At 41.4% G+C, this 144179-nt stretch overlaps 4 protein-coding genes across 9 annotated transcripts; 2 read left to right on the top strand and 2 right to left on the bottom strand.

The window, feature by feature from the left end:
- Positions 1-13161: 13161 nt before the first annotated feature.
- Positions 13162-43230, top strand: plekhb1.L (pleckstrin homology domain containing B1 L homeolog). 3 transcript variants are annotated; one of them, XM_018245089.2, is made up of 7 exons: positions 13162-13223; positions 17508-17564; positions 18713-18865; positions 18998-19100; positions 19865-19904; positions 29417-29516; positions 29846-30228. In XM_018245089.2, exons 2-7 carry the CDS (start codon positions 17528-17530, stop codon positions 29971-29973), a joined length of 561 nt encoding a protein of 186 aa, XP_018100578.1. In that variant the 5' UTR covers positions 13162-13223; positions 17508-17527; the 3' UTR covers positions 29974-30228. The 3 variants fall into 3 exon arrangements, with proteins under 3 accessions (XP_018100578.1, NP_001086380.1, XP_018100577.1); NM_001092911.1 differs by lacking the exons at positions 13162-13223; positions 29846-30228 and adding exons at positions 15997-16142; positions 42880-43230; XM_018245088.2 differs by lacking the exon at positions 13162-13223 and adding an exon at positions 16057-16142.
- Positions 40054-77801, bottom strand: rab6a.S (RAB6A, member RAS oncogene family S homeolog). Of its 2 annotated transcripts, none has more exons than XM_041580875.1 (8): positions 77080-77801; positions 56554-56612; positions 54839-54892; positions 52747-52852; positions 48560-48671; positions 46510-46603; positions 43007-43073; positions 40054-41296 (listed from the first exon to the last, which is right to left on the bottom strand). In XM_041580875.1, exons 1-8 carry the CDS (start codon positions 77147-77149, stop codon positions 41232-41234), a joined length of 627 nt encoding a protein of 208 aa, XP_041436809.1. In that variant the 5' UTR covers positions 77150-77801; the 3' UTR covers positions 40054-41231.
- Positions 77802-97301: 19500 nt separating this feature from the next.
- On the bottom strand, positions 97302-97972 carry LOC108707647 (mid1-interacting protein 1-B). The gene has a single exon (XM_018245653.2). It carries the CDS (start codon positions 97855-97857, stop codon positions 97468-97470), a length of 390 nt encoding a protein of 129 aa, XP_018101142.1. The 5' UTR covers positions 97858-97972; the 3' UTR covers positions 97302-97467.
- Positions 97973-107394: 9422 nt separating this feature from the next.
- Positions 107395-112180, top strand: LOC108707639 (zinc finger CCHC domain-containing protein 3-like). Of its 3 annotated transcripts, none has more exons than XM_018245639.2 (2): positions 107395-107542; positions 109682-112180. In XM_018245639.2, the coding sequence occupies exon 2, from the start codon at positions 109856-109858 to the stop codon at positions 110996-110998; it is 1143 nt and encodes a 380-aa protein (XP_018101128.1). In that variant the 5' UTR covers positions 107395-107542; positions 109682-109855; the 3' UTR covers positions 110999-112180. The 3 variants fall into 3 exon arrangements, with proteins under 3 accessions (XP_018101128.1, XP_018101130.1, XP_018101129.1); XM_018245641.2 differs by having other exon boundaries at positions 107419-107574; XM_018245640.2 differs by having other exon boundaries at positions 107426-107580.
- The last annotated feature ends 31999 nt before the right edge of the window (positions 112181-144179 follow it).

A 144179-nucleotide genomic window follows, 5' to 3' on the forward strand; every position in this document is an offset into this window, starting at 1 on the left:
CAACTGGGGGTACTTTATTTATTATAATACACAAATTTCAATGAGTCATGTGACAGAAATGACATCAGAACTCACCGTTTATAACTGATGACATCAGAACTCACCGTTTATAAGGATATAATTTACAGGATATTCATGGCTTTTGTGTATTATAAAAAAATACATACATACATACATACATACATACATACATACATACTGGGACTCAGGCCTGGATTTGTGGAGAGGCCACCAAGGCCCGGGCCTAGGGCGGCAGGATTTTAGGGGGCGGCATGCTGCACAACCACACCCACATGATGAAAATTTGAGTGAATAAAAAGGAGGGTCGGGGTGACAAATGAGAGCCGGCCTAAGGGGTGCCCACTGTGTAAATCTGGCCCTGCTGGGACTGTCACTGCCCCACCCATATACACTGGGACTGGCACAATGTACTGGGACTGACTGGCAACAGAATATACAATTCAGCTGCAGCTAATTTGCCTTGACTGCTTTACTCCAAGGAATTATTCAGGAAAATGTGGTTTGCACTACCCCCGGTATAGGTCACAAAGCAAATTTTGCACCTCAATTAAAAGCATTGCCTTATCATGCTATAGTCTAAATTCTACACACCCGCCCTGTTTGGTTGCTGTCATGTAATATATATATTGCTTGGGGCAGGCTATTATCATGGCTTGTACATCTAGGCCTGAAGAAGATATAGATAAGGGGTGTCTAAACATTTTGCAACAAGGGCCAGATTTGGTGAGGTGAAAATGTGTGGGGGCCGACCATTCAGCCTGACATTCTTCGAACCTTTAACATCGTTTAACTCATTTAAACAAGGAATCGCGTAGCCGTAGCAGTAATATTTGGGCACATTAGTGAAATGATCTGCCACTTGGTCTATACTGCAGCCTGTGTGCTGAAGGTGTTAGTAATAGACACGTACAGGGCCGGACTTCAAATCGCGGCGCCCCAAGGCCGCATTGTCCAAGCGCCGACTTCTTCTGTTGCGCACGCCCCCCCTGCCGCTGCCGGCACTACATGGTCCTAGCGCCGGCTGCGTGAAGCGACATCGATAGCATTTTAAATCACGGGAGCACTGTGGGGGCAGGGTTGAGGCTGGGCGGCATACCGCCCCTACATTTTTGCCGCCCTAGGCACGGGCCAAGGGGCAGATCATTTCACTAATGTGCCCAAATATTATGGCTAGGCGATTCCTAATTGCACTGTGCTGGCGGGTCGCATTATTATTAATTTCATAATGGAGGCTGTAAATTTGAAGACGGGCCACATTTGGCCCCCAGGCCGCACTTTGGACATGCCTGATATAGATTATGGACAAAGTAACGTGAGTGCCACTCTTGTGTATCTAGTTTTATGTCTGCATGGTTGTGGTATTGCATTCTGATGCAGCTACATATACTTTTATAGGACAACATCTGTGATGGGACAACCTATGTGCTGACATGATCTCTGTCATGGGACAGCCTCTGTGATGCGATGAATTCTATGATGGCATGATCTCTGTCATGGGATGAGATGAGCTCTGTGATGGGACAACCTCTGTGATGGGACGACCTCTGTCATAACAGCCTCTGTGATGAGATACCTTCTGTTACCAAAAATAAGACTTCTATAGAAGACTGTACAGGACTCCAGGGGTGGGTCCTGGACGATAGGTATATTTCCCCTTTATTCAGGGACCTGGAGGGTGCACAGCAGGGCTTATTAGTGCAGGAGTTAAGGGAGCCCTGAGAGTTCAGGAAGGGGGTTGGTAGACACATGTGAGGTCTGCACGAAAGAAGTGTGTTTGGAAACTGCTCTCCTGACTGGGAATAAAAAGCTTTGTAAGGTGAGCCTGATCCCTGAATGGGAATATGAACTGTTTTCTATTCAATTCTGCTGTGCATGAAAGTGATTGTTACTTTATGCTGAAGACTATATTTAAGTTGACTTATTTTACCTGCTGAGGATACAGCTTAAGTTGTTCTTGTTACTTGCTGAAGATACAGCCAGTAACGCAACTAGAGGGGGCGGGCCCTGGTGCGTGACGCACAGCCGGGCCCCCGCCCCCCCTCCGTACGGTCCGCATTTCAGTGGCGCGCGGGCTGCCGGGGGGCCCTGAGGGGGTGCGGGCCCTGGCCCGCTCGCACCCCCTGCTCCCCCAGTAGTTCCGCCACTGGATACAGCTTGTTTGGAATAGAAGGACATTTATTCTACTACTGTGTTGTGGCCGTAGTGCATGGGCGATCCCACTCCCCCTGAACTTTACGAGACCAACAGTCAAACTAGGAGCAAAAATGTCAACATCTATAGGTCAGTAGAGTGCATGCATGCTGCAATTTAGATGCACAAGGGCAGGACTAAAGGATCACAACAGGTGCTGAAGATAAATAGAAAATACATTTATAGAGTCAATTCATATATTTCACCCCACTTCCCCTTGATCACCACCAATGCCTGGCCTCCCCACATTTCCTTGGATTTGTAACAATGAGAGATTCATTTTTGCAGATGTGTGTTCCATATTGAGAAGTGTGAAGCAGCTGATTACATGGATTGAGCACACAGGCTTTGGGGCTCCCCGTCGAGAGGTGAGCTGGATTTATTCCTCTGTGCTGAGAGGCGGCTGCGGTTTTGCTGCATTACACGGATTATCTCTATCCAGCTTGCCACGGGCACCACGGGTCCTTCAGGACAATGTGACATCCCAAATAGCTTGTGTCCCCTCTGAGCACTCTCTTAGCATTCTATAGCCTGCCTGGCATTGTATTTATTTAGTGCTTATTTAGCCTTTCCATCGTTCTTATGGGCTCATGAACATGAAGAGCAGGCGTTCACTGGCACTGCCTCTGCCCAGCAGATTGTCCTGCAGAATGAATATTAATTCACAGAAAAAATACCTGCCAAATGAAAGGCTTCCTTTCCAGTGAGAGAACTGAAAGAACGAGACCCTTCCAGCACAATCTTGGAGACGGATTTTAAGTGGAGAATAAGTGGCACCCGTTCTATATGAACAGCAGTGACTTTGGTGGGTCACTAAAAATATAGTTTATCTCCAAAAAGATGCCATGGATTTGAAATATCAGACATGTACAAACATTTTCTCCTCAGTGTTACTATAGGCACCATCTCTCCCTACTATACCTGCTATCCCACAGTCACACTCCCTTCCCAGAGACTATTATCCACTGTTACTATAGACACCATCTCTCCCTACTATACCTGCTATCCCACAGTCACACTCCCTTCCCAGAGACTATTATCCACTGTTACTATAGACACCATCTCTCCCTACTATACCTGCTATCCCACAGTCACACTCCCTTCCCAGAGACTATTATCCACTGTTACTATAGGCACCATCTCTCCCTACTATACCTGCTATCCCACAGTCACACTCCCTTCCCAGAGACTATTATCCACTGTTACTATAGGCACCATCTCTCCCTACTATACCTGTTATCCCACAGTCACACTCCCTTCCCAGAGACTATTATCCCACTGTTACTATAGACACCATCTCTCCCTACTATACCTGCTATCCCACAGTCACACTCCCTTCCCAGAGACTATTATCCCACTGTTACTATAGGCACCATCTCTCCCTACTATACCTGCTATCTCACAGTCACACTCCCTTCCCAGAGACTATTATCCACTGTTACTATAGGCACCATCTCTCCCTACTATACCTGCTATCCTACAGTCACACTCCCTTCCCAGAGACTATTATCCACTGTTACTATAGGCACCATCTCTCCCTACTATACCTGCTATCCTACAGTCACACTCCCTTCCCAGAGACTATTATCCCACTGTTACTATAGGCACCATCTCTCCCTACTATACCTGCTATCCCACAGTCACACTCCCTTCCCAGAGACTATTATACCACTGTTACTATAGGCACCATCTCTCCCTACTATACCTGCTATCCTACAGTCACACTCCCTTCCCAGAGACTATTATCCACTGTTACTATAGGCACCATCTCTCCCTACTATACCTGCTATCCTACAGTCACACTCCCTTCCCAGAGACTATTATCCACTGTTACTATAGGCACCATCTCTCCCTACTATACCTGCTATCCTACAGTCACACTCCCTTCCCAGAGACTATTATCCCACTGTTACTATAGGCACCATCTCTCCCTACTATACCTGCTATCCCACAGTCACACTCCCTTCCCAGAGACTATTATCCCACTGTTACTCACACGGAGCATAGGGCAGACAGAGTATGGAACACACAGGGAGCATAGTGCAGGGACAGGAAACCATTAGGTCCACTCTAAGATGAATAGTTCATACTGTACTACATACAGTGACACAGTGCTGGTGCCCCATTAGCATTTTGTATAAAGTGTGAACAGGAGAACAATGTGGCAGTTTCAGTCTGGGTCTCAAGTAGAACAGTACAGGCTTTAGGGGAGTGAACAATAGAGGTGTTACAGGTGTGAACAATGCAGGAGATTACTTTTGGACTTTCATGTGGGGGCCACACAAGGGGGGGTTGCGGGCCGCCATTTGGATAGCACTACTATAGGGGAAAGCCACACGAAGAAGTGCAAAGACACGAAACGCGTCAGACCTCAGTCACTTGTGTGCATATCAAATGTTCAAATGAAGTTTATATCTTTTTAACTTGAATCCTGACTTTGATGGTTTTTCCTTTGAGGTCTGGAGTGCACTGTCAGAAAGACTGGCTCATGGTATAAGCCTCCAAGCTGTAAGAATGTCCCCCTGAGAATGCTTATATTCTGTCCTGGATACGAAGGTGACATTTACATTGATGTATTTATATTTAGTTAACCTAACAGATGGTTGAACCCAAGACGCCTGAAAACCTTGTTTATCAACAAAAAACTATAGAAATCATTAGGAACCTCTCGTGATCAAACGGCCAGCACCCCCAATAATCAGCCAAACTGATGAGGAGGGGATGATGGTCAGGGAAGGAGCAGCCTACCGGGATCTAATCATTGGTATCATCTGGAGTTCACACAACCATTTGGCTTTCTGTGCATTTTTTATGGGCAATCCTTTTCTTCTACAGGCGACACAGAAAAAATTAACGTGAATAAAACAAAGGAGAGAAAAAATGGAAAAACAAGGAGAGAAAAGAGGAGAAAAGCAGATGATCAGAGAGCTCCATTCAGCCTCCATATTGAATCATTGTGTGCATGTGGACAATCACTGCTGGGGTGAGAAGACATCTGCTCATAGTGATGATGGAATGTGGTTTCACTTGTGTCTGCTCCGATATCCGGCTTTTGGCAAGTGGCCTATCAATGTTCTGTGACAGCTGCTCGGGGTCATACAAGACAGTAGCCACCTCTTCAATTCCGAGCATTGTGTGATGTTGCCACTTTGTCGATGGCTATTGCTTGTAGGGCTTGTAGATGTCCACAACTGAAAAGCCTGAGCCTAAGTAGACTATGAATGGTCGTACAAGACCTACTTTGATGTAAGAATAATATAATGCTGCTTTCCCCTAGGCCAACAGAAGCCTGAGCTATGGAACAACCCATCTCCAGCGTTGGATTAGCAGCTACAGAAGATCTTCCCAGATGCTGAGAGACCACACAGTCCCCCCCTGAATATATACGCAGATATGGGATCTGTTATCTGGAATGCTGTGGACCTGGGGTTGATTAAATAAGGGGGTTCTTTATGTAGTCCAGGGGTGTCCAAACTGCGGGCCAAATGCGGCCCACAATCCATTTTTAATTGGCCCGCAGCAGTTAATGACGAGCTGCTCTTGCCGCGCCCCCTGTCTTTCAGATCTAGGGTGTCTGGCTGAGCTCAGAATGTGTCTCCTTCATTATGGACCAGCAAAAAGTGCAGGAACTGCAGGACTTCGTGCGGTTGTGTCAGAGCAACCCAGACATTTTGCACTGCCCAGAGTTCAAGTTCTTTACGGACCGGCTCATTAGGTAATGACTTGCAACTGGGGTGCCTCTTCCATACTGGACGTTTTGGTTCATTTACACCGGGCTGCAGCATGGAGTCTGTACAACTAGATTCCCTGGTCCCATTCCTAATGTATACATTTCTCATGCAGGGGCTGTCATATATGGTGCCCTCCAGCTTCGGAAAGACCTTTAGCGGCCAGTAGTACGGTATTAGTTCTTGTACTTCCGCGTAATTTAGAGGGCTGGACTTTTGGCACTCCTGCCCCACCGTACCCCTCAGTTGTCAAGCCACTGGATTTTTTTTAAGCATATATATGTTGTGCCACAGGCAGTTCTTAGCAATGACATGGCTACACCAAAATGGTAACATACCCTTCTATTGATGCACATAGTTGTATAAGACATGCAGCATGTGGTGGTGGCCTTTTAACTCACTATATTACTTTCTAATAAGGCTGGGGTTAATTTAGGGCCTAAATCCCTAAATAGCTACCTCGGAAGGGATATATCGGTGTCAGGTTGAATGTCAAGATGAATGGTCGGCCCCCACACATTTTCACCTCACCAAATCTGGCCCTCGTTGCAAAAAGTTTGGACACTCCTGATTGTAGTCAATGACTATGTATTAAAGGACAAGGAAAGACAAAAAAAAATTTCCATTTTTACTTTCTTTAATGAAAAAGAAACCCATCGGATTATGCATGAGTGAGTGGAATTATGACGGATTATGCATGAGTGAGCGGTATTATGCCTGCATGAGTGGGATTATATAGTATAATGCGTGAGTGAGCGGTATTATGCATGAGTAAGCATGATTATGCATGAGTGAGCGGGATTATGCATGAGTGAGCGGGATTATGCATGAGTGAGCGGGATCATACATCCTTACTGATAACCTTTTAACAACCAGAGTGGCAGTTATCTAAAGATTTCAAAGAGGCCGTTCACTGATTACATTTTTATGGGGGGGGGTTTACATGTCCTTTAAACAATACAAAAACTATAAAATCCACATTAGATGACATGACAACACAGGACCCAGTGCAGTCTGTATATTCTGATTATTAATCAGTCTTGCTGTATCGACTTCTGGCAGATATTATTTGACTTTTGCTGAATTAATAATTTATGACGATCCCTAAGAAGCCCAGACCTCACTGAGCATGTGCACAGTCTTGGTCTTGCAAAGATGTTTAACAAAGTTACAAGATGGTGACCTCCTGTGGCCAACTTTGAAAGCATAAATCATTTGTTTGATTAGGTTTGTGGTACAGTAAGTTTATGTTTAGTATACAAAATACAGTATTTCTAGCCTTATTCTATTTTACAGTTTCCTTGTCCTTTAAGGTTTATAAAGATGAGGAATATTGGTCACAAATGCAAATCATTTCAGCAATCTGGAATTTTCTCTTCTGCCTGTGTTTCTGGATCCTGTGCTGCTCCAGGGCCTGTATGATACAGCACCAGAGCCAGCAGCAATCTGGAAATGATTTATTAATGGACTCCCGGCTAAAGGCACAGAGAGAAAAAGCACTTGGGTCTTCAGGCAAACACAAAGCCATAAATGCAGCTCCGTCTCATCCCATTGTGAGATTCTAAGGAAATCACTGACTCGTCTCACATCTTCCTTATCCTTTCAGACTGCACAATGCACCCACTCCATTAACCCTTGCCTGTCCCTCAATCTCAGCCTGGGCTCCCATCTATCCAATGACGCTGGATACTCTTACTATATTGGCCTCCTAGGACACATTAAGCCGTGTATTTGCTGGCACCTATGTAAGGGGGCCCAACATTTTATGGTATGGAAGGGGCCCTGACAGCAGTGGGTAAAATGCACTCGTTTGCCCTGGAGTGCTAATGGGCCAGTTGAAGGCAATCAGGAATAAGCCACATGTCTTTATAGAACACAAAAAAGGGGAGCAGAGTGTGTGGTCAGCAGGACCTTTAATTGTAGTTATTCAATGATTAAATCCAAGGTAGCGTTGCCATTATGGGGTGCTGCCCCCTCAGTACAGCTGGTCAGGCTTATCAATTCTCTGAACAATCACAAAGAGAGAGAGGGGCGGCTCCCATAGTATAAAATCAGTGATAAACATTTATTAAATAGAAACTATGGCACTTATAGATTTCAGTAGGCGTTAAAGGAGAAGGAAAGCTACAGAGGCCATTTATTTCCAATATATTAGCCACAATAGTGCAAGCTATAACACTATATTTATTCTGCTCTAGAAGCTTTCTGTTTGTTTAGGATAGCAGCTGCCATATTAGCTTGGTTTGACATCACTTCCTGTCTGAGTCTCTCCCTGCTCACTCATAGCTCTGGGCTCAGATTACAGCTGGAAAAGGGGAAAGAGGAGCAAATTGAGCATGCTCAAGCCCTGGAGGTTTAAGCTGAAAACAGTTAGTCTGATACAGAAGCCCATGAGTACACAATAGAAGGAAAGAAATGTGCTGTTTCTTTTGACAGAGGACTCAGAGCAGCATTACTTTGAGGAGTTACTGGTGTATTTATATAGACCTTTCTGATAAAGCTTACTTGATTTTAACCTTTCCTTCTCCTTTAAAGGAGAACTAAACCCCCTCATTAAGAGAGTCCCCATCCAATAGCCAACATTCCTCCCGACATAGTCCACTATTAAGAAAAAATTCACCAAATGTCACACAGACCTCTCCATGTAGAATTAGTGATTTTTTTTTTATAAAATCAGACTTTTTAAAAATCATGAATTTTTCAGAATGTATTAAACCCAGAGGATGAAAAAGTCAGAATCTGAAAATCCGGCATTTCAGAGCTGTCAAGGTTGCATATAAGTCAATGGGAGAAGTCCCAATGATTTTTTGATGTGCGCTTGGTTTTGTGCAACACCCCTACGTTTTTAGAGTTTTCAGGCAAAAAGCATAAAGTGAAAAATCCGAAAAAATCATGAAAATCTGATTTTTTCCCACAAAGCAAATTTTCAGAAAAATGTAACAATAAATAATCTTAAAAAACCAGAGCGGATTTGATCAGAGCTTGTATGGGAAAATGTTGGACTAAAATTGGACTTTCTAACTTAAAGTTGAACCGCCCATTTAAGATGTGTGTGACTATTTACAAAGCCCTTTTCTCCCCTTAGCTCTCCAGATCCAGCACTACAATACTCCTGTCCTACTATCTGAAGTGGAGACCCCAATATCATTCAGATTTAATTCAGCAATGAAAGATTCATGGGTTTCTCTGGATCTTTTCCAAATAATTGTACTTGATGTACAAGTAAAATACTGTTTTTAGTGTGGTCAGTGGTGTAACTATAGTGCGCCGGGCCCCCCTGCAAAAAAATCTTCAGAGTAGAATCCTGCAGTGGGTCGGGTACCCGCGGGTTATCCGCAAAAAAAGCGGGCACCCTGCAGAATGAGAGGAGGATTTTCAGGTACAGGTATAGCCGCGGGTCTGCAGGTCAGGTTGTGGGTCTCATCTAAATTTATTATCTTATGTATTATTGGCTATATTTTTCTCCTTTTAAAGTTTGTCCCGCCCACTTTTAATGACGTCACTTCCGGTTTGCAGCAACGTCACTTCCTGTTTGATGGTGGTCGTTGGGTTGCGGATAAGGCAGTACCGGCTCAGGTAGCGGATGAATGTGGGTAAATATGTGGGTTGCGGTTCGGGTCACGGGCTGCGGACTGCGGGTTCTGGTCGGATTTTAGAAACTGGTTCCGCGCAGGAGTCTACTTCAGAAGGGCCCAGCACACTCCGATCTCCATCCTCCAGCCCACTTCCTGTCCCGCCTCTGCCCATTCCCCATTCTGTGCCGACCTGCGTCCCCCTTCCCCGCCGCAGGTAAGGGAGCTGCTGGGGGAGGGTTGTTGGCTATAGAGGAAGCCGACTCCACAGCCTAGTCCCCCCTGTTCCCCAGACCCCCTGCAACTGAGGGGTCTGCTTCCTCTATAGTCACACCACTGATAATGGTTGTCATGGACTTTTTTAAAACATTTTTTTAAAAAAGGGCATTTTACAATTCAAAATATATTTAGTTTCCGCCTTAGTGATTGCTTTAGTGTAGTGACCTTTTAATAGTTTAAGGGGTTATTTATCAAAGGTCAAGTTTGTGAGGTTTTTTTATACCTCGAATAAACTCAGAAGTCGAATGTTTTCTAATTTATGAAAAAATTTGAATGTAAAAAATGCGAATCAGCAAATTCAGGGTGGAAAACCCGAATACTCGAATTAATCGATTTTTCACAGAAAAAATTCAATTTGCTCAAATTACACGCAAAGGCGAAATGAATCACGAAGGCTGGAAACATCTTCAAATGGTTCAACCGACATCTGCCATGAACTCCTACATGACCTCGGCAGGTTTTAGATTTATTTAAAAAAAAAAATCAGGGGTTTTTTTTATCCGAAAATTCGACCTTTGACTGAAAACTACCCTCAAAGACTTTTTCAGGAAAACACAACTCGACCTTTGATAAATCCTATATTTTTGTGTAGGATCCATATTTAATTTTACAATAAAAATTTGTCAACTTGACAACCGGTGTGTAATATAATAGTGCGTCCATAAAATAACCACTCCTCCTCCTCCGTCATCAGCAGCTTTAAGTTGAGTCCTCAGAGAGTTCTCATAGTGCCGCCCGTTCTCTAGAAGTTAAATTAAAGGGGGCTTATTTTGGAGACCTTTGCAATCAAGTGAAACATTAGTGTAAAAAGTGTTAATATAAATGCCCCTATTTTTATTTCTTATATCGGAGGAATAGCTACAAAGATGGGTTGTTATATTGTTCTCATGTAAATGATTAATAACATTCTTCACTGTAGGGGGGTTATTTACTAAACCTCACATTTATCTGGTCAGGCTTTTTGGGGCAAAAAACTAAAATTTGTCATAAAAAAAAAAAACTTGAATTTTTTGAGATCAATTATACCCCAATGCTGCAAAAAGCGAAAGGGGTAAATTCACTAATGGGTGAATGGTCGCCAGCATCAGCTTCGCACCCCGCGCACCACTTCACCAGGTGCAAATGTGCTACAACTACACCAATTCACTAATATGCAAAGTTTCGTCCTGCTGGCGACTTTTCGCTAGTGTTACTTACACAGTTCGAGCTTTTTTTAGTGATATTGCGCTTAGGTCAAGTTGCATGTGGCGGGTAATTTAAAGTTGTATGGAAGTCTTTACTATAAATGTTGTTGTAAAATTATATACATATGTTCCATATGTGATAAAATGTCTGGAGAAAACCACTAAAAACCCCAAAAAAAAGTTAGGACTTTTGAAGCCAATTCCTCTTAAAAAAAGGAAAAGTTGCCAAAGTTTTTTTTGAACTTAAATGCATTTTCAGAACACAGGATATGGTGTAAGTGAGGAAGATCTACCGTATATACTCGAGTATAAGCCGAGTTTTTCAGCCCCCAAAATATGCTGAAAAACTCTACCTCGGCTTATACTCGGGTCAAGCGCAAAAACGGTCGCCGGCATCCAAGGATAGTCGCTGGCCCAAGAATAGTCTCCAATAGTCACCGGTATCCAAGAATGGTTGTCGGCGTCCAAAAACAAGACGCTGGCACCTCCAATGGGAGCAGAAACCCTAAATTTTTTGATTGAAACTTACCAGAAGCTGCTGCATTTCTCACCCTAGGCTTATACTCGGCTTATACTCGAGTCAATAAGCTTTCCCAGTTTTTGGAGGTAGAATTGGGTACCTCGGCTTATACTCGGGACGGCTTATACTCGAGTATATACGGTAACTGCTTTATTGCACTTCACTTGGTCTAAACTAGCGAAGTCAACTCGATCTTTGGCCAGAGCGAAAAGTCACGTGGCGATAGAGTGCGAACGAATGCTAGCGACAGTCTCTTTCACTAGCGAATTGACGCCTGTGACTGTCAGTGAATTGGCGATGTCCCTGCTGGCGAATTGTCACTAGCGTTATCCACTTCATCCTTTAGCGAATCTGCCTCGAAATCCGAAAATCCGCCATCTCAGACCTGTCGAGGTCCTATATAAATCAATGAAAGAGGCACCTATCTCAATTTAACATTTTCGTGGTCTGTGCTGGGTTTAGCTCGATAATCCAACTTTTTTTGAAGAAAAATTTTGAGTTTTTCGTGTTTTTGCTCAACTTTATTGAGTTTTTCCTTGATCCAATTAAAGTCAGGCATGGGAGTTTGATCTTGATTTTTTAAATAAAATATGAGATAAATTCGGATTTTAGTAAATAACCCCCTAGGTGTTTTCTCTAGAGTTTCATTTTCTATCAAAAGGTCAAGAGCCAAATTAAAATGTAACCTATAATTGGGTTTGTCTAAAACTGAGAGAACTATAGGCAACTGTTTCATTAAACAATGTCTTTTCATAGTTCTATTTAAATCCCTAAATTAGTTAAAACCATTTGATTCTATTAATAGGGGCATAATTAAACATTTTACCTAATAATTTAATGTGGTTTTTGTTTCATTTAAAACTGGATGGATTAAATATACTCCAATCCTTTTTTAATTGTCTTCAGTCCTCAGCTTTTTGGGAGTGGTGGGATCTCCAGATAAAAAAAGGAAACAACATTTTTATAATTTTTTGGTCTGATAATTGAAGGGTTATTTGTCAAAAATCAAATTTATATAACTCGAATACACTCACAATTTAAGCAAACTCAAATGTTTGCGGATTTATAAAAAAAAAAAAATCAGACTGTAAAAAACTCAATTGAATGCAATTGGGAAAAATATTCAAGAACTTGAATTTATTACCAACGTCAAACAGCCCAAAACACCCAAAAAATTGTGAAGGCAAAAAACATCTGCAAATGGTTAGAGGGACCTCTGCTATTGACTTTTACATGAATTCGACAGGTTTCAGATGGAATATTTTCGGATTTGGACTTTTAGCAACTTCTGGGCATAATAAATTCCATAAAAATAGTTTTTAGTGAAAAAGTTTTTCGAGAAAACAAAAGTCAACTCTAATAAATAACCCCCTAATGTATCAAAGGTGTTATTGTGGGTTTCCCTAATGGTGGGAGAAGTTGAAACATTTTCTATATTTCTCTTGACTTTGATCCCCGATATTTACGGAAAGGGGGATTATTACTCTAACGAAGTCTCATGTGATCCCTTGAGTCATGTCAGACATTAATCTTTTTATTTTCATAGTTACTATTTCTTTTTTCTCTATTTACTCTCCTATCCTGGTTCTCCATGTTCCACTTAGAGATGGAACCCAGAGTGAAATCAAATCGATCTCGTTTTTTCTTTTCATTGATAACTGATTTAGAACACGTTGGGCTACTGATCTGGACTGTATCCCCTGAAATGCTGATTGTACAACTGAAATCTGTAAGTCAGTAATTTTATACTTTATACAATCTCTTTCCTAGTGATTCTACGTGTTTTTGTGCCAAGTCTGGGATTATTATTATTGTCATTCGCAGCATCAATAAGTGGCACAACCAGAGCATCACCCCATGTATTCTGCACCCCGTCTCTTCCACAACTGTCCTGCCAAGGCTACAAGATTCAGGAGGAATAGACATAATGGTGGAATACAGTCGTTGGGGGGTGGGGGTTAGAGCTCATTTCGGCAGATACCCCCTGGCACATCTAGATTCCAGCCAAATGATTGGTCCTCCCCGGGGAGTCGTTAGATTAATGTGCTGCAGAGGGAAACAATGTGGCTCAGCTGTGATGTGTCGGGATAAAGCGGAATTCTTACACAGAACATTATATTAATCAGCCAATATGTTTGCTCAATACAGAGAGCGGCAATCTCACCCCCCCGTGTGTGTGACTGTAAGCTCTTCTGCCACAGGCACATTTAATTGCTACCCCCTTATATCATTGTATTACCCAATTCCTTTTTGCCCCAGCTTCTCGCCCTGACCCCCTGTAACCTCTTGCCCTCACCCCAGCTTTAGTGTACCCCTTTTACTGACCCCCTGTAACCTCTTGCCCTCACCCCAGCTTTAGTGTACCCTCCCCCTGACCCCCTGTAACCTCTTCCCCTCACCCCAGCTTTAGTGTACCCCTTCCACTGACCCCCTGTAACCTCTTCCCCTCACCCCAAATTTAGTGTACACATCCCAATGACCCCCCTATAGGCTCTACCCCCAGCTTTAGTGTACCCCTCCCTGACCTGCTGTTGCACAGGTATATCTGATATTGATAGAGGCAGATAACATTATTAAGAGTTTGGATTTGCTTTGGTAATTGGCCAATAATCAGAGCCACAGGGGCCCCTGAAGCCCAAAGCAAGTCATTGATGTCCAGCCATTAAATAAATAGGAATCTGACCATATAAAGGGGAAGTACTAACCTGTTGTGATGATGTCAATTCTATGGACAGGGACATAACTGCAGAGGGAGCAGACCCTGTGGTTGCAGGGGACAGTAGGGTAGGCCCTAATTATTAAGCAATATCAATATATCTTGGTAGAATAGGTCAATTAACCAATGTTTTTGGGTCCTAAACTGAATTTGCTGTGGGCCCAGTAACACGTAATTACGTCACTGTCTATGTAAGTACCGGGTATCCCAGGTATCTCTCATGTATCTCTATAATAACTGGGATTTCCCTTTAATCCTGCTTTCTGGCAGGTTCACTCTGATTGGACAGTTTCATGCAGTCTCTCTGTGTGTCTCTAGCTCAGCCCTAACTGCACCCCCTCCTGGCACTGCCCGACTGAGCAACGACCGTCTAATGACTCTAATTATCACAATCCATTTTAATGACATTTAAAAGGACGTAATGCCTCGACCTGCCCAGGATTATATTGAGTGGGACACAGTGGGGTCATTGTCTCTGATTCCTGGAAAATAACATTTTCAATTCACCTTCTGCCCTGCCAACTGCAATTTTATCCTCCCTGTATTTATATAGCGCCAACATATTCCCCAGCTCTGTACAAATATTATACATCATTCATATCAGTCCCTACCCCAGTGAGTTTACAATCTAAGGTCCCTTTCACATTGAAACTCACTGGGGTCAGTTTTATCAGGAGCCAATTAACCTGCCTGTATGTATTTGGGGTGTGGGAGGAAACCTGGTTGCTCTACTGTCTCAATCTTGCCCTACTGTCTCCATCTTGCCCCACTGTCTCCATCTTGCCCCACTGTCTCCATCTTGTCCCACTGTCTCCATCTTGTCCTACAGTCTCCATCTTGTCCTACAGTCTTCATCTTGTCCTACTGTCTCCATCTTGTCCTACTGTCTCCATCTTGTCCTACAGTCTCCATCTTGTCCTACAGTCTCCATCTTGTCCTACAGTCTCCATCTTGTCCTACTTTCTCCATCTTGTCCTACAGTCTCCATCTTGCCCTACTGTCTCCATCTTGCCCTACTGTCTCCATCTTGTCCTACAGTCTCCATCTTGTCCTACAGTCTCCATCTTGTCCTACAGTCTCCATCTTGTCCTACTGTCTCCATCTTGTCCTACAGTCTCCATCTTGTCCTACAGTCTCCATCTTGTCCTACTTTCTCCATCTTGCCCTACTGTCTCCATCTTGTCCTACTGTACCTGTTATCCCCAACTTTTTTAGTGTACGTTTAATTGATGCTGGCAGGGCCTGGAGCCATATCCCCTATTCTCATCCCCCATAGGCATGTCTGACTGCAGTGGTATCTCCTTCAGATGAATATCCTTCCTCTATGACTAACTGTATAACTGTATGTAGCCATAACATAAACATTTATTGTATAAGCTCCTCCCACTGCTCGGTATTAACCCCCACCTCACAGGCACATAATCTCTGCTGATCCGCACACGTCTATAAATAGTCTGCCAGTAATACTCCCTGCACCCCGGCACCATCCCCTCTATAACACTGTGACCTGGAAGTGAGAAAACCCACTGCTGTACCAGCTGCAACATTTGCTGCATTTAGTTGGCCAGTTAGTCTGATACAGGGTCAAACATAGTCTGTAGCGCTGTATGGTGCCCTGGGCAGAACCCAAACAGCTTGAGGGGCAGAAACATAACAAGTGATGTGAGGTCAGGGTGCTCTGCCCATAAGAGGGTGCAATCTCTAATACTCTGCATTAGTACTGGAATCCTGCCTCTACCTAAGAGCTTACAATCTGCTGCATGCTGGGAAGTGTAGGCAGGTGGCTGCAGACTGTGAGCAAATTAGAAGAGCTGAGAACTGTGTTACCCATAATGCACTGGGAGTTCCCTAATCCTCACCTGTTGCATCCTGGTAGAGTTTAAATGCCCAGGTCCCAGCGCAGGGTCCAGTAGAGGCAGTTGCAGATCTCAGGTAAGAACTGACTGGGCACCTACTGTATGTGGCCCCTGACGTCTTCCTCAGGGACTGGGGGGGGCAAGAAGTAGGTTAGAGAGATGGGCAGGTGGAGACGGCATCACATTAACCTCTACTGTGCATTATTGATATAGTAAAGGGGACAGACAACTGTAAATTCACGTTTAGGGTATTATTGACCAGGCTGTAGAATTATAAATCTCTTACTGTTCAGGGAATAGTTCGGCAACAGCATAGGGATCCCTGATCTGTTCTACACTTTTGATAACTGTATTTATTATCAGTTTGCATTATTTCAACTATTTCCTTTTATACGTTGTACCCCTGAAACAAGATTTCTTTATGAAATGTATTTTCTGTGTTTCACCACTTTACTCTTAGAATCAAACCACTCTATGGCTGTTATATAAACAGTACATCTCAGCCATAAAGCAGGACAGGACTGCTGCTTCCAATGGGGATCAGATAGGATCTGTGCAGCCACTGGGACAGAATGTTCTGTTATACAGATAGCTAGAATCTCAGCTGCCATAAAGCAGGACAGGACTGCTGCTTACAATGGGGATCAGATAGGATCTGTGCAGTCACTGGGACAGAATGTTCTGTTATACAGATAGCTAGAATCTCAGCTGCCATAAAGCAGGACAGGACTGCTGCTTACAATGGGGATCAGATAGGATCTGTGCAGCCACTGGGACAGAATGTTCTGTTATACAGATAGCTAGAATCTCAGCTGCCATAAAGCAGGACAGGACTGCTGCTTACAATGGGGATCAGATAGGATCTGTGCAGCCACTGGGACAGAATGTTCTGTTATACAGATAGCTAGAATCTCAGCTGCCATAAAGCAGGACAGGACTGCTGCTTACAATGGGGATCAGATAGGATCTGTGCAGTCACTGGGACAGAATGTTCTGTTATACAGATAGCTAGAATCTCAGCTGCCATAAAGCAGGACAGGACTGCTGCTTACAATGGGGATCAGATAGGATCTGTGCAGCCACTGGGACAGAATGTTCTGTTATACAGATAGCTAGAATCTCAGCTGCCATAAAGCAGGACAGGACTGCTGCTTACAATGGGGATCAGACAGGATCTGTGCAGCCACTGGGACAGCCAGACTGACTGAGACATTTTGCTGTACCTGTCAGGGGAGTGGCATACAATAGTGGGCGACAACCAAATGAGCATAAGTAAGAGGGTGTTGAAGGGCAGGGCCTTTACTAATTTGAGATAAACCAACTTCCATTCCCTGCTGTAGAAGATGGTGATAGTCACACACAGCGGGACAGCCCAGATTTTATCCCCCTCTGTGCAACTGCCAGACTGTACTCAATGGGTAACTGTTCTGTTTCCTTCCAGCAGGGGGAGCTCTTACCAATATGGCCCTGGTGAAGAGCGGCTGGTTATGGAGGCAAAGTAAGTTTCTGCTAGTGAGGTTGTACTGTGGGCACAGGTTCAAGTGTAAGCTCTGGGGATATTTAGAAATTGGGAACTCATAGAAATCTCCACACACATTACAATCAGCACCTTCATCTGAGTTTAGAACTTTAAAGGGCAAGTATTTTTTTTAGATATTTCTTTACTGTCTAAGCACAGTCCCAGTCAAGTGCTCTCTGTGTCACTTAGCACTGAGTATCACTCATGTATTATAAGGGATAATGTACCCCCTACTGTAAATGATAAGGATATTAGAAGTCACTGAGGGGTTGTTCTGTGACCATATAAAGGCACAAGGCTGCAGGCTGAGTTATACAGGGAACTCTGAGTATCACTCATGTATTATAAGGGATAATGTACCCCCTACTGTAAATGATAAGGATATTAGAAGTCACTGAGGGGTTGTTCTGTGACCATATAAAGGCACAAGGCTGCAGGCTGAGTTATACAGGGAACTCTGAGTATCACTCATGTATTATAAGGGATAATGTACCCCCTACTGTAAATGATAAGGATATTAGAAGTCACTGAGGGGTTGTTCTGTGACCATATAAAGGCACAAGGCTGCAGGCTGAGTTATACAGGGAACTCTGAGTATCACTCATGTATTATAAGGGATAATGTACCCCCTACTGTAAATGATAAGGATATTAGAAGTCACTGAGGGGTTGTTCTGTGACCATATAAAGGCACAAGGCTGCAGGCTGAGTTATACAGGGAACTCTGAGTATCACTCATGTATTATAAGGGATAATGTACCCCCTACTGTAAATGATAAGGATATTCAAAGTCACTGAGGGGTTGTTCTGTGACCATATAAAGGCACAAGGCTGCAGGCTGAGTTATACAGGGAACTCTGAGTATCACTCATGTATTATAAGGGATAATGTACCCCCTACTGTAAATGATAAGGATATTAGAAGTCACTGAGGGGTTGTTCTGTGACCATATAAAGGCACAAGGCTGCAGGCTGAGTTATACAGGGAACAACTGCTGATTATAACTGATGACACCACTAAACACAGTTTATAAGGATATAATTTATAGGATATTTATGTGTATATATATATATATATATATAATGTAAATGCAGGAGCTCAAACTGGTGTCACTGTTGCTTTGTACAGGCTGTGTATTGAGGCGCTGGAAGAAGCACTGGTTTGACTTATGGTTGGACGGGAATCTTCTCTATTACCCTGACGAAAACCGCCGGACCGTAGAAAATCGAATCCCCATGAAGTTCAACTGTGTGAATGTGAGAGCCGGTCAGGAGTGTGGGGGTAAGGAGTGCGGGAAGGACTAATCCTGCCTGTTTTTATTTATCAGTTCAAGGGGCATCTTTGGGATATTTGGGGTCAGTATAGGGGCACCTCCCCAGAATAGTGATTTCAGCTTAACCCTTTCCATTCCAGACATTCTGCCTCCGGACGGGAACACCCAGGAATCCCTGGTGACGGTAGAATTAAGAGATCGCTCCAAGTTGCTGCTGTGCGCTGAGAGTGAGGATGATGCTGTGTAGGTATCTGGGTGACAAATGATAAACATTGGGGGGCACAGGGGGGGATGGGCTGTGAGTGATTATGTGCTGACTGGGTCTTTATAGGGACCAAATGGGGATCTTGATTTCCAGGGAAATCCAAACAAGATTAATATTCATTTGCTCTTGGCTCATTGTATAAGCCTCATTATACTATATGATTAGAGGAAGCAGAATGGCAGCTCCTACTAATATAAACATTGATATTAGGAATGCACCGAATCCACTATTTTGGATTCGGCCGAACCCCCGAATCCTTCACGAAGGATTCGGCCGAATACCGAACCAAATCCGAATTTGCATATGCAAATAAGGGGTGGGAAGGGGAAAAAATGTTTTACTTCCTTGTTTTGTGACAAAAAGTCACGCGATTTCCCTCTCCGCCCCTAATTTGCATATGCAAATTTGGCTTTTGATTCGGTTCGGCCGGACAGAAGGATTTGGCCGAATCCAAATCCTGCTGAAAAAGGCGAATCCTGCTGAAAAAGGCGAATCCTGCCCGAATCCTGAACCAAATCCTTGATTCGGTGCATCCCTAATTGATATATATGTGTGTGTGTGTGCAGTAATAAAGCATTGGGCTCCATGTAGCAATAAACATTAGTGTGTGTCTGGTGTTGGGGCGAAGGGTCAGTCTCTGCTGTGGAAAGTGGGGGGTAACTCATTAATTCCCTGGGGCAGAAGTGAGCAGTCAATGTTAATTTAAGCAGAGTCACATGACTTAATAATTATTCTCTTGTAGTGCATGGAAGATGGCGTTAATGGACACACAGTTCTATCCGGTAAGTGACCTCAGTGCCAAAGGGCTCTTTATCTCTCTGGTTTGTCTACCAAACTTACCATGGGCTGGATAAATACAGAGCCAATTCCATGTATAATACCCCAGAACACACAGCAGATAAATACAGTGCCAATTCCATGTATCATACCCAGAACACACAGCAGATAAATACAGAGCCAATTCCATGTATAATACCCAGAACACACAGCAGATAAATACAGTGCCAATTCCATGTATAATACCCCAGAACACACAGCAGGATAAATTCAGAGCCAATTCCATGTATAATACCCCAGAACACACAGCAGATAAATACAGTGCCAATTCCATGTATAATACCCCAGAACCCACAGCAGATAAATACAGTGCCAATTCCATGTATAATACCCCAGAACACACAGCACATAAATACAGTGCCAATTCCATGTATAATACCCCAGAACCCACAGCAGATAAATACAGTGCCAATTCCATGTATAATACCCCAGAACACACAGCAGATAAATACAGTGCCAATTCCATGTATAATACCCAGAACACACAGCAGGATAAATTCAGAGCCAATTCCATGTATAATACCCAGAACACACAGCAGGATAAATTCAGAGCCAATTCCATGTATAATACCCCAGAACACACAGCAGATAAATACAGTGCCAATTCCATGTATAATACCCCAGAACATACAGCAGATAAATACAGTGCCAATTCCATGTATAATACCCCAGAACACACAGCAGATAAATACAGTGCCAATTCCATCTATAATACCCCAGAACACACAGCACATAAATACAGTGCCAATTCCATGTATAATACCCCAGAACACACAGCAGATAAATACAGTGCCAATTCCATGTATAATACCCCAGAACCCACAGCAGATAAATACAGTGCCAATTCCATGTATAATACCCCAGAACACACAGCAGATAAATACAGAGCCAATTCCATGTATAATACCCAGAACACACAGCAGATAAATACAGAGCCAATTCCATGTATAATACCCCAGAACACACAGCAGATAAATACAGTGCCAATTCCATGTATAATACCCCAGAACCCACAGCAGATAAATACAGTGCCAATTCCATGTATAATACCCAGAACACACAGCAGGATAAATTCAGAGCCAATTCCATGTATAATACCCCAGAACACACAGCAGATAAATACAGTGCCAATTCCATGTATAATACCCCAGAACACACAGCAGATAAATACAGTGCCAATTCCATGTATAATACCCAGAACACACAGCAGGATAAATTCAGAGCCAATTCCATGTATAATACCCCAGAACACACAGCAGATAAATACAGGGCCAATTCCATGTATAATACCCCAGAACACACAGCAGGATAAATTCAGAGCCAATTCCATGTATAATACCCCAGAACATACAGCAGATAAATACAGTGCCAATTCCATGTATAATACCCCAGAACATACAGCAGATAAATACAGTGCCAATTCCATGTATAATACCCCAGAACACACAGCAGATAAATACAGTGCCAATTCCATGTATAATACCCCAGAACACACAGCAGATAAATACAGTGCCAATTCCATGTATAATACCCCAGAACACACAGCAGATAAATACAGTGCCAATTCCATGTATAATACCCCAGAACCCACAGCAGATAAATACAGTGCCAATTCCATGTATAATACCCAGAACACACAGCAGGATAAATTCAGAGCCAATTCCATGTATAATACCCAGAACACACAGCAGGATAAATTCAGAGCCAATTCCATGTATAATACCCCAGAACACACAGCAGATAAATACAATGCCAATTCCATGTATAATACCCAGAACACACAGCAGGATAAATTCAGAGCCAATTCCATGTATAATACCCCAGAACACACAGCAGATAAATACAGTGCCAATTCCATGTATAATACCCCAGAACACACAGCAGATAAATACAGTGCCAATTCCATGTATAATACCCAGAACACACAGCAGGATAAATTCAGAGCCAATTCCATGTATAATACCCCAGAACACACAGCAGATAAATACAGTGCCAATTCCATGTATAATACCCCAGAACACACAGCAGATAAATACAGGGCCAATTCCATGTATAATACCCCAGAACACACAGCAGATAAATACAGGGCCAATTCCATGTATAATACCCAGAACACACAGCAGGATAAATTCAGAGCCAATTCCATGTATAATACCCCAGAACACACAGCAGATAAATACAGGGCCAATTCCATGTATAATACCCCAGAACACACAGCAGGATAAATTCAGAGCCAATTCCATGTATAATACCCCAGAACCCACAGCAGATAAATACAGTGCCAATTCCATGTATAATACCCCAGAACACACAGCAGATAAATACAGTGCCAATTCCATGTATAATACCCCAGAACCCACAGCAGATAAATACAGTGCCAATTCCATCTATAATACCCCAGAACACACAGCACATAAATACAGTGCCAATTCCATGTATAATACCCCAGAACACACAGCAGATAAATACAGTGCCAATTCCATGTATAATACCCAGAACACACAGCAGGATAAATTCAGAGCCAATTCCATGTATAATACCCAGAACACACAGCAGGATAAATTCAGAGCCAATTCCATGTATAATACCCCAGAACACACAGCAGATTAAATACAGTGCCAATTCCATGTATAATACCCCAGAACACACAGCAGATAAATACAGTGCCAATTCCATGTATAATACCCAGAACACACAGCAGATAAATACAGTGCCAATTCCATGTATAATACCCCAGAACACACAGCAGATAAATACAGCGCCAATTCCATGTATAATACCCCAGAACACACAGCAGATAAATACAGTGCCAATTCCATGTATAATACCCCAGAACACACAGCAGATAAATACAGTGCCAATTCCATGTATAATACCCCAGAACACACAGCAGATAAATACAGTGCCAATTCCATGTATAATACCCCAGAACACACAGCAGATAAATACAGGGCCAATTCCATGTATAATACCCCAGAACACACAGCAGATAAATACAGGGCCAATTCCATGTATAATACCCCAGAACACACAGCAGATAAATACAGGGCCAATTCCATGTATAATACCCAGAACACACAGCAGGATAAATTCAGAGCCAATTCCATGTATAATACCCCAGAACACACAGCAGATAAATACAGGGCCAATTCCATGTATAATACCCCAGAACACACAGCAGGATAAATTCAGAGCCAATTCCATGTATAATACCCCAGAACCCACAGCAGATAAATACAGTGCCAATTCCATGTATAATACCCCAGAACACACAGCAGATAAATACAGGGCCAATTCCATGTATAATACCCCAGAACACACAGCAGGATAAATTCAGAGCCAATTCCATGTATAATACCCCAGAACCCACAGCAGATAAATACAGTGCCAATTCCATGTATAATACCCCAGAACACACAGCAGATAAATACAGTGCCAATTCCATGTATAATACCCAGAACACACAGCAGGATAAATTCAGAGCCAATTCCATGTATAATACCCAGAACACACAGCAGGATAAATTCAGAGCCAATTCCATGTATAATACCCCAGAACACACAGCAGATAAATACAGTGCCAATTCCATGTATAATACCCCAGAACATACAGCAGATAAATACAGTGCCAATTCCATGTATAATACCCCAGAACACACAGCAGATAAATACAGTGCCAATTCCATCTATAATACCCCAGAACACACAGCACATAAATACAGTGCCAATTCCATGTATAATACCCCAGAACACACAGCAGATAAATACAGTGCCAATTCCATGTATAATACCCCAGAACCCACAGCAGATAAATACAGTGCCAATTCCATGTATAATACCCCAGAACACACAGCACATAAATACAGTGCCAATTCCATGTATAATACCCCAGAACCCACAGCAGATAAATACAGTGCCAATTCCATGTATAATACCCCAGAACACACAGCAGATAAATACAGTGCCAATTCCATGTATAATACCCAGAACACACAGCAGGATAAATTCAGAGCCAATTCCATGTATAATACCCCAGAACACACAGCAGATAAATACAGTGCCAATTCCATGTATAATACCCCAGAACACACAGCAGATAAATACAGTGCCAATTCCATGTATAATACCCAGAACACACAGCAGGATAAATTCAGAGCCAATTCCATGTATAATACCCCAGAACACACAGCAGATAAATACAGGGCCAATTCCATGTATAATACCCCAGAACACACAGCAGGATAAATTCAGAGCCAATTCCATGTATAATACCCCAGAACATACAGCAGATAAATACAGTGCCAATTCCATGTATAATACCCCAGAACATACAGCAGATAAATACAGTGCCAATTCCATGTATAATACCCCAGAACACACAGCAGATAAATACAGTGCCAATTCCATGTATAATACCCCAGAACACACAGCAGATAAATACAGTGCCAATTCCATGTATAATACCCCAGAACACACAGCAGATAAATACAGTGCCAATTCCATGTATAATACCCCAGAACCCACAGCAGATAAATACAGTGCCAATTCCATGTATAATACCCCAGAACACACAGCACATAAATACAGTGCCAATTCCATGTATAATACCCCAGAACCCACAGCAGATAAATACAGTGCCAATTCCATGTATAATACCCCAGAACACACAGCAGATAAATACAGTGCCAATTCCATGTATAATACCCAGAACACACAGCAGGATAAATTCAGAGCCAATTCCATGTATAATACCCAGAACACACAGCAGGATAAATTCAGAGCCAATTCCATGTATAATACCCCAGAACACACAGCAGATAAATACAATGCCAATTCCATGTATAATACCCAGAACACACAGCAGGATAAATTCAGAGCCAATTCCATGTATAATACCCCAGAACACACAGCAGATAAATACAGTGCCAATTCCATGTATAATACCCAGAACACACAGCAGGATAAATTCAGAGCCAATTCCATGTATAATACCCCAGAACACACAGCAGATAAATACAGTGCCAATTCCATGTATAATACCCCAGAACACACAGCAGATAAATACAGGGCCAATTCCATGTATAATACCCCAGAACACACAGCAGATAAATACAGGGCCAATTCCATGTATAATACCCAGAACACACAGCAGGATAAATTCAGAGCCAATTCCATGTATAATACCCCAGAACACACAGCAGATAAATACAGGGCCAATTCCATGTATAATACCCCAGAACACACAGCAGGATAAATTCAGAGCCAATTCCATGTATAATACCCCAGAACCCACAGCAGATAAATACAGTGCCAATTCCATGTATAATACCCCAGAACCCACAGCAGATAAATACAGTGCCAATTCCATCTATAATACCCAGAACACACAGCACATAAATACAGTGCCAATTCCATGTATAATACCCAGAACACACAGCAGATAAATACAGTGCCAATTCCATGTATAATACCCAGAACACACAGCAGGATAAATTCAGAGCCAATTCCATGTATAATACCCAGAACACACAGCAGGATAAATTCAGAGCCAATTCCATGTATAATACCCCAGAACACACAGCAGATAAATACAGTGCCAATTCCATGTATAATACCCCAGAACACACAGCAGATAAATACAGTGCCAATTCCATGTATAATACCCAGAACACACAGCAGATAAATACAGTGCCAATTCCATGTATAATACCCCAGAACACACAGCAGATAAATACAGTGCCAATTCCATGTATAATACCCCAGAACACACAGCAGATAAATACAGCGCCAATTCCATGTATAATACCCCAGAACACACAGCAGATAAATACAGTGCCAATTCCATGTATAATACCCCAGAACACACAGCAGATAAATACAGTGCCAATTCCATGTATAATACCCAGAACACACAGCAGATAAATACAGTGCCAATTCCATGTATAATACCCCAGAACACACAGCAGATAAATACAGTGCCAATTCCATGTATAATACCCCAGAACACACAGCAGATAAATACAGCGCCAATTCCATGTATAATACCCCAGAACACACAGCAGATAAATACAGTGCCAATTCCATGTATAATACCCCAGAACACACAGCAGATAAATACAGTGCCAATTCCATGTATAATACCCCAGAACACACAGCAGATAAATACAGTGCCAATTCCATGTATAATACCCCAGAACACACAGCAGATAAATACAGGGCCAATTCCATGTATAATACCCCAGAACACACAGCAGATAAATACAGGGCCAATTCCATGTATAATACCCCAGAACACACAGCAGATAAATACAGGGCCAATTCCATGTATAATACCCAGAACACACAGCAGGATAAATTCAGAGCCAATTCCATGTATAATACCCCAGAACACACAGCAGATAAATACAGGGCCAATTCCATGTATAATACCCCAGAACACACAGCAGGATAAATTCAGAGCCAATTCCATGTATAATACCCCAGAACCCACAGCAGATAAATACAGTGCCAATTCCATGTATAATACCCCAGAATACACAGCAGATAAATACAGAGCCAATTCCATGTATAATACCCCAGAACACACAGCAGATAAATACAGAGCCAATTCCATGTATAATACCCCAGAACACACAGCAGATAAATACAGGGCCAATTCCATGTATAATACCCCAGAACACACAGCAGGATAAATTCAGAGCCAATTCCATGTATAATACCCCAGAACCCACAGCAGATAAATACAGAGCCAATTCCATGTATAATACCCCAGAACACACAGCAGATAAATACAGAGCCAATTCCATGTATAATACCCCAGAACACACAGCAGATAAATACAGGGCCAATTCCATGTATAATACCCCAGAACACACAGCAGGATAAATTCAGAGCCAATTCCATGTATAATACCCCAGAACACACAGCAGATAAATACAGTGCCAATTCCATGTATAATACCCCAGAACACACAGCAGATAAATACAGTGCCAATTCCATGTATAATACCCCAGAACACACAGCAGATAAATACAGTGCCAATTCCATGTATAATACCCAGAACACACAGCAGATAAATACAGTGCCAATTCCATGTATAATACCCCAGAACACACAGCAGATAAATACAGCGCCAATTCCATGTATAATACCCCAGAACACACAGCAGATAAATACAGGGCCAATTCCATGTATAATACCCCAGAACACACAGCAGATAAATACAGTGCCAATTCCATGTATAATACCCCAGAACACACAGCAGATAAATACAGGGCCAATTCCATGTATAATACCCCAGAACACACAGCAGGATAAATTCAGAGCCAATTCCATGTATAATACCCCAGAACACACAGCAGATAAATACAGTGCCAATTCCATGTATAATACCCCAGAACACACAGCAGATAAATACAGTGCCAATTCCATGTATAATACCCCAGAACACACAGCAGATAAATACAGTGCCAATTCCATGTATAATACCCCAGAACACACAGCAGATAAATACAGCGCCAATTCCATGTATAATACCCCAGAACACACAGCAGATAAATACAGAGCCAATTCCATGTATAATACCCCAGAACACACAGCAGATAAATACAGTGTCAATTCCATGTATAATACCCCAGAACACACAGCAGATAAATACAGTGCCAATTCCATGTATAATACCCCAGAACACACAGCAGATAAATACAGAGCCAATTCCATGTATAATACCCAGAACATACAGCAGATAAATACAGGGCCAATTCCATGTATAATACCCCAGAACACACAGCAGATAAATACAGTGTCAATTCCATGTATAATACCCCAGAACACACAGCAGATAAATACAGGGCCAATAACTAAAGTGGAAGGAGACCCCATGGTGACAAGCTTGGTCTGCTTCCTCTATGTTTCTGACACATGTAATATTGTGGATAATCTTTGATTTTTGTGCAATGGGTGCTGTGATGGGGTCCATAACATTTTTTGGCAGTAGGGCTTATATGTTATGCCACCAATAATACCCCTATCTTGTGTGTTGCAAGGAAAGTCGTTAGTGTTGGTGTGGGGGGGCTCAGCCTGACGAAGCTTTCATTATATTGTGCCCATGAATGTGGGTCGATTTTATTGATGTTCAAAGCTATGAGCAAGGGAAAGACAGAGCAAGAAAGTGAATGCGACAGACTGTTCCTGCAGGAATAAATCAATTCAGTCTCCTGGCCAGTTTTTCAGTACAGAAAGTCCTGAAATAACTTAGTGCGTTAACCCCTTGCGGTGCAAGACACAGTATTTGTGTGTGTGTGTTTGGGATTGTGTGTGAACAGGGGGCAAACCCATTGATAGACTATGTACTGTATATCACTAAACTGCCATGTGATGAGTGGGGGGACTGCACATATGATGGAGACAGTAGGACAAGATGGAGACATTAGGGCAAGATGGAGACAGTAGGACAAGATGGAGACAGTAGGACAAGATGGAGACAGTAGGACAAGATGGAGACATTAGGGCAAGATGGAGACAGTAGGACAAGATGGAGACAGTAGGCCAAGATAGAGACATTAGGGCAAGGTAGAGACAGTAGAGCAAGATGGAGACAGTAGGGCAAGATGGAGACATTAGGGCAAGATGGAGACAGTAGGGCAAGATGGAGACATTAGGGCAAGGTAGAGACAGTATGACAAGATGGAGACAGTAGAACAAAATGGTGAAAGTAGGGCAAGATGGAGACCCTCTGTAACACATTATATCAATTGTTAAAGTCCTTTAATAAGACCTAAAGTGTAGATGCAACCAGAATGCAATTCTGCCCGTTTGAGCCCTTGCCTTTATTACATACAGACTGAAATGATTATTATGCAACTAAATGTCCCTACATTCTATATAAGATGACACAGCTGGTCCAGTTGCACTGAGATGTCCCTGATCCAGTCTCCCAATAAGCACAACTGCTGCCCCTCACTTCTGTCATTGGAGGGGGGAGAAATGAGCTCCTCTTTTTTTCATATCGATCTACCTTCCTCCTCATTTATACCTCTAGTAAACAGCCGGTGATTGGTGGTTTAATCAATGTGTTCAACCTCTGCCCCAGAAGCCATATACAGTTATAAATAAAGTCATGTATTGATCAGTGACCCCTGTGTGTGTATATACTGTATATATATATACGGCCGCTCCATAGGACAGGGAGATAATGGCTGTGGTTATTAACACATTATTTATGGGGAGTAACAGTCTGTTTATAGGTCCAGAAGCTGCTAATAAATTTCGTCTTTATGGCTAAAAGTGTCTTCTCATCATCGTCTTCTGATCACCAGTCATATGTACTTTATTATGTCCCAGAGGCTTACACTTCAGTCTGATTCAGCATGTAATCCGCCCAGTTGGGGGAACTACAATACGCAGAGCATTTTCTCTCCAGGATCCTGTGTCCCTAAATCTCTTTCTTCCACCCACAGGTGAATGTATATGACCCATATGATGATCATTACCAGGCGATTCCATTCAATGGCCACCATGCGGCCTACATCAATCAGGGCTACTGTGGGCACGGCTATGGTAAGTGTAACCGATTACGTCTTTGGCATTGATTTAATCTCCTGGAAACTGTGGGCACAGCTATATATATATATATATATATATATATGTATGTGTGTCTATATAGTAACTGGTTCTGTGTTGCCCTCTAGTGGCCAGATCACTTAAATACACAAAGTCTTTATCTCAAGGTTCTTAGTTTATTGGGTTTCCTCCCTAGAACTTGTCTGTTCATTGGTTGGTTGGTGACTCACTGGATCCTGTGCTTTTGGGGGTACACTAACGGTACAGTCCTGCTATTCCCCGACTAGCAACTCATGTACCCCCTCTGATTCTCTTTCCCCCTACAGTCCCTTTCAATGTCAGAGAGGACCCTCACCGCTATTCATATGGACAACAGATGGCGCTGGGAATGCTTGCGGGTGCAGTAACAGGCTCCGCCCTCAGCTCCCTTCTTTGGCTGCCATGTTGGTTCTGAGAACATAAAGAGGACTGACCCATGTGTACCTGCACGTTCTGCTTATCTGCCTGGGATAATACATTTGTAATAATAATATTAACCTCATTAGGATAAACTGCCTGTTGTTGAACTATAGCTCCCAGCAATGGTTGGCACCCCAGGGGGGTAGGTACTATTGTTTAGCCTCCACCAGGCACAGGGGGGGGGGGTATCTATGGGATCCACTAGTTTCCCATCTTGTCTATAAGCATCCAATAAATGTCTGAGCCCTTCCATAGTATTGTGCATTTATACATAACACCCCCCCCAGATAATTTTATCTAGCGCTTTAAGGAAATCTCTGCCTCTTTTACTCAGGGTAAAGTTCATTGACACCATTGTGACATTACAAGGCTGCCCAATATCCAGTCTCTTCTCATTGTCATGAGGTTTATAGTTACTTGTATCTGTCATTGCTACTGAAAGCAGAGTCTGATTGTAAATATTCTCTGCACTGCCGGTTCTGACTCTTGAAACAGTGTAACAGAAAGCAGCTGATGAACAGACCTGGAGGAGCACTGAATGAAGAACAGCACCACAGCAAAGTGCTATGGAATATGCCGGCACTATACAGTAAATGGAAGATTATAATTCTAACAGCCGCCCACTTGCAGTAAGTATTCTGCTGCTATACCTTTTCTGCCAGCAGGTGGTGCTGTTGGCCTATTCCATTCATGCACACTCAATAGGTGGGCTCTTTGTAGGCCGTTCCAAAGCAGCTCCAGATAAAAGGGGTCACAATTCAAGCGCAGTACTATTTTGGATAGAATTTTCCATGTTTTTTTTACCAGCATTTGTACAATCACATGACTCAAACCAGGGCTCTTACTCCCCCTTACAGAGATCCAGCTCCTTTGGGGCAGGTACTGATGGGAAGGATGAACAATTGGAGGGTCACATTGTTGTATGTACAAATCACAACTCCCCAGGGATCCTAAACTTCCGCCCAACAGCTGATGCTAAATTGTAGCCAAAGCTGAATCCCCATGAAGTTACAGATGGCAAAACTGCCTCCTGCCGACCCAAGTGTGCTCCTGATTTATTGAAAAGTGGGCCGTCTCAGGGTGGATTGGGGGTGTGGTCACGGTGGAGTTGCTGGGAATGTGAGTGCAGTGGGGATAATGGAGTCTATAGGGGCACGGACTGCTGTGAATTGGGTTGCCTCCCGGCCGGTTTTTTATTGGCCTAGCCGGTAAAACATCTGCCAAGGCCGGGGTCGGTATTACAAATTTACCGGCAATGTAGTTGATACTGTCATGGGAAATTTTTTTTCCCAAAATGAATCAGTTAATAGTGCTGCTCCCATAGAATTCTGCACTGAAATCCATTTCTTAAAAGAGCAAACAGATTTTTTTATATTCAATTTTGAAATCTGACATGGGGCTAGACATTTTGTCAATGTCCCAGCTGCCCCAAGTTATGTGACTTGTGCTCTGATAAACTTCAATCACTCTTTACTGCTGTACTGCAAGTTGGAGTGATATCACCCCCTCCCTTCCCCCCCCCAGCAGCCAAACAAAAGAACAATGGGAAGGTAACCAGATAGCAGCTCCCTCAGGGCCGGATTTACATAGTGGCTGCCCCTAGGCCCACTGCCGTTCATCGCCCCTGTCCCCTCCCCTTTATTTATGTAAATTGTCATCATCTGGACAGGAGCAATGGGGATTGCTCACAGGAAATTTAAAAAATGATTGTATCTCCAGTGCATCCTCAGTATTTTTGAATCAATGTGGGTGTGGTTGGGCACCATGCTGCCCCCTAAAATCATGCCGCCCTAGGCCTGGGCCTAGGTGGCCTTTCCACAAATCCGGGCCTGAGCTCCCTAACACAAGATAACAGCTGCCTGGTAGATCTAAGAACAACACTCAATAGTAAAAACCCATGTCCCACTGAGACACATTCAGTTACATTGAGAAGGAAAAACAACAGCCTGCCGAAAACATTTCTCTCCTAAAGTGCAGGCACAAGTCACATGACTGGGGGCAGCTGGGAAATTGACAAAATGTCTAGCCCATGTCAGATTTCAAAATTGAATATAAAAAAAATCTGTTTGCTCTTTTGAGAAATGGATTTCAGTGCAGAATTCTGCTGGAGCAGCACTATTAACTGATTCCTTTTGAAAAATTTTTTTTTTCCCATGACAGTATCCCTTTAACAAATTTGAACTTTTCTCCTCACCCGCCTTCTGGCCATCACGCAACATAGCTCCTCCCTCTTGCACGGCACAACCCGCCCCTTTTACAACACGACTGTCTCCACCACCGCCAGTATTTTATCGAAAGGTGGCAACTCTAGCTGCTCAGTAAGTGCAGTGCTGGTTCCCCATAATGAATGTTGTGCTGCTGGGACAGGAATGACACACGTCAGTACCGTATGAAAAGCAATATCCCAGATGTTTCAGTACTAAGCACTGGTTTATAATCAAGACAAGAGCCTTACTGGGATTTCCCAAATTATATCAAGTGTTCTAAGGAGCATGCACTCTACTAATATCATTCAGCTGGTGCCACACGAGTAACTACCTCTTTCGGTCAGTAATTTTTAATAAAAACATCCCAAGCACATTGCCCCCCCCCCCCAATTGACACGGCAAACATGGCCGCCACCAATTTAAATGCATCATGGCTGCCTGTCTGTGCCGATTAACTGACTCACAATCAATATCACTTTAACAAGCCATTTCCTCGATCAATGCTCATTTCATTAGTGCAATTAGTCCTTGTGTGATCGACACCAACACACAACCCAAGTGACACTGACCAGCACAACTGCTCCCACAATCCCCACGTCACCCTCTATTCACTGGAAAATCCACCCAAAACTCTTCTGCATTAATCTCAAGAGATCTAATTCTCATCAACTTCCCAATATCCATTCATTCCTCATTCTCACTGGGTTTATAGTTCTGTGTAACTGTCATTGTGTCTGTCCCTTTCTCTTCTCTGCACTGCTGCCTCTGACTCCTGATACAACTTCCCAATATCCATTCATTCCTCATTCTCACTGGGTTTATAGTTCTGTGTAACTGTCATTGTGTCTGTCCCTTTCTCTTCTCTGCACTGCTGCCTCTGACTCCTGATACAACTTCCCAATATCCATTCATTCCTCATTCTCACTGGGTTTATAGTTCTGTGTAACTGTCATTGTGTCTGTCCCTTTCTCTTCTCTGCACTGCTGCCTCTGACTCCTGATACAACTTCCCAATATCCATTCATTCCTCATTCTCACTGGGTTTATAGTTCTGTGTAACTGTCATTGTGTCTGTCCCTTTCTCTTCTCTGCACTGCTGCCTCTGACTCCTGATACAACTTCCCAATATCCATTCATTCCTCATTCTCACTGGGTTTATAGTTCTGTGTAACTGTCATTGTGTCTGTCCCTTTCTCTTCTCTGCACTGCTGCCTCTGACTCCTGATACAACTTCCCAATATCCATTCATTCCTCATTCTCACTGGGTTTATAGTTCTGTGTAACTGTCATTGTGTCTGTCCCTTTCTCTGCACTGCTGCCTCTGACTCCTGATACAACTTCCCAATATCCATTCATTCCTCATTCTCACTGGGTTTATAGTTCTGTGTAACTGTCATTGTGTCTGTCCCTTTCTCTTCTCTGCACTGCTGCTTCTGACTCCTGATACAACTTCCCAATATCCATTCATTCCTCATTCTCACTGGGTTTATAGTTCTGTGTAACTGTCATTGTGTCTGTCCCTTTCTCTGCACTGCTGCTTCTGACTCCTGATACAACTTCCCAATATCCATTCATTCCTCATTCTCACTGGGTTTATAGTTCTGTGTAACTGTCATTGTGTCTGTCCCTTTCTCTGCACTGCTGCTTCTGACTCCTGATACAACTTCCCAATATCCATTCATTCCTCATTCTCACTGGGTTTATAGTTCTGTGTAACTGTCATTGTGTCTGTCCCTTTCTCTGCACTGCTGCTTCTGACTCCTGATACAACTTCCCAATATCCATTCATTCCTCATTCTCACTGGGTTTATAGTTCTGTGTAACTGTCATTGTGTCTGTCCCTTTCTCGTCTCTGCACTGCTGCTTCTGACTCCTGATACAACTTCCCAATATCCATTCATTCCTCATTCTCACTGGGTTTATAGTTCTGTGTAACTGTCATTGTGTCTGTCCCTTTCTCTGCACTGCTGCTTCTGACTCCTGATACAACTTCCCAATATCCATTCATTCCTCATTCTCACTGGGTTTATAGTTCTGTGTAACTGTCATTGTGTCTGTCCCTTTCTCTGCACTGCTGTCTCTGACTCCTGATACAACTTCCCAATATCCATTCATTCCTCATTCTCACTGGGTTTATAGTTATGTTCTGACTTTTAAAACAAAAGTCAGTTTTCCTATAGGTCTGTTAATCTGTCGCCTTCTGCTACATTATTTCAGGAGTCGTATCTGCTAGTACTGCAGCTTCATGGGCAAAATCCCACAACTTCTCAATAAAAATCCCAAAATAACCTGCAGTACAGGCAGCATCATTTGGGATTCCATTGTTTCTGATATTACCTAGGAAAATGGAACGTTCCTCATTCCAAATTTCCTATAACTCAGATCTTGAACCATTTATACATGGTTATTATACTAGAAGTTTGGTGGGGTTTATTAAAGCACAAGGTTTAACTTGATGGATCTTTTATCCACCTCATCTACTCAGTACCTGCTTTCTGGCCATGATATCACTCCAACTTCCAGTACAGCAGTAAAGAGTGACTGAAGTTCATCAGAGCACAAGTCACATGACTGAGGGCAGCTGGGAAATTGACAAAATGTCTAGCCCCATGTCAGATTTCAAAATTGAATATAAAAAAATATATTTGCTCTTTTGAAAAATGGATTTCAGTGCAGAATTCTATTAACTGATGTGTTTTGAAAAAAAACATGTTTTCCCATGACAATATCACTTTAATTACACCAGGAGAAGATAACATTACACTTTAATTAATGGGATGTTCTCCAGCAGAGAATTAATTAGGCAGCAGAGAGGCCTGTGAGACCCAGGCTGTTGTATTAAAGAAGCTGGGCAAAAAAATCAGGTTATTGTGCTGGCAGTCCCTTTGTATTGGGCCTTGTACCTGTGTCACTCATTACCTGTAGATTGTGCTGCTTTAGCAAATGCTCCTCCCACCCCCTGGGACCCCTACTATGCCTGTGAGGCCCCTGTCTCTATAAAAAAAACACACCCATTGACTTTAATGTGTTTTGCAAAATTTTTCATTGTTTAGTAAATTATGCTTGGCACATGCATGCATTGAAAATCCTACTGGGAAAGGACTGCATTGCCCACTGATGTAGCACCGGAGTCTGTATATTCCCCTAACTGTTGGCTCTATATCATACATGAAATTGCTGCTGTATTTATCTGCTGTGTGTTCTGGGGTATTATACATGGAATTGGTACTGTATTTATCTGCTGTGTGTTCTGGGGTATTATACATGGAATTGGCACTGTATTTATCTGCTGTGTGTTCTGGGGTATTATACATGGAATTGGCACTGTATTTATCTGCTGTGTGTTCTGGGGTATTATACATGGAATTGGCACTGTATTTATCTGCTGTGTGTTCTAGGGTATTATACATGGAATTGGCACTGTATTTATCCTGCTGTGTGTTCTGGGGCATGGGTGTCCGCAGAAAATTTTCCAGGGTGGGGCAAGGAGGCATCAGTGGGCAGGCCTGTGAGATAGGTGGGTGTGTCACTGCCATCAGGGGGTGGAGCTATGCCACGGCAATCAGCCGATAGCCGGGTCAATCAAGGGAATCCTGCACAGTTTCCCTAATTTCAAAAACCATCCAGGAAGTTTTGACCCGGGCAACCCTTCAAAATACCGGTTGTCTGACAAGTGGCAACCCTAGTTCACACAAAGATGGCAAAGTGGCAAGTTCATGCATAAATACCCCCAGAACTCACAAACAGATGGTACAGGGCAAGTACATGCAAAAATCTTCGAGGGATCGCAACAGAAACCACAGTAAGCTGGGGCCAATGTGCACAGTCCCATAGCTCCCAACATTTGTGATTAAGAAAGAGGGACAAAAAGTTGAGGCGCGCGTAGCGTGGCTAATTTTTTGGCCACGCCCACTTTATGGCCACTCCCCCATAAGTCATGCCCATTTAACTTTAACAAAAACAACATATAAAAACAATCAACCGGCTGTAGGGTACAATGCTCTGTGACATCATGTGCTGGACACTTACCCAGCTGTTGTGTTACAAAGCAAATCCAGCTATGCAGAGTATAACAGAGCAGCAGCACAGAGACCACAAGTTAAGAAATATTGAAACCATTTTAGGACATAATAAATCTCCTAAGCACATGGAATGCAGCTTCACTTGGGACACCCATCAAATAAGGTTCTATTAACTCCTCCGTCCTGCCTGTATGTATACCTCACATTTACCCCTCCTGTCAGGTTACTCAACCTTCAAGTCTAAGCTTTCCTCCTTTAATGATTTCCTCTGAGCCCTCCACCCTCACAATCTCTCCTACAACAACTATCTTCTCCCTCAGCCTTCATATTCTCTAGGAGCCTGGCTGATGATAAGGCTGTGACAAATGAGGGGTCAAAGTGTGGGGGGGGGGGAGTCCGGGGAGATTGTTAAAGTAGGAAAGCTAAAAAGTGAAGGCTGAGTATGTTGACGGGGGTGAGAGCGGTGAGAGATGCGCTGGAGGCACGGAGGAGTTAATAGAGATTTATTAGAAGGGGGAAACATAACAGTAGAAGCCGTATTCCTGTTGCTTCGCAGCATAAGCACGGACTTTAGGCTGTAATAGTTTCTGTAAATGCAGAGGAATGCTGCATAGTGCATAGCTTGCATTTGCTCTCACCTATTGAAAGGCTGCAGTCACGTCTCCGTTTTGGATCCTCCCTCCTCAGCTCCCCACCCTCTCTACTCTACTCTGTTCCTGGTAGAGCGTGTGACGTCACTGTCATAGTCTCTTCTCGCGAGACTTCGGGAAAAAACCCAGGAACAACAAAAGAGCCCCAAATGAGGCGGGACATAAGGGCAACAACGCCGGACAGCGGGACAGGCATCTAAAAGCGTGTCTGTTCGGCGAAAATCAGGACAGTTGGGGGGTATGCAGTCCCGGGGGGGGCACTGCCCCCTCTTGCCCCCCTCTGTGGACGCCCATGTTCTGGGGTATTATACATGGAATTGGCTCTGTATTTATCTGCTGTGTGTTCTGGGGTATTATACATGGAATTGGTCCTGTATTTATCTGCTGTGTGTTCTGGGGTATTATACATGGAATTGGCACTGTATTTATCCTGCTGTGTGTTCTGGGGTATTATACATGGAATTGGCTCTGTATTTATCTGCTGTGTGTTCTGGGGTATTATACATGGAATTGGCACTGTATTTATCTGCTGTGTGTTCTGGGGTATTATACATGGAATTGGCCCTGTATTTATCTGCTGTGTGTTCTGGGGTATTATACATGGAATTGGCCCTGTATTTATCTGCTGTGTGTTCTGGGGTATTATACATGGAATTGGCTCTGTATTTATCTGCTGTGTGTTCTGGGGTATTATACATGGAATTGGCTCTGTATTTATCTGCTGTGTGTTCTGGGGTATTATACATGGAATTGGCACTGTATTTATCTGCTGTGTGTTCTGGGGTATTATACATGGAATTGGCACTGTATTTATCTGCTGTGTGTTCTGGGTATTATACATGGAATTGACACTGTATTTATCTGCTGTGTGTTCTGGGGTATTATACATGGAATTGGCACTGTATTTATCTGCTGTATGTTCTGGGGTATTATACATGGAATTGGCACTGTATTTATCTGCTGTGTGTTCTGGGGTATTATACATGGAATTGGCACTGTATTTATCTACTGTGTGTTCTGGGGTATTATACATGGAATTGGCACTGTATTTATCCTGCTGTGTGTTCTGGGGTATTATACATGGAATTGGCACTGTATTTATCCTGCTGTGTGTTCTGGGGTATTATACATGGAATTGGCACTGTATTTATCTGCTGTGTGTTCTGGGTATTATACATGGAATTGGCACTGTATTTATCTGCTGTGTGTTCTGGGGTATTATACATGGAATTGGCACTGTATATATCTGCTGTGTGTTCTGGGGTATTATACATGGAATTGGCACTGTGTTTATCTGCTGTGTGTTCTGGGGTATTATACATGGAATTGGCCCTGTATTTATCTGCTGTGTGTTCTGGGGTATTATACATGGAATTGGCCCTGTATTTATCTGCTGTGTGTTCTGGGGTATTATACATGGAATTGGCCCTGTATTTATCTGCTGTGTGTTCTGGGGTATTATACATGGAATTGGCCCTGTATTTATCTGCTGTGTGTTCTGGGGTATTATACATGGAATTGGCCCTGTATTTATCTGCTGTGTGTTCTGGGGTATTATACATGGAATTGGCACTGTATTTATCCTGATGTGTGTTCTGGGGTATTATACATGGAATTGGCACTGTATTTATCTGCCATTTGTTCTGGGGTATTATACATGGAATTGGCACTGTATTTATCTGCCATTTGTTCTGGGGTATTATACATGGAATTTGCACTGTATTTATCTGCCATTTGTTCTGGGGTATTACCCATGGCATTTGCCCTGTTGTCAGTTGGAGCAGCAGGTGGGAAGAAGAGCCACGGTGCATCAGCAGATACAATTTTTCAGTGTAGCGGGAACCTGACCCCAGACCAGGCCCACCCGACAAAGGAACCATTCTGGACTCACCCTGCAGACTCTATCTAGGTGGGCTAAATTTGCGGACAATAAGGGTGGCTCCAGCTGTGTGCATGGCCCATGGCAATATATGGGATTCTCAAGGAATCTTTTGATTAGAGGTGAGATACTGCCCACCCATATGACCAGAGACAGTGCATAATACAGACACCGCTTTATTTATTGTGTAACTAAATGCTTTAGTTTTGATGTAACAGAGCTTTCTTGTACCTTGCAGAGAAATGTGCACATACTTTCTACTTTAATTCTTTAAAAGTGATAAAAATAATTTAGCGTAACAACGCGTCTTTTTTTTCTTCTTCCTCCCAGAAACAGAAAGCAGGCGTCAATAAAATACATCTTCCAAATTGTGCTGCCCCTACAGCCCTCTCTGAAGCCAGGATTGACTTGTATTTCTTTCACATTAATGTATAAACTAAGCATTCCTTCTCCGCATATACATATGGGTGGGAGTTACCATTTGGTTTTCCTTAGTGTTGTACGCTGCTAAAGCTTAGGGAGCAAAAAGCATGTTCCTCCTATATTTCTAGAGGGAATGCTTAAAACAATGTCAGTTCTCACCCATACTGTATGTATACAAATACACAGAGACTGACTGCCCACTTTAATCTATGGTCACACACTTATGGTCTATGACACACATAGCACTTCATCAGTTGTATCAGTTATATTCTTGACAGGGTAATAACAGCCTGATCAGTGCCAGGGTTTAATTTACAATGTCTCAGCATAAATTCACAAAATTCCAGCAATAATCTTGCCAGTTAACCTGCAATGTGGCACGGATTAAAGAATAACCTCAAACATATTCTGTGGCATCAGTCAAGTCGCTGACAATGGACATTATAATAATAACATTCTACAGCAGTCAAGCGGGAGTTTATCTAGTTAATTATCATCAGGCCCGGACTGGCAGTTGGGCCTCTGTGTAACTAAAATGCCAGGGCCTATTCTGAATCTCAGTCCATACAGAAGGGCGAAGACACGTGGCGATTCGTCGCTGCGACTTTTTAAAAACCACAATAACTGACTAAACTGCTGTAGGATGGTATACAAGCACCAACGTGAATAGCGGGATGTTTGCGGTATTGAGATCAGTCGCAGAGATTCATTTCAAAAGTCGCAGCGAGGAATCGGCGTGCATGTCTTCTCCCTAATGGGAATGGGTTGGTTAGAACCTTCAATTGAGTGGGCAGTGTCCCAATACAGACATACACAGAGCAATTTCGCCTTCTCGGTGGAAGAGCAAACTTTACAAATCACCTCTCCATTACGTTTGAATGAAGAATAGCGATTATCACCTGCACCAGTTTCACTTTATTCACAGTTAATGGATTTGAAGCATTTCACAATGTTATAAAACACCAGGGCACGTGCCATTACCCTACAGGGCCACACAGTAAAGTGTTTATTCTTTACTCTGGAAAACAATGTGTAATGTTCAGTTAACGCAGATCAGTGTTAAAATACATGTCATTTTTGTTACCTTTGGAGCTCTAGACACTTCTGCCTGCATAACATAATTCTTTCTACTCAGCTGCCTACTCATTCCCAGCATCTAGCTGTCTGTATAGCAGTAAAAGATAAAAACACAAAGGGTTAAAGCAGATGAGTTCATTCACTGAATGATAAATTCCTAGCACCGTATCCATATTATCCCACCAACAAGCCCCACTGACTACTAGAGGGAGACAGGGAGCAGCACAGATTTACTCATCATTAGGATACCCCACTCTTACTCTGCCCCACAAGGCATTATTAGTGATTCTTCTCTGCAATATTACAAAGTGCATTATTTATACTTTATTTAAAATTAAAAAAAAAAAAGGAAACGTTAATAAAAAGATAACTATGTCAAGCAGCAGTTCACACCCCATATACAATGAAATGCTGCAATATAAAACAGTACAGAGTATGACCACATCATAATGCTTTTCTGTTTGGTACGGTGACTACATATCCTACACTAATCTCAGCAGACCGGTGGGTGAGTGAAGCCGAAATGGGCAGGGGGAGGGGGCAGTAGATCTATTTAAGCACATTAAAAACCTTGCACCGCGCTAGTGATCAATGCCCATAGTGCCATGAATTTTTCCAGTGAGCTTGGAACATAGAAAGCATGCAGAGATACTCGGTATCATCCTATGTTGCAGAGGTTCTCGGTCAGATATGAACCGTTTTTTTTTTTTCAAGATGGATTAACAACAAGCATACAATTTCCGTGTTGCTTAAATAATGAAGACACTGCTTATATATTAACAAGCCCGTGAAGCTGATCGTTCATAGGTCCACAAGACAGCCAGATTCGGAGCCAAGAGTCGAGGGCTAGGGAGGGAGGCAGATATTTACACTGCTTTTTTTTCTTTTTATAAAGTAGTAAGGTTGGGGTTAGGGAGGCCTGATGAGGGCATGAGAGGAGCAGTGATGTCCCGGAGGAAGAATCATGGAGGAAGTCCTGCAGAGGGATGGGCGACATTAACAGGAGCAGCCTCCTTCCGACACTGGCTGTTCTGGAGGCTTTTCCAGTTTGATATCAATCACTGGAAAGGAGAGGGTTAAGGAAGACTCTGGGGATTACACACAGGGAGTCATATCAAAGCTGCATTAATTAGAGTTTCATTAACATGTATGATGTGGCTATGCATAGGAGCTAAACCCTAAAAATAAATATGGTTAAAAATGCCATATTTTATATAGTGAATTTATTGCACGAGGCTAAAGTTTGAGCTTGTCAATAGCAGCAATGATCCAGGACTTCAAACTTGTCACAGGGGGTCACCATCTTGGAAAGTGTCTGTGACACTCACATGCTCAGTGGGCTCTGATTGGCTGTTGAGAAGCTAAGCTTAGGGCTCGTCACTAATTATCCAGCAGAAAATGAGCTTCCCTGGCTGTAATATAAGCTGATGCTACAGGTTTGCTGATTATTCAATTCTGATGCTAATTGCACTGGCTTCTGTGCTGCCATGTAGTAATTATGTGTATTAATTACTAATCAGCCTTATATTGTGACATTTCTATTCTATGTGTACTGTATATTGTGAGTGGGTCCCTAAGCTCAGTAAGTGACAGCAGCACAGAGCATGTGAATCAGTGAATCAGCAGAAAAGAAGATGGGAGCTACTGGGGCATCTTTGGAGACACAGATCTTTACTGCTAAAGGGCTGTGGTTGCCTTGGGCTGGTACAGAGGCACAACACATAAAGTACAATATTTCTAGCTACTTTTTTTCCTAAATCAAACATTTATGGAAACCCAATTCTGCACGGCTAATTAGCAATATACTGCTGGCTACATTGTAACCCATCCCCAAATAATTTTCTGCGGCAACGCAGTGAGTGATCACCTCATTCCACAAATGATCCCAACAGAAAAGTAAGAAGAATAAGATAAGATGGATGGAACAATGGAGTAGACAGATCCACTGTCCCCAGCTCATTTGAGAGGCCAAATGAAGTCCAGGTTATTTACCCCCTTCTCCATTCACCTAAGGAGCTGACCTTTCCTTGTATCTCCATCAGGGGCATTTTTCTTTCAATTTAAATTTGATTCCAGTCCAGTCTAGAGATGTTTGGGTCAGGCTTTTTGCTTCACCAAGCATCACTAGATCAGATACAGAGATACACATATCTGCTCAACAGATGGCGCTATATATGAATATATATATTTGCATATTGAATAGGGATGTTTCATCTGTAACCCTACAGATGTTAAATTAAGACTCCCGGCACCACCAGGGAGTTGTAATACTTTCAAGAGGTAAGGAGATCCATTTTGCTGCTGGGAAAAGTGCAGGGGGCTTCTGACACGTGACAGATACAGGAGATTTTTCAACCTTTGATTCAACAGCCCCAAGCCCCCAGCAATTTAATGTCCAATGTATTAACCCAGCGGTCCCCAAACCTTTTTTGCACTACCGACCAGTTTCCAGAAAGAAAATTTTATAAGGACTGAGGAAGGGGGGATGTAGATGTCTGGGTGCATTTCAGGCTTAACAAAAAAAATGATTTTGGTCCTTATCGCGATCAGTAGAAAGCTTTCTGGACTCAGCTGTTGTCATGGCAATGGTGCATAAAGGAGCTGGGATTGGAGGTAATTATGGCCTTTTTTATTGTTTTTGCAGCTATTACAGACTGCAGCTGGGACCATAGGCGGCCCATTATTAGTCCGCAGCCCACCACTGGTCAGCAGCCTGGTTGTTGGGGACCCCTGTATTAACCCATTAATCTTTGAGATTTGATGAAGGATACTGTCTTCTCTGCTCTTATCCTGTGAGCTTTCCATTCCAGGCAAGGCGGCTGCAACACGTCGGAAGAGCTGCAAGAGAGACGCAGATCAAAGCTGAATAATTACAGACATTTTACTTAATTGAAACGATGAAGAACAACTGGCAGGCATGCATGGAAAAGGGCTGCTGTATGAGCTCCAATGTACGGCTGACTGATTATAATTAAAGGGGTTGTTCAACTTTAAATTAACTGTTAGTATGATGTAGAGAGTGATATTCTGAGGCCATTTGCAATTGGTCTTCATTTTTATTATTTGTGGTTTGTGAGTTATTTAGCTTTTTATTCAGCAGATCTTCAGTTTGCAATTTCAGGAAGCGGTTGCTAGCATCCAAAATACCCTAGCAACCATGCATTTATTTGAATAAGAGACCGGAATATGAATAGGAGAGGCCTGAAAGAAAGATGAGTACTAAAGAGTGGCAATAACATTAAGGGGCAGATTTATTAAGGGTTAAATAGTAAATTCGAATTCTCCAATTTCTTTTTGGCCAAAACTCTCAAACTCGAATTGGAAATAATCCAAACTCAATTCGAAAATCGAGATTTATCAAACCTTGACTGTTGGAACAATTCGAATTTGACTTAAAACCTGCCGAGTTCATGTAGAAGTCAATGGGAGAGGGTCCAGTGACCCATTTGAAGATGTTAATGGCCTTCCTGAAATTTGAGTTTCTTTTGGAGAAAAAACTCTATTCGAGTTTAGGCAAATTCAATTTGAGTTTTCAAGTCAGTAAAATTCGTTCAAGTTTTAGGCGGTCTAATTTTTTTCTTAAATAACCTCCCAATCGAATTTCGAGGATATTTGAATTTGCCATTATATACTGGAAATCAGTATTAGAGACTAAAGAGACAATTTGCAATTGGTTTTCAATTTTTATTATTTGTGGTTTTTGAGTTATTTAGCTTTTTATTCAGCAGCTCTCCAGTTTACAATTTCAGCAATACGGTTGCTAGCATCCAAATTCCCCTAGCAACCATGCATTGGTTTGAATAAGAGACTGGAATATGAATAGGAGAAGCCTGAATAGAAAGAGAAGCAATAATAATAAGGGGCAGATTAATAGTCGAAAAGTACATTCGAATTCTAAAATTAATTTTTTTTGGTCGAAACCCTCAAATTAGAATTGAGACTAATCCAAACAATTTGAATTTTAATTCGAATTTAAAAATCGAGATCTATCAAACCTTGACCACCTAAAACCTGCCGAGTTCATGTAGAAGCCAATGGGAGAGGGTCCAGTGACCCATTTGAAGATGTTAATAGCCTTCCTGAAATTCGAGTTGTTTTCGGAGAAAAAACTCTATTCGAATTTAGTGAAATTCGATTTGAGGTTTCGAGTCGCTAAAATATGTGTTTCTTAAATAACCTACCAATCGAATTTCGAGGATATCTGAATTTTAGGCATGCACCAAATCCACTATTTTGGATTCGGCTGACCCCCCCCCCCCAAATCCTTCACGAAAGATTCGGCCAAATACCGAACCCAAATTTGTATATGCAAATTCGGAATTCAGTTTGGCTAGGCGGAACAATTTGGCCGATTCCGAAATCCTGCTGAAAAAGGCCGAATCCCAAATTCGGTGCATCCCTACTGATTTTATTAGAGTAAAAGAAAAACAGGAAATTTGACCTTTGATAAATGGGCCTCCAAATGTGTAGCCTTACAAGGCATTTGTTTTTTAGATAGGGGTCAGTGACCCCCATTTGAAAGCTGGAGTGTTAGAAGAAGGCAAAAAAACCTATAAAAAATAAAATAAATGATGGCCAATGTAAAAGTTGTTTAGAATTGGCCATTCTTTAACATACTGAAAGGCAGTATAGAGACCGAAGCCTTTACTGGACAGTAGATATTGGTGATGGGGCTACTACAGACGAACTAGGAAGCCAAGTCTGCACTGAATGTAACAACCAATGAGCTCACGAGTTGCCTTGGAGCATCTATTCATTTGCATATGTGCTGCTGCTGTGCAATGCTTGCTGTACACTAGCCAATTATCCGGCAAGTTGACATTACATAACAGGGAGAGAATGGCAAACATTCCCACGTTACAGCAAACAAGTGCCAGCATGGGGCAATAATATATTCTCTGATTGTATAATCTTCCCCCAGCAGTCTCAGTGGCCTTTACAAAAGACTGCAATGTGTTTAGCCTGGAGTTACAAATGGCTGGGATTCTTCCACAGCTGCTCAGTTTCAATTAAAAGGCTTCTATCCTGGAGCTGGAATTAAGCCAGTGTTATTGGCTGTTCCTTGGATCTTCATCCTGAAGGCTTTCAGCTGTTCATCCTACAACTGCCAGCACCACCCAACAGCCACATGCATTTAGACAGTCTAAAAAAAATCATTTTGCATTAAAAAATTCATAGTCCATTCTTACTTCAAATGCAAATGTAGGATATGTGGCGCTGACTGAGTGGTATATACAGAACTATAATGTGTAGTTGCAGTAGTACAAAGGTTTTCTCCTTACAGCTGTCCAGCACTACACATGAAAAAGCTCATTCCTCCTGCCAATAATTGTCTGTACTGCAAAGATGATTTAAGTAGACTGTCATTAGATAAATTACTAGATACTCTACATACAAATAAACTAAAGGGAACGATAACCTAAATGGTGCCTACTGAATTGTGCTTAGTACAGGGAATACCTATGCTGCCATAGTTTTATGGGATCTCTCTGTACAGACTATGAGCGAACTTAGGGGGCTGTTCCTGCTGAATTGCGCTTAGTACAAGGGAATACCTATGAGGCCATAGTTTTATGGGATCTCTCTGTACAGACTATGAGCAAACTTAGGGGACTGTTCCTGCTGAATTGCGCTTAGTACAAGGGAATACCTATGAGGCCATAGTTTTATGGGATCTTTCTGTACACACTATGAGCAAACTTAGGGACTGTTCCTGCTGAATTGTGCTTAGTACAAGGGAATACCTATGCTGCCATAGTTTTATGGGATCTCTCTGTACAGACTATGAGCAAACTTAGGGGCTGTTCCTGCTGAATTGCGCTTAGTACAAGGGAATACCTATGAGGCCATAATTTTATGGGATCTTTCTGTACACACTATGAGCAAACTTAGGGGCTGTTTCTGCAGAGTACTTGCTTAGTACAAGAGAATACCTATGTTAGTAGGGGTTTTTTGGAGCTCACTGGAACATCCTCCCTAATAACTGCTTGTAAGGAAATTTTGGGAGGAGCTAATCATCCTCACCTCTGTTGACCGCAATTCTCTGACATCTCCAGTGAGAGAGACCCCCCCAGCTTGACACAGAGACCCCTGAGGGGTCAGGCATGGCACAGGTAAAATCTTATTTTCAACCTTGGGGCAAGTTGGAATTTGGCTGGTAATAAAGAGGTAAATTCCTGACTTGTGCATGAGAGTAACAAATAAACACTTACATTTAACACTGTGGATTGGCACACAGAATTGTTCTGTAATAACCCCAAAATGAGCCACTCACCTGCTTTACATTGTAGCCAGCCTTTGCACTGGTTTCAATAAACATTACATTCAGCTCCTTGGCTTTCCGCTCCCCTTCCTCAATGGACACTTGCCTGCAAGACGGAAAGAAACATATCATCAGTAGCCATTCTTATACGTCTAATGGTGCATTAAAGATGAATGGTGTAGTTAAAGGAGTAGTTCCCCTCTGAGTTAACTGTTAGTATGATGTAGAGCAGGGGTCCCCAACCTTCACCTGTGAGCAACACAAGCACAAAAATGTTCCTGGGGGTGCCAAATAAGGGTTGTGATTGGATATTGGTAGTCCCTATGTGGACCAACAGCCTACAGGAGACTCTGTTTGGCAGTACATCTGGTTTCTATACAACCAAAACTTGCCTTCTAGCCAGGAATTCAAAAACAAACGCCTGCTTTGAAGCCACTGGGAGCAACATCCAAGGGGTTGGAGAGCAACATGTTACTCATGAGTTACTGGTTGGGGATCACTGATGTAGAGAGGGATATTCTGAGACATTTTGTAACTGGTTTTCATCTCTTATTATTTGTGGTTTTTGAGTTATTTAGCTTTTTATTCAGCAGCTCTCCAGTTTGCAATTTCAGCAATCTGGTGGAGAAGGTTCAAATTCCCCTAGCAAATTGATAAGAATAAGAGACTGGAAAAGAAGAGGCCTGAATAGAAATATGAGTAATAAAAAGTAGCAATAATAATACATTTGTAGCCTTACAGAGCATTTGTTTTTTAGATGGGGTCAGTGACCCCCATTTGAAGCAGGGGAAGCTTGTAATGAAAAAATGAGTTAGCCTAAAATGTAATCGACATAGGCTGGGGTTACTGGACGTGTTAAGGTGGCCAAAGACTCAAAGATCCGCTCGTTTGGCGACATCGCCAAACGAGCGGATCTTTCCCCGATATGCCACTAACTGCATGGCTATATCGGGGGTAATTCGAACGTTCGGCCATATGGCCGAACGATCGAATTACGATGCGCCAATGGGCTCCAACATGTCGGTCGGTTAAAAATCAAACCTTCCGGATCAATATCGTGGCCAGATATCGATCGGGAAGACCCGTTGGAAGCCCCCATACACGGGCAGATAAGCTGTCAAATCGGTCCAAACAACCGATATCGGCAGCTTTATCTGCCCGTGTATGGTCATCTTTACATAATGGCCAGAACACTACTTCCTGCTTTTCAGCTCTCGTTTCCACCGATTGGTTACTGCCTGGTAACCAGTGACTATAAGGGGGGCCACATTTGACATAAGTTTTCAGTGAGGTTGCAAATAATCCTCAGCATTCAGCTCAAATTCAAAAGCAACAGTTATGTCGCATATGACCCCCCCCCCCAAGTCACTGATTGATTACCAGTAGTGATGGGTCGGGCAGGTTTGGGTCGACTCCTGCACAAAATCTCCGGGTCCGGGTTGAGCTCTTCTCCTGCTTTCCCCGCCCAAGCAATTCCAGCGCAGGAATTTATAGACCCCGCCCCTTTTGTGACATCACTGTGGGGCAGGTCGGGCGAGGTCTATGAATAGAGGGCAGCAGCGGGCCCGGGCTAGGTGCGGATTGGGAGGGGGCGGGTTGAGAAATTCTCAAACCGCACATTACTAGTTACCAGGCAGTAACCGTTCAGTGGAACAGAGAGCTGCAAAGTAGGAAGTAGTGTTCTGGCTATTATGTGAGACATCCAGTCACTCCAGCCTTTATACATTACATTTTTGGCTAACTATATTGAAAACATTTTTTTATTTTGCACAGTCTATTTACCCAGTTTTTATTTTAATACTGAACAATTCTTTTAAATGTGAACCTCCCCTTTAAACAAGCTAATGCTGCACCCTTAATAGAACCCTGGTGAAGGTCTGAATGCCATCAATGCAAAGACTTTGAGACAGGTGCCAGGCACAGAAGAGACACGGGAAAGCAATACATTAATTTAACTATACAGGCCGGGTAAATGCTTACCAGGAACTAAACTGATTAATGAATGCAGCCAATAAGCAACAGGGTTTCTGGGAATGCAGGAACGAGAGGGGCCGGACCTTACCTTTTATCCGCAAGATCTGTTTTATTTCCCACAAGCATAATGATCACATCACTCCCCCGCTCTGTTCGGACATCATCGATCCATTTTGTGGTTTGCTGGAATGAGTTTACATCTGACATAGAACAGCAGAGAAGAAAGGTTAATGTGCGTCCAGAGGAGACGGAGGCTGTACAGAGGAGAGTTGAATTCTGGGATTTGGAGGTCCCAGCCAATGGAGGGGCTGCGATTCACATCCCTCCTGTATCCAATACAAACGTGTCACTGGCTGGAAAGCACAGACAGATTGTTCTGCTCATCACATATATTGTTGTGTCTAGAGCACGGTCTCATTGGGGGAAATAAAGAGTGCATTTCCCAGCATGAAACCTAATAAGCTTTATATTGATCTATCATTGTGTCTGTGGGAGGGGGCACACCATTGTTCCTTCTCCTTGGAATGTAACAAAGCTGAATCAGGGATAGTGAGCAAAGACCCTGCACCCCTATTTGCAATATATTGGGCAATTACAAATCCAACAAGAGATTCCGGGTGATCAATTATAAATTAACCTAAATATTCTCAGGTCCATGGCTGACAGCGAAGTTCTGTAAGTGTTTTCAGAGCAAAAAAAAAGTCAGAAAAACATTGCTTTAAGTAATCCATATCACCCTGGTGGCAACCAGTTGTTTAAAATGGAAAGAATTATATGAATTTTATGGTCTTCTCTGTATTATACTGAGAATAATAAACCCCTATTGTAAGATTATCTGATCATTCAAATTATCAGTGCAGCCCTTCTAGCTGGGTTTTCTAGAGGTGACCCTGACTTTTCACATGAATTGATAACTTGGCCCTGCCCTAAATTGTATGAATGTCAAATGTCTCTGAGGAGTTACAGTAATGGATAATATACCCCCTTACTGTAAATGATAAGGATATTAGAAGTCACTGAGGGGTTGTTCTGTGACCATTTAAAGGCACAAGGCTGCAGGCTGAGTTATACAGGGAACTCTGAGTATCACTCATGTATTATAAGGGATAATGTACCCCCTACTGTAAATGATAAGGATATTAGAAGTCACTGAGGGGTTGTTCTGTGACCATATAAAGGCACAAGGCTGCAGGCTGAGTTATACAGGGAACTCTGAGTATCACTCATGTATTATAAGGGATAATGTACCCCCTACTGTAAATGATAAGGATATTAGAAGTCACTGAGGGGTTGTTCTGTGACCATATAAAGGCACAAGGCTGTAGGCTGAGTTATACAGGGAACTCTGAGTATCACTCATGTATTATAAGGAATAATGTACCCCCTACTGTAAATGATAAGGATATTAGAAGTCACTGAGGGGTTGTTCTGTGACCATATAAAGACACAAGGCTGCAGGCTGAGTTATACAGGGAACTCTGAGTATCACTCGTGTATTATAAGGGATAATGTACCCCCTACTGTAAATGATAAGGATATTAGAAGTCACTGAGGGGTTATGTGACCATATAAAGGCACAAGGCTGCAGGCTGAGTTATACAGGGAACTCTGAGTATCACTCATGTATTATAAGGGATAATGTACCCCCTACTGTAAATGATAAGGATATTAGAAGTCACTGAGGGGTTGTTCTGTGACCATATAAAGACACAAGGCTGCAGGCTGAGTTATACAGGGAACTCTGAGTATCACTCATGTATAAGGGATAATGTACCCCCTACTGTAAATGATAAGGATATTAGAAGTCACTGAGGGGTTGTTCTGTGACCATATAAAGGCACAAGGCTGCAGGCTGAGTTATACAGGGAACTCTGAGTATCACTCATGTATTATAAGGGATAATGTACCCCCTACTGTAAATGATAAGGATATTAGAAGTCACTGAGGGGTTCTGTGACCATATAAAGGCACAAGGCTGCAGGCTGAGTTATAGAGGGAACTGAGTATCACTCATGTATTATAAGGGATAATGTACCCCCTACTGTAAATTATAAGGATATTAGAAGTCACTGAGGGGTTCTGTGACCATATAAAGGCTGCAGGCAGAGTTATGTAAGGATATTAGTCACCTCTGAGTTTCCCCTTCTAATATATTATGTATTATTTATTATTATTATATTACAGTTTTAGAATATCCAATTCAGAGAGTCCTGGGACACAAGTGGCATTACTAAGGGCCATATAAATAGTTATTACATCACTAAGCCTGCAAATATAACTGCCTGACTATATATACATTGAAAAGTATTGTGGCTTATAGAACGGACTTTGCTTTTCATATGGAGTATTAGAAACCAATATCTGTTACTATCCAGTAAAACACATGCAACAGTACAAAACCCCAGTATATATAAGAGACACATTTACAGCAGCAATATGTGACAACCAAAGCAAATGCTTACACTTAAGCCTTATTGTGCCGCAGTAGTCTGCAACGGGCGTCAGAGCAACAGAACAGGCGATACACTGCATGCGTGACAGTAAAACATGCAACAGGTACATGTACAGGACAAGGAGCTAGCACCACAAGCATGCGTACACTGCACAGATCTCGCCACTTATAACGGACCATTGCTTGAGATGGACAGCTGGTTAGGGTGAGCACAAATCAACATGCCGAGTTAAAGTGAGGTCAACTACTTGTTTTGTGGTTTAGAATGTTTCAAGGGAGGCCAGCTTGCCATTAATAAGCAAGATTGAATTAGTAAATTGCACGTATGAGTTAAAGGGGAAGTTGGCATTTAAAGGGGAACTATCGCAAAAAATAGAATTTAATATAAGTTTCCTCATACTGAAGTAAGAAACCTTTGAAATACAATCAATTAAAAATTCTGCATTCTGGTGCTTTCCTAGCAGATGTATTAGAGCTCACTCAAATAACCGATTCCAGTTCAAACTAAATAACTGCCTTTTTGCACAAATCCTGCATGTAGAGAGACATGATGTCTGGTGATTTTAATAGAGTGAGCTCTAATATATGCTCTAGGCAAAACGAGCCGCCCGGCAAGATATATTGGATCTAACTGTCAATCTGACACCCAACTGCTGCATGAAGAGAGAATGAAGAGAAACAGATGCTGAGAGAGGAAAAGTGAAGATAAATTTGATTATTTCAGAAACAGTACAGAATTTGTAATTGATTGTATTTAGACATTTTTTTACTTCAGTATGCTGAAGCCAATATTCCATTTCCGCAACAGTTCCCCTTTAAACAATTAGTATGCTGCAGATTGAAGCAATTTTACAATTGGCCTTCAGAGATCAGTTGGCCAGACTAGAGTTTATCTTTTATTACTTGAATACTTCAGCAGTCTTCTATTGGTCACTCATTCTTGCATTCCACCACCGCCCCTAACAGTCATATGGAGATCTTGGGCATCCTAGGGGCTATAAGAATCTCTGGGAGGGCCCTAAGCAGCCCAAGCGCCGGCAGCTGGATGACCCCGGTCCACCTCATACTAAAAAGTTACAAGTAAGGTAATGTTCCCCTTTAACGGGTCCCATTAGCCAGCCTGACATGGGTAAAGTAACGGTGACCGAAAAGGAATCAGAGAATATTATACTGGCACTAAAATATATTTATATGAGCACATAAAATGAGAACGGACAGAGCTTGTTCTGCATTTTACAGCCAAATAAAATGCAGAAAAAAAGCTGGATTTGTAGTTTTGAGACGCGGCTCCATCTTTCCTTAAGGGGAGCTATAGCGAAAAGGAAAATTTTATATAACCTTCAGCATAGGGAAACTTTCAAAATGCAATCAATGAAATATACTGCATTGTTTCTGAAATAATCAAGTTTATGATCACTATTCCTCTCTCCCTATCGGACACCCAACTGTTGCATGAAGACAGAAGGAAGAGAAAAATGCAGAGGGAGTGATCGTGAAGATAAACTTGATTAATTCAGAAACAATGCAGAATATTTAATTGTTTCTATTTAGAAAGTTTTTTATTTCAGTATGATGAAGTTTATATTAAATTTTCATTTTTGCGATAGTTCCCCTTTTAGATTGGGGGGTGAAACTGCAAGCAGAAGAAGAGCTAACCTGTATGTAGGACCCCCAAGTGCAGCTCTGGTAGCACAGAATACGGCTTCCTATTTGGAGAGGAGTTGAGTGCAAGGAATAGTCCGTTATAAAGAGATCGGCACTGTGTTGTTGGCCACCAAACGATAGTACAGGAAAGTCATAAAAAGCCCCTGAACAAAACTCACTTGTGATATCAAAAACAACAACTGCCACAGTGGAGTCGCGAATGTAGCTAGGGATCAGACTCCTGAACCGCTCCTGACCTGCTGTGTCCCACAATTGCAACCGGACCTAACAAGGGGGGACGGCGATTCGTCGGCACAGCAGAAGAGGGGGAAGGGGTGGGAAAGAAAAACATAAAAAAAGAAGGTCAACAGAGTCTGGAAATACCTACTTGTTATATCGTAAACTACTACGGCGGCAGCAGAATCGCGGATGTAACTGGGGATCAGGCTGCGGAAACGTTCCTGACCTGCTGTATCCCAGAGCTGCAATCTGATCTGTGGAACGGGAGACGATCAAATGGACAAACAGTGCAAAAAGTTAACTAAGCACGGCACAACCGATGATGTCAGTGATCACAGGGAACAATGGCTCATTCCAAATCACACCCTAAAAACTGATGTATGCCTTGATAGATCTCCTGCAGTCCAATCCCTTTTTTCTGATATCAGCAGATTTATACTGCCAATACTGGGCTTTAGGCTCTAATTTGAAGCTGCTTTGCCAGTTTCTGCCTTAAAGGAGAACTAAAGTGTAACTAAAGAAGTAGCTAGAAATATTGTACATTATGTTTTTGTACCAGCCCAAGGCAACCACAGCCCTTTAGCAGTAAAGATCCGTGTCTCCAAAGATGCCCCAGTAGCTCCCCATCTTCTTTTCTGCTGATTCACTGCACATGCTCTGTACTGCTGTCACTTACTGAGCTTAGGGACCCACTCACAATATACAGTACACATAGAATAGAAATGTCACAATATAAGGCTGATTAGTAATTAATACACATAATTACTACATGGCAGCACAGAAACCAGTGCAATTAGCCTCAGAATTTAATAATCAGCAAACCTGTAGCATCAGCTTATATTACAGCCAGGGAAGCTCATTTTCTGCTGGATAATTAGTGACGAGCCCTAAGCTTAGCTTCTCAACAGCCAATCAGAGCCCACTGAGCATGTGAGTGTCAGACACTTTCCAAGATGGTGACCCCCTGTGACAAGTTTGAAGTCCTGGATCATTGCTGCTCAACCTGCCAGTGTACTGAATACAGTCACTGGTGCAAAGGCAGAAGCTACAAGTAATCACAGCTCTATGCCGAACTAATATATACAGATCTTCACCCAATGTAATAGGTTTAACCCTTTATATTTTTGTAGATGTGACCAAGTTGAGTGACATAAATGTCTATTGTGCAAATGAGACCTTAAAGAGATCCTGGCGCCAGAAAATAAACTTATCGTTGAATGCTATTTATAATTTTGCCATAAAAGTGTTTGCAGATTCTTTTAAATTACCCATCTGATCCCCCATGCTCCTCAATGAGTGTGCTGCCATATTTGAGCTTCAGCAGTCTGTTAGCATTAGAAACGCTAACTGTCAAGTTGAGAAGGGACAGTCAGGCTGACAAAACAGTCAGGTGTAGCAAATTTAAATAACAATTACTTACAAAAGCAGAACTATCAGCGAAAAAACAAACATGACCTATAGGTAATTTTTTATGTAGATTAATATTTTGAAATACATTTTTTTGTGTCCACATCACTGTAAGAGATGATTCTCTATATTCTGCAAAAGGAAAGAGTGTCAGTTATAATTTTAAAAGCTCTGAACATTAATGTGTATTGGAAAGTTGCTTTGAATAAGGTTTTCTTTTATTTTGGAAAATTTATATTTAGGGGTTGACTTCCCCTTTAAAAAAAGGGGATGTAATGCCGACGCATTCTCGTAAATACAGGAGAATGTGTCAGCACCATGTTTAATTAAAGAGTTGCTTTTAAATCTGGCTTGGATATTTCTGGACTGGGATCCCGTCTCTGAGACACAAGGCTACTCACTTGATGGATGTGTTTTCTGCAGAGCATATACAGAGTGAATATATCATCCTACAGACAGAATCAATGCCATCTACTCCTGGTGGCACATGTAATACTGATGAAAGCCCAGTAATCAAGCATCAGAGCTGCAGGAGATGTTCAGCAGGAAGCAGCATCTACCAAAAAGCAAACCTGGAAATATTCACGGGCACAATAAACTGATCCGGTGTGGTAGAATACTCACTGTTCGATCCTCTAGGTACATTGTTTTGGATAAGAAGTCAATACCAATTGTTGCCTATAAACAAAGGGGAGAAACATTTGTACATTTTGGCACTTTATGAGGTGAGAATTTGAAAAAATTAAAAAAAAAAAACAAACACATTTTTTAAGAGGGTTAAGATTTATATAACCATGAATCTGATGAGACTTAGGGGTGCTGCTCAATCAAGTCTATGAAGTATTCCTCAGTCCTGGCAACAGCCCCTTAAATTTGCTCATAGTCTGTACAGAGAGATCCCATAAAACTATGGCAGCATAGGTATTCCCTGTACTAAGCACAATTCAGCAGGAACAGTCCCTAAGTTTGCTCATAGTCTGTACAGAGAGATCCCATAAAACTATGGCAGCATAGGTATGCCCTGTACTAAGCACAATTCAGCAGGAACAGTCCACTGAGTTTGCTCATAGTCTGTACAGAGAGATCCCATAAAACTATGGCAGCATAGGTATTCCCTGTACTAAGCACAATTCAGCAGGAACAGTCCCTAAGTTTGCTCATAGTCTGTACAGAGAGATCCCATAAAACTATGGCAGCATAGGTATTCCCTGTACTAAGCATAATTCAGCAGGAACAGTCCCCTGAGTTTGCTCATAGTCTGTACAGAGAGATCCCATAAAACTATGGCAGCATAGGTATTCCCTGTACTAAGCACAATTCAGCAGGAACAGTCCCTAAGTTTGCTCATAGTCTGTACAGAGAGATCCCATAAAACTATGACAGCATAGGTATTCCCTGTACTAAGCACAATTCAGCAGGAACAGCCCCTAAGTTTGCTCATAGTCTGTACAGTGAGATCCCATAAAACTATGGCAGCATAGGTATTCCCTGTACTAAGCACAATTCAGCAGGAACAGTCCCTAAGTTTGCTCATAGTCTGTACAGAGAGATCCCATAAAACTATGGCAGCATAGGTATGCCCTGTACTAAGCACAATTCAGCAGGAACAGTCCCCTGAGTTTGCTCATAGTCTGTACAGAGAGATCCCATAAAACTATGGCAGCATAGGTATTCCCTGTACTAAGCACAATTCAGCAGGAACAGTCCCTAAGTTTTCTCATAGTCTGTACAGAGATCCCATAAAACTATGGCAGCATAGGTATTCCCCTGTACTAAGCACAATTCAGCAGGAACAGCCCCTAAGTTTGCTCATAGTCTGTACAGAGAGATCCCATAAAACTATGGCAGTATAGGTATTCCCTGTACTAAGCACAATTCAGCAGGAACAGCACAACTCAGTAGCAGAAAGGGACTTAAAGGGTTAGGATGGGTCTGTACAGGAAAATCCACAGCAGGATAAACTAAATGTTCATGGATATCTAGTGCTGTACTTCCCCTTTATATGGCTGATCTCCAGCACTAGAGCGCCAGCAGTGACTAAGGAAATTGGCTTTATCCTGGCCTGTGTTTGACCATGTTAGTGAATCAGTTTTATAGATAAACAAAATGTTGGAGCAAGGCACTGATAGGTCACGCATAGATCAGACTAATGGTAAGTAAAAATATTTGAAAGTTTTATTTATATAAACATCTCATGCCTAATACGTTTCGGGTCAGTAGGGCACTTAATCATAGGCTTGAGTCAGTATTATAACCCAGCTTTACCCAGAGTCTAGCATAGTTTCCTTTATTATCTGAGCAGCCCCCAGGGAACACATTTGATTGGGTTACGCTCTTACCTGATAAGTGTTGTCAAAGCTGTCATACATGAACCTGGTTATTAAAGATGTCTTCCCAACTAGAGAGAGAGAGAGAGAGAAAAACAATTAGGTTTTATAGAACACATGTGGCACACACTCCATGTTCACCTTTAAATTAACGGTTAGTTAAATTAACTGTCAGTATGATGTAGAGAGGGATATTCTGAGACAATTTGCAATTGGTTTTCATCTTTTATTATTTGTTGTTTTTGAGTTACAGTAGAACCCCCATTTTACATTTTTCAGGGCACCATAAAAAAAATCTTGGAAAATGTAAAATCATCTAAATGTAGTATGCATAATATATAGTATGTGGGACCACAAAATAAAAATGTAAAACGAGGGAAAACTTAAAATCAGGGGATGTAAAATGGAGGTTCCACTGTATTTAGCTATTTATTTAGCATCTCTGCAGTTTGCAATTTCAGCAGTGTGGTTGCTAGGGTGCAAATGACCATAGCAACCATGCATTGATTTCAATGAGAGACTGGAAAATGAATAGGAGAAGCCTGAATAAACGAGTAAGAAAAAGTATCAACAACAATACATTTGTAGCCGTAAAGAGCATTTGTTTTTAGGTGGGGTCAGTGACCCCCATTTGAAAGCTGGAAAGAGCCAGAAGAAGAAGGAAAATAATTCAAAAACTGTATAAATGAAAAAATAAAGACCAAATGAAAAGTTGTTTGGAATTAGCCATTATATAAAACACTAACAGTTAATATAAAAGTGACCCCCCCCCCTTCAACAGTAGTATGGACACTTGGCACAGAGCAGAGAATGTGGGGGGGGGTAAAACACACACAAAAAGGTAGGAGAGTAAATTTGCTCAGCCACGTGTCTGTATTGACTCTGCACAAAACTGGCAGCTAAAGGCAGGCTGCTCACAAGGGGGACAGGACTGTACTACATTGTGTAGCCTATGTGCCACATCCCAATGGGATACAATAGGAATGATTTCAGCAGATCACATTAGCCAGGCATTTAGGTCTGTTTCAGTAACAAAATTAAAGGACTAGTAATGTCAATTTTTTTTTAAAAAAAAAAAATTGTATAGAACGCAAAAAAAATAAATAAAACACCAAGACATATGTAACTTTAAAATCTCAAAGTCTTTCTTAAGAAATAAATTAGACGCTTGCGCTCCTCTTCAGAAAATGTGACAGGGCGATGATCCATCGTGCGGCACTCGATTTCTCCTCCCGGCCTTCTTTAGGAGATAGTCTGGGAGGATAAATTGAGCGTTGCACGATGGATCAGCGTCCTGGCGACTTTTCTGAAGAGGAGCGCAAGTGGAATGTCCAAGTTATTTTTTAATAAAGACTTTACGATTTTAAAGTTACACGTGTCTTGGTGGTTTTCTTTTTCATTCTTTTTACGTTACTGGTCCTTTAAGTGCCCGTTTCTATAGATTCTACACTGAAATAGCGCAGATTCTGTGGTTCTGGGTCCCTCTTTGCCCTATAGAGGATATTAACTGGCAACATGTGGCGTGGCAAAATAAAGAAGGAAAAAAAAAAGCTACCATGGAAAGGGTTAATCGCAGGAGTCTCAAATGCTGCAAAAATATGTACAAGAAAATAAAGCAGTGATTTAAAGATTTAAACAGTGAACCAATGTTTATACAGGTATGGGACCTGTTATGTAGAATATGGGGTTTACCAGATAAGGGATTTTTTCATAATTTGGATCTCCATACTAGAAAATCATGGAACATGAAATAAACCAATAGGCTGGTTTTGCCTCCAATAAGGATTAATTATATCTTAGTTGGGATCAAGTACAAGCTACTGTTTTATTATTACACAGAAAAAGGAAATCATGTGATTGGTTTAAAATGGGTTTCCAAATAACGGATCCCATTCCAGATTTATTATTACAGAGAAAAAAATAAATAAATAGTTTAAAAAAAAATTGGATTGTTTGGATAAAATGGAATCTATGGGAGACGGCCTTTCTGTAATTCGGAGCTTTCTGAATACCGGGTTCTGGATAATGGATCCCATACCTGTACTAGAGACCCCTAATGAGTCAGATAGTGCTCAACTGTGGCACTCAGCATCCCACAGAAAGTCATAAGTTCTCTATAATAGGCAGCCTGTTTGGGTGAGATTTAGGTAGAATGCCTTTAAGATTGACTTTTTATTTCCGGTTTTCCTTGTAAAGTTTAGGGGAGATAATCAAGCCCAGCAAATACATTGCACTGCTATAAAAGCTTCATTGTATATAAAAATCTATTTAAGTAGCACCTGACTGTCTCCAACGCCAAAGCCAAGCCAGAAGTACAACGGCACCACCTGCTTAGATATAGGAAACAACCAAATCACAGGCTCTTTAAAGGACCAGTAACAGCAATAATTTATTTTTTTTTTTTTTTAAACACAACTTTCAAATCACAAAGCATTTATTAAGAAATAACTTACCGGAACTCCGCTTGCGCTCCTCTTCAGAAAGCGATCGGGCACTCCATCATGCAGCGCTCGATTTCTCCTCCCTGCGTTCCTTATAAGGAGATAGCAAGGGAGGCCAAATCGAGCGCCGCACGATGGATCGTCGCCTTTTCTGAAGAGGAGCAGAAGCGGAGTTTTGGTAAGTTATTTCTTAATAAAGACTTTGCGATTTGAAAGTTTAATTTGTCTTTGTGTTTTTTTTTTCAATGTATGCGAACGAATTTTAACTAAACAGTTAATTTAGAGGGGAACAACCCTTTAATCCATTTAAAGGACCAGCATTTGTTTTTTAGATGGGGTCAGTGACCCCCCGCCCCCATTTGAAAGCTGGAAAGAGTCAGAAGGAAAAAAATATATATTAATCCATATAGGAAAGCAAAACCAGCCTATTTGGTTTATTTAATATTTACATGATTTTCTAGTAGACAATGTATGAAAATTCAAATAACAGAAAGATCCATTATCCAGAAAACACCAGGTCCCTGAGCATTCTGGAAAACAGGTGCCATACCTGTACTTGAATACTTTCCCTTTAAGCAGCGGGCATATCTTCCTAGCATGGCTTTAATTGCGGCACCTTAATCAGACAGACAGGCGGTAGATTTATAGCCGGACGGCAGCCACAGGGAAGATTAATAGTAACAAGGAGTTCTACTTACAGACTCCAGGGACCGGCAGAAATGTAGTGCAAGTGTGGGAGGGACAGAAATGGAAAGAACCCTATTTACTATACAGAGCAGGGGCACCAGCACTTGGGCACTGTCACTACAAAGGGGGAGAGGAATGAGATGTATGAATATTAAATTCCATCCGGTCCTCATCTGGGTCAGTATTGACTGAACTGAGTCTTTGTACCTGCAAGGCCTCACTCTCCCCCTGCCTGAGCGACAAGACTGGAAATATCTCGTTTTTCCATTGAAACGCCCATAGGATCTCAGGAGAAAGTAAATAGAGCTTTGCAGAGTGAAGGAGGAAAGAGACAATATAACCCCTTGTTTCAATAGGGAAGGAATTTTCTTAGGAGAAGCAGATTCTAATTAAAGGAACAGTAACATCAAATAATTAAAGTGTTTTAAAGGAAAGACAATATAATGTAGTGTTGCCCTGCACTAGTAAAACCGTGTTTACTTCAGAAAAACAACTGTAGTTTATATAAACAAGCTGCTGTGTAGCCACGGGGGCAGCCATTCAAGCACAGGATACACAGTAGATAGATAAGTACTACTATAGTTTATATAAACAAGCTGCTGTGTAGCCATGGGGACAGCCATTCAAGCACAGGATACTCTGTAGTTACCAGATGAGTTCTGCAGTATCCCATTGTATGCTCCTGTGCTTGAATGGCTGCCCCCATGGCTACACAGCAGCTTGTTTATATAAACTATAGTAGTACTTATCTGTTATCTACTGTGTATCCTGTGCTTGAATGGCTGCCCCCATGGCTACACAGCAGCTTGTTTATATAAACTATAGTAGTACTTACCTGTTATCTACTGTGTATCCTGAGCTTGAATGGCTGCCCCCATGGCTACACAGCAGCTTGTTTATATAAACTATAGTAGTACTTATCTGTTATCTACTGTGTATCCTGTGCTTGAATGGCTGCCCCCATGGCTACACAGCAGCTTGTTTATATAAACTATAGCAGAGTTTCTGAAGCAAACACACCAGTTTTACCAGTGTAGGGCAACAGTATATTAAATTTTCTAGGGATGCACCAAATACATTATTTTGGAATGGGCTGAACCGCGAATCCTTCGCGAAAGATTTGCCCGAAGACAAACCCTAATTTGCATATGTAAATTAGGGATGGGAAGGGGAAAACTTTTTTTACTTCCTTGTTTTGTGACAAAAATTCAAGTGATTGCCCTTCCTGCCCCTAATTTGCATATATACTAATTAGGATTCAGATTCGGTTTGGCCAGGCACAAGGATTTGGCCAAATTTGACACTAGGACAAACTGGGAGGGAGCAGCCATGTTGGTCAGAGCGCATGCGCATAACTTGCTTATGACATCACACGTATAAAGAGCAAGTTGCGGCATTTGCTCATTATGTACGTGTCCCAACAGTGACGCTGGCGCAAGACACATTAAAAAAAAAATAAATAAATAAAAAAAAAATGCTAGTTACCCCCAACTGGAGTGTGGGCTCTATTAACATGTGCCCTTTATAGGGGCTGTTCATCTTTAAATTTACTGTTAGTATGATGTAGAAAATGTGAGACACTCTGCAATTGGTTTTTGTTTTTTTATTTCTGGTTTTTGAGTTATTTAGCTTTTTATTCCAGTTTGCAGTCTTAGCAATTTAGTTGCCATGGTCCAAATTACCCTAGCAACCATTAACTGATGTAAACAAGAGACTGGAATATGAATAGGAGAGGCCTAAATAGAAAGATGAGAAATAAAAAGTAACAATACATTTGTAGCCTTACAGAGTATTTGTTTTTTTAGATGGGGTCAGTGACCTCCCATTTGAAAGCTGGAAAGAATCAGAAGGCAAAAATTTCAAAAACTATATTAAAAAAAAATAATGAAGACCAATTGAAAAGTTGCTTAGAGTTGGCCATTCTATAACATACTAAAAGTTACTTAAAGGAAAACTATCCCCCCAAAATGAACACTTAAGCAACAGATAGTTCATATCATATTAAGTGGCATATTAAATATATATTCCAGTTTGGTACGATTCTTTAAGTAAATATTGCCCTTTTACATTTCTTGCCTTGAGACACCATTTTGTGATGGTCTGTGTGCTGCCTCAGAGATCACCTGACCAGAAATACTGCAGCTCTAACTAACAGGAAGAAGTGTGGAAGCAAGAGACACAACTCTGTCTGTTAATTGGCTCATGTGACCTAACAAGTATGGTTTGTTGGTATGTTTGTGAGTACAGTGAATCCTACGATCCCAGGGGGCGGCCCTTATTTTTTAAAATGGCAATTTTCTATTTATGATTACCCAATGGCACATACTACTAGAAAAGTAGATTATGAAAATGGTTTATTTACATGAAGCAGGGTTTTACATAGGAGCTGTTTTATGCAATATCTTTTTATAGAGACCTACATTGTTTGGGGGGTATAGTTTTCCTTTAAACGTGAACCACCCCTTTAAGGAGCCTATGAATATATCCATTATGCTCTATATCACAGCCTATGCAACATTTTTATCCAAATGGAAATGGATTTGAGGCTTTTCTGCCTAGTTTGTGTAAAACTTAAATAGATGGAGTAGATGTGTTTTTATTGCTGAAAGTGTTTTCCCAGATTCCTGGAGGGACAATTTAAATAAGCCCCTGTCCCTCGCTCGAGTGTTCCAAGCTCACACTTGTGCTCAGATGCCCTGCTGAAATGCCCCGGCCCCCCGATTGCACACATAGAGCCCATCAATAATGTATGAAGTCAGGTCTAGATGAAGTCAAGCCAAGCGGAGAAAAAAGCCTGGACACGGCCTCGCTCTCCTCTCCTGTTGCCACCATGAATAATTCAGCAAGCAAAACCCAATTTGCTTACACTTAAATGAAGATTTCTGGCTAACTCCGTAGGGATGAGACTGGTTTCTGTGTAGCCTGATGAACTCAGGAACTGTGTGTCCATTAGATGATCGATGTAGCAAAGCTCAGGGCAAGGGAATTGGTATGGCTGCCGGCTAATGTAAGATGGGCCACTCTCTAATGGGCAATAACCTACTACACAAACACACATCAACCTACTTAGTTTCACTACACTTCCGTATTAACCCCCCAAACTACACTGAGCCACAGTAAGGCAGAAACACAGCTCAATACAGTGTATATATGTATATCTTTTACAAGTATAAACAATAACACAATGGATTATGTAACAATAGCAGGGGCAACCATACAGCAAACACTGCCCCCTAACATAAGGGAGAAATGCCAATTGCAGAGAAGGCCTCATACACAGCTGTAAGGAATGGCCGTCATGCAGCAGAAACATTTTATAAGCAATAAGATTGTAGAGTCATATGAAAAAGTTTGGGAACCCCTCTTAATTCCTTGGAGTTTTGTTCATCATTGGCTGATCTTTCAAAGTAGCAAAGTTTATTGGATTAACAGAAAACATGCATCATTACAATATTAGACAGGTGCATAAATTTGGACACCCCAACAGAGATATTACATCAATACTTAGTTACAAATGTAACAGCCTCTAGACGCCTCCTATAGCCTTTGATGAGTGTCTGGATTCTGGATGTGGCTATTTGTGACCATTGGTCCATACAAAATCTCTCCAGTTCAGTTAAATTTGATGGCTGCCGAGCATGGACAGTCTGCTTCAAATCATCCCATAGATTTTCCATGATATTCAAGTCGGGGGATTCCAGAATATTGGACTTGTCCCTCTGCATAAATGTCTTTGTAGATTTCAAAGTGTGTTTAGGGTCATTGTCTTGTTGGAATATCCAACCCCTGCAGCGGAACTTCAACTTTGTGACTGATGCTTGAACATTATCCTGAAGAATTTGTTCATATTGGGTTGAATTCATCCGACCCTCGACTTTAACAAGGGCCCCAGTAGTCCCTGAACTAGCCACACAGCCCCACAGCATGATGGGACCTCCACCAAATGTGACAGTCGGTAGCAGGTGTTTTTCCTGGTATGCCGTGTTCTTCTTCCGCCATGTAAAGTGCTTCTTGTTATAAGCAAATCATTTTTGTCTCATCAGTCCAAAGCACTTTGTTCCAAAATGACTGTGACTTGTCTAAATGAGCTTTTCCATACAACAAGTGACTGTTTGTGTTTGTGTGAGTGCAGAAAGGGCTTCTCATCCCCCTGCCATACACATGTTCTTTGTGCAAATTGTGCTGAATTGTAGAACGATGTACAGATACACCTGTATCTGCAGCAAGATGTTCTTGCAGGTCTTTGGAGGTGATCTTTGTGTTGTCTGTAACCATTCTCACAATCCTCCTCATATGCTGCTCCTGTATTTTTCTTGGCCTGCCAGACCTGGGTTTTACAGCAACTGTGCAAAATTACAATAGTACCTAAATTTTTGCACAACCAGTTTTTCACATTTGATTTAATTTCATACAACTGAATACTGCTTCACTAAAAATCTTTGTTCAGAAAACACCCCAGTACTCAGATGTTCCTGGGAAATAAAATACATACCACTGTTATCTTTTTTGTTGAAAGTGGAGTAAATTATTATGCAGGCTGAGAGGAGTTCCCAAACTTTTTCAAATTACTGTATATATAATTGAGTAAGTGACAACATATTAGTATAAGGAAAAATCTTCATGAATACAAACTCACATCTATGCAATATCGTTGCTAACTACAGGAATTCTGTGACTCTGAAGTTGATGACCTTACAATGGAACAGCAACAATGTGAGCCAATTGCATCTCACGCTTTTGTTTCCTTCATAACGGGCATTTGGGGTGCACTGAAGGAACAATACACAGCCCCCTGATACTCAGCCATAATTAAAATTGGATTTTTGGAGGGGTCCACTTTTTGGTTCTATGGGATCCGTTATGCAGAATACTTGGGTTCTGGGGTTTTCCGGGTAAGGGATTGTTCTGTAATATTGATCTCCATACCTCAAGTCTACCAAAAAAATCATTTAAACATTCATTAAACCCGCCTGGATTGTTTTGGCTCCTTGGATCAAGTACAAGGTACAGTTTTATTATTACAGTGAAAAATGAAATCATTTTTAAACATTTGCATTATTTGATTAAAATGGAGTCTATGGGAGAGGGACTTCAGAGCTTTCTGGATGATGGGTTTCCAGATAACAGATCCCATACCTGTATAAGTAATTGCACAGCATTGCTCTAACAGAAGAATATAGCTTATTATGGACACACTGCACTCTCTCTGGAGATAAATATATATATATATATATATATATATATATAGATATATATATAGATATATATATATATATATATATATATATATATATATAGATATATATATATATATATATATATATATATATATATATATATATATATATATTTATTATTTATACATCTGTCAATATGAGACAGAACACAAAGACTGGGAGTTGTCCCCATTCGACAATAAGTGCATGTAATTTAGCACATTTAATACAGCAGCTTGCATGAAACCTGCATGAAATATGGTGCTTTTGTCACAGTGCATGGAATACATTTGCTCTTTTAAGACATTCTTTTGAGCTGATCAAGGCTGTCTAGCTCTGTGGAAGGTGCCGTTTGCTCGAAGCACTGCCATTAATTGGATTGAAGTTGCACGAGCTGCTGGGAAAGGAAAAGCAGGATTCTGAATAACAAAGTCTGCGTTGTGTGCAGTCACACTGCTCTGGATGGCACAGTCCCTAAACACAGTCAAACTTCATCATTACTGGGGCATATTCCCATCATCCTGTCACCGCAGGAACATGAGATCTGTTTCAGAGAAAGATCTGACTGCACGCCTAAATTTTTCAAACTCCCCCTCCAGTGTGTCTGTTAGCAGCTGCCGTGTATATGTAAGGAAAATATAGCCTGTCTGATCTGAAGTATTTTATCTTAAAGGAAAACTATACCCCCAAAATGAATACTTAAAGCAACAGATAGTATATCATATAAAGTGACATATTAAAGAATCTTACCAAAAAGGAATATATACTTAAGTAAATATTGTCCTTTTACATCTCTTGCCTTGAGCCACCATTTCGTGATGGTCTGTGTGCTGCCTCAGAGATCACCTGACCAGAAATACTGCAGCTCTAACTGTAACAGGAAGAGATCACCTGCCCAGAAATACTGCAGCTCTAACTGTAACAGGAAGAGATCACCTGACCAGAAATACTGCAGCTCTAATTGTAACAGGAAGAGATCACCTGACCAGAAATACTGCAGCTCTAAAGCTGGCCATAGATGTAAAGATCCGATGTTACGAATCAAGTATTCGTACGATTTTCGGACGGTGTGTGGATCGGTCGTTTGGTCGATCGGACAGGTTAGAAAATTACTGTCGGCTGCCGATAATTTCTCTGCATGTATTGCCAATCATACGATTTTCAGTGTGAGACGGTCACTAGTTTTTGTCGGACATAACTATCATACGATTGCTGTCAGGGGCATAACATCAGCTGATCTGTTCTTTTCTACTTTATTTGATCTGAATGGTTAATGGAAGGTCGGGAGATGGGGAAGTCTGATCGTTCGAGGATTCGTACGATCGGATCTTTGCGTCTATGGAAAGCTTAACTGTAACAGGAAGAGATCACCTGACCAGAAATACTGCAGCTCTCACTGTAACAGGAAGAAGTGTTGAAGCAAAAGACAGAACTCTGTAAACTGGCTTATGTGACCTTCTGCTCCCCAGATAACAGACTTGGAGCCATCAGTAATACATGGTAACACCTCGCTGTCAGAACAAGTATTACCTGCTCGGCTGCATTCAGCCCAACAAACAAGCCTGTTCTGTCAACCCACTATGTGCCGAGAAAGCAGTCTGGCAACCAAACCCTCATGAGAAAAGTGCTGTGGACTCCCAGTTCTGTGCAGCCCAATCAGTTAGAATGGCAAGACATAAGGGCCACAGAACACTAATCAGTACTAATATAAATAGGAGAGGCCTGAATAGTAATAAAAAGTAGCAATAACAATACATTTGTAGCCTTACAGTGTATTCTTTTTTTGATGAGGTCAATGACCCCCATTTGAAAGCTGGAAAGAGTCAGAAGAAGGCAAATAATTCAAAAATTGTAAAAAAAAAAAAACATGAAAATAATGAAGGCCAATTGAAAAGCTGCTTAGAATTAGCCATTCTACAACATACTAAAAGTTTACATAAATGCGAACCACCTCTTTTAAAGAGGTGGTTTACTTTTAAAATAACTTAGTTGATGTAGAGAGTGATATTCTGAGGCAATTTGCAATTGGTTTTCATTATTTGTGGTTTTTGAGATATTTAAGTTTTCATTCAACAGCTCTCTGTAGTGAAATATATATATACCAATTGTAATTAATCCTTAGGTAGAAGGTATCCTGAGTTTTTATGACTCCTTCAAAGGAGCCCATCCTGTCTTGTAATAAAATGCAAAAATAAGATAAGAAATAGGTGGGACACATTCCAAGAGACTATCTGGAGAGGGTCTTTTACATTTCAAAGAGGAACTGTTTGTACAGTTGTTATTGGTAAAAGGGACATCTAAAGAAATTAGCTGTTTTTCCTGTTTAACTTGTCATCAGCCAATCAGAACCATTCCCCATTTGGGTCAATGGCCTAGAAACAGTATAACAATGGAATTGGTTTTTGGCTAAAGAAAGAAGAAGAAAGGGGAAGGAGAGGAGAAGAGATAAGGGAGCAGAGGAGAAGAGGAAGGAAAGAAGAGGGAGAGAGAGAAGGAAGGAAGTATAACCTGTGGGCACATTTTGAAAGATCTCGGTATCATTTGCTGTCTCTGGGCTGGATAATCTGAATAAATCGTTTCATCTCTGGGAACCTTGGTTGCATCTTTTACATGGCTGTGGTAAATTGCGGACTCTACATTTCTCATAACACTATACGGATAATATTGCGGAATACACAACACTCTCCAGTTTACAATTGCAGTAATCTGGTTGCTAGGGTCCAAATGACCCTAACAACAATGAATTGAATAAACAATTGGACTGTGAAAAGAAGAGGGGCTGAATATAAAGAGGAGTAATAGAAAGTAGCAATAAAAATGGGGAGGATGGGGGGGTAGTTTGCAAAAATATTTATCAGGGCTCAGTTGAGTGGGTCAACATTTTAGTGATAACCCACTAACCAGTAACCTCTAACCAGTAACCTCCCTTATGGATGCAAGTTGTACAAATGCCCAAATACTAGGGATGCACAGATTTGGCTAAATCCCTGAATTCTTTTGTGAAAGAGTCAGAAAAATACCAACTGAATCTGAATTTGCATATGCAAATTAGAGGCGGGAAAAGAAAACGTGGAAAAGAATGTTTTAATTCCTTGTTTTGAGACGAAAAGTCACTTGATTTCCCTTCCCACGCCTAATTTACATATGCAAATTAGGATTCAGTTCTGCCACACAAGGATTCTGCCGAATTCGAATCCTAATGGAAAAGGCTGAATACTGGCGAATCCCAAACCGAATCCTGGATTTGGTGCATCCCTACTAACCACAGAGCTGCTGCTGGTGCTGCTGAACAGAATACAAATACTTTGTAACCATTAAAAAAATAAAAGACAAATTGCTAATTGTCTTAGAATATCAAGTCATCTGGCAATTCAATAGTAGAAAATAATATTTTAGAATGCAGTTCTGCATGTATTTATGTATGTATGTATGTATGTATGTATGTATGTATGTATGTATGTATGTCATCCTCAGAATGCTGGGAGAATAAAGAAAAGGTGCTCTTCATACAGGGAGGCAGTGGCTGCAGGCAGTACTAGTGAGCAGTGCAGCACAGGCTTATTATACTGGTTAATTTATGGCTGTGATATCTCTGAGCAGGCAGCGGATACAGCAGGACTCCATACTGTATTGCTCTCAATTCTACAGAGATTTACTGATCCATGTAAGATTTCTGCTCCTCTAGAATCTCAATACAGTCGCATATCCTCACTCATTACTTATATATGCCTCTTCTAAATACTCATTCTAACTATGGAACGATTCCCTCTATACACACACATTCGAACTAGGGAACGATTCCCTCTATATACTATTAAGGCATGATTCCCTCTATATACACACACATTCTAACTAGGGAATGATTCCCTCTATATACTCATTCTAATTTGGGAACATACCCGCTATATACTCATTCGAATTAGGGAACATTACCCGCTATATACGCATTGTAACTAGGGAACGTTAACCGCTATATACTCATTCGAATTAGGGAACGTTACCCTGATATACTCATTCTAATTAGGGAATGATTCCCTCTATATACTCATTCTAATTAGGGAACGTTACCCTGATATACTCATTCTAATTAGGGAATGATTCCCTCTATATACTCATTCTAATTTGGGAACGTTACCCGCTATATACTCATTCTAATTATGGAACGTTACCCACTATATACTCATTCGAATTAGGGAGCGTTACACGCTATATACTCATTCGAATTAGGGAACGTTACCCGCTATATACTCATTCGAATTAGGGAACGTTACCCGCTATATACTCATTCTAATTATGGAATGATTCCCTCTATATACTCATTCTAACTAGGGAATGATTCCCTCTATATACTACCAAGGAATGATTCCTTCTATATACACATTCTAACTAGGGAATGATTCCCCTCTATATACTCATTTTAATTAGGGAACTTTACCCGCTATATACTCATTCTAATTCGGGAATGATTCCCTCTATATACACATTCTAACTAAGGAATGATTCCCCTTTATGTACTCATTCTAATTAGGGAATGATTTCCTCTATATACACATTCTAACTAGGGAATGATTCCCCTCTATATACACATTCTAACTAGGGAATGATTCCCCTCTATATACTCATTCTAATTAGGGAATAATTTCCTCTATATACACATTCTAATTAGGGAATGTTTCCCTCTATATACTCATTCTAATTAGGGAACATTACCCTGATATACTCATTGTAACTAGGGAACGTTACCCGCTATATACTCATTCGAATTAGGGAACGTTACCCTGATATATCATTCTAATTAGGGAACGTTACCCTGATATACTCATTTTAATTAGGGACTGATTCCATCCCGTCTATATACTCAAATAGGGAATAATTCCCTATATACTCATTCTAACTAGGGAAAGTTAGCCTCTATATACTCGTTCTAACGTGGAAATGATTGCCTCTAGTGATATGCGGGACTCGCAGAGTCTTTAGGCCTTCTTCTGCCCCACTTCCGCCTCAATTTATATACTCACACAGGCGCTGCTGCTTTTGTGATGTCACAGCGGGGCGGCATATAAAGAGGAGGAAGAGCCAGGTTAGGGTTGTGTGCAGGTGGAGAACCCGCACTTCACCAATTCCTTCTATATAGTCATTCTAACAATGTAATGCTACACTTTATCTAATCAAATCCACAGTGTTGAGAGAGACAGTGATTTAAAGAGATTTAAAGATATTATAAATCATTCCCATAAGTCACATACACAAGGGGCAGTTTTGTCAGAAGCCAATGAACCTGCCTGTTTGCACTTGAGGTGTAGGAGGAAACCGGGGTACTTGGAGAAACCAAAGGACTCGCTGCATAATGTGCCTGACTTGGAATGGAACACAGGACCCCAGCACTGCAAGTTGCCATCACTAAAACACCAGAGACGTCTCGATTGGAATGACTTCAAAAGCCGATATACAAATCACTTTATGAGCTGGTATATCTCACATCATTCCTCTCTTACCAATAGGCACAGAGTGTGAGCTCTGTGGGGGTCAGACAATAGGTTATAGCAGCGTGAAACAGTTCTCAGCCTTTACCTACCAAAATTCTGCCCATAACATTTGCGTTGGCCTTTGCAAAGTGCTGGATACAGTTGTGTAACTATAACAATACAATTAGATATTTAACATGGGGTGAGAGTGGAGCAAAGACAATAGGGGCCGGACACTAGTCAGTGGGATGTGAGAGAAATGTACAACAAGTGCTGTGTACAAGAGCCAAGGCAGGGCTCTAGGCCTCCGACTAAATAGAGAGAATAAAGAGAGAATAGGGAGTTGGAATTCCTGTCTGTCCTTCAGCTCCAGCACTTGCTCCCTCTTATCAACTGCTCACAGACCCACTGGCTGCTCCTGTCTATAGGGAGACGGGATCCTATTACACCAACTGGGCCTGCCTGGCAAAGGCTTTCTGCACCCATCTACTCTCCTTACAAACATTCCCTTGTGCCTACAGATAATCTTCACATTCCTGGGAAGCTTCAATGAGACACCAATAACAAAGCAAGAAATCAGTGCAAATCCATACACCTTAATAAATGGGTCTCTATTATGACTATAGTTAATATTAGTTATATAGTGCCAACATATTCCCCAGTGATGTACAGAGATTATACATCAATTACATCAGTCCCTGCCCCACTGAAGTTTACAATCTAAGGTACCCATCACATTGCCATCAGTCCCTGCCCACTGAAGCTTACACTCTAGGTACCTATCACATTCCCACTATGCCCCAGTGGAGCTTACAATCTAAGGTACCTATCAAATTCCCATCAGTCTCTGCCCCAGTGGAGCTTACAATCTAAGGTCCCTATAACATTCCCACCAGTCCCTGTCCAATGGAGCTTACAATCTAAGGTCCCTATCATAGACTCAGCAGTCCCTGCCCAAGTGGAGCTTACAATTTAAGGTCCCTATCACATTTCCACCAGTCCCTGCCCAAGTGAAGCTTACAATCCAAAGTCCCTATCACATTCCCATCAGTCTCTGCCACAGTAGAGCATACAATCTAAGGACCCTAGCACATTCCAATTAGTCTCTGTCCCAGTGAAGCTTACAATCGAAGGTCCCTACCATAGACCCACCAGTCCCTGCCCAAGTGAAGCTTACAATCCACGGTCCCTATCACATTTCCACTAGTCCCTGTCCAAGTGGAGCTTACAATCTAAAGTCCCTATCATAGACCCACCAGTCCCTGCCCAAGTGAAGCTTACAATCTAAGGTCCCTATCACATTTCCACTAGTCCCTGTCCCAGTGGAGCTTACAATCTAATGCACCTATCACAGTCACACACCAGGGGTAGTTTTATCAGGAGCCATTTAACCTGCCTGTTATGTATTTGAGGGGTGTGAGGAAACCAGGGTATCTGGGGGAACCCAAACCACACAGCAGGGGACCATACACACTTTTTGCCCAGGCTGGAACTGAACCCAAGACCCCAGTGCTGCAATGTCACCCACTGAATCACTGCACTGCCTTCAGTGAGGGCATAGAATAGAAGGGCACCCCCTGTTCTGACATCGACTAAATCAATAGGATTCATATAAACTGATTACAAGGTGGATTTCTTTGCAAAACTATATTTGCTTTCAGGTATAAAGTCCGGGTTATTGCATGGTGTTTGCTTGGCTATGGTGGCATTGCACAAACACCCACCTCATTGTTAGAATGATAGGACTTCCTCGTTTGCCTCTATGCAGTTTGCAATGTAATATGCTGCTAAGGGGTCACTGACCCTGGCAGGCAAAATGCTTTTGTAATGTGAGGCTGCTATTTCATTGTTACTTGGTATTACTTACACTGCTGTTCATTTACCAGCCTTTTATTCAGTCCAGCGGCCAGTTGCCAGGGTAAATTGGTCCCTAGCAACCACAGCAATTCCAAACTATTTATCTATGCCAAAATGTGAGACAGGCCCCACCACTTAAAGGGGTGGTTCACATTTAAGTTAACTTTTAGTATGTTATAGACAGGCCAATTCTAAGCAAATTTTCAACTGTTCTTCGTTACTTTTTATAGTTTTCCCCAGATTTTAAATGGGGGTCACTGACCCCATCTAAAAAAACAAATGCTCTGTAAGGCTCCAAATGTATTGTTATTGCTACTTTTTATTACTCATCTTTCTATTCAGGCCTCTCCTATTCATATCCCAGTCTCTTATTCAAATCACTGCATGGTTGGTAAAGTAATTTGGACCCTAGCAACCAGATGGCTGAAATTGCAAATTGTAGAGCTGCTGAATAAAAAGCTAAATAACTCAAAAACCACAAATAATAAAAAACCAATTGCAAATTGTCTCAGAATAGAACTCTCTACATAAGTGCTGTCCAACTTCTATGGTACCGAGGGCCGGAATCTACATGGTGGAGGGCCGATAACGGAAGCCAGTGTTAGCCACTCCCTGTTTTAGACCACACCCACTTTAAACCACACCCATGTTACCGCAAGACCATGTCCACATTAATAGCACACCAAAAAACAAAATGGTTGGTGCTCACTGCAGGGATCAGGGCCGGAACTAGGGGTAGGCAGAGTAGGCGGCTGTGTAGGGTGCCATCATTGAGGGGCACACTTTTTTCAAGTGTTTATTTAATAATTTGTTTCAGTAATCATGGTCACCCAGTTGGGTGGAATCCCCCTCCTTCACCTTCTCCCTCTTCTCGGCAAGTAATTGCTCCTTCTGTGCGGTGCAGTGCGATGTGCGTACACGCGTCAATGACATCACTGATGTGTTGGGTGACAGAGAGAGGCAGAGAGCTGGGGGGCTGCTTGGTGTGACTCTCACTGCTCTCAGACTTGCACAGTTACACTGAACTGAAGACTTTCTTTCTATTACTGTAAAGTGTGATGCTTCCTGCTGGCACAGCCAGGTACAGATTTGGGGGCCATATATTTGCTGTTGCTGCTGGGCGCTGGCACTGGTACATAAATACTTGGGGGCAATATGATGTGATCAGATTTATTTTTGCCTGCTGCTGACACAGGTAAAGATTGGGGGCAATATGATGGCTGATGGAAGGCTGTATGATGGAGGGCTGCTGAGCTTGCGGTTACAGGTATAGGGGGCAGTAATATAAATGAAAGTGTTGTACATTTTCTTGCTCTCTTTATTTAAAAACCATCATGGTAAGGAGGGACATGGTAATGCAGGACAGGGGGGCACTGAGTGAAGCTCTTGCCTAGGGGCCAAACTACCTTGTCCAACTGGCGGGCCGCCAGTTGGACAGCCCTGCTCTACATCATACTAAAAGGTGAGAATTTGGGACATACATCTTCACAGAAGCCTGCCGTTAACAATCAGGAAGAGACCTGGGGTGATGACCATGTTATGGAATTAAAACAATTTGGTACATAATGATTGACTAGTTCTACTGAAAAGCCCAGATGCACCCACCTACTCTAGCATGCATGGAAACTGGTAAGCTCTAATCATTTAAAAGGAATGGTTTATTTCTCCTTTATTTAGTTAGGTGACAAATTAATAGACAAGATGCTATTATGTTTCATAACAAAAATCTTCTGATTGTATAAAGAGGGTCTGAAAATATAAAGGCCCATACGTCATGTGATCCATGGATCCGATGGATTGGTACAACCTAGCTAAACCTCAATAGTAATCGGATCCTGCAAGACTGCTCCTGCCCCAAGTAGGGACAGATATACAAACCACAGCTAACACTGCTCATGACACCTGTACATGGTGTAACACCTATAAAAGGCTGCAACACGGAACAAAACTTACATCTGTCTGACAGTTCTTTTTCATTTGCTCTGAAGCATTAAACAGCTTGTTTCCTTATCACTTGCCTGGGCAGAATGACATATTTGCAGCTGTACACTGTAACCCACATTTTATGGGGACAACTCTGTATTAACTAGGGATGCACCGATTCCACTATTTTGGATTCGGCCGAACCTACTATTTTGGAAGATTCAGCCGGATACCGAACCTAATTTGCATATGCCTATGCTGCCATAGTTTTATGGGATCTCTCTGTACAGACTATGAGCAAATTTAGGGGATTGTTCCTGCTGAATTGTGCTTAGTACAGGGAATACCTATGCTGCCATAGTTTTATGGGATCTCTCTGTACAGACTATGAGCAAATTTAGGGGCTGTTCCTGCTGAATTGTGCTTAGTACAGGGAATACCTATGCTGCCATAGTTTTATGGGATCTCTCTGTACAGACTATGAGCAAACTTAGGGGCTGTTCCTGCTGAATTGTGCTTAGTACAGGGAATATCTATGCTGCCATAGTTTTATGGGATCTCTCTGTACAGACTATGAGCAAACTTAGGGACTGTTCCTGCTGAATTGTGCTTAGTACGAATACCTATGCTGCCATAGTTTTATGGGATCTCTCTGTACAGACTATGAGCAAACTTAGGGGTCTGTTCCTGCTGAATTGTGCTTAGTGCAGGAAATACCTATGCTGCCATAGTTTTATGGGATCTCTCTGTACAGACTATGAGCAATGAGGTTATATGAGGACTATGAGATATTTACCAATTTATTTGTGAGTTTCTCAGACTAATATTCTCCTTACAGTAACCAATACATTAATGTGCAAGTCTCTGACATTTTCTTGTTTAGTACTTTGACCTCCTATAAAAAAAAAAACAAAAAAAAAAAACTTTGAGGGTTTATAAATAGGCCCCTAACTGTTCGACACCTCCAGCACCACAACAGATTTGGGGGCCTAAAGCTGCTGGGAGTTGTAGCCTGGAATGCAGCATCCTTGCTCACTTTAGAAACTATTGTGGATAACCCTTGTTTGCAAGTGCAAAGTAGTAACCCCTTACAGGACAAATTACGAATCGAATTAAATCAAAGATCAGCAGCCTATTTAAATGTGGAGTGGTGCCGACAGCTTCCACTGTGCCTCTCCCTGCAGAATTGATCTTTTCCTTTGCATTCAGACTCCCAAAGCCCTGAGCTCTGATTTATGCAATGAGAGATGAGAGGAGACCATTGCCATGTCACCTGCTAAACTTGATTTCTAAATGCAGCGGCAGCAGCAGGATAAAGGAGAACTGAGAATCTGATGGGCACAACTCTTGCATACATTCCCTTTGTGTCTGACACTCAGCATTACATCACAATCTGCTATACCCAGCTCTCAGCTCCTACACTAACAGCATCACTACACAAGAAATCATCAGGACTGTATATAAATGGCCTGTTCCAGGTCCCTATGCAGCAACAGCAGCCAGTCAGTATATCCTACAATGTACAGGAGACTGGGCCTATAATAGAGCAAAGTGTATTCAGTCCGGCTGCAGCAAATATGGAATCTTATAATGTGAACAAAGTGTAAATTATATTACGTAAGGCACCTGTATATCTCTTTATAAAACTCCATACTGACCTACTGAGTGATACATTTAAACAGGAAAACATAGTGTGTGCCACCAAAGCAAACACATGGCAGACCTCAGTATGAAATTAAACTGGATACAATACAATGGGTATTCAATCTGTGCAGAAAAATATTCATCATAATCCCAATCCCACTTTATTAGATTGGAAAAAGACAGTTCAATGCCATTTTGAGTTTTACAGCCCTTAGGGCTTCAGGGTGCCGACAATAGGCTTTAGGGGCTTAAACCTTGGGTGACAAAGAAGGCACTTATGGGTTTAACAGGAGGATGTTAAGGATAGGGATAAGTGAGTCATATAATTTAAGGGTTTAAACACAAGGTGTCAGGGAAAGGGTGTATCTGAAGGGATTCATAGAATATAGGGAGTTTCAGGAAAGGACTAGCAATGTGGGCTCTGGTGAATGGAAGAGGGGCTGCTGTAAAATGTAATAGAAAATCACTATTTAGTGTGTTGGTGGGGGGATGTTTGGGTCTCTGTGTGTTTGGAATGCCAGGGCCTATTTGGACTCCAGTCCAGATACAATACAATGAGGGGGGAATATAAAGATACGAGGGGGGGAATATAAAGATACGAGGGGGGGAATATAAAGATACGAGGGGGGGAATATAAAGATACGAGGGGGGGAATATAAAGATACGAGGGGGGGAATATAAAGATACGAGGGGGGAATATAAAGATACGAGGGGGGGGAATATAAAGATACGAGGGGGACGAGGGGGGAATATAATGATACGAGGGGGGGAATATAATGATACGAGGGGGGGAATATAATGATATGAGAGGGAATATAATGATATGAGGGTGAATATAATGATATGAGGGGGGAATATAATGATATGAGGGGGGAATATAATGATATGAGGGGGAATATAATGATATGAGAGGGAATATAATGATATGAGAGGGAATATAATGATATGAGAGGGAATATAATGATATGAGGGTGAATATAATGATATGAGGGGGGAATATAATGATATGAGGGGGGAACATAATGATATGAGGGGGAATATAATGATATGAGGGGGAATATAATGATATGAGGGTGAATATAATGATATGAGGGTGAATATAATGATATGAGGGGGGAATATAATGATATGAGGGGGATATAATGATATGAGAGGGAATATTATGAGGGGAAAGAGAATCTAATGAGAGGAGATACAGACTATAATGGGGGAGTGTGTATGTGGCAGATTATATGAGGTAAATACAGACATAACATGAGAGGATGAGGTGCAGACTATGAAGGAATATGAGGAGACATTTCTTACCGCTCTGTTCCCCCAGGAAGACCAGTTTGAATTTCCTCAGCGGGTTCCCGAAGTCTCCTCCCGCGGACATGGTGCCGGGAGCCCGGGGTCCTCGATCCGGTTAGAGATTATAGAATTACGTGGACAAGGCGGAAGGGCCGCTCCCTCTGGCTGCACTGATACACAGCACGGATGGGAGCCGAGAAATTACGTGTGGGGCGCTCTTGGGACCGGGGACAGCGAGCGATTCGGCTGAGGAGAGGCTGCAGCTTCCCGTGACCACTCACACACACCTGATAGTCAAGCCCCACCCTGTCTCACAGACCTGCGACTGCGTACCAAACCCAACCCTCAGGGACACGCTCACACACTAATATGGCAGGCGTTGTCACTATGCCAACTGGATATATGAGCCAATCAGTAGCAGGGAAAACTATCAAATCAGGAAATACAGGGTGGGGCTTGTAAGGGTTGTTAAGAACGCCATTTGGTGTGTGGCAAAACAATTACCGGAAGCTCCCGATAGCCTTAACAGTCAGCGATAACGTCCCGCTTCCAACCTGTCAACCCTATGGGACGCCACAACCAATATGGATCTTTCTTACCTCAACCCAACAACGCAAATGGGCGTGCCAACAAGACCCAACTTTGAGTAAACGGCTGTAATTGTATGTACCTATAGGCATTACCCAGCCAATGGGGAAGCACCAAACTGAGGCAGCGTTTTTAGCCGCTGAGGTGGAGCCTGCGTGGCAGTTTGGTTGCAGCGCGCATTGCGGACGCCACGTTACTTAGTTAGCGTGACTTCCGGCTGACGTAATGGAGAACTCTGCACCCTGTATTACCTTCCTCAGCAGCCGTCCTGGGCAAAGGTCACGTGTGTGCGACGCTCCTGTGGTGAACTTTGATTTAGAAATCCCAGCGTCCTCTGCGCGCCAAAGTTGTAGTTCAGTGAAACTAGAGAATGGCAATAAAGTATTAAGCTGCACACCAATGTCCTGAGCTGTGTATTACGTTAGTGTCCAGTCTGTAGAATTCCAGCTGCTCTTTGCCCCATTGCAGAATCCTGTCTCTGAATTTGCAGCAGCAGCAGGGGATGCTGGGAGTTGTAGTGCAACAATTAGGGATGCCTCCTGTTTAGTTTTCACCCAAACAGTTGGGTTTTTGTAAGGCCTGTTCTGGTCTGAACTTTCTGTCCGGTTTTCAGAAACCTGAACAATAATGTGGCGGATACATGAAAAGCGTTTAAATACTGACATATTCACTTCAACGTGTCTTAGTTACTATCGAGTGCAGTTCATTTCTTATTATTACACAAACAAAACAAAAAAATCAATCGAGAATAAGATTTTCTTTTTTTTTAAATGAGCATTGCTGTATTTCAGAGCTTTCTGGATTACTGATTTCTGTATAATAGATCTCATAGCAGTAATTAAACGATTGGGTTTTCATCAAGCAGAATAGGGATAGGGGTGCCACCTGTGTGGCTTTGAACTGGGCATCAACACTTTAAAACATTGCGAAAACTGGATAGAAATCCGACCAGTTGTATCTAAGTGATGTAATAGCCTCGCCCCGGTGTCATAACTCCACCTACATTATTGTGTCCACCTGTGATGTCATCATGCCTGTTCCAACATCACTGCCCCCCCCCAATGCTATCTGCCCTCATGTTTGAATTTAGCCATCAGCAAAGGTGGCAACAATAGCTCAGGTGGCTGCAGGATGGACCTTCCTAATTTCACCTTAAAGGAGAACTAAACCCTAAAGTTAAAAAACCTTTACCCCCCTACCCTACATAGACCCCCTCCTAGGGTTGCCACCCAGCTGGTATTTTACTGGCCTAGCTGGTAAAGCACCTGCCAAGGCTGGGGCCGGTATTACAAATTTAACGGCAATGTAGCTGCCGGTAAATTTGTAATACCCTTCAAAAAGACCCCTCGGCGTGCCCCCAATCCCCAGTAAACGTAGCTTTTATGACTTTGTCCCCCCGTCTGAATATCTCGGTGCCATGGCCACGCCCCTTTTATGCCACGGTCCCGCCCCTTTTGACGTCACGCTCACCCCTTTTTGTTCCCGCCCCCCGCCGACCGGTAAAACAATTAGGAAAATGTGGCAACCCTACCCCCTCCCCAGCCTAGGTGCCCCCCCCAAGGCAAATGCCCCTAAGTCAGGTCCGGACTGGCAAACTGGGTTCTGGCAAATGCCAGAGTGGCTGCTGTAAGTTGGCATAGATAGTCGCTATTTATTTGGCTAGTGGGGGTTGTTTGGGCTTCTGTGGACCTGAAATGCCAGGGCCTATTTTGATTCGCAGTCCAGAACTGCCCTAACTCTTTACTTACCCCTCGGTGCAGATTCTGTCCAGCGGAGTTCACGGACGCCATCTTCAGCCGCTTTGGTAATGAGACCGGCGCATCGGCAATTTTCGTATGTTTCAGCGCTTGTGCAGTTGTCACGAGACAGAACATTGCTCCAACTTCGCATGTGCCGCTTCGCTGGTGTCATTCGAACATTACGGAAGAGAAGAAGAACTCCACTGGAAAGAATCTGCACGGAGGGGTAAGTAAAGAGTTACGGGCATTTGCCCGGGGTAGCAGCTAGGCTGGGGGGCAGGAGGGAGGGGAGTCTATGTAGGACAGGGGTTTTATATCTTTAGGGTTTAGTTCTCCTTTAAAGGGGTGGTTCAGCTTTAAGTTAATATTTATTAGGTTATAGAATGGCTAATTTTAAAGGAGAGATTTTGTGTAAAAGATAAGAATGCAAAAGTAGTGTTTCAGGCTGATTTATTTAATATTTCGGCAAAAACCCTAATAATCCCTTCCTTCTCTTCCACCTGCTACTCCCTGAATTCCCAGGCTGTGCAGGAGAGCTGGCAGCACTCAGCTCACTGCACTGTAGGACAGGAACCAATCAGCAGCTAGCAGGACCTGAAGCCTGTCTGTGCTTGTGTGACTGCAGGGCTGTGATTGGCTGTCCCCCTCCTACTGCGCTTTTTGGCAGGGACCGTTAGGACACGCCCACCCCTCATTTAAAACAGGGACCAGAGAACATCTATAGGGAACTCCAATAAAGGTGCTATTTTTAAAGATAATATTAATTTTTAGCACCATGTATTACTTATAATTGCCTACAAAATTTTCATTTATCCTATATGTCTCCTTTAAGCAACTTTTCAATTGGTCTTCATTTTTTTATAGATTATTATTTGCCTCTTTTCAGCTTTCAAATGGGGGTCACTGACCTCATCTAAAAAACAAATGCCCTGTAAGGCTACAAATGTATTGTTATTGTTACTTTTTATTACTTATCTTTCTATGCAGTCCTCTCCTATTCATATTCCAGTCTCTTATTCAAATCAATGCATGGTTGCTAGGGTCATTTGGTCCCTAGCAACCAGATGGCTGAAATTGCAAACTGGAGAGCTGCTGAATAAAAAGCTAAATAATTCAAAAACCACAAATAATAAAAAATGAAAGCCAATTGCAAATTGTCTAATAATATTACTCTCTGCATCATACTAACAGTTCATTTAAAGGTGAACGTTCCCTTGTAGGGCCTTCTGGGCATTGAGTGTCTAATTTAATGGGCTCTGGCTGTTACAGAGAGACATGCTGTAAGTTTTATTCAAGGGTAACTGTTGGGGAAGTAGGACTTGCGACAGCCCAGCGGTTATGACTGTGTCACTTCCAAATTTTAGGGAGGCCTTAAAATGACTTTGCTTTTACAGCCCTGGCAAATGTAGTTCCACCACTAGGAACAGCTCTTTTGGGTGCTTCTTTCCTGATTTAGCCACACGATTATATGGGGTTGTAATCGCCTTTAATAGCCTGTATAGTATTATTATAGTGATCACCGATTTGTGACACACCAACATATTCCTGCAAGAACAGGTTGAAATCAGTCACTGGAGCAAAGCTGAAAAGAAAAGGAATTGTTCACCTTTCAAACACTTTTTCCGGTTCAGTTTTCAGATTGTTCACCAGAAATAAAGACTTTTTTTTCAATGACTTTCTATTTTTTTAATTTTTTTACTGTTTTTCCAAAATTGAAGTGTAAAGTTGAATGTCCGTGTCTCTGGAGTTTCAGTCTGGCAGCTCAGTGATTCAGGTGCAGGTTCTGTTATAATTTGCTCCATTAGTTGATCCATTTCTCAGTAGGATTTATGGGGAGTATCAGCAACTATTGTATCAAGTCTAACAGCTGCCTGTAATGAAACTCAGGGATTCTGCTCAGCAGGGACAAAGATAAGAAATGGATCAACTAATGGAAAATGTATTAACTAATGTATCGTTTAGAACAGTTTGCGGAGTTGTTGAATCCCCTTTCCAGAGCTGCTTTAGAAAGACATAAAAAGGTGAAAAGAAAGTGTAAACTTCAGTATTAGAAAACGTGACAAATGAATTAAAGGAGAATTCAACCGTTAATTAAAAAACCCTACCCCCCTACCCTACGTAGTCCCCCCTCCCTCCTAACTTTTACTTACCCCTCAGTGCAGATTCAGGGATCACAGTTCACAGCAGCCATCTTCCGGGTCTCGGGTAATCTGAGACCGGCGAATCGGCGCATGCGTAGTTGGAGCAATTTGCTGACAACTGCGCCGAAATGGACGGAAATTGCAGAAGCGCCCGAAGAAAACACAAAGACCTGGAAGATGGACGTGGTAAACTCAGATCCATGAATCTGCACCAAGGGATAAGTAAAAAGTTAGGGGCATTTCCCCAGGGGGGCAGCTAGGTTGGGGGTGAGGAGGGAGGGGGTCTACATGGGGTAGAGGGTTTTTTTTTAGTTATCGGTTGAATTCTCCTTTAAAGTCCTTACCTGGTGCAAGTCATTTGCATTGCCTGGACACAGGCACTCTGCACATGAAAAACTAGAGAAGTCTATAGATATACAGTAGATATACAGTATACTGGATACAGTGAAACCTCGATTTTAAGTTTTCCAACATTTTTTTTTCATTTGTGGTCCCACCAATTTATAATGCATTTCAATGGGTGCATTTCCCTGCTTTTAAGTAACATTTTCCCAGATTTTACATCAAAATTCGGTCCTGATATTCCCAAAAACTGAATTTTCCCTCTATGAATGTTATTATTAGTGAAATAAAGAGGTATAGAATACTAAGTAGAAGTACATTTTCCATGGTTCTGCCTGTAAATGGTCAATTTCAATTAGTCTGCCCCTTATACGTTCCTGCATCAATCACTTATTGCTTTAAGTTGGGTATGTGACTGACAGAAAGTTTTGCACATGCCCCCCATAGTGTAACATTAACACTGTAATGCAGGGCCGCCATCAGGGGGGACAAGTGGCCCAGGCCCGGGCATCAAGGGGGGCTGGCAGTGCTGCAGTTTTGAAAGAGCCGGCCTCCCTTGCAAGCGCCGAAGCCTGCGGCCAGCTGAAAATGCGGAAATGCCGAACTTCCGAAGCGGCGAAAAGACCCGAAGCCACGAAAATAGCCGAAATCCCGAAGCGGCGAAAAGACCCAAAGTCATGAAAGGTGGCAAAGTTGAAGTCCTGAAGCCATGAGTTCAATTCTACTGACCACCAATTTGTGTTGTTTTTTTTTAATCCCCTGGCCACCAATGTATTATTTTAATATTCTATAGGCCCCTGCCACCAATGTTTATTTTTTTTTTTAAAAAAAAAATTTTGTGGCCCCAATTTTTTTTAACTTGTAAGGGGGGCCCTGGCGCCAATGTGTTTTTAAAAAATATTTTTTTGGGGCCCCAATTTTTTTAACTTGTAAGGGGGGGCCCTGGCACCAATGCTTTTTAAAAAAAACTGTTATGGGGGGCCCTGGCACCAATGTTTTTTTTTTTAAACTTATAAGGGGGCCCTGACCATCAATAGCTTTTTATAACTTGTGTGTGGGGGGTTACTTTTTTAGCGCTGGTGTCTGTGTGGTCTTTTAACTGTGATGTGGAGTGGGAGGGGTCTGGGGTGGGGCTTGGTTACTAGGGTGGGCGGGGCCCAGGGCCCCCCGAAAATATTGTTGTACGGGGCCCCGTGATTTCTAATGGTGGCCCTGCTGCAATGTTTAACCCTTGTTATTAACACACTAAATATTGGATCTTCTTTCAGTACTAGAAGAAAAAGTTATTTTAACGCATTTCCCTGATTTTACATTTTCCCGGATTTTACATAATTTTTTCCTGGTCCCCTGAAAAATGTAAAATGGGGGTTCTACTGTATATTTATATAGACTACTTGTTACAGGCCCATCCTTCTATTTGTGTCACATGATATAACTAATTCAGTGAAGGCAAAACTACAAAAAAGTAGATATAAGGACCATCGTACATATTTGGCGCCAATTGCTGTGCAGTGGCAGAGTATCACCAGGCCTGAGTCGTTGTTTGGGACCCAAAGTTCCTAGGGAGCCTACTTCCAATTCCAAATTTTCATCCTGGACAAAGGGCCGACCAGTAGAGTCGTTGTTCTAGCTTGTGCTATCATCATTGGATTAACCTAAGGCAAATGCACTCCTGGTACTGTATCTGGCACTCTAATCAATCTAGTCCCCAAACTAAGGGGCTCACTGCAAATGACCAATCTGCCCTTCAGTAAAGTCAACCCTTATAGTGACAACAATAACAGAAACGGAACTAGAGGGGGGCGGGCCCTGGCGCAGGACACACAGCCGGGCCCCCCGCCCCCCTCCGTAAACCCGGAACTGGCCGGGATATGCGTGGTGCGCGGACTGCCGGGGGGCCCTGAGGGGGTGCGGGCCCTGGCCCGCTCGCACCCTCTGCTCCCCCGGTAGTTCCACCCCTGAACAATAAATATATGCGCAGTTATTAAAAGTGCCATTCAGGGCTGTAGCTGAACAGACATTTCTATAAAGCTGTGTGTGCAATACTGGGCCTTATTTAATAACACTGTGCCCCAGTGTAGTAACAAGTAATCCCAGGGCCGGATTTACCCTTCTTGCCCCCTAGGCCCAGCTACTGTGCCGCCCCCCCCCCCCCGCATTTTCTGGAAGTGAATCTTTATCCAATCATTTATGCAAAATAAAATAACACAGACAATAAAATGGAAATAATTATGTATTAAACCATAAATAACTTTTAAATATAACGAATATGTATATTTGTAAATACAGTAAAAAAAAATAACATAAATTATCTTGAAGTGTACTCTGAGAAAATCTGAAAACTTTAGGATTAACAAAGCCTTTTAGAACGAACTTTCATCTTTGTGAATAAAGTACCCCTCCTTGTAAAATATAAGGATATCATAAGTTACCGAGGAGTTTCATGACCATAGAAAAGCACGAGGCTGAAGGCCGAGTTATACAGGTCATGGAACTCCGAGGTAACTTCTAATATCCTCATACTTTGCAACTGGGGGTACTTTATTTATTATAATACACAAGTTTTAGTGAGTCATGTGACAGAAATGACATCAATACTCACCGTTTATAACTGATGACAGCAGAACTCACTGTTTATAAGGATATAATTTAGAAGATATTAATGGCTTTTGTGTATTATATATACATACATACATACATAGTCCAAGCGAGCGTGGAACGCACACCATAAGTAAAAATTCAAATGCTGGATGCCAGTCTGTAAAATTATACAAATATCCCATAGGTGACGGCACTCCAAAAATAGTCAGGATACACAGGTCATCTAGTCATGCCGTCACCTATGGGATATATATATATATATATATATATATATATATATATATATATATATATATATATATATATATATTTGATAGAAGTAGCCGCACTCACAGGTCTTATATAAAGGCTGGAACACTTCGTGGACAGGACCTGCGCAGAGGGGTGAGTAACAAGTTAGGGGCATTTGCTCAGGGGGACAGGTAGGCCAGGGGGAGGAGGGAGGGGGGCAACACACGGGAGGGGTTTTGCGCCCAGGGGGTTTCCTTCTCCTTTAAGCACACCCAGGGTGCAAGTAGTTTTTCCAGCTGAGTTTCCCTCTGACTGCATGGAGTTTGGCTCCACCGCGTACAGGGAGCTTGGCGGGAACATGGCGATCTCTGCCCTGAAGTCTGTATCATTGAATTTTCGGCTTCAGGTTTGGCTCCCGTTCGGCAGCTTTGGCTCCCAGCTATGGGGCAGATTCCCTAAAGGGTGAAGTGACTAATGCTAGCGAAAATTTGCCAGCGTGATGTCATTTAGGCACTTTGCAGATTCCCTAACGGGCGCAGGCGTAACTTCGCTAGCGAAAGAGACAGATGCAATCGGCAGGCGAATTTTCGCTCTGGTGAATGGACGTAACTCCGCAAATTCACTAAGATGCAGATTTTACTGAACGTTACCTCTTTCGCCAGACTTGCCTTCGCCAGTTCAGAGCAGGCTAGTGTTGCCACCTGGCCGGTATTTTACCGGCCTAGCGGTACAACACCAGCCAAGGCCGGGGCCGGTATTACAAATTTACCGGCAATGTAACTGCCGGTTAATTTGTAATACATCAAACAAATGCCCGTGGCCTGCACCCAACCTAGTAAAAACTAACCTTTTTGCTGCTGGCTTGAGTCCAAACGCGCGCTGTGGCCCCGCCCCCTTTGACGTCACGACCGGCCCAGCCAATCACGCGCCATGGATCCACCCCCTTAATTATCACAACCCGCATCTTTGCAGCCAGGGCCCACCCTTTTATTTCCCTTTTATTTCCTCCAGCAGCCGGTAGATATTTTTTTAAAAGAGAGCAGGCACAGTGCAATGGAGTGTGTCATGTCTCCCGCATAAGCTGTCATCTTGCTGCTGCATTTCATTACTCATCTTTACGAACTCCCTCCGCTGGATCCTTGTGGTAATTACACAAGGCCACTTCCTGTATTTCTTCTGCACCTCCACATGGCTTATGGCAGAACTGCATTTGGACTAATCAGGCCACCATACTCCCAACATGTGACCTAACACGGTGCCTTGTGGAGCTAAGACTCCATTTTACAGTCCAGGCTGTGGAAGAAGCACACAGTTCTGCATTCTCCTATTATGGTAACATTGCTGGTAATCAAACAGACTGAAAGTGGCACCAAATCACCTCTAAATCTGCCAATACCCCCAGAGACATTGCCGTATATATCTTACATGCCAGCTACTGTGTTTATGTTGCAGTTATGAACTCTTACATGTTCTATATGATTGTTCATTGCAAATATACTTCTTGTACTTTCTGTATTTCTAGCCAGTGGCGTAACTACCGGGGGAGCAGGGGGTGCGATTGGGCCAGGGCCCGCACCCCCTCAGGGCCCCACGGCAGCTCGCGCCACTGTTCTAATGCGGCCGTTTCCTGCCGCACGGAGGGGGCGGGGCCCGGCTGCATGTCCCGCGCCAGGGCCCGCCCCCCTCTAGTTATGTCTCTGTTTCTAGCTTTATTTATCTATTCCCATTGCCATCCAGTAAAATATACAGACTCCAAGCTCAGCTCTATATTGGAGTGTGGGGAGGTTTAGCTGCAAGTTGAACTACACACTGGCCCATGGTAATACGTAGGGAGGACAGAACAGACTGCATAGGACTTCCTCAATTATTCCCAAAAAACACTGGCGTCTGTTCCTTTTTTCAGAGTGATAGCCTGCAAAGGTCCGTACATTTTTTTTTGGGTAACCGGGTTCCCCCCTCTATTTTGTAACATATGGAACATGAACTATACAGGGGGCTCATGTGTAGGGCATTATAACAACTTTATTTTATCATTACTGTTTCAAAAAATGAATTTTTTCTAAAATCCTAATGTCTCAATTGTACCCTAACCTTTACTTTGTAAACTCTAATTTGTAGGGCCCTCTAATCCTATTGTACTCCATACCTCCCAACATTTGAGAATAAGAAAGAGGGACAAAAACATCTGGGGTGTGCACCGCAGAAATTTTTTTTTAGGCCATGCCCACTCAATGGCCACACCCCCAAAGGCACGCCTATTTTAGAAAAACACACCCCTTTCTCTTGGTTCATAAAGCACCCAGCTGTCCTTTAGTATAGGAAGCTATAAGTCGTCATATAACAATCTTGGAATGAGCACTGCCAGGCACTTAAACATTAAGGGGTAAATTTATCAAAGAGTGAAATTCCGCCACTAGAGTGAAATTCCGCAGCTCTCCATTAATTTCTATGGGATTTTGAAAGGCTATTTATCAATGGGTGAAAGTGAAATTTCACCCTTTGATAAATACGCCTTTAATAACCCCATAGAAATGAATGGAAAGTGGCGGAATTTCACTCTAGTGGCGGAATTTCACTATTAACTTCACTCTTTGATAAATATACCCCTAAGTGCCTGGCATATAGATTCCCTGTATATTTATAGTTATACATATGGGAGGAGGGCGGTGCCATAGTGCATTACAGTACAGTATGGGGGGACATTACTGGAGTTTAAGTAACAAGTCACATCCTTTTCTTGCCCCTGTCAGTTTCACACTCTCCTCCTTTTTGCTTCCTCCCTGGATGAGCCATTCAGTGTTACAATGAGGGTCCCTTCGGTGTGAGAATGGTGGGATATCTGTGTGTTCCTTACTGCCCCCTGCCTCCACATTAAGGAACAGGTCAGAATCCAGATCTCTGGTAGCAACGCTGGTCTCACCTTTCATGAGTGCAGTGCCCCCACATTTGCTTCCCAAACCTTGTATCTGGGGCTCAGGGTCTGTGCACTCAATTCTCTACATTCATATGAGGTTCCCTACTAATTAGACTGTAAGCCCTTTGGCTCAGGTTAGCTTTTAGATTGTAAGCTCCTTCTGTGAGTCCTGCATTTAGCCCTTCAATACCAATGCCCTTAATAGTTTGGCCTTCTCCTAATTTGCCATTTTTTCATGCCATTAACACCACTTCCTTGTAGTCCCAAAGAGCTTACTTTCACTGTAGCCAAGTTCCACTGTTGGCTGGGCACATAACAGCAGCTGAAAGCCAGAAACCGCCAACTTCACACATCAAGCAGGAAAAAGCAGATGCTGGCATCCGGAGATCGGCTCACACAGTAATATCGCGAGATTTGTGGAGGAGCAGAGAAGACCCATCGGAAGGAGAGTGCATCAGAAGAAGCCGAAAAGACCTGCAGAGGCAACTGCTCCAGAAAGTGCCGAGACCCGAAACATGACTCTTAAAGGCACCGCGGAACAGGGCCGGACTGGGAGTAAAAAGCAGCCCGGGCAAAAAAATCAAAGCAGCCCACATGTTAACACACAATGGTTTTGTACTCATCCACACATATATTGGGGTAAAACTACAAAAATGATGTCCATAAAGAGCTGCCTTTCTCACTTAACTGTAATTCATGTAAAATATGTTAAACATTCTTTACTGGCACCGCACAAATCTAGTGTGTCCTTAATAGCCATTTTGTTGATTTGCCATTTATTATAAGCCCTGAATATCTTATTTGAAAATGACAAGGATTCGATAGTTAACCATTACAGTTTGGGGTACATTACTTAATATACAAAGGCCTGGTCCTAAGGCGGTGAAAATTTAGGGGCATCATGCCGTCTAGCCGCATTATTACGCGTATGCGGCAGCCAGGGGGGGGGGAGTGCATGTTTTCCCATGACAGTATCCCTTTAAGTAGATTTAAGTATGGAGATCCAAATTATGGAAAGATCCGTTATCGGGAAAAAACGCAGCTCCTGAGCATTCTGGATAACAGGTCCTATAGCTGGATATAACAAACACTGTGGGTAAATGTAATAGAAGCAAGAGCAGAGAATGACACTCATCATTACTCCTGGTATAGCAGATAATTCTAATGCCCCTGTTACCTGCACATATTCTCCTGATATTGAAGTAAAGCTGCCAGTGTTATATGTATATACACAGCTGATATAGTGTATTACAGCTCAGTGACAGATAAGTAGTATTGAGCAGAAGTCTCTGGTACAGTAATACTCCTGATATGAAGTAACAGCAAGAACAAGCCCCTCTTACACATGTCACTCATACAGAAGGCAGGGAGTTGTAAAGGAGGGAGCAGGGAGTTGCAGATGCCCCAGGGCAAGGAAAGCCATTTTGCTCTGTATATATTATATGTATATTATCTTACACCCCCAGCCCTGCCCAGCAGCTCGTGGCTTTGCCCTGGATCTTCTATTCGCCGGCTCTCCGGCCCACTTTACTCTTAAGAGGAGCTGTCCACCGGGCATTTGCCCGAACGGACAGATTACCAGTCTGGGTCTGTATAGAGTGATACCTGGTTATGTTTGTCTAATGCAGCTACAACAAGCCCACCAAAACCAAGGAAGTGATGTTGATGCAGGACCACAGCACCAGGATGTTTTTGGATGTGGTGTTGACCATTCATGAGAGTGTCGTCCAGATGAGCGTGACAGTAGTTCTGATGTCCCTGTGAAATATAAATTGTATGTGTATCAGGAAGGGTTTAGAATTATCCAGACAGAAGGGAAGGCATTGTGGTATTTCGGTTTATGGAATAATACAAAAATGTGTTGGCGACAGAACCTTATGTAAGGTATAGAGTACAAATTATAGCATGACAGAGACCTCTAGTGACCAAAAAGAGGTAAACATTATACTAAGACATTTCTATTTTCTTTTTTATTGAATTTTACAATAAAACAATATGACCGTTTTACAGCATGTAAATAAATATGCAGTTTCATATTTCAAATGAATATCATACAGATTTTTTAGTGAACAATAAACAAATAGTGTTTACTATTTTTACCTGTTTCTTTAATATATCATAATAAATACAATTTTTTAAATAGCATGAATATAGAGAAATGTCATATATAATATATATATAATGTATAATATTTAGGCTTACAGCAAACATGGTGATGGGCTGCTGCCCAGTTAGGGTGCTTCTCTGCTGGCACAGAATATGCGGCTGTTCCCATGAGCGTCTGAGACTGTATCAAGAATATCAAGATGGCAACTATTTCTCCCTTAGTGGCTTGTTAGTAAAATTCAAGCTTCCTGGGCAGATATAGAGGCACATTTATCAAAGGTAGAATTTCGAATTCATGTGAGTTTTTTCTAACCCTATTAAATTGGAATATACTCGAAATTCGACTGGGGGGTTATTTAATAAAAAAATCGAATATCTAAAACTACCAACCCAGAAATTCTAATCGAATTAAGTTTTTTATCCGAAAAAAACTTGAACGTCAGGAAGGCTACTAACAGCTTAAAAATGGTCACTGGACCCATTGACTTATACATGAACTCGGCAGGTTTTAGGTGGCGAATAGTCGAATTTGAATTTTTAAAGGGCTATGGTTGGATAATTCACAATTCGAATTAGAGAATTTTGACCGTAATTTTTTTCGAAAATTCAAATTTTCAATTCAATCCTTAATAAATCTGCCCCATGGTGTTATAAAAATGCAGTTTATTGAGAACCTACAGTTATTGCTGTTTTCCTGACTCTTCTTGTGCCCTCGGGAAGAGCTTTGTAAGTGTAATCAAGTTCCTGAATAAAATGAGAAAGAGATGAAGGTTTGTGCCATTAATATGGAGACGTAATTGGTTCTTCTTCTGTGCAGGTGACTGGATCAAGTACCACAATGATGCCTATTCTTATAGAAGTCCTTATAATGAATCAGTCTGAAGGGGTGCAGCTTTTGGTGAAGGAGGTAAGCCAGTAAAGGCTGAGGTATATAATATGTAACCAGTGAATTCAGTACATTGGCCTAGAGCCCTGCAGCTGCTCAGGTACCCGTGGGTGACTTGCAAAAATTGGTTGCGGGTAGAAGTTCCGGGTGTGGGTATAGATGCAGGTTTGCGAGCCGCGGGTCTTCTCAATAGCGATTTTTACTCTTTTTTTCTGATCAAATCTAATTCTGATGATGTCACTTCCGGTTTACAATGACAGCACTTCCTGCTTTATTCCTTTTTTTCTGATCACGACTACTTCCGATGACGTCACTTCCGGTTTACAATGACAGCACTTCCTGATTCTTGATGGTCCGTGGGTCCGGGTTGCGGATAAGGTACTTGTGGGTCGGGTCGGTTAGTGGGTTCAAGTGGGTAAGAATGCAGGTCCGGGTTGTAGGTGTCGGGTACGGGTTCCAAAAAATGGACCTGCGCAGGACTCTACTTTGGCCTTTATTGCCATCTGACCCCTGCCCAGCCAATATTATTTTAGGCTCAGCACTAAACTTGTTCTTTCGCATTAACTCACTGGTCAGAAACCTCACTTAAAGGGGTAGTTCACCTTTTAAATTAACCTTTAGTTTGATGTAGTCATTGATATTCTGGAACTATTTGCAGTTCGTCTGAAATTTTTTATGGTTTTTCAGTTATGTGACTGGGTTCAAAGCTCTCAAGTTTGGTATTTTAGCAGCTATTTGGCTACTAGGGGACAGATTACACTACTAACAAGGCAGTGGGAATATGAACATTAGCGCTTAATAAGAAGATAAGTAATATATGTATAAAGTAACAATAAAAAGCAATAGTTTTTGGCTGCTGGGGTCAGTGAAAGGAATAGCAAATCCAGAAGGTTATGGTTTTTTCCAGTTATAACAGTTTTGCTAATGAAGGTGAATTGCCCTTTAAATATAACTTTTCCCAAGGGACCTGTTATCTTCTGTTGTTACAATTACTTGTTTGCTTATCTTGAAATTGTTACAAAAGTATCTTATCTCAACTTGGTGGCTGTTCTGGGCTCTCTGCCAAAAGTCAATTAAGTTAGAAACTTTGTTTCTTTTTCTGCCTGTTCATTGCAGAGTAAAACGGGACATTCTAGTACAAATGAGGGACTGCGGGTTGAGCTGTCAAAAGAGGGACTGTCCCTCTAAAAACGGGACAGTTGGGAGGTATGCCAACCCCACTTATCTCCTTGTTGGAGCCAAGAGCTGCTCAATAACTATCTGGTTCTGTTCTTCACTCCAATTGTGACTATGACACCACTCCTGCGCTATCTATAAATTCTCCCTACCTTGGGGCCTGATAACACTGAGACCCAGTCCCGGCCCACCTCCCCACACGGTGGGATCCAGAAATCAGAACCCCTAGCACTTGTGCTTCCCCTTTTAACTAATGACACACTGCCATCTAGTGGCAGTCAAATCACTAAGGACCCAGGAAAATTTACAGGACCTTTAGGTGGCTGAGACTAAAGGGAGGACTGCCTGAATAAATATCCCTAACCTCAGGATCTCTGCACAATCATTCCATGTTAATAGAACAATAGAATTTATTAGAGATCTCGAGCAAGTCTGACTATTAAGAGCAAGGCCACTAAATGGAGTAAATGGCAACAACCAATTGGAAAACAATCGGGTTTGTACCATGAATTTTCAGGAGGACTCAGATTCGGGCGAATCCTTGTGCCTGGCCAAACCAAATCAGAATTTACATATGTAAATTAGGGTCGGGAAGGGAAACAATGTGACTTTTCATCACAAAACAAGGAAGCAAAAAAATTTCCACCACTTTTTCCCTAATTTGCATATGCAAATTAGGATTTGGTTTGGTATTAGGCCAAATCTTTAATGAAGGATTAGAGGATTTGGCCGAATCCCAAATAGTGGATTCGGTGCATCCCTAGTTATTTGCTAGCAACCATACACTGATATGAATAAGAGACTGGAATATGAATAGGAGAGGCCTGAATAGAAAGATGAGGAATAAAAAGTAGCAATAACAATACTAGGGATAAACTGAATCCACTATTTTGGAGTCGGCTTCCTTGCTTTGCGACAAAAAGTCACGAAATTTCCCTCCCCGCCCCTTATTTGCATATGCAAATTAGGATTCTGTTCGGGCGGACGGATTCGGCCGAATCCTGCTGAAAAAGGCCGAATCCCGAACCGAATCTTGGATTTGGTGCATCCCTAAACAATACATGTGTAGCCTTACAGAGCATTTGTATTTTAGATGGGTTCAGTGACCCCCATTCGAAAGCTGGAAAGAGTCAGACAGCAAATAATTTAAAAAAACTACAAAAAATAAATAATGATGACCCATTTGCGAATCAGCCATGCTATTACATAATAAAAGATGAACCACCCCTTTAAGGTCATTTATAAGACACTTATACTGAAACTTGGCCCCCTAAGTGTTTAACTGACCCGGATTCTGCTATTGTTCCTCAGAATATTAATATATATTTATTTAACAGCATTATAGCAAATAGATGCAGAAAGGAAAGCTACAGAGGCATTTTATTGCCAATAGATTAGCTGCATTAGTGCAAGCTAGAATGCTATCTTTATTCTGCAGAATGCTTTACCATACCTGAGTAAAAAGCTCTAGACACTCTTTCTGTTTGTTTAAGATAGCAGCTGCCATATTAGCTTGGTGTGATATCACTTCCTGGGTCTCTCCCTGCTCACTTATAGCTCTGGACTCAGATTACAGGAGGGAGAGAGGAGCAAACTGAGCATGCTCAAGCCCTAGCCCTGGAGGTTTAAGCTGAAAACAGGAAGTCTGATACAGAAGCCCATGAGTACACAATAGAAGGAAAGAAATGTGATGTTTCTTTTGACAGAGGACTCAGAGCAACATTACTTTGAGGGTTTACTGGTGTATTTATATAGACCTTTCTGATAAAGTTTACTTTGTTTTATTTATATATCGATTTACATGCAGTAAAGAATCAAATGTAAATAACATGTATTTGTTTTATATTAGTTTTCAAAAGCAAATGCCAAGCATCCTTTCACAACTCAAAAAGGAGGTTATTTAAGAAAAAAAAAAATTAAACGTCTAATATTCCATCGAATAGTCCCGGCCTGAAAATTCGAACCGAATTTGAATCGCCTTTTCCCCTCCGTAAAAAACTCGGATGTCAGGAAAGCAATTAACATATTCAAATAGTTCAACGGACCTCTGCCATTGACTTGTAAATTAACTCGGCAGGTTTTAGGTGGCGAGTATTCAAATTAGAACTGTTTCGATGGTCGAGATGTGAAAAATCTAACATTCAAATTTACATTTGAATTAGGGATTAAAACTCGAATGTGTGAATTTAGACACCAAAAAACAATTTTGAAAATTTCGAATTTGAATTTACTATTGGACCCTTAAAGGGGTGGTTCATCTTCAAACAACTAGTTGTTTTCAGAAATAACACTAGAAATAACGACTTTTTCCAATGACTTTCTATTCTCTATGTGCAGGTCCGGACTGAGAATTAAAATAGACCCTGGCATTTCAGGTACACAGAGGCCCAATCAGCCCACATAGAGGCCCAATCAGCCCCCACCAGCCCACTAAATACTGACTTTTTATGGGAACTTATAGCAGCCCCTCTGGCATTTGCCAGAACCCACAGATTGCCAGTCCGGGCCTGTCTATGTGTGACAGTTTTTCTAATATTGAAGTGACATTTTTCACCTTCTGAAGCAGCTCTGAGGGGGGGGGGGGTATGATTTCTGAAACTTTGCCTTAAAACTTATAGGTCATTGCAGTAGATAGGCCTCTGAGCTCCAGATAGACCAGACTGCCAGATATTTGTTTGTTTTATTTTGCAGATATGCTATCCGTTCTTCAAATATTTTGTTACTGTTAACCCTATTAAGGACTTCAGATAGTGTAGGAGAGTTGGTGGGTTTCCATTTGCTAGCTATAGCCTGTCTTGCAGCAGTCAGAACCTGATTTACTAAGGTCTGGGATTGCTTTGAGAGCTCAGGGAATGATCTACCTATTAGGAAAGTGAGTTTTTTACCAACGGGTAGGTCGGTAGTGGTAGTAGTTGGGCTATCTCATCCCAGAAGTTTTGTATTTTCGTGCAGGTCCAAAAAATATGGAATAAAGATCCCACCTCTCCACAGTTTCTCCAACAAGTATTGGGGTGGCCTGGGAACAGGTCCGGACTGAGAATTAAAATAGGCCCTGACATTTCAGGTACACAGAGGCCCAATCAGCCCACACAAGGGCCCAAACAGCTCCCACCAGCCCACTAAATACTAACTTTCTATTGGACCTTATAGCAGCCCATCTGGCATTTGCCAGAACGCACAGATTGCCAGTCCGGGCCTGCCTGGGAACATTGTATGTAACTTGTCCGGTGTATGATACCAAAACATAAGTATTTTATAGGCATTCTCCTTTTGTTTAGTGCAGGTTACCATTCTTTTTACGTTGGCCCAGATCGAGATCCAGTCATCATCAGTGGGCTGTTGTGTTAGAATCTTGTCCCATTTGGACATATATTGATGTTTAATTAAGGTGTCCGATTGTGGTTCTGTCAGCAGTTCGAGATTAGGCCCTTTTGTGGTAGACTCGTTATGGCTAGTGATTCAAATGGCAGGGGGGATGATGTTTTCACTTGCTTTAGGCATGGCTGCAGAAAATGACGCAGTTGAAAGTATTCATATAGCTCATATAGCTCTTTGCGTCAGGTCTGTAAAGGATCGAAGAGTGCACGTGGAAGTTTCTATTAGGTCTTTGTGAGACTTTTGATTTTCGATGTAGCCCCATATAGAGGTGGGTTCCCAGTGTGACCAGGTGAATAATTGGCGGAGGTGGGCTGCCTTGTAGTATTTATGTAGTAGCGGGACTCCAAGTCCTCTGGGGTTTACAGAAGCAGTTAAAGGAAAACTATACCCCCTAAACAATGTAAGTCTCTATAGAAAGATATTGCATAAAACAGCTCATATGTAAAATCCTGCTTCATGTAAATAAACCATTTTCATTGGGTAATCATAAATAGAAAATTGCCATTTTAAAAAATAAGGGCCGTCCCCTTGGAATGGAACGATTCATTGTGCACACAAACATACCAAACAAACTATACTTCTTAGGTCACATGAGCCAATTAACAGACAGAGTTGTGTCTTTTGCTTCAACACTTCTTCCTGATACAGGTAGAGCTGCAGTATATCTGGTCAGGTGATCTCTTCCTGTTACAGTTAGAGCTGCAGTATTTCTGGTCAGGTGATCTCTTCCTGTTACAGTTAGAGGTGCAGTATTTCTGGTCAGGTGATCTCTTCCTGTTACAATTAGAGCTGCAGTATTTCTGGTCAGGTGATCTCTTCCTGTTACAGTTAGAGCTGCAGTATTTCTGGTCAGGTGATCTCTCTTCCTGTTACAGTTAGAGCTGCGGTATTTCTGGTCAGGTGATCTCTTCCTGTTACAGTTAGAGCTGCGGTATTTCTGATCAGGTGATCTCTTCCTGTTACAATTAGAGCTGCAGTATTTCTGGTCAGGTGATCTCTTCCTGTTACAGTTAGAGCTGCAGTATTTCTGGTCAGGTGATCTCTTCCTGTTACAGTTAGAGCTGCAGTATTTCTGGTTAGGTGATCTCTTCCTGTTATCTCCTTCCTTTTATGGCAAAATTATAAGTAGTGTGGAAGGCCAATATTAAGATTGATGTAAAAAAAGAGTTAAATTTCTGGTGTTAGTATCTCTTTAAGGTTGATTTAGGAATCCTATGTCGTTTGTTGCCCCAGATAAACACATCTTATCTCTGTCCCTGCTGAGCAGAATCCCTGAGTTACATTAAATGCAGCTGTTAGAAATGATACAATAGTTGCTAATACTCCAGAGATGCTGCTGCGAAAAAAATAACCTTGTTATGAACTAGGCAGAGACTAGATCAAAGATTGGTTCAGAAAAAGGGTCTGAAACTATTTGTCAGAGATGTATTGCTTTAGAACCTTTTATTCATTTAAATCAAGTTCTGGTTGCTAGGATAAGTGGCACTAGCAACCAGAAAACAGTTTAAATTCCAGACCTGATAGCTGCAGATCAAAGTTAAACTATAGACAAACCATAAGGAATTAAACATAATATTGAAATTGCCTTAGACTGCCAATGTTTAAATCAGAAAAAGTAAGTGTCCACCTTTAAAGGGGTGGTTCACAGTTGACTTAACTTTTTGTATGTTATAGAATAGCTAATTCTAAGCAACTTTTCAATTGGCATTTATTTATTTTTTTAGTTCTTATTTATAGTGAATTAGTTGATTTCTTCTGACTGTTGCAAGCTTCACTGACCCATCTAAAAGCAAACTGCTACTTTTTATTACTCATCGTTCTATTCAGGCCTCTCCTATTCATATTCCAGTGTCTTATTCAAATCAGTGCGTGGTTGCTAGGGGAATTTTGACCCTAGCAACCGGATGGCTGAAATTGCAAGAAACTGGAGAGCTGCTGAATAAAAAGCTACATAACTCAAAAACCACAAATAATAAAAAAATTAAAACCAATAAAAATTGTCTCAGAATATCCCTCTCTACATCATATCAACAATGAATTTAATGGTGAACAATCCCTCTAACTACATAAAATCTAGAATGTGTTTCAATGGAGAAAGCAAGACGCTTGCTAATAAAAAACAATACTATCAAATCTCTGCACATTTCCCATTTATTTGGCAGCACAGAAACAACCCCAGCCCTCTGTCCTTAACCAGTCTTGTCACTTCCATAAGTAGCTCTGATACAGTTCCTTTTGCTGCTGCAGGGGTTAGTTTGCAGGGAAAGCGGTTGTTTCATTGGAAACTGAGGCTTGCACTCTTTATGCTCCCCTCGCAGTGCCGATGATATTGCTGTACCTGTTGGCCAGGACGTTGGGTTCTTTGGTCAGTTGCCCCAGGATGGAGAGTAGACCAGTGAAGTGATGGTAGAAAATGGTTTCATAGTCTGCTGTGCCCATTTTTGTTCCTTCCAGGTCCTTGCGCTGGATACTGAGTGGCGCCAGTCCGCTCTCCAGGCTAATTCTGATGGTTTTCAACTGGATGCAGTGATCATACAGGTCCCCTGAGTCATGCTCCTCACAGTCACCTTTATACTCCATGGGGACATCACGGAGAAGGCTGGGGAACATCACCTCCTGCTCCATGTGTCTGACTGCTGTGCAGAATTTCACCATTGCGTTGGTGAGGCTGCTGATCTGGGACACCTGCATGGCTGCTCAATGTCTTGTGATGGTGCCAGCCATAAATTCTCTTGCCTGGTTTTATATCTGCTCCCCGGTGTCCCAAGGATACATCCAACAGTGATGAAACAGGCGGAATGACACCACTCGATCGCAACCGGCCAATCACATTTCTCCCAAACTTTGCAGGTTTCACCATTTTTATTGACATAAAGCAGACTGGACATTTCCCAATGTAATGTTTAAATTGCAAACACAGGTTGAATTGATCAGGAATTGCATGTCGTTCAGCAAACAGTCTGTTCACTTCCATCAGTCTGATCTGCTGGGTCACTGAACCTTTTTAACTCTCCCAGTAGCTGCACATCAGAACCCAAACCATTCCTACTCATGCACCTTCATTCTATGTATTCTCATTATGGCTCTTTATCAATGATCTATACAAGGCATTGAGTTCTATTGCTATACTCTAAATCATAATATTTGGTGTTTTACTGAAAATGCCAGCTGCAGAGCTGCCATTTGACTTCAGTTAGAAATCTTGGTGCTGGGTTCACTTAGGTTCTGGAGATCAATTCTGGCTTTTGTTAGAGTTCCTCTGCAGTGAGAGGAAGATTCTAATTGATAGGTGGGCACCCTTGGAGGGATTTAGAAAATTGACTTCTTGTGCAATTGCATTTATTGGTGCAAAGTCAACAGCTTAAATGAAATGTTGCAACCAGAGAAGTTGTGATTCATAATGGGCTAATGAGCCAAATTCCTGCTTTTGTCTCCCCTTAACATTCTTCAGGATACTGTTAAGCCCCATGGAGTGCAAGATGTGCTGGGGTTCAAAGTAATGCACTCCAAGGGATTTTAGAAAGGAGAATGCAGATCTGCTATGAGGACAATAGGGGCTGTGGCATATAATGTATTGGGGGTCTGAGTAATGCACTGCTGGGGTGCAGGGGATATTAGAATGGAGAATGCAGATCTGCTATGGGGATTATAGGGACTGTGCAGTCTCTTGTACTTGCACTGCTAGGGTGAAAGGAATTGTTGAATGGACTAGGAGAGAATTTAGGTCTCCTGAAGCATGGGAGTGTGGCAGCATAAAGAAGTGTATGGTCCAGTATGGTTGTTCCTGTAGAGTGACTTACCTGGATTCCAATTGGCTGCCATTTCATTAATGGCTTCTGACTGGTGCTTCAAATAAAGGAGTGGAGTAGCTGGACTTCACTTTCACCTGCGGTTGGAGAGAGATCTGCATAGAATTCCCAAAGCAGCCGTCTACCCATATGTTCAATAAAAAATAATCCAATATTGTCGGAGCTGTAAATTGGTGAAGGAAAATGGTAAGTGTTTATTGGAGGTATGTCCCTGGCTTGGAGGTAAACAAGCAGGGGCTTAATTTAGCTTAATCCTTAAAGGAGGACTAAAGCGTAATTTAAGAAGTAGGTAGAAATGTTGTACATGATGTTTTGTGCTTCTGTACCAGCCCAAGACAACCACAGCCCTTTAGCAGTAAAGATCTGTGTCTCCAAAAGATGCCCCAGTAGCTCCCCATCTTCTTTTCTGCTGATTCACATGCTCTGTGCTGCTGTCACTTACTGAGCTTAGGGACCCACTCACAATATACAGTACACATAGAATAGAAATGTCACAATATAAGGCTGATTAGTAATTAATACACATAATTACTACATGGCAGCACAGAAACCAGTGCAATTAGCATCAGAATTGAATAATCAGCAAACCTGTAGCATCAGCTTATATTACAGCCAGGGAAGCTCATTTTCTGCTGGATAATTAGTGACGAGCCCTAAGCTTAGCTTCTCAACAGCCAATCAGAGCCCACTGAGCATGTGAGTGTCACAGACACTTTCCAAGATGGTGACCCCCTGTGACAAGTTTGAAGTCCTGGATCATTGCTGCTATTGACAAGCTGAAACTTTAGCCTTGTGCAATAAGTTCACTATATAAAATATGCCATTTTTAAACATATTCATTTTAAGGATTTAGTTCTCATTTAAGGTGGCCAGCTGCTGAGGCAGGGAAGTTCTATATTGAGCAGTTATTATCAATGGTTATTGATATGATGGTTAAATGATAAAACAGCAGCTGCAGCCATTCTCCACCATGTTCGTATCTTGCAGTACTGTAACTAGATATCACTGGGCCCCACAGCAAATTATTTTTCAAGCCCCCTAAAGGTCTAGAGCATGATCTGTTTTACCAATATTTATAAAAATTGTATATGAATTAGGGCTTCATGGGGTCCCCTATACCTCCTGGGCCCCCCTGCAGCAGCAGGGTCTGTTTCCTCTGTAATTACACCCCTGGTTTCTTGTGTCTTTCATTTATGGCTCTTTGGTAAGTAAGGAAACGTCGTCTACAGCTCCCATGGAGAATGAAGATCTGGGAACATTACCAGCAGTTAAGTATATTGCTGGGACAAAAAGAACCTTGTGGGGAGTTATGGTTCCACAGTCATTGGGACCCTTCCGCCACACTTACTAGCAAACCAGTTCAGGCTCCAAACTTTCACTTAATGTTACATAGTTAGCAGAAATAGCGAGTTAAAACGTAACTTTCAATAAGACCGATAAGAACAAGCACTGGGCCATGCCCACACACCACACCACTCTGAGTAAAAACAAAAAACTCACTGCTGCCAACACATGTGAGCAGTGCAGGTCTGTGACCTTAAAAAACATGCATTAAAAACTTGCATACAGGTTGACCATGAGGGTGTTATATGGGCTAGTTCTAAGTGGCAGGTATAAAGTGAACATGCCAACATACAAAAAAAGTTTTGATAGCCCACTTCCCCTCCCTTCTTAAATTCCATATCCCAATTCTACCTGTCTACGTGGGGAACGGATGGGAGCTAGGTCCACCACCATTCACCTATGCAGCCCTACGCGTTTCGCTAACACAATGGCTTCTTCAGGGGAATAGGTCTATGCCCCTGAAGAAGCCATTGTGTTGGTTGAAACGCGCCAAGGGGCATAAGTACTGCACTCAACAGGCACAGTTAGAGTAAATGATTTTAATAAACAAATAGGAATTTCTTCTGTCTGTGTATTAAAAACAGTTACGCTCTTTCTCTCTCTCTCTCTCTCTCTCTCTCATCCTCTCTCTCTCTCTGGTAAACAAAAACTCTGCTAATTAAAAATAACATTCAATCTATACTGGTCAGCTATTAGTAGTTTATCGGGCCTCAAAAAGTTACACCACTGGGTAGAGAAGTGCAGTGTCCTACCTTCATTGCAACTCAACCTGTTACCCACTGTCTACTTGGAACACGGAAATGATTCCATCCGAGGGAAGGGATAGTGGAGAAGAGACAACAAATGAGGAATTCTGTGTGTATTCTTGTTGTTTTCAGTGGATCCATTGGAGGGCCGTCTCCCTAGAGGACTGAGCACCATATTTCAGGAATAAAGGAGGGCCTGGGAGTGCATGCGGATTTTACTTTGACCAGAGTGGAGAAGAGAAGCACATTGAGAGAAGTAGCAGGAGACTTTCTAATGAACCTAACCTGGAACCAAGGTTGGACTGGGCTGGCGGGCTATTGGGAAAAAACCCGGTGGACCCCTGGCTTTTGCCGGCCCTGACCCGCTCCCTGCAATAATCTTCCTGCTTCTACCTCCCTCTTTTGAGCAGGTTGCGGCAAAATCTAAGCATGCACAGGCCCCCCCAGTTCAATCCTGCCTGCAACTCACAGACTCTACTGGCACCTGCTTTAATTACCCATCTGATTTTTGCCATTTTCTTTTGATAACGATCCATTCACTGCAGCACTCTGTCAGAGAAACGAGAGGAGGAAACTGCTTGATTTGCCCTAGTATTGTATCTAAAGTGGAACTTTCAAAATATGTTTGTATCAATGGATAAGGCTCCCATACAACTTTAATATACATCTGTTAATGGAATGCAGAGAGCTGCACGGGTGGGTTGCGAGTTGGACATGATTCTGTAATAAAAATACCTGGTGGTCTAGTGCTCCTGCCTCCAGCGAAATTTCAAATTTGAACATATTTAAGGCCCATTCTGTCTCCCAGCCAGTGCCCGTGATAGAATCTTGATTCTGGTGGTTCCTGAAGCCTTGTGCTGTCTGTTCCTGTGAAACTTGTATCTGTTATTCCGGTTTTGATCCCTGCCTGTTCCTGACAATTCTAATATCCGAATCCTGACCTTTGCTTGCATCTCGACTACTCTTTCTGCCTGACCCCATCTGTTTGATTACTCGGTTTGACCCTTGCCTGCCTGACGATTCTTGATATCTGCCTGCCTCGACCCAGCCTGTCTGACGATTCCCTTGCCTGCTCCATTTGTACCGTGACCTTCGGCCCAAAAGACTCTGCTAACAGCCGTGCCCTTTCGCCAGCCAGAACACCTCGCCTTGCACCTCTCGTTAAGTCCAGGTGGCACCCAAGTAAGCTGAGGGCTCCTCCTGAAGCCCAACGGTGGTCACACTACTGGTGAAGCCGAGCCGAGACCAGGGTGCTTGGCACTTGTTCTGGTATCGGGTGCCGGCTGTGACAGATTCATACAGAGACATCAGATATGTATAATCCAAGATCCCTGAGTTTGGATGCAGCCAGTTCACTATCTTCAAGGAGTTTGTACTAACAAATGAGCCACTACCAATAGCAAGTAGCTTTGACCAGTCTACTGGAATCTAAAGCTTGAGTGTTTCTATGTGTCTAGTTTTAATAGAGAAGTAAAGTTCACAGGCCCCTCTCCCCAATAGCATAAACCAGACTCCCCCAAATAAGTAGCACTTTCAGTTCCATGCTGAAAACAGACATAATGGGAAGGCAAATCATAAAAAAAAAATATTGAAGACCAATGTAAAAGTTGTTTAGAATAATCAGGAAATACCTTCTTATAGTAAGGTAGCTGACCTTTAGACTTTTATCTAAAATTACACAATGTTTTCTTGTCCATCTGGTGAATATGTAGGAGTGTAAGTTAAACTGCAGACATAATTTATAAATGTCTGTCAGCTTTATTGTACCTGGTGACCTTTGGGAACAGAGTTTGGTTCAACTGTCACTCTAATCAGAGTGTACTCTTATGTGGAACTGTCTGTTATGGGACTGGGTCTGTTCATTTGTTTATGTGATGTGCATCAATTGTGTTTCCAACTGTCATATAATCAGAGTTACCTGATATACAACAGTTGATACAGCCCTGATATCCTAACCAGAGTCTAGCTGTAGGATGCAATGTGAAATGCTGAGCTGGAGGTGAGGACAGGCAAACGCCAGAAGCACATCAGGGTCAGTGACCCTAACATATAGGATTTGATTTGAAGCTTCAGGCTGGAAAGAGGAAGGATAGAAATGCTAATAATAACAAATAGTACAAAATAAAGACAACCAGCTGAAAAATCATTTAGGTCTATTGATGCTCACATTTAAAGTAGTTAAAGTTAAGGACCAGCAACATAAAAAAAAATGTAAAAAACATCAAAAAATAAACACCAACACAAATTATACTTTAAAATCACAAAGCCTTTATTAAGAAATAACTTACAGAAACTGCACTTCCTGTCCTGTACAGAAACGGCGAAAAGGCGACCATCGATCCTGCTGAGCTCGATTTCTCCTCCTGGCTACTCATGGATGCGATGCAGTGACTGCCTGGGCCCCCTTCCTCCTCCTATACGATGGATAATGTCGCTGATGAAGAGAAGCAGCAGCCAGCGCAGGGGAGAGAGAAACCCATTCACGAAAATAGCAATGAGCAGCTGTAGGTACAACGGCAGGATCATCTGACGCCTCCTGAGCGCCCCTCCTGAGCGCATAACGAAGGAACCTGCATGAACTTTACAGCCGGTGTCTAGTGGCAGCGCTGCTCCAAGCGCAACTCCCACAGTCAGGCTCCGTATGGCTACGGCGATCGTTCTAGTGGGTCAAGTCCGGGAAGAAGAATTCTGCGCTGTATCCTGTGACTAATGCCACACACAGCATTTACACTCTGACATCGTTAGTGCTACTGATGAGAAACGGGGGTACATGTCAGTAGCGCTAATGGTACAGGATACAGCGCAGACTCGCAAACATTCTTGGTCTGCAGTCTAATGGAGTATTTGCAAAGGGAGTCTTTGGCAGTGATTTCGGTTTTCGGTCACGGTGAGGACTATCGCCGGAGCCGTACGGAGCCTGACTGTGGGAGTAAAGTAAACCCTAAAAACGAAAATGGCCAGAAAGACACATTTTTTATATAATCAACGTACTGCACCAGCCTAAATGTTCAGCATTTTTATAGTATTTTATAGTATAACTATCCAGGCCTTCAAAGTTATCACAGGGATTTCCCATCTTGGATTGTGTTGGGAGTGTCTCTGATCTGCACATGCTCAGTGTGCTTTAAAGGAACAGTAACACCAAAAAATATGGCTACACAGCAGCTTGTTTATATAAACTATAGTAGTACTTATCTGTTATATGTGTATCCTGTGCTTGAATGGCTGCCCCCATGGTTACACAGCAGCTTGTTTATATAAACTATAATAGTACTTATCTGTTATCTACTGTGTATCCTGTGCTTGAATGGCTGCCCCCATGGCTACACAGCAGCTTGTTTATATAAACTATAGTAGCACTTATCTGTTATCTACTGTGTATCCTGAGCTTGAATGGCTGCCCCCATGGCTACACAGCAGCTTGTTTATATAAACTATAGTAGTACTTATCTGTTATCTACTGTGTATCCTGTGCTTGAATGGCTGCCCCCATGGCTACACAGCAGCTTGTTTATATAAACTATAATAGTACTTATCTGTTATCTACTGTGTATCCTGTGCTTGAATGGCTGACCCCATGGCTACACAGCAGCTTGTTTATATAAACTATAGTAGTACTTATCTGTTATCTACTGTGTATCCTGTGCTTGAATGACTGCCCCCATGGCTACACAGCAGCTTGTTTATATAACCTATAGTAGTACTTATCTGTTATCTACTGTGTATCCTGTGCTTGAATGGCTGCCCCCATGGCTACACAGCAGCTTGTTTATATAAACTATAGTAGTATGTATCTGTTTCCCCCATGGCTACACAGCAGCTTGTTTATATAAACTATAGTAGGGTTTCTGAAGCAAACACATCAGTTTTACCAGTGCAGTGCAACAATACATTCGATTTTCATTACTTTAATGCACTTTCATTTTTTGGTGTTACTGTTCCTTTAAGCAGCTGTCGAGAAGCTAAGCAGTGAATCAGCAGAAAAAAAGAAGGGGAGTTTCAGGGTCCTCTTTGGAGGTACAAATTTTTACTGCTTAAAGGCTGTGGTTGCCTTGGGCTGGTATAAAAGCCCTCTTCTTTAGTTAAGATTTAGTTCTCCTTTAATTAAAAGGTGAACTTCCTCTTTAATTTTATTCCTGTCCTGTTAACTAATAGGGAATGTGAAATGACAAGATAAAGACTTGTAAGAGCAGAATGTGCTAAGCAGGGTCTTGTGCAACTGTCCCTGAAACGTGGAAAGAGAAGCTACATTGAATATAGAAAGAGGTGGAGAACGTTTAACAAATTAGAACACACAAGCTGATGGTACTAATATATGAATTGACCCAGGGACTGGTACCATTGCCATTCGGAAGTCAGTAAGAGTTTTTTAATTAAATGAATACCATACCTCCCAACATTTCAGAAATAGAAAGAGGGACAAAAAGATTTGCTGTGTGTAATGTGGCAATTTTTTTTACCACGCTCATTTTGTGGCCACACCCCTAGTTACCATGTTCATTTTACAAAATTTGACAAGTTATGAAAGTTTGAACACATTTCTGTGGTTTTATGTGTTATTATAGTTTTGCTAATGAAGGGGAATTGGCCTTTAAGCTGCAAGTCACAGTTTCCCCAAGAGACCTGCTTATCTTAAATAGTTACAGTTGTATCTGTGCATATCTTAAATTGTTATGATTGTATCTCATTGCACTTGCCACGTATTCTGGGTTCTCTGCCAAAAGCCAATTGAGTTTTAGAAACGTTGTATCTTTTTCTATCTGTTCAATGCAGGAGATCAAAGAGAAAGTTGGGACATTTCAGTAACAATCCGGGACTGCGGGTTGAGCTGTCAAAATCTGGACTGTCCCACAAAAAACAGGACAGTGGGAGGTATGGGTACTGGTGCCACCACTGCATTTGTGAATTTTGCTTTTCATTGGATGAACTGAAGCAAAATACACAACGACATGACACAGTTATCAACACATAAAATCAATGTACACAGGAGATATTCTGCTGGTTTCTTACTCTGCTTACAACTTAGCCCAAAGCAAGGCCTGGCAGCTAGCTCCTGTAATAGCAATCTCAGTTTGCCAGGTGATACCCACCAGACTATATAGGGAGGCGGTCCTTATTATTATCACCACGTATTTATAAAGTGCCTGTTTATAAAGTGCCAACATATTCAGCTGTGTACAGCTGTGTATGAGACATAGGGTGTGGAGATGGGCAAGAAGAACAGGAGTTGGCAAGGTGAGAGATTTGGCATTGTGCAGTTAACCTCATAGAGCGCAGACCATTTGAAGGCAGAGAGATTTGGAGAAAGTTGGATAGAATATGGGGACGAATTTCAGAGAAGGGGTGCAGCCATTGCAAAGTCTTGAATGTGGGTATGTGGGGAGGGAATGAGTGGGGAGCTGAGGAGGACATTCATGAATGTGATTCTTTTTACAAGCTTTTTACAGCTGTTAACTGTACTGTATTCAGCTGGGGGTTATACTACATTAGTAACAACTAGGGTTGCCACCCTTTGTGGAAAATAAATACCGGCCTTCCTATATATTTATCTTTTTTCTCTGTTAATAACATTGGTATAATAACAAGCCGGTAAAATACCAGTCAGGTGGCGACCCTAGCAACTACCTAAATATGAATATGGCAAGAGATGTGGTATTAAAAAATGCCTTACCCTTTAAACAAAACAAGGATCTCAATGTCTTAAATACAGTATATTGATAATGGGTTGAGTGCAGAGGACTCTTGTATTTGACTATATGTATTTTGTGGTCACACCCTCATTGCACCCCCGCCTAATGGTTTTAAAAATGAGTGGTGAGCACAACTTTCCCTTGTTTGTTGTTATAGAGATGTGGTATATTACACTGACTGAAGTTACTGTACCAGCCCAGAGGCTCAGGCTTCTGCAGCCCTGATTCAGCCATTTACATTTGTACACAATACTCTCCTACACCATCTTGTGTCAGTGACTCTGCACACGCTCAGTGTGATCTGCGTTAATGCTGAGAAGCTAAGCTTAGGGGTTGTGTGGGGAATGAACACAGTAAAGTCACATCCACCACACAAGCTCATACTATGGGGCAATTTTTATTAAATATCTTCCTTTTCTGCCGTGTAAAGTGAATTTGATTCAATTAACAGCCTTGCCTGATGAATGTCCAGCCTAATGTATTTACTTAGTTCTCTTTTAAATTAAACAGTAAATTGTTATTTGACCTCTTTCTCCTCAGCTCAAAATACCCAAGTTTAGGAGCCATGGCAACAAAAACAATTATTAAGCCCCGCCCAATCAGGTTCCCGCCTATTATCCGGAAGCAGAGAGCGGCCACTAGCGCGGCACCCGGAAATGTATAGTTATGCGCCAATCAGCGCTCGGCCCGCGTGAGCCAATGACGTGCAGACCTGCCTTTCGCGGGGAATAGATGCAGTCGCGCCAGATTGTTCCAGTCAGTGAGACGTGTTACTGTCATGAGGAAGGTGCGTGCCGGGGATTGAAGTAGGAAGCGCTAGTATGTGTAGGTTTTTGTTTGTAGAATATTGTGGGTGAGCCAGTGACCGAATCACCCCCATTATCCTGAGCGTGGCTTGTTTACTGCACTTCTCTGAGCAGCCGCTAGGGGTTCCTGCCGCCATTACTCGGAACCGGAACAGGTTCTGAGGGGAATTTAGTTTTTTAATTCCAGTTGGAGATAAAGTGTCTGTGTGTGTGTAGGCTGCACATAAATCCTACTCCAAAAAGGGCTCATCTCATTTCTTCACGGGGAGCCTGCGGGTCTTCCCATGTTGTCTGACGGGTCGGGTCTCGCTTCAGTATTTTCTGCATTTTACTGCCAACGGGAACTAAAGGGGCGGAGCTGCGCCGTAAAAGGGGCGGAGATGAGGATGGAAAGGGCAAGTACAGATCAGACATCTCCCTGAGCACCTACTTCTTCTTATTACTGGCCCCTGTATAACTGCAACAGTTTGCCTCCTGCACCTCACTGAACAGAAATAAATACTGGTTTAAACATCCCAATGCTGATTAGGCCCATACAATTGTCCCGCTCTACTGTCTGCTCTATTTACCTACATGTAACCAATCTATTCACCTTTGCCCGACTGACCCTGCCTTTCCTAACTCTCCATGACGTCACTTGTGTCCCAATGCATTCCATTCCAGAGACTTTCAGGTGACGTGATCACGTGATTCACAAGAGTGCCTGCCCTTCCTTCTGCAGAGGACCCCAAAAAAGTACTTAGGACGCCTGATTAAGGCAACGATGCAATTGCCTGTAAAATTCGTCACGCTGAACTCCCAGCGAAAGTTATGTAACGATGCAGTGCTGATGAAAAAGGCTCTAGTTGGTGACAGGGTTCACTGCACCGTTTTAGAATAATCCTCCAAACGTAGTTTGATTTTGAATCAGGCAGTGAATAAGCAGACCCGGAAGCCTCTGCGCTTGGATGTAGTGACTGGGTAGAGAAGAAGCCAGAGCAGGAAGAATCAGGCTACCAGCGGGCCCAGTACAGTACACGGACAGCTTGCTTTCCCATCTCCCCATCATGCCGCTCTTCAGCGCCAATCCCTTTGATCAGGCCTTTTCTTAATGGCATTACAAATTACCGACAGCTACATTGCTGGTAAATTTGTATTACCGGCCCTGGCAGATGTTTTACCGGCTAGGCCGGTAAAATACCAGCCGGGTGGCAACCCTACTTAAACACTCACCTCTTTCCTCACCAGCACTCACATTTCCCACACTTTGTACAAATACCTGCATAAATACCTGCAGTCTAATATTAAAGGGGTTGTTCACCTTTAAATGAACTGTTAGTATGATGTAGAGAGGGATATTCTGAGACAATTTGCAATCGGTTTTTATTATTTGTGGTCTTTGACTTATTTAGCTTTTTATTCAGCAGCTCTCCAGTTTGTAATTTCAGCAGTCTGGTTGCTATGGTCCAAATTCCCCTAGCGACCATGCATTGATTTGAATAAGAGACTGGAATATGAATAGGAGAGGCCTGAATAGAAAGATGAGTAATAAAAAGAAGCAATAACAATACATTTGTAGCCTTGCTGAGTGTTTTTGATGAGCTCAGTCCATTTGAAAGTTGGAAGAAGGTAAATAAATTCAAAAACTATAAATTAAACAAAAAGAAGGCCATTTGAAAAGTTGCTTAGAATTGGCGATTCTATGACATACTAAAAGTTAACTTAAAGTCAGACACCCCTTTAAAAGGAAAGGCAATGTTTCTACTGAGTAAGGATAGCATGGGACTGGAGCTTCTGATTCAAGGCCTCCAGCTACACCTCCCCCCACATACCTTGTTCTCTTCTTGTGGAGCGATCAGGGTGGGAGGTCAGAGAGCAGCACTCCAAGTCTCTGCCAGGGAGCAGGTCTGGGTCGGCAGGGTCCATTGTTTTTTTTTCTGGTGTCCTGCCGGCCCAGTCCGACCCCAGTAAGGCTTTGATGGCTGAGGTTGAGGTGGGCGTTAAAAACCACTAAAAGAGGCCTTGCACAGTAACCAACCCATTGGCTCGCATGCTGAATGTAGGGATATGGTATGAAGTCTTCTACACAGTATGGCTGCCTTTCATTTGCTGACTTGTTTTTCCTTATGTCTGCCTTACAGCTACCGTACATTTGAAGCCTTGGACACAGCACCAGAGGGCTCCTTTCCCTATCTGTTCTTCTATGTGCACCTCCAGTCCTGACTACAGAGTGGGTATGTGTTACTACATCCCCTAATCTCAATAAACACCAGGACTACATGGAAGTGTGATCAGCTTGCCACATCCTGAAACAGATGGAGATGGACAGCAACAAAACACCACAGCCCGGGATGGAATTAAAAGTTTCTGCCACAATAGCTCACTCCCAGGAGTATGCAGGGCTTGATAAGTCTGGTGAAAATGTATTGTGTCTGTCCGAGTCTGTGGCTGACGTTTCTCAGTCCGATGCCGACATCTCACAGACTGTTGCTGATGTCTCTCAGTCTGTTGCAGCAGAGCTCACTTTACAAGGGGGAACTGCAGAACTAGCTTTGCCTCAAGTTTCTGAAGTAAATGAGGACAACCCTCTGGATCTTCATAACTTAAAAGTAAACACTGGTCCACTTCCAGGTCTTGTTGATCTGCAGAGCAATGTTAATAACTTACAGCAGGAGCAACAAAGGTCACCACCTCCTTCTAATGTGAGGGATTCTGGCGCACTGTCAGAAGCATTACAGGCGGGAGCACAGGGTCTTTCTCCTTCCAGGAATAGAAATATTGTGCGATTATGTTGGACAGGGGATGCGGATCATCCTCTAGACAGGGAACGGGCGCTCAGCCTCTTGTTCAACTCGATGGGCTTTCAATCAGAAGACATATTCGCCGTTTCTTGTGTGCCTGGCTCCAAGTTTGATGTCAATTTTCAAGTGGCAGAATCTCTACTTAAGTTCTGGTCTCTGTACAAAAGAGAGCGTACCACCGATATGTGGAGATCTGTGCAAGCCAGACCTGTGTCTAGTTCACAAGTTAAAACAGTCACAATAGCATTTAAACATGAAATGATACGTCGGAAAGACGTTCTTAGTTGGCTCCAGCAGCACTGCACTGTCCTCAGCCCGGTGAGACGTGTGAGGGATATAGAGCAATTTTGGACTGGGGAATGGAGAGCGCAAGTGAAGTTGAATGTGGTGAACAATGTCCTGCAGCACCTGCCCATTACGTTTTTTATATGGAATGAGAGAGGAGTCGTTTCTTATTCTGGGCAGCCCCGTATCTGTTATGTATGTGAATCTACAGAGCATTTTGCCAGTGACTGCCCCATAGAGAAACAGCGCAGGGAAGCGGATTTAAACCTCTATCGGATGGAGGATGATGATGATGATGATTACTATACACAGTATAATGGCTGTGGTGCAGAGACTGCGTCCTGCAGACAGTCTGTTGGCATCAGGCTTTAGACCTCTAATTTCCAAAGTTGGCTGTGGGATCACTACAGGCAGCACAGCAAAACCAATGGGCAAAAGACCATCAATAATTTGAAATCTAGAGAGTAGAAGTTGTGGCTCCCTCTTATTGCATCTCTTTCTTTAGTTTCTTCTCCATAATTAAGCATGGTCTTCATTAGCCAGCCTCCGTCATCAGTCCATCAATCGAGTGGGACTTCCCTTTGTTTCAGAAGCTTTGAGCTTTGACAGATATTGATATTGACAGTGAATTCCCCTTTCCTCCACGCTCAACAGCAGAAAGCAAGCTCTGCATGGAGAAGTATTAGATTTGTGCTGAGCTTAAAAACATTTTCATCTCCAGTATCCGTTCCTGCCATTTGTTTAGACGTCATCAGCCGATCAGCACAGGTATCTCTTTACCTATAGGCTTATTGCAGTCATTGTACCCACATGGCCCTTGTCAGCGTCTTGGGTGTCATTAAGGGAATGTATCAAGAGAGAGATGTGGGGCTGACACATATTCAGGCCATTAGTGCTTTTGTTAGATTCCAGACCCCACACAGATACAGTAATTGTAGCAGCACATATCAGGAGCAGGGATGTCATCCAAGTTAGTAGATACCAGGCACCCTATGTGTTTATGCTTCAAAGCCAATACCATTCTGAGAAGGGTCAGGTTATGCCTATACATTTTTATGTTGCAAGACAGAAAGTGCTTTCAGCTAATGCTGGTTTTGCACCGTTAATTTTTATTATAAGGCATATTTTGGAATAAAAGTTCAATATGTGATGCTGTACTACAACTTTCAACATCCCCCAAACACCAAGGGGGTTTATATTTGATTTTTTCTACCCTCCTCTAATTGTGATGCTTTGATTTTGACATGTTCATTGTGAGTAATGGCTTACATTCTGTATAACATCTTGTCTATACAGAGGAAATAATCGCAGCACAGGCTCAAGTCTCTTCCCTGCTAAGGATTTGATCAGGCACAAACGGTTTAGCTAGAAGGCTGGGAGTCACAAATACTTCTCTTTTATTAAGCGATATTTAGTCAAATATATAAGGACGGGGTTTTGTTGTAGATGCTGATTTATCTCTGTATAATTTTGAGATTAATGAACAGACTTTCTTCTGTTAGGAAGTCGCTAGTTCTAGATGGTGAAGCTTAATTAATAAACAGAGTTAATGTTCATGTTGTTTGTGTGGATGTTCTGTAACTGGCAAATGCATAAGGATGTGCTTTTGACATTTGATTTATTAAACCCCTCCCATAATAATCTTTCTCACGTAATTAGATATGCAAGAGTATGCACCATTGACAACCATTAACAAGCAGCACTGTCAATTATCTTGCTGTTATATAACATCGGGAAAAAACATGTAGTTCTGGCTCTACAGGGGGTGGATATAGCGCTGTGTTTAGGGCTAATGTATGGTTTGCTTCCAGTAATGATGGGATAAGCACAGAACAGGGAGCCAACTGCAGACAGAACAAACGGCATTCTAATTGGAGGAGCTTCTTGTATTAGTCATATGAAAAAGTTTGGGAACCCTTGCCATGCAGATGTTCTTTGTGCAAATTGTGCTGAATTGTAGAGCAAGATGTTCTTGCAGGTCTTTGGAGGTGATCTTTGGGTTGTCTGTAACCATTCTCCCAATCCTCCGCATATGCCGCTCCTGTATTTTTCTTGGCCTGTCAGACCTGGGTTTTACAGCAACTGTGCCTGTGGCCTTCCATTTCCTGATTACATTCCTTACAGTTGAAACTGATAGTTTAAACCTCTGAGATAGCTTTTTGTAGCCTTCCCCTAAACCATGATACTGAACAATCTTTGTTTTCAGATCTTTTGAGAGTTGCTTTGAGGATCCCATGCTGTCACTTTTCAGAGGAGAGTCAAACAGAAGCAAAACTTGCAATTGGTCACCTTAAATACCTTTTCTCGTGATTGGACACACCTGTCTATGAAGTTCAAGGCTTAATGAGCTAATCCAACCAATTTGTTGTTGCCAGTAATCAGTTTTGAGAAGTTACATGCATTCAAATCGCCCAAATTTTTGCACAGCCAGTTTTTCACATTCTATTTAATTTCATACAACCGAATACTGCTTCACTAAAAATCTTTGTTCAGAAAACACCCCAGTACTCAGATGTTCCTGGGAAATGAAATACATACCACTGTTATCTTTTTTGTTGAAAGTGGAATAAAGTATTATACAGGCTGAGAGGGGTTCCCAAACTTTCTCATATGACTAAGTGAGAATATATACTCCAACACTATTTGGATATGCCATGGTGCGGCAAACAAAGAAGAAAGGTTACATTTAATATAGAGGGGGAGCTGGTTACATGATAAAACAGGAAGCACTGTTCAGATTTTTTTTCTGGACTTTAATATGGCAGTGGGTGCCAATGAGAGAACCTCCTGTTGATAATTCAGTCAATATCCTCAGAATGAATCGCAGTGAATAGTAAACGTTTCCATTGTGACTTATAAATAGGGAATATACTGGCGTATATAGTGCAAAGGCTGGGGAGGAGAGCAGCTCTGACCTTATGGTGGGCCAGTTTTGATCTTTTCCCCCTGCCTATATAAATGATAGAATCCAACATTTTTCATTGTGGAGGTTGAAATAACTATATGGGTAAATAGTACAAAAAATATATATATATTTTAAGTAGCTGTCTGTCTGTGATATCCCTAATGGACACATGAAGGGCAAGTACCCATAGAACTACACACACCTACCTACATCTACTTGCTTAACATGGGCAGATTTCTAGCCCTAAAAACACTATTTAATGAAACCAAGTTCACTATGGTCTCTTACTACACACCAAATGTGGGCCAATCAAAATGTTTTCAGGATCTGGCAGCTTTTCTTTCTAATTGGGTAGAAGGTAACTTAATGATGGGTGGCGATACAAATGCGATAGTAGATAAGTACTGGGACAGACAGTCATATACTCCACAGTCCGATACTACTCCATCGCTGTCAGTGACGGAAGGTAATAAAATACACAAACTTTGCTGTTCAATGGGGTGGTTGGAAATCTGGAGGGAACTACAACCCGGAGTAAAACAATTTACTCACTACTCGGCACCACATAAATTTCACGCTAGGATTGACCATATCTGGGTTTCTCAATCATTACTAACCCTCCCTCAAACCTCTATGATCTTAACTGTCCCGTGGTCAGACCATTCACCTGTGTCATACAAGATCACATTTCACAGAGCTCCCAAAACCTATACTAGATGGCGTTTAAACGAACTTTTGTTAAAATCGCCTAAACATGTTACACACATTGGAGATGCACTCAGGGAATATTTTTCTAATAACACGGGGACAGTCTCTTCATATGCTACATTATGGGAAGCCCACAAAACTGTCATAAGGGGACAACTGATCCAGTTAGTGGCACAAAGAAAGAAGCTTCAAACTGTGGAAATTGATAGATTAACTGAACAATTAGAAAACCTAATAACAGCCCAAAATGCCTCTCCTGATGAAGACCTCTCCAGGCAAATTCAAGAGGCCAGAACAGAACTAGACTTAGCGCTTACTTCTATAGCTCAAAAAGCAATGCAGTGGACCCAACAATATTTCTATTATCCTAATAAACCTAGCAGAATTTTTGCTAGGAGACTGAAAAATAGGCTGGATTACACCCCAATAACTTCTCTTAGAACTGCTTCCGGCCAGATCACAAATGCTTTACCAAAAATTCTTCACGAATTTCATGCTTTCTACAAACACCTTTACACTTCCCCAGCTCCCATTTTGCAGGCTTATCAAATTTTATAAAGAAGTACCGTTACCTAAACTACCGGAAACATATAAGTTACATATGGATCAAGAGATCACTGAAGAAGAGGTTAAATTAGCTATTGGAAACCTTAAGCTCCCAAAATCACCAGGACCAGATGGGTTCTCGGCCCTCTATTATAAAAAAAAAATTCTCATATCCTGAGCCCACACCTTACTAAAATGTTTAACCATTTGATAGAAGGTGACTCTTTCCCACAGAAACATTAACAGCAAATATCACACCTATCCCTAAACCAAGTACAGACCTTACGGACTGTAGGAATTATCGACCCATATCCATTTTAAACATTGATATCAAAATATTAGCTAAGGTTCTAGCAGAACGCTAAAATCAAATCTTACCCTCTATGATCCATAGAGATCAAGTAGGCTTTGTGCGGGAAAGGCAAGCAGCAGATGCTATCCGAAGACTTACGATATTGGTGGGCCAGGCCCACAGACTCAAAGTGGCTTCTATGCTGCTTTGTTGGATATCAAAAAGGCTTTTGATTCTGTCGCATGGCCCTACTACCTCTATCATACGCTACAAGAATGGGGTTTTGGTTCATCTTTTATCAAGTGGATTAGAGCACTTTACCATAACCCCCTAGGCAGAATAACAATAGGGCCGCACCCATCGGAGTCGTTTCCCATCAATAGAGGCACAAGACAGGGGTGCCCTCTATCCCCTTTACTGTTTGACCTTATGATTGAGCCTTTAGCTATCGCAATAAGGAATAATCCCAATATTCATGGGCTGAAAATAGGTCCTGACGAGCACATCCTTAGCCTATTTGCTGATGATGTCTCCACTTTAATATCACGCCTGCTAACGACATTACCTCACTTATATCAAACTTTACAAAAATGTGGGTCCCTCTCTGGACTAATGCTAAACCCTGAAAAAACGGAAGCTTTAAATATTAACCTAACCCCAGAACTAATCAAGCTATTAACAATACACTTTGAATTCTATTGGTGTAGAAAATATATGACAATATTGGGCATAAGGTTCACTACACCAAGTCCACTACCCTTACATATAAAAAACTACATTTCCTGGATGGGTAGGATGACAGCAGTGAAAATGACGCTTCTCCCTAAACTTTTTTTAATCTGTTTAGAGTACTCCCGGTTTATATTAAAGCAATGGACCTCAAACAGTTTGAGAAACATATCATGTCCTTCATTTGGAAAGCTAAGCCCCCAAGAATCAATGTAGCCACTCTACAAAGGAGGCCTCTAGAAGGTGGCCTGGTTCTCCCGAATTTAAGAAAATACTTCTTAGCAGCCCAGTTAGCTCAGATTCCTTTGCTCCATATCCAAAATCAGCCTCCATTGTGGGTGGAGCTGGAAAATCAGCTTACACACCCATACACTGCCGAAGCATTGATGTGGTCATCCCGGTCTGAGAGACCCTCACTATTAAGCCCATGTTTAGCACATACATTGGCTCTCTGGGACCAAAATGCCAAACTATTTGCCTTGACATCTTCACATACTCCAGTAGCGCCAATTATAGGTAATCCTCACTTTATTCCAGGGCTACAATTATCTTTTACATGGTGGATCTCCAAGAAATTAACTAGAGTATCCAGCCTTCTTTGTGTTAGAGGACCTTACACCCAGGCATATCTTGTAGAAACACACAACTTACCAGATGTTGAACTTTTTAGAGCAACCCAGTTGCTCCATTGGGCCAAGAAATGTTGGATGCAAAGAGACCCGGATGCAGTAGCTCAGACCTACTTTGAAAGATGGTGTATGAATGAGATCCCACCCCCTAAAGCAATATCACTTCTATATCGAAACATGGTATCAATGAAAGAGATTAATTATCTTCCGTGCATTAAGGCCTGGGAGAAGGAATTGGGGAAGAAGAATGGTATAGAACTTGGGATAATTTGAAACATAGTTCTGTCAATGTAATAATGACAGCAGCAGGATATAAGGTCCTTATGCGGTGGTACCTAACTCCAGTGAGATTGGCAAAAATCTATCAGTTACCAAATGATCATTGCTTTAGGGGCTGCAGTACAGCAGGGACAATGGGACATATATGGTGGTTCTGCCCGAGGGTAACACGATTTTGGATATCATCTAATTTATGCTGTACTACAAATAAATCTCTGCAAAAACCCATATGAGGCCTTACTGGGAGCTCCACCCAAAGGGGTTCCAAAATCATATAGAAATATATAAATCATATATTTTTGGCTGCGAGACAGACGATAGCAAAATCTTGGAAATCGTCCAGCATTAAGTTTACTGTGTTTAGAAATAAAATAGATTGGATTTGTATTAATGAGAAACTATCAGGAACTGCAACTGACAGGCTCCAGTTTGTCCAAAAGGTCTGGCAGCCATGGATAACATAGATTTGGAGACAGACCTACCTCACAGCTTCTTGCCATATAGTGTTTCTACCTACTGTCAGAATAACATAGTCAGTCATTTTAACATTCAGGCACGGAGCATATAATCTCGGTGGAAACAAGGCCTACAAGAGAATGGGTCTCGGCTTTCCTCAAAGCACCTCAAGGTTATCGTGGAGGCTGGGTGTGCTGTTTATCTGTATACATGGCAACGGGGGAAAGGTTATATCTCAGTAAGGCTTTGGCTAGTGAGCAGAACAAGGTTGATGGTTCCTGAGATCTCGCCAGATTTCTTGTTTCTTATTGCTGGGATTCGAGCCAAGGACCTTTGGGTTTTTGACTAAATACCTTAACCATTTGGCCAGACGAGCAGCCTTTAGGGTTGCTCGCTATATGTTACCTGGCCACTGCAGCCCCAACCCAACTGTAGTCTGATTGGCCTCTGCAGCCCCAGCCCAGCTGCTGCCATCTGATAAGTTGCAATCAGCCAATCAGGGCTGACTCTGCCCAATTTAAGGTCAGCCCTCCAAACATACCTTGCCAGAGCATTGTTTCCCAGACAAGCAGTGTGGCATTGTCCCTAGCTAAGGGTTCCAGATTTAGCCTCCTTGCCTTGTTCTGTCCTACCTTGAACCTTTCCTTCTTAACCTTCCTTGTTCTGTTCCTGTCTGGTCTTTCCCTCCCAGTTCTGCTCAAGTTCTACCTTTAACCTTGGCTTAACCTATTTCAACCTTGACCTGACCCCTGCCATACTTGTTCCTGATTTCTGCTTCCTGTTCTACCTTGTACCTTTCCCTGACTTCACCTTTTACGGACATTGCTTCTCCTGTTCCTGATTCTTGCTTCCTGGCCCTGCCTTGTACCTTGAACCACCTCATCTCACTCTGCCTCTTGCTATCCTGCTCTCCAGTCCTCTCCTGCTATCCGCTCCAGTCCTCTCCTGCTATCCACTCCAGTCTATCTCTGTCCTGAGTTTTCGCCCTCTTCATCCTGCCTAGTCCAGTCCTGATCTTCGCCCACTCCATCCTGTTCTACTCTGCACCTGTTCCAGTTTGACTCATCAACCTGTTCCTGCCTTCCCTTTTCGTGTTCCCTAGGCACACACAGCTCCTGCCTCAAGGACTCACCCTTTCTCCATCAGCCTCCACAGTGCCCCCTACCTAATCCTTGACACCCATGACCTAAAGCTCAAGGCTGTGCTGAGTCTGAAGGTTGTTGGGGTCTGCAGAAAGGACCACCTGTCACATGAACTCATCCTTTATAATGTTATGATTCCAAACCGGAGGAACAGACAGCAAATAAAAAGAACACTAGTTTGTTTATGAACACACCTACACAGAAATCAAATTAAAGGATTATCTCCATGATGGCTAACAGGAAGACCTCCATAGGCTGTAGAACTACACCTCCTTTGTTGGAATGGCATGAGATGTAGTTCAATGACATCTTGAAGGTCCTTGCAGACATCAGAGGAATTCTGGGAATCTCCCTATGGAATAATACTGACTTTGGTTAGTTACTTCACCCCATTAAAATGTTCACATACCTGAACCACAATGGGCTGCCTGGGCTTCTTCCTGTAGAAAATGGTTTCAACATTCAATTTTGGCTCCAAACAGGCTTTGATCACAGGGGACTGTACTTTGTTTCCTTCACAGCTTATAATCATGTATGGATCAGCACACCAAATTTTCACTCACACCAGTGATTGACAGGTTTTTTTTGGATATCCAGGCAAATGCCCAACCCACTCTGCCATAACTATTTATCTCTAAGGGCAAGTCTCATGATCTCTCGTGAGGCAACTTCAGATTCAGATTTGCTGTTTAAACAGGTTCCTTTCTTCTGATTGGTTGCTATGGGTTACAAGACCTGGGACAAATGTTTACATTTATTAGAGACCCGAAGTGATAGGGTTTCAGAGTGCAATGGGGCACCTTTAATACAAGGACCAGGTACATATAAAATCTGATGGCCATCAACCAATTGCCTCCATCAGAATCTTGCTTCTTAAGTCCCAGGGCTGAGACCACGTGCACCTGTGACACCAGCTGGGGGTACCCTCATAGCCCCAACCAAAAAGTCCTGGTTGGTTCATCCAATTTCAGTTCACTAGATAACAGATGGAAAAGGCAACCTACTAAGATCAAGATCTCATTCACCTGCTGCTAAAAACACAACTCCAAGAGCCCTCCATAATGGTGAAGGTTGTAATTTTACCAGTACTCTTTAGTATAGATATAAACAGTACTCCAGCTGGCCAGATGATCCTGCCTGGTTACAAATACATGTCCCAAAGCCTTAGTAACCAGGCCCTGGTATTACGGCCGGCACCCAACACCAGAACAAATGCCAAGCACCCTGGTCCTGGCTCGTGCTTCACCAGTAGCGTGACTGCCTTTGGGCTTTGGGAGGAGCCCTCAGCCTACTCAGCTGCCACCTGGACTTAAACGAGAGATGCAAGGCAAGATGTTCTGGCTGGTGAAGGGGCATGGCTGTTAGCTAGAGTCTTTGGGTACAACAGCATAAGAAAGAAGAATGGTCAGACAGGCTGGGTCAAGGCAGGCAGATTGCAAGGATCATCAGGCAGGCAAGGGTCAAAACCGGGTAATCAAACAGATGGAATTCAGCAGGAGAGTAGTCGAGATTCAGGCAGGGTCAGGATACAGAATTCAGAATGGTCAAGAACAGGCAGAGGTCACAAAGTAAGGTCAAACAGGATACAGACGAAACAGGCTTTAGTAATAAGAGAAAATAAACAGCTCTGACTCACCTCAAATAAGTGAATTCAAAATTAGCCCGAAAGATAAATCCAGGTCTGGGTGCAGGAAATTCGGCGCCCCACGCCGTAGAAGGCAAAGATGAAGGAAAAGAGAGATTCCGCACACTGGACCATCGGTTAAAAGTATAATTCATATAAATAATACATTATGATTAGCCACTTAGATTGCTTAAATGAAGTGAGAAATATCGAATCTTGTATTTAATCCATCTGGATTGCATGTATGCAAAGTTAAAATCCAAAAAGCTTCACGATTATTTAAAGAGAGAAGTGGATCACCTCCCCTTAGGGGCATAGGCACTTTTTCAATTATTTTCACCCCTAAATCCTGAACACCGCGTTTACTACAGGATTTGAAATGTTTACTGATAGGGGATTTAGTGTCACCTTTCTCTATGGCAAGTAAGTGTTCTCTTATCCTGTCTTTGAGAGGGCGGGTTGTACGTCCAACATATTGCTTCATACAAGACTTACATTCGAGTAAATACACAACCCTGCTGCTACAGCAATTATTGTAAGTATGATTGCTGTACACTTTCCCTGTAACAGTTGATTTAAAATCTGTACTAATAGAAATAACTGTACATGTTTTACAAGCTTTAGGACAAGGCTCAGGAACCACCAGGATACAGATCCTATCACGGGCACTGGCTGCTAATCTGAATGGGCCTTTTATATGGCAGTTTGGCGCCAAAGTTTTCATGGCAAAAACGTGACCCCCCTCAGAAGCACGCGTGTCCACGTCAATAAATAGAAAGAGACGCGGGTGCGTGCGCCCTAATGAACCACAATGGTGGCAGCACGAGGTGGGTGTCCCCGCCGATGGCGTGGCCACTGGACCCCCTAGACCAGTGTCAGACTGGCCCACAGGGATACCAGGAAAAATCCCGGTGGGCCAAGGTGTCAGTGGGCCCTCATGCTGCTAAACATTTGGCATATTTCATGGTCATTCCCTATTTCTATAAGAACAAAGAGGCTAAATAGATGAAATAATAGATTATAGTATGTAAAAGAAAGAGACTAGGAGAATATAGGTTGAGTAATGAGAGGAAAAATAATAGTACTAAGAGTGGGCCCCTGGTCTAAGATTAATTAGTGGGCCCTTAGTCAAAGGTTTTTGGGTGGGCCCCTGGTGTCCCAGTCCGGCACTGCCCTAGACCACCAGGTATTGTTACACCTGGATTTTCTAGTTGGGGCCATATTGACTTACAAGCAGTTAGAAGGCACATCAGTAAAAATTCTGAGCAGGAATTCTCCCGTGTCACCAGGATTAAACATGGTTGGAATAACGACGTATCTCCCCTCCTTCAGGTCAACGTGTAGGAAGACACTGCCAGAGTTAATGTAGATGGAGCTGGCCACTTTGGGCTGAAGGGTGTGCATCCGGAACGTGCAGTTCAACTCCACCTGAAACACAGGATTTAGTCTCAGGAAATGTTCATTTATAGCTGAGCTTAACGAAAGAACAGCTTTGGAAAATCTGACAAATAATGACTCAATCGTGATCAAAAAAGCAGATAAAGGAGGCGCTTTTGTTGTGATGGATAAATATATGTATGAACAAGAGGTAATGCAGCAGCTAGACACACTGCAGACTTTTTAGTAATAGACCACCCTAGATACCAAGTATTATGCCTATTACCAAAAGTACATAAATCAATAAAGAATCCACCAGGCCATCCAGTTGTATCCGGGATAGGTTTGGTGTTAGAACCATTAAGTAAGTATGTGGCTTTTTACCTGCAACCATTGGTTAAACAAATACCAAACTGTTTGAAAGACACAAGCGATCTGCTAAGGAAACTTAACACACTAGAAGGTTTAAACAAAAATTGTACATTGTGCACAGCACCGATTCTGGGGCTGCTGCCGCCTGAGGCAGCAGCCCAGATGCCGCCCCCCTCCTCTCCCGCTCTGCGCTTAAAAATTAGCGTCGGAGCGGGTTTCAGGGGGCAGTATCGCTAGTGCATTAAGCACAATAGCGCTTTTTGCACTAGTGGAGCCGAATTTCCGGGTTAAAACCCGGAAGTTCGGCTCTTAAAGTTACAAGAGGCGGCTTTTTGCCGCCCCTTGTAACTGGCCGCTAGCTGCCGCCTGAGGCTAGGTTTTCACCTTGCCTCATGGCAGAAGCGGCCCTGATTGTGCAGTATAGTTATAGAAAGTCTTTATACATCAATTCCACAAGAGGAAGGACTGATCTGCATAGAAGAATATTTCCTGGAGACTAATTTGGGATTAAAGGGGAGTTCTATTGGCAAACTCAGGGCACATCGATGGGTGCAGTGGTCTCCCCTGCATTTGCTTATTTAGAAGGTTAGAGGTTAATTTTGTAACCTGTTGGGGCAAGACTTGTCTGAGGGGCAGAACTATGTGGCAGAGGATTGGAACTTGTTGGGACATGTGACTAAACAATTCATAAAAAAAGACCTCAGTCTGGGTCAAAAGACTTGCCTTGATAGATCCATTCTCATAGACCCCTTTTCTCAAGACCAGGTTTTCAGCACTGATGTCTTTTGTATCCTTGCATTTCTCTACACAGGCCAGAAACATCTTCTTCTCTTGGATGTAAATAAGCAAAAGAATTCTGTACCCTATCACATTGGTTCCACCTCAAATAACATTGTCATTGACACTGGTAGTTTCATGGTTGGTGTTGCCTGGAAACACAAAGGTAGAGAACCAATATCAGACAAACAGACATACAGTGATCAGACTGAGAGCGTGACCACTTTTCACATATTGAAATTACGTCAACTTTCCTAGAATCCATGGACACCTTACGTGAGAAATTTCACAGTGGAGCCAACTCTGTGCCAATAGAGCCTCCCCCTCCCTCACAAAACATTACTCTGCTACCAGGGAGACACAAGGACTCCTCCACCATGTTCAACACAGTGAGGATAATGACTTACAAGTGGCCATATAAAAACTGCCATATAAAAGGCCCATTCAGATTAGCAGCCAGTGCCCGTGATAGGATCTCATTGTCCTGTAAATATCTGGGATGCTGCTGGGTTCTTCTTTGGGGGAGAGGGGGGATATGATCACTATATATTAATTTATAAGGGGGATGTGATCACTATATATAAATATATAAGGGGATATGATCACTATATATAAATATATAAGGGGACATGATCACTATATATAAATATATAAGGGGATATAATCACATATATATATATATATATATATATATATTTTGTTTGTACACTCCTGACGAAGATTGGGGGGATCGAAACGTTGAGCCACAATAAACATCTTTTTTGTTTTTGCAACTTTAAAAAACCTGTGAGTGTCGCTACTTTCTACTTTTATATATATATATAAATATATAAGGGGGATATGATCACTAAATATAAATATATAAGGGGATATGATCACTATATATATATAAATATATAAGGGGGATATGATCACTATTTATAAATATATGTGGTTGATATGATCACTATATATAAATATATAAGGGGGATATGATCACTAAATATAAATATATAAGGGGGATACGATCACTATATATTAATTTATAAGGGGGAGATGATCACTATTTATAAATATATAAGGGGATATGATCATAATATATAACTATATAAGGGGATATGATTACTATATATAAATATATAAGGGGATATGATCACTATATATAAATATATAAGGGGATATGATCATTATATATAACTATATAAGGGGATATGATTACTATATATAAATATATAAGGGGATATGATCACTATATATAAATATATAAGGGGATATGATCACTATATACATATATAAGGGGGATATGATCACATATATCAATTTATAAGGGGGATATGATCACTATATATAACTATATAAAGGGGATATGATCACTACATATAAATATATATGGGGGGTATGATCACTATATATATAAATATATAAGGGGACATGATCACTATATATAAATATATAAGGGGATATGATCACTATATATACATATATATGGTTGATATGATCACTATTTATTAATATTTAAGGGGATATGATCACTATATATAAATATATAAGGGGGATATGATCACTAAATATAAATATATAAGGGGGATATGATCACTATATATACATATATATGGTTGATATGATCACTATTTATTACTATATAAGGGGATATGATCACTATATATAAATATATAAGGGGATATGATCACTATATATATATATATATATATATATAAATATATAAGGGGGATATGATCACTATTTATAAATATATGTGGTTGATATGATCACTATATATAAATATATAAGGGGGATATGATCACTAAATATAAATATATAAGGGGGATACGATCACTATATATTAATTTATAAGGGGGAGATGATCACTATTTATAAATATATAAGGGGATATGATCATTATATATAACTATATAAGGGGATATGATTACTATATATAAATATATAAGGGGATATGATCACTATATATAAATATATAAGGGGATATGATCATTATATATAACTATATAAGGGGATATGATTACTATATATAAATATATAAGGGGATATGATCACTATATATAAATATATAAGGGGATATGATCACTATATACATATATAAGGGGGATATGATCACATATATCAATTTATAAGGGGGATATGATCACTATATATAACTATATAAAGGGGATATGATCACTACATATAAATATATATGGGGGGTATGATCACTATATATATAAATATATAAGGGGACATGATCACTATATATAAATATATAAGGGGATATGATCACTATATATACATATATATGGTTGATATGATCACTATTTATTAATATATAAGGGGATATGATCACTATATATAAATATATAAGGGGGATATGATCACTAAATATAAATATATAAGGGGGATATGATCACTATATATACATATATATGGTTGATATGATCACTATTTATTACTATATAAGGGGATATGATCACTATATATAAATATATAAGGGGATATGATCACTATATATATATATATATATATATATATATATAAATATATAAGGGGGATATGATCACTATTTATAAATATATGTGGTTGATATGATCACTATATATAAATATATAAGGGGGATATGATCACTAAATATAAATATATAAGGGGGATACGATCACTATATATTAATTTATAAGGGGGAGATGATCACTATTTATAAATATATAAGGGGATATGATCATTATATATAACTATATAAGGGGATATGATTACTATATATAAATATATAAGGGGATATGATCACTATATATAAATATATAAGGGGATATGATCACTATATACATATATAAGGGGGATATGATCACATATATCAATTTATAAGGGGGATATGATCACTATATATAACTATATAAAAGGGATATGATCACTACATATAAATATATATGGGGGGTATGATCACTATATATAAATATATAAGGGGACATGATCACTATATATAAATATATAAGGGGATATGATCACTATATATACATATATATGGTTGATATGATCACTATTTATTAATATATAAGGGGATATGATCACTATATATAAATATATAAGGGGGATATGATCACTATATATAAATATATAAGGGGGATATGATCACTATATATACAAATATATGGTTGATATGATCACTATTTATTACTATATAAGGGGATATGATCACTATATATAAATATATAAGGGGGATATGATCACTATATATTAATTTATAAGGGGGATGTGATCACTATATATAAATATATAAGGGGATATGATCACTATATATAACTATATAAGGGGGATATGATCACTCTATATAAATATATAAGGGGATATGATCACTATATATAACTATATAAGGGGGATATAATCACTATATATAAATATATAAGTGCAGTGTCGGACTGGGGCACCTGCGGCCCACCAGAGAACCTGATCTGAAGGGCCCCTCCATTTACTCACAAGGGAAAAAAAGGAAATGCATACCAAAGTGAACATTTTTATTTGTATACTATTAAATACCATTAAGTTGCCATAATTATTAAATAGCCTTATTACCGAAAGAGAACAAATTTGTTTTATAAGAAATTTAATTAAAGCACTACACATGCAGTATAAATGAGTATAAATCTTAGAACACACGTGACTGATAGGAATGTGATAGGGCCTTCTGATAGTAAGCTCCACTGGGGAAGAGACTATTAGGAATGTGATCTTACATTGTAAGCTCACTGAGACAGTAACTTATGTGAATAAGATAGGGACTTTAGATTGTAAGCTCAATGGGCAGGGACTGATCAAAATGTGATAACACCTGGTATGCAAAGTCCACACAACTGAAGCTTGAAAGGCAGCCCATGTGCAAATAAAGTAGGAAAACTATATTATACACACATTTTATAAACACCAGTACTCCATTAGCTTTATGAATTGCATTCCATTTAATCAACTGCAATTCATGAATTGATTAAAAATTCATGTTATATACTGCATTAACCAAGTAAAAAAATCATTGAGCATTTCATTTATTTTATCATTTTTTTTAAGCCTTCCCACCCCAGTCCTAGTAAAATAATTCATATGTCAGCTTCAACCAGAGATAGACAGAAGACAGGTGAAGCAACTACTGGAAAAGACTGGAGATGGTCAGATTGATAAAAAAGTCCATGTGGGTTATGGCTTATGGGTGTAATTAAGGTCATTGGTAGGGATGTAGCGAACGTCGGAAAAAAAGTTCGCGAACATATTCGCAAACTTGCGTCAAAAATGCAAACGGTTCGCGAACGTCGGGAAGGCGAATTTTAAAAGCTAAAAAAGACATTTCTGGCCAGAAAAATGATTTTAAAGTTGTTTAAAGGGTGCAACGACCTGGACAGTGGCATGCCAGAGGGGGATCAAGGGCAAAAATGTATCTGAAAAATACATTGTTGACACAGCGCTGCGTTTTGTGCTGTAAAGGGCAGAAATCACACTACATTTCTAAACCTGTGTAATAAACTGCTTTAAAACGTCCGGCGTCTACATGCCAATCAAGTCGTGTAAAGGTTACAGCCTGTTCACACGCAAAGACGAAACGCGGTGCTTACTGCAACGCAAAAAAACGCAAAGAGCTTTAATGAATGATACCGTCAAGTGAGCAAATAATAGTTGTTAATTACTAGTTGCTTGTCACCTCCAGGATGTTCGTCCTGTTGGTGGCAATATTTCTGTAGTGGTGTGTTTAGCAGTCACCGTGCTTGTGCGCACGTGCACGGTCAGGCAGAGGTAATTCAATGTACAGTGAAGTGAACCAAAAAACACTGATTCTGCAGTGTGGGCCCAGTTTTGGTCTACTTTATTGATCACCTGCGGTGACCATAAAAGATGCGATTTTGCCACTGTTGCAGAACCCTGAAAAATTAGGCATGTGTACTTTCCTGAAAAATTATGTTTTTTTTGTCGCAGCCACTGAAGCACAGAGGCCAGAAAAAATATGCCATATAAATGCTAACAATATAAATTTTTTTTGTCGCAGCCACTGAAGCACAGAGGCCAGAAAAACTCAGGATTTACCTGGATTCAAATGAAACCAGTAGGGTTTGCACCCTAGTTTGTAACGGTGGCGGAGGGAGGAGGACGCTAAAGGACAGCTGTGTGTGGAGTCATGAGGCGTGCAGAGAAGGACAGCTGCATGGGGAGTCAGAACAAGTCTTCCGGCGTGCAGTAACCCTCCGAGATCCACGCCTCATTCATTTTAATAAAGGTCAGGTAATCCACACTTTTGTGACCTAGGCGAGTTCTCTTCTCAGTTACAATCCCTCCTGCTGCACTGAAGGTTCTTTCTGAGAGGACACTTGAGGTGGGGCAAGAGGTTCATGGCAAATTGTGACAGCTCTGGCCACAGATCAAGCCTGCGCACCCAGTAGTCCAGGGGTTCATCGCTCCTCAGAGTGTCGATATCTGCAGTTAATGCCAGGTAGTCCGCTACCTGCCGGTCGAGGCGTTCTTTGAGGGTGGATCCAGAAGGGTTCTGGCGCTGCCTTGGACTGAAAAACATTTGCATGTCTGACGTTACAGAGTGGCCAAAGTGCTTTGTCCTTGCAGGTGCGCTCGTGGCAGGATTACTGGCACCTCTGCCCCTGGAATGTTGATGAGTTCCTGAAGTGACATCACCCTTAAAAGCATTGTACAACATGTTTTGAAGGCTGGTTTGTAAATGCAGCATCCTTTCGGACTTGTGGTACGTTGGTAACATTTCTGCCACTTTATGCTTGTACCGAGGGTCTAGTAGCGTTGCGACCCAGTACAGGTCCTTCTCCTTAAGCCTCTTGATACGGGGGTCCTTCAACAGGCATGACAGCATGAAAGACCCCATTCTCACAAGGTTGGATGCAGAGGTATCCATCTCCGCTTCCTCGTTATCAAGGACTACATCATCCACGGTCTCCTCCCCCCAGCCACGTACAAGACCAGGGGTCCCCAAAAGGTCACCATAAGCCCCCTGGGAAGCCTGCTCCTGTTGGTCCTCCTCCTCCACAAAGCCACCTTCCTCCTCTGACTCCACTTCTGACACCTCTCCCTGCGTTGCAGCAGGTGCCTGGGCTCGTTCTGGTGATTCCGACCAGAAATCGTGCGCTTCCTGCTCCTCGTCACGCTGGTCTACAGCCTCATCTGTCACTCGTCGCACGGCACGCTCCAGGAAGAAAGCAAAGGGTATTAGGTCGCTGATGGTGCCTTCGGTGCGACTGACCATGTTTGTAACCTCTTCAAAAGGGCGCATGAGCCTGCAGGCATCGCGCATAAGCACCCAGTAACGTGGGAAAAAAATCCCCAGCTCTGCAGATCCAGCCCTACCACCCAGTTCAAACAGGTATTCATTGACAGCTCTTTGTTGTTGCAGCAGACGTTCCAACATGAGGAGCGTTGAATTCCAGCGTGTCTGGCTGTCGCAAATTAAACGCCTGACTGGCATGTTGTACCGCTGCTGAATGTCAGCAAGGCGTGCCATGGCTGTGTAGGAACGTCTCAAATGGGCCGACACCTTCCTGGACTGCCTGAGAACGTCCTGGAATCCTGGGTACTTCGAGACAAAACGTTGGACTATTAAATTCAGAACATGTGCCATGCAGGTCACATGTGTTAAATTGCCCAGTCTCAGTGCTGCCAACAGATTGCTTCCGTTGTCACACACCACTTTTCCGATCTTCAGTTGGTGTGGGGTCAGCCACCGATCGGCCTGTGACTGCAGAGATGACAGGAGTACAGATCCGGTATGGTTTCTGCTTTCCAGGCACGTCATCCCCAAGACAGCATGACAACGGCGTACCTGGCACGTCGAATAGCCTAGGGGGAGCTGGGGGTGCACAGGTGTGGAGGAGGAGGACCCAGCAGCAGAGGAGGAAGAAGAGGAAGAAGACGAGGTAGAGAGCGAAGGAGGAGTAGAGGTGGTGGCAGAACCGCGTGCAATCCGTGGCGGTGACACCAACTCCACTGTTGTTGTTGAACCACACATTCCCTGCTTCCCAGCCATTACCAAGTTCACCCAGTGGGCAGTGTAGGTGACATACCTGCCCTGACCATGCTTGGAGGACCATGCGTCAATAGTCATATGGACCTTTGGCCCAACACTAAGTGACAGAGATGCGGTGACTTGGCTCTGCACATGGTGGTACAGGTGTGGTATTCCCTTTTTTGAAAAAAAATTGCGGCTGGGTACCTTCCACTGCGGTGTCCCAATTGCTACAAATTTGCGGAAGGCCTCAGAGTCCACCAGCTGGTATGGTAAAAGCTGGCGGGCTAAGAGTGCAGACAAGCCAGCTGTCAGACGCCGGGCAAGGGGGTGACTCGCAGACATTGGCTTCTTACGCTCAAACATGGCCCTCACAGAAACTTGGCTGGGGGCAGATGACTGGGAATGGGAACTGGTGGTCAAGGTGGAAGGCGGAGTGGAGGGTGGTTCAGACGGGTCAAGGACAGCAGAGGTAGAGCAGTAAGATGCTGGACCAGAAGGAGGGTAGCTTTTAGTTTGTCTGTTGCCTTTGAGGTGTTGCTCCCAAAGTGCTTTGTGCTTGCCGTTCATGTGCCTTCGCATAGAAGTTGTACCTATGTGGCTGTTGGGCTTCCCAAGACTCAGTTTCTGACTGCACTCATTGCAAATTACAATGCTTTTGTCAGAGGCACACACATTAAAAAAATCCCACACTGCTGACCTTTTTGAAGCTGGCAATCTGGCGGTAACAGTAGAAGTTGGCGGCGTTGGCGGCAATGGCGGGTGCGTTGGCCGGCTGACCACAGGTGTCGATACATGTTGTTGCCCTACTGTTCCCTGCGAGCTGTCCTCCCTGCTTCTTCTAAGTCTTATTCTCCTCCTGCCTCTCTGACTCTCCGTCTCTCCATCTGAACTATCCTCCTCTTGCTCTCTTCTACTGGGCACCCACAAAACATCAATCTCCTCATCATCATTCTCCTCAGATGCATCAATTTCTTCTAACAGCTCACAGAAGGAAGCAGCAGCGGGGACCTCCTCATCACTCATTATGTCCATCTCTGTTGTGTTCTCTGCCAGAATTAAATCTGGTGTAACGTCCTCATCTCCTTCAACTTCTTCTGCCAATAATGGTTGCGCATCACTCAGTTCAAGAAACTCATGTGAAAATAACTCCTCTGACTCCAGTGAAGAAGGGGCGCCGGTGGTGGAGGAAGTGTTACGTGGGGTGCCCATAGAAGTGGAGGATGAGGATGTTGTGGTAAAGTTAGAAACGGTAGAGGATGGGGTGTGCTGTGTAAGCCAGTCAACTATCTCTTCAGCATTTTGGGAGTTCAGGGTCATTGCCTTTTTAAAACTGGGCAATTTCCTAGGGCCACAGGATAGCATAGCAGCACGGCCCCTAGTGCCTCTGCGTGGCGGCCTGCCTTTGCCTGGCATTATTTTTAAAACAACAACAACAACTCAGGTGGTGTTTCTGGAGACGGTATTATTATTGATATTTAGACAGATTGTGAAAAAGCTCACACAGCTAGATGGCAGTTGTTTGAAAATGAAGAACACACTGGGCAAACAAATTGAAACAATGCCTGCAAGGTCAACGTATACACTACTACAGCAGTGGATACGGAATATATTATTGCTGCTTGAAAAACGTCACTCAGGTGGTGGTTCTGGAGACGGTATTATTATTGATATTTAGACAGAATGTGAACAAGCTCACACAGCTAGGTGGCAGTTGTTTGAAAATGAAGAACACACTGGGCAAACAAATTGAAACAATGCCTGCAAGGTCAACGTATACACTACTACAGCAGTGGATACGGAATATATTATTGCTGCTTGAAAAACGTCACTCAGGTGGTGGTTCTGGAGATGGTATTATTATTGATATTTAGACAGAATGTGAACAAGCTCACACAGCTCGGTGGCAGTTGTTTGAAAATGAAGAACACACTGGGCAAACAAATTGAAACAATGCCTGCAAGGTCAACGTATACACTACAGCAGTGGATACGGAATATATTACTGCTGCTTGAAAAACGTCACTCAGGTGGTGTTTCTGGAGACGGTATTATTATTGATATTTAGACAGAATGTGAAAAAGCTCACACAGCTAGATGGCAGTTGTTTGAAGAACACACTGGGCAAACAATGCCTACAAGATCAACGTATACACTACTACAGCAGTGGATACGGAATATATTATTGCTGCTTGAAAAACGTCACTCGGGTGGTGGTTCTGGAGACGGTATTATTATTGATATTTAGACAGAATGTGAAAAAGCTCACACAGCTAGATGGCAGTTGTTTGAAAATGAAGAACACACTGGGCAAACAAATTGAAACAATGCCTGCAAGGTCAACGTATACACTACAGCAGTGGATACGGAATATATTATTGCTGCTTGAAAAACGTCACTCAGGTGGTGTTTCTGGAGACGGTATTATTATTGATATTTAGACAGAATGTGAAAAAGCTCACACAGCTAGATGGCAGTTGTTTGAAGAACACACTGGGCAAACAATGCCTACAAGGTCAACGTATACACTACTACAGCAGTGGATACGGAATATATTATTGCTGCTTGAAAAACGTCACTCGGGTGGTGGTTCTGGAGACGGTATTATTATTGATATTTAGACAGAATGTGAACAAGCTCACACAGCTCGGTGGCAGTTGTTTGAAAATGAAGAACACACTGGGCAAACAAATTGAAACAATGCCTGCAAGGTCAACGTATACACTACAGCAGTGGATACGGAATATATTATTGCTGCTTGAAAAACGTCACTCAGGTGGTGTTTCTGGAGACGGTATTATTATTGATATTTAGACAGAATGTGAAAAAGCTCACACAGCTAGATGGCAGTTGTTTGAAGAACACACTGGGCAAACAATGCCTACAAGGTCAACGTATACACTACTACAGCAGTGGATACGGAATATATTATTGCTGCTTGAAAAAACGTCACTCGGGTGGTGGTTCTGGAGACGGTATTATTATTGATATTTAGACAGAATGTGAACAAGCTCACACAGCTCGGTGGCAGTTGTTTGAAAATGAAGAACACACTGGGCAAACAAATTGAAACAATGCCTGCAAGGTCAACGTATACACTACAGCAGTGGATACGGAATATATTATTGCTGCTTGAAAAACGTCACTCAGGTGGTGTTTCTGGAGACGGTATTATTATTGATATTTAGACAGAATGTGAAAAAGCTCACACAGCTAGATGGCAGTTGTTTGAAGAACTCACTGGGCAAACAATGCCTACAAGGTCAACGTATACACTACTACAGCAGTGGATACGGAATATATTATTGCTGCTTGAAAAACGTCACTCGGGTGGTGGTTCTGGAGACGGTATTATTATTGATATTTAGACAGAATGTGAAAAAGCTCACACAGCTAGATGGCAGTTGTTTGAAAATGAAGAACACACTGGGCAAACAAATTGAAACAATGCCTGCAAGGTCAACGTATACACTACAGCAGCGGATACGGAATATATTATTGCTGCTTGAAAAACGTCACTCAGGTGGTGTTTCTGGAGACAGTATTATTATTGATATTTAGACAGAATGTGAAAAAGCTCACACAGCTAGATGGCAGTTGTTTGAAGAACACACTGGGCAAACAATACCTACAAGGTCAACGTATACACTACTACAGCAGTGGATACGGAATATATTATTGCTGCTTGAAAAACGTCACTCGGGTGGTGGTTCTGGAGACGGTATTATTATTGATATTTAGACAGAATGTGAAAAAGCTCACACAGCTAGATGGCAGTTGTTTGAAGAACACACTGGGCAAACAATGCCTACAAGGTCAACTAAAACACTACTACAGCAGTGGATACGGAATATATTATTGCTGCTTGAAAAACGTCACTCGGGTGGTGGTTCTGGAGACGGTATTATTATTGATATTTAGACAGAATGTGAAAAAGCTCACACAGCTAGATGGCAGTTGTTTGAAGAACACACTGGGCAAACAATGCCTACAAGGTCAACGTATACACTACTACAGCAGTGGATACGAAATATATTATTGCTGCTTGAAAAACGTCACTCGGGTGGTGTTTCTGGAGACGGTATTATTATTGATATTTAGACAGAATGTGAAAAAGCTCACACAGCTAGATGGCAGTTGTTTGAAGAACACACTGGGAAAACAATGCCTACAAGGTCAACGTATACACTACTACAGCAGTGGATACGGAATATATTATTGCTGCTTGAAAAACTTCACTCGGGTGGTGTTTCTGGAGACGGTATTATTATTGATATTTAGACAGAATGTGAAAAAGCTCACACAGCTAGATGGCAGTTGTTTGAAGAACACACTGGGCAAACAATGCCTACAAGGTCAACGTATACACTACTACAGCAGTGGATACGGAATATATTATTGCTGCTTGAAAAACGTCACTCGGGTGGTGTTTCTGGAGACGGTATTATTATTGATATTTAGACAGAATGTGAAAAAGCTCACACAGCTAGATGGCAGTTGTTTGAAGAACACACTGGGCAAAAAATGCCTGCAAGTGCACTACTATTGGTGCACTACTATGAAGAACAGCAAACAGCACTGGACACGTTAAAGAACAGTAAGATAAGTAAAATAAAAAAAAATATATATGTATATTAAAAAAAAAAAATTACTCGGGTTGGTGCTGCTGAACTACTAGGAGCAGCACAGTAGCACACCAGTCCCACTCCCCAACACAGCTAGACTAATAGCACTGGGCTCTTATAGTAGCAAAGTAAAAAAACAAAAAACAAAATAAAAGCAGTCCTTACAAGGACTATTGGGTTATTACAGCAGTCAGCAGATGAGAGATCAGCAGCAGTGCCCACAGCAGCTACATACAGAGCACTGCAGTAGAAGGTAGATTACTAGCCAGCAAAGCTACCTACCTAAAATGTCCCTCAAATCCCTGCAGAGTTCTGTCCCTCCAATACAGAGCAGTATCAAGTAGATTACTAGCCAGCAAACTTACTATCAACTGTCCCTCAAATCACTAACAGCTCTCTCCCTACACTAGCTCTTCCAAGCACACACAGGCAGAATGAAAAAACGCTGCAGGGCTTCAGTTTATATATGGAAGGGGAGTGGTCCAGGGGGTGTGGGGGTGGTCCAGGAGGGAGAGCTTCCTGATTGGCTGCCATGTATCTGCTGGTCTGGGGTGAGAGGTCAAAAAAAAGCGCCAGCTAAGGCAAACCCAAAATGGCGAACGTCGCGCGACGTTCGCGAACATTCGGCGAGCGCGAACAGTCGATGTTCGCACGAACAAGTTCGCCGGCGAACAGTCCGCAACATCCCTAGTCATTGGCCAACATAGTTCATAGTAAGACAATGCCCCCCCAAAACTCCCAGGGTGATTAAGGCCAACATACATAGTCCCAGTCTCCCCAAACCCCCCCCCCCTTAAATCATTTGCTCACCAGGCAGCACTGTAGTATAAATTTATATTCTCTATAAAACTGGACTGGCAGAGGAGAGAAGAGGGAGAAGACTGCAATAGTCAGTTACTCATCATCAGGCCCCAACTTGCCCAGCGAAAGCGAATGCAGGCACGCAGCCAGGATCCACCGCACCAGCAGACTACTGCTCCCTCTCTGACGCATGGCGCACCTCTCTTCCCCTACGCGAAGGACGCCGGCCAGACCGTGACGTCATCAACAGGCGCGCACTGTCACATAGCGAAAACATGCGCATGTCCACGCAGCACAGCAGAGTCGGGGAGCAGAGCAGCCCTTGCCGGTTTGGTACCAGGTGGAGTAGCGGCAGCACTGTGGGCCCATTAATTTGAAAGCAAGCACAAATATAAAGCGCAAAACCGGAGCCCTAACAAAAATAGATTAGAGTGTGGTCGCGGGGGCCCACAAGGACTGGGGCCCACCCGGATTTTTCCCGGTGTCCCGGTGGGCCAGTCCGACACTGTATAAAGGGATTTGACCACAATATATAAATATATAAGGGGATATGATCACTATATATAAATATATAAGGGGGATTTGATCACAATATATAAATATATAAGGGGATTTGATCACAATATATAAATATATAAGGGGATATGATCACTATATATAAATATATAAGAGGATATGATAACTATATATAAATATATAAGGGGATATGATCACTATATATAAATATATAAGGGGGATTTGATCACAATATATAAATATATAAGGGGGATATGATCACTATATATAAATATATCAGGGGATATGATCAATATATTTAAATATATAAGAAGGATTTGATCAATATATATAAATATATAAGGGGGATTTGATCACAATAGATAAATATATAAGGGGATATGATCACTATATAGTGAATAAAGTACCCCCTCTTTTAAAATATTATAAGTATTATATTATAAGTTACCGAGGAGTTTCATGACCATATAAAAGTACGAGGCCAAAGGCCGAGTGTTTTTATACAGGTCATGGAACTCCGAGGTAACTTCTAATATCCTCATATTTTACAACTGGGGGTACTTTATTTATTATAATACACAAATTCCAATGAGTCGTGACTGAAATGACATCAGAACTCACCGTTTATAACTGATGACATCAGAACTCACCGTTTATAAGGATATAATTTACAAGATATTCATGGCTTTTGTGTATTATATATAAATATATGAGGGGGATATGATCACTATATATATAAATATATAAGGGAGAGTAATTAAATAGAGAAAGTACAGAGAAGAGCGACTAAGGTGATAAAAGGAAATGGAAGGCATCAGTTATGGGGAAAGGCAAGTTGGGATTGGTTACACTGGAGAAGAAACAGTTAATCGGGATATGATCACTATAAATATAATATATATTTATAATAAATATATAAATATATCGTGACATGATTACTTTTTTAAATCTACGTTACTCTGTACTGTTTAAAATAGGGATGCATCGAAAACAGGATTCGGCCCTTTTCAGCAGGATTAGGCCAAAATCCTTCTGCCCGGCCGAACCGAATCCAAATTTGCATATGCCAATTAGGGGCGGGGAGGGAAATCATGTGACTTTTTTTTCATAAAACAAGGAAGTAAAAGATTTTCCTCTTCCCATCCCTAACTTTGCATATGCACATTATGATTCGGTTCGGTATCCAAACCACAAAGAATTTGGTGGTTTGGCTGAATCCAAAATAGTGGATTCGGTGCAGATTTATCAAAGGTCGAAGTAAAAATTCAAATTGAATAAATTCAAATTTCGAGCTAATTTTTGTGTACCTTGAAAAAAAATTGAAAATTTGAATATCTGAATTTATCACAAACTGTCTCTTTAAAAAGTTTGACTTGCGACCATTTGCCATCTAAAACCTGCCAAATTGCTGGTTTAGCCTATGGGAGACCACCTAGAACCTATTTAGAGTCAATTGGTGGACATTGAAAAATCTTTCATTCATACAATTTGTATTTGGCCATGTTTGAAACAATACGGACTATTCACCTGCAAAAAAAGTTTTTCTTTAAAAATCAATTAAAATAATTTTTGTTTGGTCTGTTTTTAATTAGAATTTTGCAGTTTTTTTCAATTTAAAATTTGACCCCTTAACAAATCTGCCCTGTATATTTTATATTATATATATATATATATATTATATATATAAAATTATATTTATATTTTATATTATATATTTATATAATATAAGTATGTGTGAAAGTTAAGATACAGTAGGTCACTGTCAGACTGGAGGCAGATAAAGGCAACATTGTACTTTACCTCCAGCTTTTCAGGTTGTTGATGGGTGGCCACCCCATTATTTTGCACAGAGTGAGGCTTTGGATCCATGTGCCAGTTGTTTCACTGATACCTGCATGGAACAAGGTGTGTGTGTGTTACACTGGGAAATTAGAACGTACAACTGATAAAACCTTAAATACATACGTCACAGAAAATTGTATTCATTCCCAATATGGGGATAAGGTGATATGAACCCCTGAACTGTAACTATCAGAAGCAGAACTCTATTATCAGCTCAAAAATCATTAATTGATGAGATAATGCTAATAAACCCAACATTTATTGCTTCATTCTATTGTATGTACTCCCAATAAAATCAAATTCTGATTGGTTGCAGTAGTTTCCCAACTGGTTACCCAGTTACTGAAAGAAGATTATTAAATACAGTTAGACAAATGTAACAAAGAGAAATATCCTACCACATATTAATCAAATCCTTAAATACTGCCTCTGCCCAGGTGCCCGCCAGGTCCGGACTGAGAATTAAAATAGGCCCTGGCATTTCAGGTACACAGAGGCCCAATCAGCCCACATAGAGGCCCAAACAGTCCCCACAGCCCACTAAATACTGACTTTATATGGGACCTTATAGCAGCCCCTCTGGCATTTGCCAGAACCCACAGATTGCCAGTCCAAGCCTGGTGCCCGCTTTAGCCGCGGTAGGTGCAGATTTATCAATGGTCGAATTTAGAAATTCAAACTTTGAAATTAGAATTTTGAGTTTATTTAAGTGTCATTTCACTAGGAAATGGTCCAAATTCGATTTGAATTTTGAAATTTATCATGTACAGTCCCATTAAGAATTTTACTATTCACCATCTAAAACCTGCTGCATTGGTGTTTTAGCATATGGGGGAACTCCTACAATCAATTTGGAGTCATTTGGTGGACTTTTGAAAAAACAATTTTTTTTTCAAAAAAAAATAAAAATAGAATTTGATCCGAATTTGCAGCTCGATCCTATTCACCTGTTTTTTAAAAAAAAAATTTCCCAAAAATACAGCTCGATTGGTCATTTATTAATTCAAATTTTGAGTTTATGGGAATTGATGGGAGTTAATAGAAACTCCCAACAACGTGATATTCAACCCTTGATAAATCTGCCTCTAGTGTAAATAAAATACATTTAAAAGTACTGTCTCTTTAAGAATTCAAATTTGACTGTTTGCCATCTAAAACCTGTCAAATTGTTGTTTTAGTCTATGGGGGGACCTCCTACAATCAATCTGGAGTCATTTGGTGGACTTTTGGAATTTTTTTTTTTTTTTTTTTAAAAGTAAGTGTTTAAAATATTTTTTGGTGAAAGAAACTAGAATATGATTTTATCACCTTAATCCTATTCACCCATTTTAAAAAAAATTGATTTTCTTTAATCAATTTTGATAGGATTTTTTTCCCCCAAAGTTTGAATTTATAAGGAGTTGATGAGAGTTTTAATAAACTTCCATAAAATCTAAAACTGACCCATGATAAATCTGCTGCTTAGTGTAATTAAAATAGATTTGAAAGTACTGTCTCTTTAAGAATTCAAATTCGGCTATTCGTTATCTAAAACCTTCCAAATCCTACAATCAATTCGGAGTCGTTTGGTGGACTTCTGACATTTTTTTGTAAAAATAGTTATTTTGGTGAAAAAACATGAATCTAAGTTTGCAGATCGATCCTATTCACTCAAATTTTTTTTTTAAAAAAGATTTTTTTTGGGTTAAATCTTTGCGTTTATGGGAGTTTATTAAAATAAACTCTACATTTGACCGTTGATAAATATGCCATAAAAAAGGTGTTATTTATGAGACATGGATATTTATCATTTTGACAAAGAGAAATATCCTACCACATATTAATCAAATCCTTAAATACTGCCTCTGCCCAGGTGCCCGCCAGGTCCGGACTGAGAATTAAAATAGGCCCTGGCATTTCAGGTACACAGAGGCCCAATCAGCCCACATAGAGGCCCAAATAGCTCCCACCAGCCCACTAAATACTGACTTTATATGGGACCTTATAGCAGCCCCTCTGGCATTTGCCAGAACCCACAGATTGCCAGTCCAAGCCTGGTGCCCGCTTTAGCCGCGGTAGGTGCAGATTTATCAATGGTCGAATTTAGAAATTCAAACTTTGAAATTAGAATTTTGAGTTTATTTAAGTGTCATTTCACTAGGAAATGGTCCAAATTCGATTTGAATTTTGAAATTTATCATGTACAGTCCCATTAAGAATTTTACTATTCACCATCTAAAACCTGCTGCATTGGTGTTTTAGCATATGGGGGAACTCCTACAATCAATTTGGAGTCATTTGGTAGACTTTTGAAAAAACAATTTTTTTTAAAAAAAAATAAAAATAGAATTTGATCAGAATTTGCAGCTCGATCCTATTCACCTGTTTTTTAAAAAATTTTTTTCCCAAAAATACATCTCGATTGGTCATTTATTAATTCAAATTTTGAGTTTATGGGAATTGATGGGAGTTAATAGAAACTCCCAACAACGTGATATTCAACCCTTGATAAATCTGCCTCTAGTGTAAATAAAATACATTTAAAAGTACTGTCTCTTTAAGAATTCAAATTTGACTGTTTGCCATCTAAAACCTGTCAAATTGTTGTTTTAGTCTATGGGGGACCTCCTACAATCAATCTGGAGTCATTTGGTGGACTTTTGGAATTTTTTTTTTTTTTTAAAATAAGTGTTTAAAATATTTTTTGGTGAAAAAAACTAGAATATGATTTTATCACCTTAATCCTATTCACCCATTTTAAAAAAAATTGATTTTCTTTAATCAATTTTGATAGGATTTTTTTTCCCCAAAGTTTGAATTTATAAGGAGTTGATGAGAGTTTTAATAAACTTCCATAAAATCTAAAACTGACCCATGATAAATCTGCTGCTTAGTGTAATTAAAATAGATTTGAAAGTACTGTCTCTTTAAGAATTCAAATTCGGCTATTCGTTATCTAAAACCTTCCAAATCCTACAATCAATTCGGAGTCGTTTGGTGGACTTCTGACATTTTTTTGTAAAAATAGTTATTTTGGTGAAAAACATGATTCTAAGTTTGCAGATCGATCCTATTCACTCAAATTTTTTTTTAAAAAAAGATTTTTTTTGGGTTAAATTTTTGCGTTTATGGGAGTTTATTAAAATAAACTCTACATTTGACCGTTGATAAATATGCCATAAAAAAGGTGTTATTTATGAGACATGGATATTTATCATTTTGATATCACAAAAACAGCAAATTTGCAGTAATTTCCTTATTTAATCAAGAAACTGAAAAGAGTTGGTTGTGATTGCAATAAAAAAAAAACTTAAACTTTGAAATATGATTTGTCTATTTCCATTTATTTTTTCCATTTTTATAATTATCATTCTCATAAACCATCAATGAAAAACTCACAGTCATCATCATGTTTATGTACTGCCATCTTATGGAAAAAGTACTAGAATTATGGGTGGAAAGACTGTACTGTGGATATAAAATATACTAAATAGCACAAATACATGCATTTGCCTTGAAATGACCCTTTCTGTATACTTAGATCATATTGGTTATAAAACATGTTCTTTATGTCAAGCAAGTAAAACAAAAAAACATATATAACATCTGTAACGTAACTGTGGATCAAAACATTACGACAAGTTAAATGAGTCATCATGGTGATGTCATTGTTATGTAATGTCAATATGATGTAATGTCATTGTGATGTAATGTGTTGTGATGTAATGTGTTGTCATGGCAATGCCATTGTAATGTAATGTATCTAGGTAGATGTGCTGTCATGGTAATATCATTGTGATGTAATGTCATTGTGATGTAATATCATTGTGATGTAATGTCATTGTGATGTAATGTCATTGTGATGTAATATCATTGTGATGTAATGTCATTGTGATGTAATCTGTTGTCATGGCAATGTCATTGTGATGTCATTGTTTACACAACTGGTCCACTTGTCCAGCATTAGAGCAAACAGTCTCATTATTTTCAGACATTCGAGGTAAGTACATCTCTTAACAATCGGTAGCAAATATTATCAGGGCACATTTTTATGCTAATTTAATATGGATAGTAAAACACATTTAAACATAAAAATTTGGATTATATTATTATCAGCAAATATTCATATTCGTTTATTTATTTAAGATACATTTGGGCTATGAGCAATATATGTGATAGATAAAGGAGAATAACTAAGCTCTTCATAATAGAATCTTATCTCCCATTGTTATGTGGTATTTATCTACAGATCAGCAATATTGTCCATAACAAACATCAATTTCATCTGTATAATTAACCAGTAGGTCATTTGGTCTTTATGATACAACGCTTGGAATAATTATCTAGGGTCGCACCGAATACAGGATTAGGTTTGGGATTCAACCAGGATTTGGCCTTTTTCAGCAGGATTCGGATTAGGTCGAATCCTTCTCCCCTGCCAAACTGAATACAAATTTGCATATGCAAATTAGGGGTAGGAGGGAAATTGTGTGACCTTTTGTCACAAAACAAGGAAGTAAAAAACGTTTTCTCTTTCCACCCCTAGTTTGCATTTGCAGATTAGGATTGGGTTTGGTATTATGCTGAATCTTTCACAAAGGATTTGGGGGTTTCCAAAGTAGTGGATTTAATGCATCCCTATAAATATCATAGACCACAGGGAAAGACAAACAGCTTCATAAATATATTAGTATTAAGTGAAAATTAAGCTGTATTAAGTTATTGATGCAAATACATGAATTTATAACATTCTTTTCTCTTTTTCTTCCACAGATTTCATAAGAATTTTCACAATAAACCATAAAATGAGGATGGCTTTCAGTCAATCACTTTTATGGTTTATTGTGTATCAACTTATCCTATTTTACTTCAACATATCAAGTAAGTGAAACATTGGGCTTAAAGGTTTTAGTTTAGTGGGATGAATGGTTCCTCAATATTTGCAGAACTTTATGTTATGAGATAACTCGAGCAGATACTATATAAATATATTATTATTACTATATATATATATATATATATATATATATATACACACCAAATGACTCCAAAAACTTTAACCCAAAAAAAATGTTTTTTAAAAAAAGATTTGAGTGAATAGGATCGATCTGCAAACTTAGATTCATGTTTTTTCACCAAAATAACTATTTTTACAAAAAAATGTCAGAAGTCCACCAAACGACTCCAAATTAATTGATTGTAGGATTTGGAAGGTTTTAGATAACGAATAGCCGAATTTGAATTCTTAAAGAGACAGTACTTTCAAATCTATTTTAATTACACTAAGCCGCAGATTTATCATGGGTCAGTTTTAGAGTTTATGGAAGTTAAAACTCTCATCAACTCCTCATAAACTCAAACTTTGGAAAATAAATGTCCTATCAAAATTTATTAAAGAAAATCAATTTTTTTTTTAAAATGGGTGAATAGGATTAAGGTGATGAAATCATATTCTATTTTTTTTCACCAAAAAACATTTTAACATTTTTTTTTAAAAAAAACATTTTTTCCAAAAGTCCACCAAATGACTCCAGATTGATTGTAGGATGTCCCCCATAGGCTAAAACAGCAATTCAGCAGGTTTTAAATGCCGAATAGTTAGTCAATTTATAAAGAGACAGTACAGCTTTGATATTCACATTTTTTTATTTTTTTCAAATTTTAATTGAATTTGGGCTATTCCCTAGTTGAAGTACACTAAAATTACCTCAAATTTCAAATTTAAAAATTCTAAATTTCACTTTGACCCTTGATAATTCTGTCCCCAAGTGTTGAATTTTGAGTTTATGGAAGTTTATAAAAACTCCCTTTAACTCCCATCAATTCAACATTTGAAAAAATGACCAATCTAAATTTATTAAAACAAATTTTTTTTAATAGGATTGAGCTGCATATTCGAATCAAATTTGAATCAAATTCAATTTGAATTTTTTCAGCAAAAAAAATTTATATAAAACATTTTCTTTTTCAAAAGTCAACCAAACAACATCAAATTGATTTTAGGAGGACCCCTAGGCTAAAACACAGATTCAGCAGGTTTTAGATTAGTTAAAATCAAATTCTTAAAGGGACAGTACATGATAAGTTTCAAAATTTCAAATTTTGATTTTTTTTCTAAAAATTCAAATCAAATTTGGACTATTCCCTAGTCTAATTACATTAAACATAAACTCAAAAATAGAAATATAAGGTTTCAAGGCCTACAGGTAGCCATTTTATTATTGCCCAATGTTTTTGATTGACTTGTAAAAGGATTTCTGGGCATTTAAGGTCTTAGAGACATTTCAACCTAGAAAATAATTGTCTGAATCTTTTCTTCCTGTAATTAATACCAATGTGGATGTTATTGGCCATTATTGTCCAACTTTATGAATTTGCCATAAACCACCACATTGTCTAAATGCAAAAGTGTCTTCCCTGCACCAAAATGTCTTCTCTGTTGTGGCATGAGCCAGTAATGAAGCAAATGTTTTTTCCGATAATTCCATTGTGACAGAATATTTTCTTTGGAAAATATGTCATATCATATAAAATGGTTATAAAAAGTCCCCCAAAATGGTATAGGTAGGGTACAAAGATAGCCATGCCCCCATTTAATTGCATGTTTTTTGAAAAATGTTGGAAATGTGTGAGAACATATTACATCATCAATTGCATCATTAGACAATATTTTTACAGGATCTGACTTTATCAAAACTTGAATTGAAACACTTCCTCCAAGGAGTTCAAACTGAAGAATAAAGTTTTTTCTTCACCCTAAATAAATATTTACCTACTTTATATAAATGTTATAATGAAGTATAAATGTAATGTTATTGTTACAGTGACTATGGAAGAGGAAACAAATGTGACACCAGAAGAGAAGGAGAGACTTTGGAAAGAATCAGATTTGCCCAGTATATGGAGCAAGAGAGAAGTCCATACTGTCAGCACAAGGAAGCTGAAGTATATTATTGCCTTTGTCGTTATGTTAATATTGGCAGTAATAGGA

This window comes from Xenopus laevis, chromosome 2L (assembly GCF_017654675.1).
Source record: "Xenopus laevis strain J_2021 chromosome 2L, Xenopus_laevis_v10.1, whole genome shotgun sequence".
NCBI classification, from domain to species: Eukaryota; Metazoa; Chordata; class Amphibia; order Anura; family Pipidae; genus Xenopus; species Xenopus laevis.

Excerpts from the sequence above, each read along its gene's own strand:
- rab6a.S (XM_041580875.1), bottom strand. The coding sequence starts at position 77,149 with ATGTCCGCGGGAGGAGACTTCGGGAACCCGCTGAGGAAATTCAAACTG. Across the intron at positions 54,893-56,553 it reads GCTTTGACAACACTTATCAG|GCAACAATTGGTATTGACTT; the intron begins GTAAGAGCGTAA and ends CTTTGTTTATAG. Across the intron at positions 46,604-48,559 it reads ACAGATCTTGCGGATAAAAG|GCAAGTGTCCATTGAGGAAG; the intron begins GTAAGGTCCGGC and ends TCCGTCTTGCAG.
- plekhb1.L (XM_018245089.2), top strand. The coding sequence starts at position 17,528 with ATGGCCCTGGTGAAGAGCGGCTGGTTATGGAGGCAAA. Across the intron at positions 17,565-18,712 it reads CGGCTGGTTATGGAGGCAAA|GCTGTGTATTGAGGCGCTGG; the intron begins GTAAGTTTCTGC and ends TGCTTTGTACAG. Across the intron at positions 19,101-19,864 it reads GAGAGTGAGGATGATGCTGT|TGCATGGAAGATGGCGTTAA; the intron begins GTAGGTATCTGG and ends ATTCTCTTGTAG.
- LOC108707639 (XM_018245639.2), top strand. The coding sequence starts at position 109,856 with ATGGAGATGGACAGCAACAAAACACCACAGCCCGGGATGGAATTAAAA.
- LOC108707647 (XM_018245653.2), bottom strand. The coding sequence starts at position 97,857 with ATGCAGGTGTCCCAGATCAGCAGCCTCACCAACGCAATGGTGAAATTC.